This window comes from Numenius arquata, chromosome 19 (genome assembly GCF_964106895.1).
Source record: "Numenius arquata chromosome 19, bNumArq3.hap1.1, whole genome shotgun sequence".
In the NCBI taxonomy this organism is placed as follows: Eukaryota; Metazoa; Chordata; class Aves; order Charadriiformes; family Scolopacidae; genus Numenius; species Numenius arquata.
In genome coordinates this window covers 2630263-2756129 of record NC_133594.1, presented here as the reverse complement: position 1 = coordinate 2756129, position 125867 = coordinate 2630263, and the positions used below count along the sequence as shown (strand labels likewise).

Sequence of the window (125867 nt, the reverse complement as noted above, 5' to 3'; positions counted from 1 at the left end):
GCTGAGAGAGTTGGGGGGGTACAGCCTGGAGAAGAGAAGGCTCCGGGGAGACCTTAGAGCCCCTTCCAGTCCCTAAAGGGGCTCCAGGAAAGCTGGGGAGGGACTCTGGATCAGGGAAGGGAGCCACAGGATGAGGGGGAAGGGTTTGACACTGGAAGAGGGGAGATTGAGATGAGATCTGGGGAAGAACTTCTTTGCTGTGAGGGTGGTGAGACCCTGGCCCAGGTTGCCAGGGTCTCACTTCTCAGGTGAAGGTGTGGCTGCCCCATCCCTGGAGGGGTTCAAGGCCAGGCTGGAGGGGGCTTGGAGCAACCTGGTCTGGTGGGAGGTGTCCCTGCCCATGGCGGGGGGTGGAACTCGATGATCTTTAAGGTCACTTCTGACTCAAACTGTTCTGTGATTCTATGATTCTATATATCACCATTCTCACCCATCCCTCACCTGCTTGGAGGGGTCGTGTCCATCAGTGGGTGTCTGAGCTGCTCAGGTCATTCAGGCATTCTGTGCCTCAGTTTCCCTTCTGTAACAGCAAGTCGCTGTAAAGCTGGACTTTTAAACTAAAAGAGGGAAGATATAGAGTAGATCTAAGGAAGAAATTCTTTGCTGTGAAGGTGGTGAGACACTGGCCCAGGTTGCCCAGAGAGCTGGGAGATGTCCTATACCTGGAAATATTTCAGGTCGGGTTGGACGGGGCTCTGAGCAGCTTGATCTAGTTGAAGATGTCCCTGACCATGGCAGGGGGAACAGAATCATAGCATCGTCTAGGTTGGAAGGGACCTTTAAGATCATCTAGTCCAACCATCAACCTAACTCTGATAGAAAAGCATCACTAAGCACTATGTCTACCCATCTTAAACGCCTCCAGGGATGGTGCTTCAACCACTTCCCTGGGCGGCCCATTCCAATGCTTAATAACCCTTTCTGTGTAAAAATTTTTCCTGATCCAATCCAAACCATTCTATGAATTTATGCTCATCCAGGACCATCTTCTGTAGGGACTTCCAGGGGAGCTGGGCCCCTCTATTCCGAACATACCTATTTCACCCCAACCCCACTCCAGCCCAACTCTTGGCCATCACATCCCAGGGATGATTTATAACCCTGAATGCAGCTCTCCCAACACTTTCAGGGCATAAATTACAACCGTTGTCACGGATGAAGCATCAGAGCCATGACAATGACTCACATCACCGCAGGGATGAATGAGGGGCTGCTGGTACGCTTCTTCCGTCCCGCGTGATGGAAGGGACCGGAGCCAATGAATCAAACGCATATTTATAGTGCAAATAGGAATTATGAGTGCTTGGCAGGGTGACCTTCATCTGGGCTCAGCGACTAACTAAATGGGCTTAGCGGGCCTGTCCATCGAGTGCTGTATTTGCTTCAGTAAAAGATGGGGAGAAGAGTTGTGGTCGTAAATGTGTGTTTTGAAGCAAGCCTGGGACCCGGTCGTTCGTGTCACCAGGGAACAGCAGCAGCCGCTGGGTGCAAAGGGGCAAGTGGGCACCCATGGTGGCAGCCGCTGGCCATGGGACCATGCTGGAAGGAGGGAAACCCAGCAAATCTAGTCCCAAGTCATCTGTCACAAAGCAGGCAGGCTTGGCTGCCCTGGTTATTAGTGAGTGCAGGAGGGAAAGGACAGAAATCTGAGTCCGATCCAAAATATGCCACAGCACCGTGAGAAGTGGTGGGGTTCAGGTGGGCCAGATCCAAGCTGTTTTACAGGAGAAATGGCCAAAAAATGGAAGTCCTCTCATCTGGCTCTGTGTCTGAGGAGGCCCCTAGCCTCCTCTAGCCTCAGACTCATCTGATGGCTGCAAAAACCATCAAATTAATTAAAGTCTCCCATTGACTCCTGCAGCCCTCAGATGATGCCTCCATCCTGTTTCCATCTAGAAACTCACCATCCTCATTAGCTGCAGCCATTTTTTCAGGGGTGGTCATTTGCTGCTAATTAAAGCACTTGAGCTGAACCCACACGAATTACCCCCCCCCCCCAGCAGGACACAACGCATCAAGCAGGGTTTGCAGCAAAGGGGCTGAAAAGAGTCCATCTCTCCCCTGAAGTCACAGCAGGCACCGGGGTGTCATCTCCCCCCTGGGTGGTGGCGATTTTCAGACTCGTGACTTCTGTCCGTGGGATAATGATGATAACGATGCCCTTTTCTTCCCCCAGAAATGTTCTGGCTGTGATCACGCTAAGTTTTCAGACAAAAATCCCTCCCAAAGTACAGCTTTGGGCTGACCAAAAGCATTTGATGAGTTTTCAGCGATTTCATTTTGCCGGTTAACAAAGGAGGCAACAGTAGTTTGTATGTAAACCAGACTTTTGTTTGGCTGCATTGCTTTTCCGTTTAAGATTGCTCAGAAGCTAAGTGAAACCTCCTGGTGCGCGTCACATGAAACACATGTGAATCTAAAAGCTGTTTCATCATCAACTTTGCAATTCGCTTAAAATTTTGAAATACCGCTTCGCGTGTGTTGCGAAAAAAACTGTGTTTCCAGTCTTCAAACCTGCCCTTGCACGAATGGGAGAGCGGCTCCTGCAGCTTTGATTCTATCAGCAATGGATTTATAATTAATTAGCGTCACAAGTACTTCTGAACTTGGCTTCTATCCCCCCAGATTCGTTGTATGTGAGTTTGTCGCTTGCTGTTACAGGGAAAGTGGCTATTGCTGAAACTGATAGTAACAGCCCGTTACTTCTTAATACCGCAGCACTGATTTTATAATACCATAAACTTAACTAAACCTACATTTCACGTACCTCACATTCAAAGAAGACTGGAGGAAGTATACCTTTAGGAGGCTAAGGCTAGTCCCGCTCTCTACCATGGGAAAATAAATCGCTAAAATCTTTCTGGCACAAAACCAGTTCCCGTCGTGCTGCTCTGCCTGGGCTGGGGCGGGGGGACAACTCAAACCCTGGGCATCCTGCCTGCTCTTTGCCTCCCCCCTCCCAGCCTGTCCAGAGAGACTCCGGCCTCTCTGGCTATACATAAAGGTAGTTAAACAGCACGAAAAGTTTAGTATTTTAGAAATATCGTCTGGAGTCTGTAGGGATCTGAACCGTCTGGAGGAGCACTGGGGGGTGACTCAGAGCTCCTGCCAGAAAGGGAGGAGAGTCCTGCAGAGCTTGGAGAAAACAAAAGTGTTTTATTTTACTTTGGCTGTTTCTGCAGATCACATTAATGAAAGTGAAATTAAGGACAACCTTACTTAATTTTCTCCCCCCCCCCCCGCAAGTTTGTTGGTTTTTTTTCTCTTGCAAGCATCGAAGGCTGCTTTTCATCTTGTCACGGTGTCTCTTCGCTTTTGTTCTACACTGGGACATAACTCCAAGCGTGTGTTACACTGGTTTCTGAAAGAGCAGAAGGTGTTTCCAGAATCAGGAAGAAATAATAATAATAATAATAATAATAATAATAATACAGATTTCCTCTGTCTTTGTTTCTCTTTTAGTTTCCAAGCACAGAAAACACGTGCCGCGTCTTATGAACCTGCAGTCATTAAGGACGCCAAGACACAGTTCATAAGAATGAGACTTTAAACACTGTGTCTGGCTTCTTGCCAGATCAGGTAATTACAATTTTTTCCTCTCTAAATTCCCCTGCACTTTCAATTGGGTACGTTATTATTCTCCATTCCCCAACTTCAACTGTTACGCTCTGCGACCGCCTGCTCTTTTCAAAAGGTTTAGCGTTGAACGCCTGGGAACCGAACCGGCTTCTCTCTTCTGAGGTTCGATTCATTAACGCAAATCCCTGCCAGGCATTGAGATGATGCAGCTGCTGGTTGTTGATAAACGATCATTGGTTCAATCGTTAAAAGACTACCAATGAATAATTATTAATTAGAATTCATAGTTTGGAGGGATATTTTAAATTTATAAACAGGGCGTTAGGAATCTAAGCGCAACGCAGCAGTAAAATTTACATAGAAAAAACAACAAAACCTTCAGCTGTACACGGTGGTACCGCCTGGCTGTACCTGACCTACACCAAGAATTTGGCCCAAATATCCCCCCAAAAATAAAGAATCTGTCATTTTTCATTTGGATTTGTTTCTTTGTGAGCAAGGACAATTTAAAGCCTGGGGTAACCCGATTATACAGTGGAATTACACCAGCAGAACGGACTTATGTTTATATTGTAAGAATTTATTTTTATTATAAAGCAGATCAGGAGACTGTACTTCTGGTGCCAGCTCTTGTTATCTTTCTTTGGGAAAAGCCTGCTGGTTTGCAGTGCTGCTAGGCTGGTTTCACTGGTTTGCCAGCAGCCCAGAGGGCTGCTCCCCGAGCTTCTCCCACCTCCACCGCTCCGAGCTGCTGAGTCCCCTTCTGCTGGGCTCCCACCCACTGCCCCAGCCGATAAACACACTCCCCCAGTGCCAACCAGCTGCTTTCGGAGCACGGTGACAAGGACCAGGTCACAGTGACAAGGGCCACTGGACAGTGTCACTGGGCTGTAGCACTTCAGGGCAAACACAAATCCACCCTTGCCTCGCCACTGTTATGGTTTGAGGAACCCACAGCAATTCATCGTCACTTGGACAATAATTCTCTCACCCCATCACCCCACCCAGGAAGTGAAATCGGGAAAAAACAAGGAAACCCAAGGGCTGAATTATAAACAGATTTAATAGAATAAGACTAGATAACTAACACTAATAACACTAAAGAACCAATACTGATCCCAATACCAATATAAAATATATACAAGGACTATACTCAGCCCATTCTGTCCCAGGAAGCCGTGCCCTCCCAGCAGGGACAGCCAATGTGGGACACCATGAGCAGTGCGGCTTCAGGAGGAAGGGAAGGGCTCAGGGCTCCAGCACCGGGGCAAGTAGTTCTGTGGATCACCACCATCAATGAAGAGAGAGAAGTCCTCAGCAAACTTTCTAATTTATATTGAATGCGACATTCATAGTATGAAATAATCCTGTTGGCTGCTTGGGTCAAGTGCCTGGGTCTCATTCCTCCTCAAGCCCTCGAAAATACTGAGACCTTGAAACCCACATCCCATAGCTGGCTGTAAATATTTTCACAAACTCAGACACTAAAGTCTTCTAAAAGTGCGGTTTTCCCAAGCATCAGAAGAGACTCCACTGAAAAGTAAAATTACCGAAAGAGAAGTTAGTCCTGTGTTGCTCAAACCAGGACAACCACCCACAGCAACAAACTGAGGTCTCAGCTTAATATAAATCAGGATCTTTTCATAAGAGCCGGGGAAGCTGGTAACTCTGTTTATGTATTCTTCTGTTGTAATGACGTCAGTAGACTTTATTAATTCCTTGTGTGCCAAAAGAAATCTCCATGCGCATTTCCTTGACACCTACCAGTATCCGTTCTTAATCAGAGGTCAAGCATCCTCCGCAAGGGATGTGACTGGAAAGCGTAACCCGTTGTTTGATGAGTGACTCAACACTCCCATGGGGCTGTTGCCTCCCAGGTCCCAGCTGCTGGTGTGTCCCATGTCTGTGAAGCCATTGGGGTTCCCTGCATCAGGGAGCACAACTGTGTGGGCTGTCATGGGCTCAGTCACAGCCAGACAACCCAAAAGCTTCTAGACCAGGATTTTTAGATGTGTTCTACTCTAATAATCAGCTTCTCCTGTCGTGGGTAGCTTTGACTGCTGAAGGCAACTACCAGTTCTTCATCAGCTTCTGTGACAACAAGAGCATTATTCCCACTCCACTGGGAAGACAGAGACAGTTCAATATTGTTTTCCCTACCAGAAAAGGGTCTCTCTTGGCTTTTTAGTTCGACTTTCTCCGCCCCAAACCGCTGAGTAATGTCCTTGCGTACCACGGTACAGCCACAGCTTTCAGGTGGCTGAATTTCAGTAACGGACGAAATAATCCCTGTGTATGTAGATTGCTTGGTGCTTTGAGAGATGTTTGAATAAATGACACTCTGCAGTATAAGGCTCATTATCAATATTGCTTGGAAATATCAAAAACGTCCGAGGCCTCAGTTTAATTTGGATGCTTATCAGAGGCTCTAGAGAAACGGGGAAATGTGACAATAAAAGAACACTGCAGCAGTGATGCTGACCAGCCCCAAGCAATGCCGGACAGCTGGGGTATTTCTAGGCCATGAGGGAAGACGATGCGGGTGCTGGGGGATCCTTCTGAAACACTTGTTCACACAGAAGCGATGCTGGAAAGCGTGCAAATGCCAGTGTCGTGGGTTCTAGCAAACACCCTGCTTGTCTCCATGTATAACGAGAGCTGCCGATGTGCAAGTTCCTCCCGGGACTGCTCACATCAGACAGCTACAGGGCTCCTGCCTGCTAAATGAAGCAGATTTTTTCCTCCATAAAAAGTCAGCGGAGCAATAGACCCTTCGCTGCAGGAGTTCAACCAAATGCTCTGATTTGCCCCAGGAAAGGGAACTTTCCTCACTCCCAGCTCAGCAGAGTTTGGAAGCCTGAAGTCAGACAACAAACAGCTCCTCCAGTAAGGTTTTTTCAGAGGTATGTAAGCACCTACGCATGCAGATAGCTACCTAGTGGAACTAATTTGTTTACAAGACTCATGGAAAAATCTTAATAACCAATTTCTATATTTAGCCTAAATGCCTTTGAAAGCCTGAGCTCTGTATTCCTGCGCTTACCGGCCCCATCCACCCATGCGGGGCTGTGGAAAAAGGCCAGAACACACCTAACAGCCAGCACAACCCCTCCATGGTCCCATTGTTTCTGCTGAACGAGACCCAAAGGCTGCTGGTCTCCTTTGGTAGTGGATGGATACCCATTTTTGACTCTTATAAAAGGCCCGGTTCATTGCAGAATTATCTACTCAGTTTACCCGAATTACCCTCTTGTTCTCTTACTGCTCTTCCCTCCCCAGATCAAAACCCTACTCCATCCCACTTGTTTCCATTGTGATTCGCCAGACAGTTCTTGGCTGCAGGGAAAAATAAAAATCAATCTCTTTTTCCACCACCTCATCCATCAGCTTCATGCTTCGCCCAGCATCGAGCCTTCCGTTGCCAAGACGAGTTCTCCAGCAGCTGGCCACCACCGAACAAGCCCAGGGCCATTTGGTTTGCTGTATTACAGAGCCGCAATCATCTGGCTAATTGCGTTCTGGGCAGGGGCAGGGGAGCAGAGTTGGGGCCCCGTGTAATGAAATCGCAGTTCAGTAAGTTTCAGGACATTAATAGCATGATTAACCCGAAACAGCCACGGTAACAAATTGATTATCAAGAACAATAAATCATCTTCTTACACATACAGGTAGCCTGAGGGTTTTTTTGCATTGGAAAGCCACGGGTCTGTCTACAGGACCATAAGAACCTCCAGCACAGAGCAATACCCAGGAAAAAGCCAAACAGCACTTGATTAAACTATTTTGGGAATGCAGAAGACAATTTTAAGGATTTGGACACAAGTAATGCGAGAGCTTTCATCCTAATTCCCTGCCCTTCCCCATCCACTGGCCAGTCCTTTTCAGAAGGCTTTGGGACTGACTTTACAGGGCCTGGAGCCTGGACAAGATGTGGCTGCTCTGGGCACAAAGGACACAGGCAGGAGTGTGGCTACTCCAGTATGGAGCAATCCAGAGGCTGCAAGACACATCAAGCTGCTGAGTGATGGGCTGGGGCCCCTCCTGCATCCCAAAGCCCTGAGCTCCCCGGATTTGCTCATGCAGTTTTCCGTATGCAAACCCTTTGGATGCAGACTCTGGGCTATTGCTAAAGTCTCAATCCAGCTGCCTTCCCACCAGTAGGAACAGGGGACCAACAAGGCTCTCTGGGCTGCAATATTTGAAGAACCTGAAAGCATCAGATGCCCAAATCTCACTCAATGTAAGCCCCAGCTGGAGATGGAACTCTCATTTCCTTGAGGCACAAGTGAATAACTCCTGCATGTGGAATGTAAATCATCTGCTCACATCTCCTGACCCAGAAAGGAAGCATTGAGTGAGCGTCGAGAAGGATGAGTCATTGTCTTGCCGTGGTGATTGCACCTTTTGTCCGGAGAGGTTCATTAACCATCTGCTGTCGCGTTGCGGTGCACAATATCCACATCCAAGGAGCTGGAGAGGAGCGTGGCTACGAGGGAACAAGTACGTGTCTCTCAGCCTCTGATGCAGGCTATTTATAACATCAAGGAACATTTCAGCTGATAATTTGCAAATGCTGTCCCCGGGCACAGAGGCAGGAGTGGAGAAATAGCCATTTGGCTTGGGGTTAGCACCCAGAGCCTTCTGCTACACCCGGCCACCACCCACATGCAGGGGAGGCATCAGCAGGGCTTTTCTTACACCACTCCCAGGCCAGACCAGGGCTGGTTTCGCTTCCAGGCATCTCCTGGGTGCTCTCACTGTGCACTCTGACCGTAGCACCTCAGATATTGCTGTAGCTCAGAACCTCCCTGACCATGTCCCTTCCATCAACTGTGGTCTGCACTGGGAAAGAGCAGATGACAGAGCCCTTCTGCCCCGGCAGGTTCTCGGGTGCGTAAGGAGATACACAGCTGCCCTGCGCTCCTTCTACTAAGCCAAAGAGTTGAGCAGGAGTCTTCATACAGACAGATGGGACAAGAAGTGCCAAATGCTACTGCTAATAAGTCAATGCAAGTCCAGCCACCTAATTCAAATTGCTGGGCCACAGCTCACTGCTTTAATTTGAGATTAATTTACAGCCGGTGACAAAAATTAGATCCAAGCCAAGGAGATCAGTAAGACACCCAGGGACTGAGCCAGGGTAAGTTGGTACCATGCTGTCTGTTGACCTGTATTAATATTGGCATCAGAGGAAAGACAGCCTGTGACCCATCTGGGCTTTGAGACCCACTGGGAACTGCAGCAAGGCTCCCCTGCAGCCTGTTCACTACCTCCTCCTTCCCAGAAGGAGACTTTTATAGAGATATTTCTGGGCCAGGAGGAATCCAGAAAGAGATTGGCAGCTTGGGTATCTCTCAAACCTGTCGCATATTGCAGTGGTTGAGTCAGGACATGGAAAAACTTAGATGGCAGGTGGAAAGATTCTCCCTCTTTCAGCCTCGGCAGCAATATTCTGGAGAGGTGAGGCCCACTTCTGAAAGAAGGACCAATCACTCCCTCCCACAGCATCTTCTAGCAGAATGGCTTCCAGTTCCTTAATACCTCAGCTCTGCTGCCATCCCCAGAGCCAGCGAGTCACTGCAAGCACTCTTCTCCCATGGAGAACCTGCAGGTTAAATGGACAAAATGTCTTGCTGCTCCTTGGACATCAGTGATGTAAAGGCCACAGCCTTGGATCCAGTTTCCCCAGCCCTGCCCTGGGAACCCTTCCCGACACACAGGGCTCCCTGCAACCTCCCTTTCCTGCCAGGAACTGAGCATGGAGGTGTAGGGAAGAGCAATCCGTTATTTTAGTCTGCCAGTGATGAGACGCAGGATCCCGAGAGAGACATCACAAATCCATCTTGCAGATAATAACATGATATATGAACACGGGCAATTACTTAGAGAAGGCTGCAATCTGTTAGAGCAACGCCGGGCCATTGGCACGACAAGCAGCATCCTTGTAGCTGCGATGTAGCTCCCCATTCACTCTCAACCTGATCCAAGCCCTGACAGCAGGGATTAACAAAACCTATTGATTTCAGGGGAGTCTCATGGCAATCCCAATGCCTGAGGCAGAACAACGCTCCTATAAAGACTTCTTTGCTTACTTAGGGCTTTCAAAGCATCACTTGGGTTTTGCCAGTATGCATGAGCATGCTCTTTCCCCGTGTAAGACTTCTGTTGGATTGATCTTTTCACTCCTTTTGCAATCAATACTTCTTTCTAGCCTTAGAAAGAAGATAGCTTTGGAGTTCGGTGCTGCTGGTTGGTTTGTATCCACCTCCGTCTGGAGATGGACAGACCCCAAGAGTTTGCATGAGTGGGAGTGTCAAGGCTTTAAGAGTCTCCTACTCAGCCAAAGGGATTTAATAGTAGTAGATGCCTTTGATAATCCCATATTATCTTCACAAATAGATGCTGAAATTTTGAAACAATGCAAAACCAGGCTTTTAAAACTATTTGTCCACACACAGACGCCATTAAGTGTCAGTCAGTGAGAATCCTGCTTGTGGGACTCTCAGAATAAAGTTCCTAATTCTGAATCATATACAAAGAGGTTGGAGCCTGAACCCCTTGGGCATCACCCATACACCAGAGCCCTGCAGAATTACCCATGCCTAAGTCAACACCCCACTCTCACCAGTACAGATACTGCTGAGATTCCTCACTCTGCTCTAGCTACTGCCACAGAGAAGGGAACCTCTAACGGTGGAGGCATCTTTATACAAGTAAAAATGCAGAACAATACCTTATTTCAGCATCACTAAACAAACAGTCAGGACAATCCTCGGGTGATGGACACGAGAAATGAACCCCGAGGTGCAGAACTGGAGCAATGTGCATCCCAGCAGCTGCCTGCAAATGAGGATGCTGTGCCTGGGCATCCAGAGGCAGGCGTTAATGGGGGGGGGAGGGAAAGTGTAGTAGACTCATGCAGGGATGAATTTGCCTCTCCTGGTGTAGAGATCCATCGTTTTTAGATGTGCACTACACCTGCCCACGTAATCGCAGCATTTTGAAATGGTGACAGCTTAATTTGCTGCATGTTAATCCGTGGGCTGAGTGACGCCTGTATACAAGCAACGTCTGAAACACCTACACTTCATACCTTGCCAAAAATCAGCCGTTGCAGCCTTTTACTTCTGCAGTCAGTAACCTTTCTGCCCCAGGCACAATACTGGCAACTCATCAGCGTGACGAGACAGAAGGCTTAGCCTGGTAAGACCGCTCCTATTACCAGGCAAGGGTGGATGGTTGAGTTACCCACCTCTGTTTTAGTGGGAGCTTCTGATTGATTTACACAGCAAAACAGCCTAATCAAGCGGAGGTCAAACATACATAAAAGTAAAAGCTCTTCCCAGGTTTTTCACACCTTCATCGCACTCATGAAGCATTAAATAAGGATCAATCCCCCACTAGGGCCTTTGGGTGCTGCTGCAGTTTTAACAGGCAAAGTTATTTACTTCTGGTACTTGGCTGCAACTTTTACATATTAATTCTCATAAGATTTCCATAGAAAGAAAATACTTAACATCTAGGCCTGCTAGAACTGTCAGCCTTCTAGGTCCAACCCTGTGTAAATGGCAGTCACAGCTTCTCTTTGATTCCTGAGGTAGACTAAATATTCATCTGATCTCCACAGCTGCCACCCACCCACCCACACTCCCCCCATTTCCAGGGAGCAGCAGACATTAGATAAGAGTGGACAAACCCCTCCTTTCTCAGGTCCCACACTCTAATTCAGGGATTCAGCCTGGGCAGTAAAGGCTGAGGGACTTGGGTCTTTTTAGTCTGGAGAAGAGAAGACTGAGGGGGGGATCTTAACACCTATAAAAACTTAAAGGGTGGGTGTCAGGAGGATGAGGGCCAGGCTTTTTTCAGTGGTGCCCAGAGACAGGACAAGAGGCAATGGGCACAAACTTGAACATAAGAAGTTCCATCTAAACATGAGGAGGAACTTCTTTGAGGGTGCCAGAGCCCTGGAAGAGGCTGCCCAGAGAGATGGTGGAGTCTCTGGAGACATTCAAACCCTGCCTGGACACGTTCCTGTGCAACCTGCTCTGGGTGGACCTGCTCCGGCAGGGGGATTGGACTGGATGATCTCCAGAGGTTCCTTCCAACCCCATATCATTCTGTGATTCACTGTAGAACCATACCTCAGACCCAGGTCTAAGCGAGCCTTGAATTCCCTCTAGGTGGGAATAAACGGAGGCAAAGCCTATCACTACCCTGTGCTGTGCAGCCTCTGTCTCTTTATATCCAAATCACACTTCTTTCATGACCCACCTCCCGATGTAACCTAAAGTGGTCCCTTTGGAGCAGTACATATCAAGCCTACCTGGCACCAGCAGCGCGGCTCCTGCTGTCCTCCTCGCTAGGTTGGTTGTTCTGCCCAGAATAAAATATAATAAAGTGAATTTTCAATAAAAAGGAAAAAAAAACATGAGGAGTTTCTCCTTGCAGTCTCATTCCGCTCCTGGGTAGGACTCTGACAGAATCCAAACTCCAGCTCCGTCTCAGCCAGCCCAGCAAGGGGGATTAGATCAAAGTTTTGCTTGTTCCTACCGCGGATGCTCCATCCATAACTCTAGGAAATCTGGTCTTGCTACTGATATTGGGGCTGAAAAATACATTTGTGATGGGTAAAACCACCTCTGCAGTTCTGAGTTTATTGGTGTGGGAAGCCAAAACCCCGGGATGTTGCTCGAGGGGAATGTGGTTTGTTCGTCTACAGTGCTCCAGCAGGTAAGATTCAAAGTGACAGGTACCTGCTACAGCCGTGCCTGGAATTCTGTTTAATAACAGATAAACACTCTGGCAGTCCTTATTTCAGGTGGAGGCAACGTGCTAGCACAGAAAGGGGGTTAGTTCCCAATTGTGTTTGTTTTCTGTGCAATTTCCACCATTTTTTAAAAAGGTGTTTGTTATCAAACCCAAACATTTTGTCTATATACAGTGTATATACACACATACATCCCTTTTCTCCTCTCCCTCTAATTTAGAGACTATGTGTGATTCGGGGCTGACACTGGATGAATTGCATCTAGCCAAGTGAGGTACCATACGCAGCCAGCTACATATTTCATTGCAAAATGCCCAGACTTCCCTGTTTAAACCCCTTTGTCGTGAACGATGACTGGTATTTAAACAAGCAGATAGCATTTTCTAGAGCATTTTATCCACTTTAATTAAAAACTAATATTTATACAGCCAGGCAGATGTGTTATGCGCCAAAAGAAAATAACAGTCTTCCCTTCTGGATTGCTGGTGACTTTCTGCAGTAACTAACATATAATCATTGTTAAACTGGAATAAGTACTATCGATTGTTGTCTCTAATAGAGGATATGATTTTAAAGAACTTGCAGCACTGGACTGTTCAAGCTCATTGTATTTATTGATTGAGACTATGAAGACTGTAATCACACGTGAAAACCCCAAGGTTATTCATCATGCATTGGCTATTCAAAAGGAGCATCCGATACTGCCTAAATGAAATAGAACGAGTGCGACCGCTGCCATGGAAGGACTTCGTCACCGTCCCATGGCTACACATGGAGTGGTGGAGAGTCCACGTGCTGCTCCAGGCACTGGTCCCCAGAGCCAGGTCCTGACCCCTCCTGGGAAAACAGGAGGCCACCAAAAGTGACACCCCACACAGAACACGTGGCCACTGCAAACACGAGGGGAGACAGAAACTTTCTTCTGGTGCCTGTACAGACACGCAGCAATCTTAGCTAACACTGGGCAGCATTTCACCCCAACGGCTTCTTTAAAGCTGAATCTGGCTGCAGGTGAACACTGAGAATACAGACTTTACGTAAGTGAGCTATACACTCAGGATTAGGATAAGAAGGAATTTTGTGGAGCAACACCTCATTTTTAATCCACTTTTAGCTTGCCTCTTCTCGTCTAATAACTCCTGCTGTTACTCTCTTCAGCCTCCAGAGCCTTCCACATTACACCATGGTTTACTGTTAATTATACATTACCTTCTTCTTCCATATCCCATTGCATTTGTGGCCATAGAAAATAGCAACAGCATCACAGCTCCTCAGAACATTAGATTGCTGCTATAGCTTTGGTAGCAACTGCCAAGGAGCAGCAAAAAGGAGGCTGGTGGGCAAGGGACCAGGGAGCAACAGACAGGGTCGTCACCAAGGAAGGGACAGTGCCACAATACCTGCACAAGAAGAAGATAGCAATCTATTAATCCTCAGATGAATCTGTAGTCAGGAAACCAACACACAAACCTACACACAACACAACTTGAGCTTAAATACATCTCCTGAGCCAACGGGGGAAAGCCGGTGGGTGGAGACCCCAGATGGGGCTGCCCAGTGCAATCAGGGCCAGGTGGAGCACAGGGAGGACACTTCGTCTGCGCAGTCTTGCCCTTTTTCTAGAGTAATTAAGGAGTCATTAAGCAAAATTAGTCCTTGAAGGAGCTCCATCCCTGTGCTCCTTGCAATCAGGAGCATCAGTGACCCCTTGTCAGTGGCTGTTGCCATCTCTTCCTTCACCAGACCTTCTCTCTGTTTTTCTCTTTGTCTCTGTTTTCTTCAACTTCACTAAAAATTTCCCACCGTGGCCTCATTACAGATGCTTTTACCAAAGAGCACCTACATGATTTAATGCCTTTCTGGTGCCTATTAAATCCAGCATCCTACTGAAAGAGGTACTAAATTAGCCTTGGATCTTCCTTGTCAGATCATTAGCCATGTTGAATTTTATGCTATTTCCCACTTAAATCTGGGCTTTCAGTGTTTTCTCTCTCAGATTTCTTCTGAAGCATTGTATGCTGTGTATCAAATAAAAGGTCCTCTATGCTGTCTTTGTGCCACAGAACCATAATGCAAGGTATTTTCTCTTTCTGTCTGCATTTTCATCCCAAGTGGATCTAATTTACCACTTAAATGCTCTGGTTTGTCCCAGAGGAAAAAAAAAAAAAAAAAGAAAAAAAAAAGCTGCCTAGATCAAACACCAGGAAATATCTCCTAACAGACAGTGCTAAAATTCTGTGGGAGCGGGCTCAGTCTGCAGGGAGTGCAGCTTGTGGGGCTGCAGGACGTTGCATGGTGCTACCAAAGCTGCTACAGCACTGATCATTCTCAGAGACAAATTAATTTAGACGGTACCTAACTGTGTCAAACCTCAAGCAAACTTCCTGTCACTGGGAAGCTGGTTGTTTGAAACTAGTGTGGGGAAGCACATGGTCTCCCTTCCCTGGGGAAGGAAGGGCATGTCCTGAGCCAGCAAGGCTATGGACACCAACCAAGCAGTTGGGAAAGGTGGGAAACCAAGGTGGCATCTGGCACTTCTCTGTCCCCAGTAGCACAGAAAGAGACGTGCAAGGTGCAGATGGGGACCACCCTACCTGAGCTGCTCCTGAGCTAAGTGAGCAAAGGGAACAGGAACCATTTCCATGTCTAGCACACAACAATGGAGCAGTAGCCACCCTGCTGCGCCGACGGCTCATTTACGTGGCCTATTTGGTTCAAAGAATTGACAGTCCTCAAGACCCAGGACCTTCTCTCATGGAAATCCTATGAGGGAAAGCAGGAAGGAGCTCAGGTGGTGGGAGACTTCAAAGCCTGATGAGTGTTTATTGGTAGGAGGGAGAGCACCTGGGAAAGCCTGACTGGGGGTTATAAGAGGGGAGGGAAGTAGCTCATCCTGGATGACTTCAGGTAGGAGGATGGTGGCTGTGCTGTCTTGGCGTTTGTTGGCTGGAAGAATTTTGTAGGAGCTCCAGTTTAAGCGTAATATCTTTCCAAAGTAGTGAGAAAATGCACTGTTGTGTTTTTAACTTTGCTGTTCTTTTGGCTGTACTGGGTCATGCACAAGGTGTTGGAGTTGGGGAAACAGACTCTTGAGCAAGTGCAGAGCCCAAGGAGGTGAGCTGGGACCCGGGGCAGGTGCATGGAAGGAAGACTGGAGAGAGAAGGAGCTAAGTGTTAACATAGACCCTCTTTGGGCTGTGGGAAGCCTGGGGGACATTAATCCAGCTCATGAGGGCTGCCGGAGCCCTGGTGTATCAGTGTCACTACCTTTACATCCCTCCTGCTTATGCCCAAGGGAAAGGAGGGTGTCAGGCACTGGCTCTCCCTCTCCCTGCCTGTCAGTTGGCAGCTCTCCTCCTTCATCATCCTTCTAAGCTTTATTGCCAAGTTTTTATGTAAAGTAGAAAAGCCTCATTAAGTGATGCTGGAAGTACTCCTCTGTTGATGTTAAAATATGACAACCGTGTAAGTGAGCAAAATGTTCTGGATGGGTTAATGCTTTGCACAGGTACAAAATGACTCTGGAAGGTGCAGAACAGGGAGAAATCAGGCCTGGAGAGGAAGGTGAACTGACTGAGTCTTCAAACTGTGGCAGTCTCAAAGTTAGGAAACAAGCCCAGACATCCTCATTGTGAGTTTAATATCCAGCTGCACATGCCAAATGTCCTCTGACTTTTCCTGCAGAGCTCCAGAGAGCAAATCTAGAAGGACAGTTACATCCCCTCTGGTTTGTTCTGGTATGTCAGTGTTTCTTGCAGGCCATGGATATGCAGAGCTTGGTTTCATGAATCCTTTGGAGCTGCACTGTTGCAATCCTTTGGGGTCTGGTCCTCAGGCCAGATGGTCAGTTGGTATAAATCGGGCAGCTCTGATGTAGCCAAAGGTGGTGTTGTGATTTATACCAGGTGAGATTGTCCTGTTCTACCTTGTGGCTGGGTGTCCCTTTGTCCAACACCTCCAGGACCATCTGACCCATAAAGCATCAGCTTGGAGCAAATCCTTGTGGAAGAAAGCTAGGAGTTATGTTCAGACATGACCAACAATTGGAGCGATACTACCCATGATCTGGGTACCCAGATGGTCTAAAGAGACCAGGGCACCTCTGGAAGGGATCTAAAGGATCAGGGTGCTGAGGGGCTTTGGCTTAGAGCTGCTAGAACATTAAATGGAGACCACTCTGTGCCATCTCCTGCCTCTGTGTGGACTTTAGCATAGAGCTGGGATCCAGAGCAGGGTGTTTCTTAAGATCAGGTGCTTTGATTTCTCCTCTGAAAGAGGTGCTCTGCTGGTTGTGTGGTGGGAGCAGAGAGATGGGGCAGCATGTGGGTGTCTCTGGGGTGTCCTCTCCAGCTGGGCAGTTACAGAGAGCGAGAGCATCTTGAACTGCTAGCAGCCTCCGTTGGGGCGTGGGGGAATTTGCAAGTTCTAATTCTTCAGCTTTAGATAATAGAAAAAAAAAGCATTGATTTGGGGAATCACAAATTGAAGCCACAGACGGCTCTGGGCCTTGCAATGGTGCTTTTTGTGGGGGCAGGGTTGTAACACCATTGTGTGCTGAGAGCTCGGGGTTCTGCTGCTGAAAGTCAGGACCTCTTCAGCTGCCTTCCCTGGGAGGAAATTCTCCTGGGCTGGTGCCTGAAGAACCCCCCAACACCTCAGAGCTGCATCTGCCCCAAAAATGGAGTCGGACAAGGATTTTATTTTCATTTTGTTTTAATTCCTTTATTACGAAGGTCTCCGAATCTTACAGAAATGGCACCTCTGCAGTTGAGTCTTGCTCTGGGAACAAGGATTTGATTGCTTCTCCTCTGCTTATGCCATGTAAAAATTGTTTTCATCTGTCTGCTGATGGGCTGCGGTGGAAAGCAGAGCACAGGGTGTATAACTGCAGAATTTGTCAGATAAACCAGTGCTTAAAATATCCCTCCTCACTGCATCCCATTACATCTCTTCTCCCTCTTGCCTTTCTCATTCAGGATACTATTAACTCAATGGCTTTAGTTGCAGCTCTGCTTACAGCACAGCATTAACTCAAAATAGAGCAACAGCTGCTTGAGATGCAACAAAATTCATCTCTGCTTCCTATTAGCTGGAGGCCATGAGTCCGCACTGGGAAGAAGGTAAAAAGCAATTCATATGGGAAAGCTGGAAAATTAAATCTCTTGTATGAAAGAGGGAGATTTAGACCACAGGAGAATCCATTTACTCCAGTAGTCCCTGCTGTCATTCCTGATTTCCAGCAAGGACATGATGACAGGGAGATGCTGGCTTGGAGGAGGCAGTCTTCATTCAGCTGCCCAGGTGAGCAGCGATTCAAAACTTACTATCAATTCAGTTCTCTTAATATAGCTTAGGATGAATGGAGATATTTTTATTCAAAGGCTAAATGAGATGTTTTTGATGTCAGCTACTAAATTATCTCATGTAATCTAGTTGCTGCCTCCCGCTGAAGCAATGACTCTGTGCTTGGGAGAGACAGAATAATTTCCCTATGAATGTCTTTGGAGCAGTGTGACAGTGACCTTACTCTGAGACTCGTTGCAAAGGTGCTGGGTAGGTACCAGGAGCAGAAGTCTTTTCCTCAACCCAGGGTAGACTCCAAGAGGCAGAGTAATCCAGGTGAGGGACTGGGATGTTAGGCTGAGACCTGTTGCTGGCTCTGCCACCCATCTGTGGAGGGATCCTTTCCTCACTTAGCTTTTATCTTGCTATTACCGGCTTTTATTTAGATGGGGGTCTCATTAATAGTATTTAGGGGCAGAAACTGGATGGGGTGGGCAGCTCTATCTCAGGTTCAGGCTGCTAATTCGGGAAATGGTCACTAATTGTGCCCAGGGACTGAGGCCAGCTTCCACCTTCAGTGGAAGGTCTTGATGATGGAGGGAGAGAAGATGCTGTATTAGGAGCCAGCCTGAGGCTGAGCCTCCTTGTCTCATCTGCCCAGATGGCAGAATTTCCCTCTTCTCTGGGCAAATCAGTATGAATCACTCCGTGTGGAGCAGTGATTCCTGCAAGACCTCCATCCACATCTTCCTCAGAGCACCAGGCAGGTCCTCGGGTTGCTTGTCTTTGCAGCGCTGGTGGACCATGGCTGGTTTTTTTGTGTCTTCAGCTGTTGCCACAGGGCTGTCCATGTCCTTGCAGGAAGTGGCTGGGATAAGGGACTTGAGCTTGCGGTTGGGTTTGGTATATCTGTGCCACATCTTGGGCTCTGTGGCAGAGCTGGGGTGTCCCCACGTGCCTGAGTGGCTCTTGCAGCAGTGCTGCTGTTACCAAAAACAGGCCTGTGCTTTGGTTATAACCAGACACTAACTACAATGTTGTTTGCTTCCTACTAGCCTTCTTACCGTGCAAGAAAATAGTTACTCGCTGAGCTGATAGTGATAAGGATGGGATAACAAAAGGTAGTTAATCACTTTGAGTTTCTCTCCTATGTCAAAGTATGTCCTCCTGTACCAATTAGGGCAGAGCTGTGGTGGCTACTTCAAGAAACATCCTTATCATCCTCAAGAAGTTGGGAAACTTATGTCCTGAGATGACTCAATACCTTAAAAGGAGAATGTGAGGAAGGGTATCCACCGAGGAGCTCATGCCTGCACAGAAGTGTTTTGCTGATGCTGCAAAACTTAATACACGTGTGCGAAAGGGCTATTTAGTCATCCCAATGAATATGTAAGGACAGGTGGAGTTACATATTAGGCAGGTGGAATTATAAGAATCCTTTGCGTATAAATAATGGGTGAATATCCCTGGTAAGGTGTGTGCTAGATTTGTGGATTTCCACCTGGCACCTGATGCTGAATAAAGCAATATCTCCTCTCTAAACTGCTTCTGGTTGTGGGAGCTTTTATTTCAGGTAACACTGTGGTTGAGGCTGGTGGTTTATATCTGCTGGATCAACCATGCTATGGCCCGGTAGCAGCTTTGCTGCCTGTTAACGCCAAGTTAAATCGGTGAGGGACAGAGCCCTTCTAACTCCCTCCACTTCCACGGAGCGAGGTTGTTCTCCGGGTTAGAGGAAGCCTGGCTGGCAAGTTGCTGGAAAAAAAGACTGGCCGTGCTTTAGCCTTTGAAAAGTGGCTTGGGCCGAGCAAACCCAGGTAGCCCAGCATCTCTGGAGAGATTCAGGCTGGGGATAGGCAGAGGGTGTTTGACATTCAGAGCAGCTCGCTGTGCTTCGTGCCTTACTGCTGCTGGGAGCCCAGGGAAGGCCACGAAGCTCCTCGTAAAAGAATAACAGCATTTGGTAAAATAATCCTGGTGGCTTTGCTCTTTGCATCTAAAATGATTGAGATCAGGTGCCACCTAGTGTAAACCCATTCTCTTAAATGTAGATGTGACTCCATCCAGACTCCTGTTATTTCTTCCTTTCCCCGCTTTGATTTGCAAGATGTAAAATCCACAACTGCCATAACAAAAGCAATTCAGCCCTTCCCCTGGGAGATCCTGCAGTAAAATCCTCATCGAGTGCCTGCTGATGCTCTCTGCAGTGCTAAAGGGAGGACGAGCAGAATCACAGAGGTCTCGGACCTACACCACCATCTATTCTGCAGCCCAGTTGGGGAAACGAAGCAGGAGTGGGATGGGATGGGATGTGGGGTTGAATCTGTGGCTGGGGGCTAGCGAGGGTGCTCCTGGCCATGTCTCCTCCCTCTGCAGCTTCTGCAAAATGATGGTGGAAACAGCTGGCTCCCAGGAAGAGTGAATTGACCTGATCCAGCCGGGATAGAGCTCAGTGGGAGACGTTCCTTCTCCTTGGACAGGAGCAGGGACCTAGTGCTGTAAAGCAGCGCTCTGCCCCATCCCTCCCACCCCTACTCCTCTGAGGACCCTGCTGCTGAGCAGCCACTGGGTACTGGCTGGCCAGAGCCCCTGGGGAGTTATAGCCCCACCAACCACCCCCCCACCATCAGGCCACTGGGCAACGAGGGCAGGAAAGACTCAGGAGGGCAGAAGGCTGAAGCCACCCTGTGGGGATAAGGAGGGTTGGTATAAATAGAGCTGGTACTGATTAGCGAAGGATGTGTCTATAAATATTTATTCTTGTCACTCCTGCTAGTTGACTTCCAAGAAAAATTGGCGGCTTCTGCTTGCAAAAGTGTTTTATGCTGATTTAACTGGAGTATGACTGGTGATGTGCTGAGAATGCACAACCACATGCTTGCATGTCTGCTGGTGAGGTTCTCCCTCCTCGTGCAAAGGTGACGAGGAAATATTCAGTTTAACTCCAGTCTGAGATGTAAAGTCGTGTTGAAAATTAGGGAAGGATGAGCTGATGCATTCAAAGCTTGTACCGGGGGAATTCCGCTTTCCTCAGGGCCCGGGGAAGAGGAGGGCTGGGGGTCAGTTCATCACTGCCACGTGTGGGAGCTTTGCTTGGAGCAAACCTGCTGGGTTCAGAGCTTCCAGGGCAAGCCAGTCCTGCCTCCGGGGAAGAGAATAAATATTTTAAAATGTAATCAGAGTCATTGGGGAAATGTGACAGGATTTAAACGATGACATAACACGCTTGTCTTGTTTCTGCTGCCCGCGCTAATGAGCGTGAATTGAGAGCATTAGAGATCTATCCACAGGCATTAGTGTGTGTGAGTCAGGGGATCGCAGCCTTAATTAGTCTCATCCTCCACTGGCAGCCGAGCCACTTGCCTGTCCGGTGCAGGCAGGAATGCCCCGCGATGCTCTGGAGTTACACCGTGCTGCGGTCTGTCGCATCTCGGGGCTGGATCTACACCTGGTCACAGGGGGTGTCTTTCATCTTCACCTCCCCATGAGAATTTTGAGCACTTTTCCTTCTCTTCTGGGGAGTTTCAGAAATGTTATGACAACTCTAAGACTATTATTTTGTTTTCTATTGGTCTTTTTTTTTTTTTTTGACATTTATTTTTGTTTTCTATTGGACATCTTGGGGAGGAAGAATGCCAGGCACCGATATAGGTTAGGGGTGGACCTGCTGGAAAGCACTTCTGAGGAGAAGGATCTGGGGGTCCTGGTAGACAGTAAATTATCCATGAGCCAGCAATGTGCCCTTGTGGCCAAGAGGGCCAATGGGATCCTGGGCTGCACAGGGGAGAGTGTGGCCAGTAGGTCGAGGAAAGTCATTCTCCCCCTCTACTCTGCACTGGTGAGGCCACAACTGGAATACTGTGTCCAGTTCTGGGCTCCCCAGTTCAAGAGAGACAGGGAACTACTGGAGAGAGTCCAGTGTAGGGCAACAAAGATGATGGAGAGATTGGAGCATCTCTCTGATGAGGAAAAGCTGAGAGAGCTGGGACTCTTTAGCCTGGAGAAGAGAAGGCTGAGGGGAGACCTTATTATTGCTTATAAGTATCTAAAGGGCAGTTTGAGGGAGGATGGAACTGGACTCTTTTCAGTGGTTCCCAGTGACAGGATGAGGGGAAACGGGCACAAGCTAGAACATCTGGAGGTCCCTTCCAACCCCATGTGATTCTGTGAAAACCTCTTTCTGGTGAGGATGACAGAGCCCTGGAACAGGCTGCCCAGGGAGGTCGTGGAGTCCCCTTCTCTGGAGATTTTCAAGCCCCACCTGGATGCAGTCCTGAGTGATGTGCTCTGGGCAACCCTGCTTTGGCAGGGGAGTTGGACTAGATGATCTCTAGAGGTCCCTTCCAACTCTGACAATTCCGTGACAATTTCTTGCTTTAGGAGAACTTTCAGCATTCAGAACAGCTCTTCTTTTTGCTAAAACCAATATTCGTTCCACCAAATGCTTAATTTCTACAAGAAAATGAGTTGGAGGCAAACAAGTAAAAGCCTGCAGAGAAAGGATCCAGGATTCAAGCTCGTCCTGGTTTTTCTTTCCGTCCCTCCGTGATCCTAATTCCCCACTGTGGCCTTTTCAAGGAAAGCTCATGGAGCCCAATCAGCAAGGTTTGGGACAGCAGGGGGGGAATTGAGGCTGTAGTGTCTCAGCCAGTTGTGTTTGGGCTAGACATCAGTCCTCTGGCATCTCTCAGCATCACTCTGACGGTATGAAATTAATTTTGAAAGAGAAAATCAAATGGCTGTTGTGATTGATTAGATGCCTTTGCCCCGCTAGACTTAATCGATGGCAGCGGGTATTTATTGCGTTATATACTACAAATCAATAATGATTAGTACCTCATTAACCTTTTCTGTTCTTTTGATTGTCTTCTTGCAGTGTTTTAATAACAGAGTGCAGAGCGTCCCTCTCCAGCCCGGCAGGATGGGTTTGTAGGCTGGGGAAGATGAGTGGTGATGCTTTTGATGAGTGTGACCCTGCAGCCCTATTACTTCTCTGAGTAAGTGGAAGAAACAGAGCGTAAATCATTCCCACTGGGAGAAAGATGCTCCTGGAAAGGTTCTCTCACCTCCAGGCTCCTACAGCCTAAGCTGGAAAACTTCTCAGCCCTGTGACTCTGTGGCAATGGCTGAACGTGGAGCAAAGCTCTCAGCACTGGGAAATCTCTGGGGTGTTGAATATGCCTGAGGAAGAGAGAACCGCCAGGTGCCCTGGTGGTATTTCAGGGTTGTCACAGCAGGAGTGAGCTGCTCCCGGTGGCTTTTTTGTGCCGTGCTTGCCCCTAGAACACGGGACAGTCTCTGTTGTGATAGATGCACATAAAAGCAGAGACCCTCGGGGAGCAGCTGAAAGGAGTAACCTCCCTTTTTCCCCCAGATGTGTGTGTTCCCCCACATCTGAGCAGTCAGACCTTGAAGCTGAGTTTTCCTGCTCACTGGACACAGTCCGTGGGGACAGCGCGTAACGCTGTAGGGAGTCAGTGGGATTTCCACCGCCGCAGAAAATGCTTTCGGGAGGTCAGTCCGTAAATCCTGCCAGACTGAGAGGCGTCCACAAGCATTAGACACAGATAAATTTATTTGAATTAGATAAGTGTCTTCAAATTAGGTAAATATCCTCAAATTAGCTTAGCTCTGTGTAGGTTTGTCAATTCTCAGTGTGAGTGAAACCCCTGAATTTCCCACCCGCTGGGAGGCTGAACTTGTGCAAATGAGCTCTGTGACGCTGTTCTGAAATTGTCGGATATATTAAGAAAACTTTTTAGAAAGGGATCGTATCTCCCTCGTGTTCATTCCGTGCTCTCCAGCCACAGTCACTGCTGTAGGTGAGCCCCACAGCCCACGCGGGATGTGCTGCGCTGGCACAGGTGCCTCAACTGTAGCTCCAAGAGAAGTCAAGGCTCTGGTGTGTAGACACCCAGAGTCAGGCAGGCTTTGCCTGAAGGGTGGAGACTAATTCAGCCACTGGGCTGGGGAAGTGATGGACCCAGCAGGAGGAGGATTTGGGATTGAAGGCATAAGCTTGTACCATGGCACCATCCGTGTGCATGGTAGACCCCAGGCCGTGGAGAAAGGCAACATCGATGATAAAGGGTCTGTGCCTTCCCCTCTGTCAAAGCATCCTGCAACTCCACGTGCAAATCTGGCTGTTCCTCCTCTGCCACCCAGCTCATCTCTGTGATAACATTGGACTTGCTTGACAATTCCCACAGTTAATATAAATAAGCCCAGTCCTGTCTTGGGAGGGACTCTTCATCAGGGATTGGAGCGATAGGATGAGGGGGAACGGTTTTAAACTGAAAGAGGGGAGATCGAGATGAGATCTGGGGAAGAAATTCTTTGCTGTGAGGGTGGTGAGACCCTGGCCCAGGTTGCCCAGAGAAGCTGTGGCTGCCCCATCCCTGGAGGGGTTCGAGGCCAGGTTGGAGGGGGCTTGGAGCAACCTGGTCTGGTGGGAGGTGTCCCTGCCCAGGGCAGGGGGGTTGGAACTAGGAGATCTTTAAGGTCCCTTCCAACCTGAACCATTCTATGATTCTGTGGAGCGAGTTACTTACACCCCTAAAGCTGGCTTCTTCTGCAGGTGTTGCCTACACCACCGCCCCGGAGCCGTCACCTCTCCCACCTGAGGACAGTCAACTCTCGTGAATGGGCTCCATGTCCTTCCTACACCGAGAAGTTTAACAGCCAAAGTGCCCACATCAGAGACCAGGCAATGACAGACTGACCCTCAGCAAGTCTCTGCTTTGCTTGTCCATAACATCCAGGCCCACGGTGCCTTACAGTGGTCACAGCATGACTTGTGCTGGGCATTTAATAAAAATAAAAAAAAAAGACCGATGACACAAGTGGCTTTTTCTTTCAGGCGTTTCGAAAAGGACTGGAGAGAGCATAAGTGCAAGAAATTGCCAGAGAGGGGAGGAGGAGGAGGATGATTGCAGCTTTTAAGTCTCCTGGCACTGTGACACAGGGTTACACGCAGTGAGGTTGGCAGAGGGGAGGGATCACTGCTGGCAAATCTGGGTGTGAAACTTCTTTTAGTCAGAAGAGGCTTTTTTTCACCAGAAAACATAACTTTATCTAAAAAGCAAATGCTTTCCCCAAAATTTGGTTTTAATCTGAATTGCCTTTGCTTCGGGTTTTAATAAGCAACAAAGCATTGCAATGGCATTAAAACAAAATATTTCTGGCAATATAGGTGAAACTGTTGCTCTCTGAATTGATTAACTTTTTAATCCAGGCAGTGTCTAAATGATTGATAAACTCTAAGCCTGTGGTGCCCACCCAAAGGAGCTAAAATTCTTGTCTCTGATCTTCTCTTGCACAATGGAAAACAACAAATTCCCACCCAATTGAACGTGTTTCAGGTTGAATCGTGCTCTTGGGTGTCTACCACTGGCTGTTTGCTGGGACGTGTCAAATTGAACTCGGTCTGATTAAGCACGGCAGCACTCAGAAATTGGAAACGTTCCCCTTGCGAGTGGATTACATTCGTGCTCGTAACTCAGAGCTCAGAAAATCCCCCTTGAAATGATGATTTCTCACTGCTCCTGGGGCTTTTCTTTAAATCCGACTTCTTGCCTGTTATACCTGGAGCTGAAGAGATGGAGAGTGCATCTCCGCTCTTTGTCCAGCACCCAGCACGGTGGGGAACCGGTACCTGAATTGTGCTGGATTCGGGTGACCCTGGAGGTGATGCCGGAGGTGATGTTGGAGCCTGCGAAGCCCAGGACTTGTGTTGGAAAACCCTCACGGTGCTTTTTCCCCTCTGCGTTGGCTATCTGTGTAGCCCGTTTCACTGCAGCGCTGGGCTGATGCTCGCCCATGCGGAGGAGGGCACATGCTCCGGCCGCGCAAACCGGTCCAGCCAGCCGGGGACAGGGGATTGGGAGCCAATCTGCTAAACTGGGATTTAGCCAAGAGGCAGCCCCGAGTGCCACTCATCTCCTAATACTCCCTTAAGGAGTCTTGCACACAGGCAGCTGCTGCCGCCTCCCTGGTCCTCCTCGCCGCTCAGCTGGGTTCTCCGACTCCGCAGCAAGGCATTTCCAACCAGAATTACCTTTCAGCCGTCTTCTTGCTACAGTGCCTTTTAATTAGGAGCGCAGCTGCTCTGGAAACACGGAGCTCACTTTTCAAAGAGTGCTCTGGAAAGTGATTACAATGGATTAAAGCGGAAAGGTTAGGCAATTTATTCATCTGGCACTTAGCAAATGCAGCGGATTATTTTGTGCTGCAAGGATGATTTAAAAAAAGAAGAAAATGAGTAACACCTTTTTGGCTCTTGCTAGCCTGAAGGCACTCTGTGGCATGAGCTGGGTGTTGGATGTGAAATGCTGTTGGAGAGCGGAGCCTACGCAATGTCCAACTGCTCCCACGGCTCCTAGCTCTGTGTGAGGGTGCTGGAATTTTGTTGCTGGTGTCTGTGTAGTGCCCCCGGTTAACGAAGGTCCAGTTCAGCCAGGACCTGCCCCAGGAATGAATGTGGACTCTCGGGGTTCGCTAAGCTCAGCTCCAAAGGGCTGCTCACCTGGATGTTTGCAGAGCGATGCCGTTTGTACCTGGCACTGACTTGCCACCCCGAGCGCTTGCTGCCCTCTCCCCAGCTGGCAGAGCTCCCTTTCTGAGAGGACCGGTTTGATTTTCAGCGGTGAGAACCCGGCCCATCGAGCCAAGCAGCTCTACACAGGTAGGAGGCACTGGTCCGGCTGTGTTACTTGTGCTGGGAAAGCTTTGAGAGGTTTTACTGTGGGAACAGTCCTGCCCCCCAGAACTGGGTGAACCCCTTCTTTCCCCTCTCCCCTCCGGAGACAGCCATGTGCTGCTCTCTCTCGACTGTGTGGCTTAAGGGCTTAAAGCAGTGGAAAGGATAAAGCCCCTCGAAATTAATCAGCTTCACTTCAAAGCTGAGGTTCTATGAGAAGATCTCAATTCCTTTCTTCTCCAAAGGAAAAGCGGTGGGGTTCCCTGGATGGACAGTATAGGATGAAGAGCCAACTTGAAGAGTGTGTGAACAATCACAGAATCACAGAATCTTCTTTGTTGGAAGGGACCTTTGAGATCATCAAGTCCAACCAACAAAAAAAAAAACAACAACAACAACAAAACCAACACCAAACAACAAAACCAAAACAAACACCCACAACCACACACCGCACCCACCCACAAACAGACACAAACCAACAGTCTCGGGCACTAGAGCATGCCCTGAAGTGCCATGTCTACACGTTCCTTAAATACCTCCAGGGATGGCGACTCCACCACCTCCCTGGGCAGGCTGTTCCAGCGCCTGACCACTCTCTCAGTAAAGTAATTCTTCCTAATATCTAATCTAAACCTCCCCTGCTGCAACTTTAGACCATTTCCTCTGGTCCTGTCATTATTCCCTTGGGAGAAGAGGCCAACACCCACCTCTCTACACCCTCCTTTCAGGGAGTTGTAGAGGGCAATGAGGTCACCCCTCAGCCTCCTCTTCTCCAAACTAAACATGTCCAGTTCCCTCAGCTTCTCCTCATATGACTTGTTCTCCAGACCCCTCACCAGCTTGGTGGCTCTCCTCTGGACACGCTCCAGCAGCTCCATGTCCTTCCTGTAGTGAGGGGCCCAGAACTGAACACAGCACTCGAGGTGGGGCCTCACCAGTGCCCAGGACAGAGGCACCATCACTGCCCTACTGCTGGCCACTCTATTCCTGACACAGGCCAGGATGCCGTTGGCCTTCTTGGCCACCTGGGCACACTGCTGGCTCATGTTCAGCCAGCTGTCCACCAACACCCCCAGGTTCTTTTCTGCTGGACAGCTTTCCAGCCACTCTTCCCCAAGCCTGTAGCATTGCCTGGGGTTGTTGTGACCGAAATGCAGGACCCGGCATACAATCTAAATCTGTAAAACATCTGGGGATCAAAACTTTGTGTGTGTCCCATGAGCAGACACTAGAACAGGCACCGCAGCCAGCCCTGCTCCAGGGGGTGCCACGGGATTCTCCTATGGCAAGTAGCAGCTGGATGGGGCATGATGGATGAACTGCCCCCACTGGCAAGGCTGCAGCAGCAATAAGAAATCAGAATTCTTTTCAAATGTGTGGGCGTTGTGTGCTTTTCCGCTGGGCAGCATTGGATTGAACTTGTCTTAAGCCTGGGAGAGTGGCTTGTTGACAGTTTCCAGAGTAGTGGCCAAAATATCAGGGGCCAAACGGACGGCTTTGGTCACTGAATACCCGTGGTGAATGGACCACGGACCTGTTGGAACGGGTCCAGCAGAGGGCCACAAAAATGATCGGAGGGCTGGAGCACCTCTTCTATGAAGACAGGCTGAGAGAGCTGGGGGTGTTCAGCCTGGAGAAGAGAAGGCTCCAGGGAGACCTTATAATGGCTTTCCAGTCCCTAAAGGGGGCTACAGGAGAGATGGGGAAGGACTCTTTATCCGGCAGTGTAGTGATAGGACAAGGGGCAATAGTTTTAAACTGAAAGAGGGGAGATGGAGCTGAGATCTGGGGAAGAAATTCTTTGCGTGAGGGTGGTGAGACCCTGGCCCAGGTTGCCCAGAGAAGCTGTGGCTGCCCCATCCCTGGAGGGGTTCAAGGCCAGGTTGGAGGGGGCTTTGAGGAACCTGGTCTGGTGGGAGGTGTCCCTGCCCAGGGCAGGGGGATTGGAACTCGACGATCTTTAGGTCCCTTCCAACTCTAACCATTCTATGACTCTATGACTGTGGCTCGGGCTTTGCCGTGCTCTGCCAAAGTGGGAAGAACTGGATGCGTGTCCTGGTTTGAGGTAAAACAGAACCAATTTTCTTTTCAGTAATTTTATTTTTTGGTTAAGCCTTTTCTAACTCTCTGAAATTAACAGCGTATTTTCCAGCCAGGATCTGCTTCTAACAGATAAGGTCTGATATTTATAGTTAGTACCAAGGGATGGTGCACAGAGAGGCTCCTGCTTATACTTATTATTATTATACTTATTATTATTATACTTATTGCTATAACAACCAGGCTCAGCTCACTTCGTTATTTGCCCTGTTGGAGGGTCAGAAGCGGAAAAGCGTGAAAGAATCACACCTGTGGGGAGGAGGGGACAGGAGAGGTGACCCCAAACTGACCAACGGGGTGTTCCATCCCATCTGCCCCATGCTCAGTATAAAAGCTGAGGGATCAAAGGGTCAGCTCTTTCTTCACTGGCCGGTGTCCTTCAGAGGAAAGAGAGCATCTCCCCTCAGAGGAGAGGAGAGAAAATGAGAGAGACTTACGAGCTGAAAAGAAACCAAACTGATGAAATCTTAATAATAAAAAGAAAATATAATAATATTAAGAAGAAAATAATGAAATATATACAGCCCGTACCAAGCTCCCAGGGTGACAGTCTCCCTTTGATCCTGATCTGCGTGTTCCTGAAGCCAGACTCTGAGTTCAGCTCCCATCTGTCGCTGAGTCCAGTCTGGGACTTTCCCAGTGCCTGATGGTGACGCCATCGTCATCCTGGGAGCTCAATAAGGATGAGCTCAATAAGGGTTGTGTGTACTGTATACATTTCATTACTTTCTTATTAATATTATTACCTTTTCTCTTTGATATTTTACTTTTCGTATTTCATTAGTTTAGTGTCTTTTCAACTCGTACGTCTCTCTCTCATTTTCTCTCCTCTCCTCTGCAGGGGAGAGGTAAAAGAGCATCCGTCACTGGTCGCAGTGACCAGCCCAGCCCAAACCAGGGCGATGTCCCGCTCCCGTCAGGAGCTGGCGCAGCGCAGGGGCAGCTCCGTCTGCATCTGCTCGCGTTAACGTACTCGGCGTCTTCTCGTGGGATAAAAAAAGCTGCTCAGATACTGCGCTTGTGGTACCAGCAGTACTTTAAATAGAGGAGGCTTTCAGCAGGGTACTGAGCATTAAAATTGCATTTGAGTGCAGCTTTGAGTACCTTGCCTGCCCTGCTCTCATTTTGTTTGGCTGACGGAGGCGTATTTTTGTTTTTACTCACTTTTCTATCCTATATTGTCCCTTTTTTTCCAGTGATGTTGACTTGTTCCATCTGCTTATTTATCACCCACAGTTAGAACTCGAATTTCAATTAGCAATCTGCTTTGTTTACTTTTGTTTAAAACACGGCGTTGAAAGCTCCAACAAAGCTTTAATACATAAAACTACTTGTAATGCAGCTGTTACAGCTCTTCCATCACATCCATGAACAAAATGAATTCTATTGCTATCAAGATGCATATGATAAATTAGGTTTAATCCTCCGCTACTGCACCGGATAGAAGCACTTCAGCGAAGACAGGGAGATTTCAAATGACTGAGATGGAAAATATCTTCGCTCCAGAGATGAGGAAGAAACTCAGACCTTGTGTAGTTGGAAATAATTCATCCGGCAACCGGAAAAGCCATCCCTGGATTTCTGACTTTGAATCGTGACGCTTTGCTGTTGGATGTTCAACAAGGCCAAGTGCTGGGTCCTGCCCTTGGGTCACACCAACCCCACGGAGCACTCCAGGCTGGGGGCAGAGTGGCTGGAGCTGCCTGGCAGAAAAAGACCTGGGGGTGTTGGTCGACTGTCGGCTGAACACGAGCCAGCAGTGTGCCCAGGTGGCCAAGGCCAACAGCATCCTCGCCTGTGTCAGGAACAGCGTGGTGAGTAGGACTCAGAAGGTGATTGTCCCCCTGTCCTGGGCACTGGTGAGGCTCCACCTCGAGGGCTGTGTCCAGTTTTGGGACCCTTCCCACGAAAAAGAGATTGAGGGGCTGGAGCGGGTCCAGAGAAGGGCAACGGAGCTGGTGAGGGGTCTGGAGAACAAGTCTTGTGAGGAGAGGCTGAGGGAGCTGGGGGTGTTCAGCCTGGAGAAAAGGAGGCTGAGGGGAGACCTTCTCGCTCTCTACAACTCCCTGAAAGGAGGGTGTAGCCAGGGGGGGTTGGTCTCTTCTCCCAAGGAACGGGCAACAGGACAAGAGGAAATGGCCTCAAGTTGTGCCAGGGGAGGTTCAGATTGGATATTAGGGAAAATGTTTACGTGGAAAGGGTTATTGCACATTGGAATGGGCTGCCCAGGGAAGGGGTTGAGGCACCATCTCTGGAGGTATTCAAAAGATGGGCTGACATAGTGCTTAGAGACATGGTTTAGCGATGGTTTTTTTATCAGAGTTGGGTTGATGGTTGGACTGGATGATCTTAAAGGTCCCTTCCAACCTAGACAACTCTATGATTCTGTGTTTCTGTGTGGAGTCACCAGCCGGGGCTGTGGAAGCAGAGGGAGGGTGGCTGGGCGTGTGGCAGTGTCCCAGGTGAGGACATGGTCCCCTGATGCCCGCGGATCCACACTGCAGTGTGCAATTCCAGCTCCCTGCCGGCATATGGCACTGGATGGAGATGGCCAGGAGCCCTCACAGGAAGAGCTTCTCTGGGGTGACTGTATTTTCTCAATGGAGGGGGTTAACTGCAGCCGATTTGGGTCTGACTCCAAGCCTGACACCGTCATGTGTCCAGTTCCGGGCTCCCCAGTTCCAGAAGGACAGGGAACTGCTGGAGAGGGTACAGCAGAGGGCTACAAAGATGATGAGGTGCCTGGAGCATCTCTCTTATGAGGAAAGGCTGAGGGACTTGGGTCTGTTCAGTCTGGAGAAGAGAAGTCAGGGGGGATCTGATCAACACCTATAAATACTTAAAGGGTGGGTGTCGGGAGGATGGGGCCAGGCTTTTTCCAGTGGTGCCCAGTGACAGGACAAGAGGTAATGGGCACAAACTGGAACATAAGAAGTTCCACCTAAACATGAGGAATTTCTTAGCTGTGAGGGTGGCAGAGCCCTGGAAGGAGCTGCCCAGAGAGGTGGTGGAGTCTCCTTCTCTGGAGGCATTCAAACCCCACCTGGACACGTTCCTGTGGGACCTGCTCTGGGTGACCCTGCTCTGGCAGGACGAGATGATCTCCAGAGGTCCCTTCCAACCCCGTATCGTTCTGTGATTCTTGCATAAATTGCTTCAACACCCTCTCAGTATTGCCTAAATGCCATTAAAACGAAGCCTGCGCGTGAAGTTCTCTGATGAACTATCAGTATTATACCCTACTGGTTGTAATTACCAGCGCCATAACTTAACGACCACCCACCCTCTGGCACGCTGGGCAACGGTAATCCAGCCCTAGGGGTCAAGGAATGGTGTCCGTGTACCCCTGAGCAGGTGGTTCTCCTGGGCTACAAGCCGTCTCCTCCCACTGGCCAACCTGCCTTCCCTTCTAGCCGGCCGTGTGGTGGGGCGCGGGGCCCCGGGTGGCCGTGGAAGCCCCAGGTGAGACGGCTGGGCCTGGGAGAAGCCATTTTTTTCCCCGGTGCTGCCAATCAGCAGGCAGGCCTGAGGGCGGGTGGAAGGAGTGAGCCCCGCGGCCGCCTCAGGGAGCCAAGCCCGGGGTGAGGCGGGTACCCGCCTCACCCCGGGCTTGGCTCCCTGAGGCGGCCGCGGGGCTCACTCCTGTGATGAGCTGCGCCCAGGCCTCAGCCCGGAGGCGGGCCTGATACCGCCCCGTCTCACCGCTACCGCCCCTCCCCAGGTGGCGTTAATGAGCCGCCGCGCTAATTGCGCGGGGGGGGGGGGGGGGGGGGGGGGGGAGGTGTGTGGCGGGGGGGGAGGGGGCGGGGCCCGGTCCCGGTCCCGCCGGCGGGGGCCGCTCTGTATAACCCGTCTCCCGGCAACGGGCGGGCACGTCACTTCCTGGGGAACCGCCGCGAGGCGCCGGCGAGCGGGACGGACCAGGTGGAGCGGGAGCCGGGCATCGGGAACCGGTCACCGGGGTCCGGGTTGGGACCGGTCCCGCCCGGTCCGGTCCGGCCCGGTCCGGCGCCATGAGCGCGGAGCTGGACGGCGTGTCGGTGCACTCCTCTTCCTCCTCCTCGGGCTCGCTGGGTTCGGTGGCGGCGGCGGCGGCGGTGGTGGGGCCGGTACCGGTACCGGCACCCCGGCCGCTGTCGGCTAACGTGAGGCGGCTACACCAGGCGCTGACGGCGCTGCTGAGCGAAGCGGAGCGGGAGCGTTTCATCCTCTGCCTCAACGCCTACCACGGCCGCCGCAACGTCTGCGACCTGGTCCGTTCCCTCCGCGCCCTCCTCGACGGGCCCCGCCGCCGGCAGCTCCTACCGCTGCTCCGCCTCGTCCTGCCGCGCTCCGACCAGCTCCTCTTCGACCAGTACACCGCCGAGGGACCCTACCTGCCGCCCCCCACCCCTGTCCCGGTCCCCGCCCCGCCGCCGGTGGTCCCCGGCGAGCTGCGGCAGGTGACCCTGCGGCGGAGCAAGGCCCACGAGGGTCTGGGCTTCAGCATCCGCGGCGGGGCCGAGCACGGCGTGGGCATCTACGTCTCCCTGGTGGAACCGGGCTCCCTGGCCGAGCGGGAGGGGCTGCGCGTCGGCGACCAGATCCTGGGTGTCAACGGCAAGTCCTTGGACAGGGTGACCCACGCCGAGGCTGTCAAGGTACCGGCCGCCGTGCGTCCCGTCCCGGGCTCCGCGTATCCCGTGTGTGTCCCCCAACACACCACCCCCCCCCCGCCCCGCGCTGCCTCCCTCCCTCCCTCCCTTCCCCCGGGGTTGTCACCGTGCGCCCCGTCCTGCTTCACCCACACCGGCTTCGGTCGCCGTTCCGTCCCGCTGCAGCCGGTTGGACGGGAGCCCCCGGGGCCGTGTGTTTCCCCCTCCGCCCGCTCCCGGGAGGCGGCGGTGGCGGCGGTGGAATCCCGCATCCCTTTCCTTGGCTGCACGGAGCGGAGCGGCTCCCGGTTTGCAGGTGCCGGAGGGATCGTGCTCGTCGTTCCCGGGCATCGAGAGTGCGGGAAGCCGAGCCGGAAAGTTTTACGGTGAAAATCCCGGTGCCCGTTGCCGGCACGGGCAGTAACCGGCTGCCGGGGGCCAACCTCCCATCGTTTGCAGTTCTCGACACGGCAGGTTCGTCCCCGTCCGTCCCCCCCCGCCCCAGAGCCAAGCCGTGGTTTTTTATCACATCTTTGAAACGTAGCGATGCAGTTTGTGTCTTCCTTGCGGTCTGGGAGGCATGTGGAAGGGAGAAATCAGCTTGAGCCGGGTTTTAAGGCACGTAGTGTAGCCGTTAGACCATGTTTTCTTCTCCCAAAGGTGGGGAAACTGAGGCACGGAGAAGCAGAATGACCCCACCCAGGGCTGCTGTAGAGCCCAGAGCAGGAGTAGCCCCCGAATTCCCCCCCAGACTGTGTCAGAGGGAGAAGGAGAACAATTACACAACTCAAGTGTCCCTGGCTCTTCCCGCAGCACAGCGTGTTTCCACACACCCCGGAGACCTGTTGTTGTACATAACAGCACGGGTGCTATCGATAAAAGCTTCCATGTAAAGCTAGGTGGGGGAGCTCCGTAAACTGGGGGATTTTCACCTGAAGCTCCTTGTTTTGACGCAAAGCCCCTGTTTAAGCGACCCAAATCATTCACAGAGATGATCTTGTGGCTTGTGGGCTCATCTCAGAGCGTTCCCGTGGCACAGCGATGTCGGGCACAAACCTTCTGAGCTGGAGAATCGACTTCTAGGGCAGCAATTTGTAGGCAGTGCGTGGAGAGCAGGGATCTGGGGTGACGAGACTGTTTTGCAGCTCTTTGTGCTTTAATTCTTCCATAATAAGCTAAAGCACTTCTGCTCGCAGCCTGCTTGGTGTGGTGGTTCCTTCGACAGTGCATTCATGGCTTTGAACAGCATCTTCAAAGCCAACCTTCCTGCTCCCTGCCCCATCTTTAAATCTGTGCCCCAGGCAAGGGCACGTCTTCCAGGCTGGAAACGAGTCCTCAGTGATCTTGAGACCAGAGAAAAGATTTGTAGGAGTTCTTTTTTTGTTGCCTCTAATGATAGGACAACAATGCTGTAAGCTTTTGGAAGTTAATTTGCAATTTTGTGCCCTGAAGATTGCCAAACCCCCATGTTTTGGTTACAGAGTTGGGATGGGTAGAAGCCAGGTGTCAGGAATTCTCTGGACTGTTCAGTGACTTCAGCCCACTCTGCTGGGTAATTCCCATCACTTTGTTTGTTCTTTAATACAACGTACGCGATGTCTTTTAGACGCTGTTAATACTGAGAGAAATTAAGTGCTTCCTGCACCGAAATAATTCCTGTAGGATGCAGTTTGCCATGGGGTTGTTCTGTGACAAGAGCTATATTTTGTTAATGTGACCCTGATAAAAAAGAGAAGCTCAGAAATTGTCTGCTTGCGAGCCGGACTTCTTTAAAGGGCAGTTTCATCCCTCACCCAGTGGTGCTGGCATCTTCTAGAGCCCCTGCGCTCTTATTAGATCTGGGAAGGGGTTTGTGACCCGTGTAGTGGTGGTAGAAATGCTTTCCTGGGGAAGAGTCACAGGGTGATTTACAGTGTAAGAGTTCCTTTGGAGATATTAGCACTTGCTTAATTGTAAGTTGTCCTTGGGTCCTGCATTTGGGAGGGGGGGGAAATGAGCAGATCGCATGCAGCGATGCTGGAGGGCAGTCTTCGGAGGATTTTGTCTGGGGTGAAGGTGCAAACACCTCAGCCTGATGTTTTGGATGTCATGCGGGCTGTCAGAGCTGCAGGGACAAGAGGGGGTGATGTACAGGGTGGCTTGACCCCATATTCTCTGCTTCCCCTTGAAACCCGGGATCTGGGGGCTCAGCTGTGACATGTTAACAGCTCTGCAAATGTCTCTGGTCTGGTCTCCTCCAGCAGAGCAAAGCTCATGGTGTCCTGCCATCCTCACTGACACTCTGTAGTGGATCGGTGGAGAGAGAAACGCTGGATAAACAGGTTTGGGTTTGGTCCTGGAATTTCTGCGTACGCCGTACTCGGGATCAAATACAGAGAGGGGAGGGAAAAGGTGAGCAGAGAGAGTCTTAACACAACCCCACGGTAGCTCCGTCTCCCAAACGCTGTCTCCCTGCTGTTAGATGTGGTGAACTCCCTCCGTCAGAAGCTATCTGATTAAAGCCCAGCTCCTGCTTGTGTGCGCAGCGATGGGCTGGCTCTCCATCTGTCTGAGCAGGAGCGCTTCCATCTCGACTGTCCTGCAGCAAGAAGCTGTCTGTCTGGGCCAGCGCCGTTATTCCTAACACGCAGAATGTGGTTTTGTGAGAGATGTTGTCAAAGCTGGTTCTTCAGGGCATAAGACGATCGCGGAGATGGAGAAGGCTCTTCCGCTGCTGCCCTGGTCTGCTCCCAGGCACGTCGCTCTCTCCGGGGTGAGGATGACAGACTTAGTGAACCAGAAATCAACTTTCTGGCTGTCAGGGTGCTCGGAGATGCCCAGCTGTGAACACGGGCGGCTGTTCAGATGGAGCAGTGAATAAATACATCATCTTAACTTCTTTGGGCAGTCTTAGAAGAGCGTTCACACCGTAGTTACATTCATTTTGCAAATGGTGATCGCCCAGTTGCCTTCTTTTCGTTCATGTCTGGCCAGGCAGGAGTACCCTGGCCGTTTCAGCGGTCCTCTCTAGGAGGAGAAGGCACCACCTGTGGGGTGGGAGCAATTTCTGTCTCCTGCCTTGTATTTTCAGGCATCGCTCAGAGCCGTGATGTACCAAAAGTGGAATCATGGCACCAAATTGCCAAAATACTGGGTGAAGAAGACAAAAGCAATGAGCTACACGGTGTCCCAGCTGAGAACTGACTGGTGGCCTGTGACCAGTGCCATGGGTTTTGTGGGTATTTCAGTGGAAATTAGTTAAAAAGTAGAATTCTGACTTAAATGACAAGATTACCTAAGCAATCCAAATCAATTCACTTAATGACCAGCTGCTTAACCTTTATGTGAGCAGCGAAGTTTTATGCCGTGTATTCTTCGTGCTCTCTGTTTCATCCAAATCAAAATTAAACGACTCGCGTTACAATTATAGCTCGATCGTTCTGGCATTTGAGAGCGCACTTTAGCAAAAGATCACTGTAATTTGAATTATGGTGTAAGCGGAGAAGTTTGTATTCATGGAATCACAGAATCATGGAATTCTCAGAGTTGGAAGGAACCTCTAGAGATCATCTAGTCCAACTCTTTGTTGGACTCTGGTATTGTCTCTGATGTTTTTAGAGGTCGCTTGGCTTTCATCAGCCCTGCTCTATAGTACAGGGTTGATATTGTAGCAGTCGTGCTGAAAGTTTGTATTGATAAAATGTTATATTTTTTTGCCATGGTGGACAACAGGATGCCTATGAGCCAGCAATGTGCCCTTGTGGCCAAGAAGGCCAATGGCATCCCGGGGTGCATCAGGAAAAGCGTGGCCAGCAGGTGGAGGGAGGTCATCCTCCCGGTCTGCTCTGCCCTGGTGAGGCCACATCTGGAGCACTGGGTCCAGTTCTGGGCTCCCCAGTTCAAGAAAGACGGGGAACTGCTGGAGAGGGTACAGCAGAGGGCTACAAAGATGATGAGGTGCCTGGAGCATCTCTCTTATGAGGAAAGGCTGAGGGACTTGGGTCTGTTCAGTCTGGAGAAGAGAAGTCAGGGGGGATCTGATCAACACCTATAAATACTTAAAGGGTGGGTGCCGGGAGGATGGGGCCAGGCTTTTTTCAGTGGTGCCCAGTGACAGGACAAGAGGAAACGGGCACAAACTTGAGTATAAGAAGTCCCACCTAAACATGAGGAGGAACTTCTTAGCTGTGAGGGTGGCAGAGCCCTGGAAGAGGCTGCCCAGAGAGGTGGTGGAATCTCCTTCTCTGGAGACATTCAAACCCCACCTGGACACGTTCCTGTGCAACCTGCTCTGGGTGGACCTGCTCTGGCAGGGGGTTGGACTAGATGATCTCCAGAGGTTCCTTCCAAACCCATATCATTCTGTGATTCTGTCCAGAGTGGTTAAAATTGAGGTGCTTCTGGTTTTGGACCATCAAAACGTTATACAGGGATGTATTTCCCCTCTACTCTGGGGTTTGCATTAAACTCACACTCCCTTTTTCCTCCACCCTTTACTTTTGTTGCTTTGCAGGGGGTTTTTATGCCCTTTAAATAATTTAGGGAGGAAGGGGAGAAGAGAAAGTGTAAAATATCATGACTCTGAGGGACCATTCCTGATTGGGGATTTAGCGTAATGAGCTATACCAGCCTCCGAAGAGCTGCACTGATACCACCGTTTGCCCTTCTGTGCCTTTCTCTTCACACTGAGAGCTGGGCAAATCCAGATGAGCTTGATCAAAATCACCAAAACTAGACTAATTTGTATTCGTCGTTCTTTGGGGGCGTGATTTTTTTTTTTTGCCTTGGTGTAAATCTGTAGTGGCTTTGCCAAAGTCAATAGACTTGTACCAGGTTTATTCTGAAGGAACTCGGGTGATTCAAGTCCGCTGTCTTGGGTTCTTCCGAGAGGTTTTGGAGAGAAGCTGATGGTTTTGCTTCAGGGGAAAGCTTGTGAGGAGGCAGATGAGATATGGACAAGGCAAAGGTCTCCAGAATTCACTGCCGTGTGCTCTGCCACCTCTCCTTCCCTGCTGGGACATCACATCCCATCCCCAGCCACCGCAGCCTCCCTGCTCACGGAGAGAGAGAGAAAGACGTTTTCACTCCTTCCGAACCAGCCTTTCCATCTCCTGCTCTGATAGTGTCAAGCGGGCGTTTAAAAAGAATTAAAAGGCGATTAAAATTCTTTTTATGTTCTATTCATTTGAACTTTAATGATGGCAAACAAGGTGATCTCTTCAGAGACCGTAATATTTCATACAAGGTGGAAAAGGCTCCAGCTGCTTGCGCTCTGGGTGCTGGTGGTATTGCTGAAAGACCGCAGAGAAATGACAGGAGAGACGTGCAGCCCTCAGCCTCCAAAGCATATTTAGAGCAATTTTACCTTCCAGGCAGCTTACAAGAAAGCAAATCTCATTTCACTGTTTCTTGTGATGCCCAATTAATTGATTATCATTATCTGAAACTGCGTATTTGCTGTAGTAGGGGCATTATAACAGCCGGAGGGGATGAATGCAGCTTGGTTCCTCTGGCTGGTTTTTAACCCTTTCCAGTACTTGGAGTTGTGGACCATCACACGCAGTCGTGGTCGAGAAGAACGAGGAGTGAAAGCAATACATCGATCCCCTGATTCTGTAAAGATCTCATCCTTGTTCCTTTAAATGCCTTCTTGCTTACCTCTGCGTCTCTGTATTTTTAGAAGTTACCGACCGATCCAGAGGCAAGAAACCTCTCCCCTTCCCAAGGGATCTCAGGTAGCTGGTGCATAGAAAAGAAGGATGGGAACAGCATCTACCCCAATAGTTAGAGCGGTAACCTGTTCCTCGGTCTCTGGATCTGCTTAGAAACAAATAAGAAAAAAGAACTGCACGCAAAAAAGCACCTACAGCTAAAAAAGCAGGTGCTGTGCAGTGCCACAGGCTCCTGCTCTGCTTTTCTGCCCTCCAAGCAGTTTCCATTTTAACTTCTGTTGCCAGCTGAGCTCAGAGGGAGAGGGTGGGAAGTGTAAAGTCACCAGGATCTCTCCCTAGGAAAAACGGGGACGGAAAGAGGTCACTCTTGGACTTGGAGGCATCTGCATTTTAAATTAGTTTTAATGTTCCTTAAAGGGAAGGGCTCGTAGCAGTGACAGCCGTAGGTCTGGCAAGTGATGATCTTGGTTTCACAATCTGACTACGACCAGGTTTGAGCGCTGGAGCCTGCCTAGTACAGAGGGCCATGAGCTCCATTGTCACCATGAGCTAATCTGGGCCGATCAAATTAATATCACGTGTAATTTGGAATGGGGTGAACTTGCAGGTCCAGAGAGGTTCTGTGGGAATTGGGATTTAGCTGCTGCCCTGGAGCAAGGAGTAGGTTATGTTTGCTGCGTTGCCACTGATTTCCCTCAGCGGGCAAGTTACTTAGTCATCTGTTTCCCTTCATTACACTGGCAAATCACAATCAGCCCTAATGAAATCAAATGACATTATCCTGAGGCAAAAGCTTAGAATGAGGTCCTTAATCTCTCCTCTTTTCATAATCTAAGGATGATGGTACTCGGCATCGGTATTGGTTTGTTCATCAGGGTTAGTATTGTTAGGGCATCCTTGAGTTCTTGGAGCATAAATGTTATTTAGTGGGCTTCTTGTAAATAAACAGTTTTGCCTCAGCAGAGAAATTGATAGGATAACCCGAAGGATAAAAGCCTGTCTTTCCTCCCAGTGTCCATTAGAAGAAAACAAAAGTGTTCGTGTGCAGCATAGCTGGTGAGTTAAAATATCTTTTACTCCGTTTTTTTCTGTCCTCAGGGAAGACGATGGATTTTTCTTGACACCTTCCTCAATGCCACGTCTGCTCAGAGAATTATTCGGCTCTAAATCCCCTCGCCTAAACTGACAATGCATCTGCTAAAATGATTTGGCTTAGTTTCTTTTGACTGGGTGCTCTGTGAATTCTCCCCGTCATGGACCACCAAGTGCTTAGTGCACAGAGGCAAAGCCGGGAGCTGGGCAGCCTGGAGGAGCCCTGGTCCTCCCAGCTTTTTCTTGCTGGACTCGGAAGCTGCATCCGAGCCTCTCGGGATGGGATGTACTGGCAGGGCTGATACTCCGGGTGTCTTTGGTGTGTAGTCAAGTGTCTTGCTCCTTCCCCCCCCCCATTGCTTCTTTCAAAGCTAGCTTTTCCATCCAGAAACTATCTGTATCTAGAAAATACGGGTTTGGTGGTGGTCCTCATCATATTTTTCAGCACTATGTTTGATGAAAGAGAAGACAAGAGGAAGCAGGGGGAGAATGCTTTAATCTAGATTTCCCCCCCAACTTCCCAGAAAGCACATAGGATTTCCACTGAAATAAAGCTTTGTGGGGTTTTCTGCTGTTTTTAAAATGGTCCTGGACTTGCCCGAGGGATGCACTGGGCAGTGACCGGTGTTGAGGGGGTGGGAGGTGACAGGGCAGTTGTCTTGAAACGGGGATGAGGGTGACAACCCTTGGGGTGTTCGGGATGGCCCTGGAGCTAAGATTTCATTTGACCTTTCCAGGTGAAAGGGACATGGGCTTCCTGATGCCTTGGGGCTAAATGTGTGCAATCACCATAATTATGCATCGATTTGCATTTATTTGCATAAGTGCCACTACTTGAAAGCCAAACTGCTGTCACCTTTGCCTTGGGAGAGGGGGGGAGGTTGGACTGTGCCTCCTGCAATTCCCATTTCTCTTCCTGACATCCCCTCCGCCGTGTCACCCGCTGCTTTCCTCTCCCCCAGCACTCCATCTGGAGTGCTGCCGCTTCCCTTCATCCCTCCTTCTATCTATTTCTCTCTCCGTCACCTTTTTCTGGTACCAGTTTTCTTCGTCCCTGCCTGTCCCTCGTCCCAGCGCGGGGAGGATGTGCCATTGGCATACGTGGGTCCAGACGAGGGTCCCTGGTTGTTGTCAGGCAAGATGGGGAGGGGGATATGCTTGATCCAAAGCATCTTATTTACAGCTACAGTCCAGGGACAACCTCTCCCTCTGCATTTACGTGGCATTCGGCAAACCCAGCCTTAACTGAGGTGTGTAGCGGGAGCTGTGATAGTCTTATATTTGTCCTGCCCACAGAGGATGCCTGGAGCAAGCCTTTTGGGGGCAGGCAGTGCCTCTGCCTTCTGCTCTCTCCTTTCTGCTGGCAGAGGAACGGTTTAGCTGATACAGCTCAATCTCCCTGAAAAGGTCTCGCAGTCCTGCCCCTCCATGGACACGGGGAGGCTCGTCCTTCCCACTGGCACCGGGATGGCTTTGCCCAGTCCAGCTGAGCCCACGGGCTTAAAACTACCCATGTCCAGCAGCAACTGGGCAGAGTTTTCCCCAGGACAGGGCAGGAAACAGTGGTTAGACAAACTTGTGCAAATTATTCCCTCCACGGCGCTGGACCATGCTGTAAAAGCTCCCTCTGCCTCCCTCCTGTGGTATTTCTGCATTTCTTTCCCTTTTGCAGCTCTTTTTTTTTTTTTTTCCCAAGTTCGGTGCTTTAATATTTTTTTTTAGGGACTTGGTGCAAAATTGCGTGGTACTGGAATGATTGCTAACCTCCACGCTGACCTTTGCAGCTCGTAAATGGAGCGAGTGCTGGGATGCCCATTAGCTGAGAAGCCAAACAGCTCTGGCGAGTCTATTATTGCCGGGGAAAAAAAAGAAGAAGAAAAAAAAACCAAAAAACAAAAAAACAAAACCAAAAACCAAGCAGCTTGTGTCTGTAGCAAGGGGGAGGATGGCTCATAGTTAATGCTTCTTGTATCAAACTGTGATCTACCCACTAACGGAATGAATTGGAATAGATTGCTCATTTCATTAGCGGCGAAGGTAAGTGAGTGGGCTGGATCCGTATGAGACGCATATTTTATTCAGGGCTGCCAGAAGAATCCCGGTGATTAATTGCCATTGATTTCTGACATCTGTGTTCCTACTTGATGGGGGCGGGGGGGAAGGGTATTTTTTTTGAAGGCCTGGAAGATGCTTTTACGCAGCCTTCAGAAACCTTTCGGTGCCCTCAGGGAGTGGAAAGAGCAAAGGGAAAATTCAGGAGGCAGGAGAGGAAAGGCTTGGGTAACGTGAGACGTGCTGGGCAAGGACGGCACAGGAGGGTTTCGGGAAGGGTGGCAGCTGCCGGGCTTGATCTTAGCAAAGAACATTCTGTATTGTGTGTTGCTTTGGGTTTTGTGTGTTTTGTTTTTTTTAGGTTTTTTTTTTTGAAAAGGTGATAACTGGGTACATGAGATGTGTGCTTCCTTTTTTTTGATGATTTCAAGCAATCTACTTCACTCTCAAAGGACTCAGATAATTAAATAGTGTGTTGTCAGGGGATCAGCGGCCTCATGGAATCAGTCTGCCCTTCTCGCTGGCACTTGCTGCTTCTAATAATATTTCTAGGCAATTGGTGACTGTTTTCTTGCTAAACGTTTTGGCAGTGATTCCCAGAGTCAACTAAATTATTTCCTTTAGCTTGTCTTCCAGCAGGTGTGCTTGCACACTGGCACCAGTGTTAAACCTTTCATACCACCATCTTCAAACGCGTTACAGATGGGGCGAAGCCAAATTTTAGCTGAGTCTGGAGCGAAGCAACATGGAGCGAGTCCCTGAAATGGCTTGAGAGAGGAAAAGGAGATGCAGCCTGCATTGCCTGACTCTGCAGAGGGGATTAAGGAGGTAGAATTATTTTATTTAATGGTCCACTGCAAATGGGTTAGGTTTAGTATGCCCGTCAAATAACACGTTTTTCCAAAGAGCTTGCAGGATGAATGATGCTGTCGCTTCTGTGGCGGTATCTCTGCAGTCATGAACACAAGACAACTTGTGTGTCAGGGAGTGAGAAGTTCTCCCTTGTAGTGTTCCCTCCAGAGCCTCCAAGGGCCCTACGCTTTTGATGTCGGATGAAAACTCTGGCCTGAGAACCTTTTCCTTTTGTCCCAGGGAGTTGGAGGTGACCTGCTCCATGGGGATGTGCATTGTTCGTGTGGGCAGGTGCTGGCCCTCTCGCTCGCTGTTGTTGCTTTGTAAGTAGGGCTGACAGCAAAATCGAGGTCGGTGGCCTCGTGCCAGCTTGTTGGCACGGTGGCACCTCGCTGGGACGGGGGAAAGGCAAAGTGCTAAATGTTCAAGCAGCAGCCAGGCTGCTAGGCACGGGGACCAGCAGCCTGAATGGTTACAGCATGGAAGCCCCTTCCCACCAAGGGGCCAGTGCATCTGGCCAAAAGCCCACGCTCGGGTGGGTGTTGGGACTCTCTGCAAACACATTCCAAGAGGCCAGGGGGGATGCACAGTGGGGGAGAAGCCAATGTGTTAGGGCTGGAAAAGAGTTCCTGCTGATTGCTCAATGTTCAGGAAGATCGGCTGCAAAATGGGTCCTGCCCTCTGCTGTAGATACGGTCCCTGCTGGCTAAAGTGCCTGTGCAATGGCACGGAGAGATGTCCCTGCTCTGTCAGTAATTAGCACCTGTAATTGTCAGTTAGCCCCTTCTCACCAGCCCTGAGAAATTAAATTAAAATGAAACAGAGGAGAGAATAATCCTGCTTGCTGGGACAGCTGGATGAAGATGAGGACTCTTAGGGCTGGATCTGCCCTTGGGTACTGGTCTGAATCTGCCCATCCAGGACTGGCTTCCCCTGTGTCCTGGGGCTCCCAGCTGGCTCAGCAGGGCCACCACCAGCTCCCCCTCATGGGAGAGGGAAGTGAAGCTCATGGCAATGGTCCTGGCAGTGCAGGGCTCCAGCCAGAGGCTGTGTATGGGCTATGTCCACCCACACAAAGGCTGCCCAGGCTGCTAGCTGCTCCCAGGGGATGCCAGGACTCCTCTCCACACCGTGTCCCCAGAGAAGAAGGCTCTGTGCTCTCTGCTGAGGAGGGGACGAGAGGAGCTGGCTCTGGTGAGCAGCAGTGGCTGTTGTGTTCTCCAATGCCCTGACATTGACCACCTCCTCTCCAAGTGATGAACGGCTCCGTTGCTGCATCCTTGGCTTGAAACACCTTCCATCCTGCTCAAGCTGCTGAGTCGCCTGTTTGTAATGCAGATGCCATCGTCCCCTAGCATGGATGTGTCCCCGAGGTCTTGCAGAGACACCCGTTGCCTCTCCAGCTCAGCCCATTAGCCTTTGCTCTAGTCTCCTCGGATGGCTATTAATGATTTCCATTTTTACAGCACCTTGACACCCGAAGCACTTTCTTTTATTAGAGGCAAGACTTTTACCTCAATTCTCATTTGAAGTTGTTTCCTTGGGTACTCTAGCACCTGGCTCCGTACTGGACTGGACTCTGCACCCCTCTGGCTTACCCAGGCTCAGCCTTGCTCCGGCTGGAAACCAGGGGGTCAAATCCTGGCCCAGTGGCATAACGAAGCAGGCATAAATGGCCCCATTAAATCTTCTCTGTATCCTGGTACTGTAGCAATAAAAATAGTCAGGAGCAAGATGGTGTTAAGAAATTTATGGCAAATGCTCCACTCTGGTGGTTGTTGGATTCCTCATAGGAGCCAGTGGTGGGGCTAGAGCATCCTTTTGAGGGAGGCTTCTCCCAAAGCACTTCATAATGACCTAAAGAACAGCTGGCAGGGGAGAGTCATCATCGTGTACTGCAAGCTTTCCAGAGGTGCTGAATAATTGTGCTCAGCAGATGAGAAAATTACCTGCAGACTTCTTTGCGATGTTAAATCAACCTTGTTTCCTCCAGACTCTGAAAGCTGCCAAGAACCTGAGGGAAATGTGTATTAGCAGAACTGAAGGGATGCAGTGGGGAGGAGCTGCTTGAGGGCACCGGTCTCTCGTGTGCCTCAAGGTTGGTGAGAAACCCTTCCTGGGTCTATCTTCTCTGCCTGGGTGGAAAATCCAGATGAACCAGCTTGGAGGAGACTCACTGTTGGGGCTGCTTCCACATTCTTTCCAAAAGAGGATGAGTTGTCAGCCTCGATACAGGAAAACTGAGGCACTGAACAATGGGAAGCTACTTACCATGGCAGGATCTGTAAAAGCTGAAGGTTTTTGGCTCCTGCTCTAAAGGCTACCCCTGTCAAAACACGGGGATAGTAAATAGGAAAAGCCAGTAGAGGTTGTTGGCTCTGCTGGCATGGCAACTGTGCTGGGGATCCCAGTGGATGCCTGGAGGCTTCTGGGAGCTGGGTGGAGATGGGTGAAGCCCCACAGGTCAGTGTGAGGTTGGTTTTATATGGCAGATGGGAACAGGCAACAAAGCAGAGACAGGCCCTTTCCATGGGCTGCTGACCCAGTGTGTACCCACAAGACCACCATGTCCAGGGAACGGCCTTCTCCCAGCAGGTCCTGTTCCAGAGATCTCTTCTAATACCACTGGGACCATCGTTTTTCCTCTCTTTCCCCCAAAAGTAACAGACTTCATCTCCCCACATGCCAGGAGCTGCGCTCGTACAAACCAGAAGATGAACAGATGCTCCAGCCACGGTGAAGCTGGAAAAGAACCACAAAGAGGGAAGCTCAGCATTTCTTCCTGTGCAGGGAAATGGATCGTAGCTCTGCTCACTTGGAGCTCACTGAAGCAGCTGATAGCGATTTCTGTCTCTGTTTGGATGTAGGGTGGAACCTTCTCCTGTTTGGCTCGCCTGACGCCTCATTACTTTGTGGCTCCTCATGCCAAGTGCCGTGTTAGACGTCTGGTTCCATGTGTGGATGTACAGAGGTTTTATAGCCTGTGCCAGGGCTCCTTCCCATCCCTGCTGTGCTTCATTATGGAGTGTGTGTGTGGTGCCGTTATCCGAGGGGGAAAACACAGCTTCTCTTCTCCTCTCGTGGCTGCATCAGCTTTAGTTTGAATAGGTGGCGGTTGCCTAATGAATGAAGAAAGCTTGAATATTTGAACAAAACTGACTGCAGTGGTCACAGGGTTGGGAAAGTGGTTTGTGCTGACCATCCTGTGATTTTTGACAAGACTGTGGTGGCCAGAGGCGCGGGACACGGGTGGTGTTGAGCAAGTTTTGTGCTCCTCAACTTCTGGTGCTCATGCTGGGCCTCTTCCTCAGCCAGGAGCTGTACTTTGGCTTACTGGAGCAGATGTGCTTCCAGTGGAGGTTAAAAGCAGAGATTCGTCAAGCTATGGTTGAAGAAGGTTTTACCCTCTGAGCTGATACAAACCTTGGCTTCTCCTAATGTTAATGAAAATAAAGAATCTATTCAATTTGATGCAAGCTCACGAGTCAAAAATCTATTTTTATAAATAGACTCAGCATACAAATAGATTCAGCTCACAAATGGGCTTCACCAGCTGAATTTCAGAGCTGTGCTTCAGCAATTTCTAGGCAGAGGCTTAAAGACTTGCTCTTTTAAGCACATGCCTGAAGGTCATGTTGAATGAGGGTTGTTGGAGACTGTCTTCTAGGGGGGAAAAAAATCAGCTGTTTAACTCTCTTAACAGGACACAGCAACACTATGGGACCATTTAAACAGCTACTGCATTTTACCTACGTGTGTGTGTGTGTCTCAGTGGTGCCCGCAATGGTGCGTTGCACATCTGTGTACAGTATATACATGTGTGTTCTGTGTGGTTTGGGGGTGCCCAATGGCCTGTATCTCTTCTGCCAGCTTGTAGTTGGGTGAAAGGTTTGTTGGGCTCCTGGGCTATAAAGCAAATGAAGAGGATGAGGGGAGGATGGAAGCTGGATGTGATGGCAAGGGCCGACCATGCTGGCTGTGAATGGGGTGGGAGCGGATGGGGGCTGAAGTGTAGCCTGACTTGTGAAAGGGAGCACTGGAAAGCAGGTCAGAGCTGCAGTGGGAGGTGTGGAGACAGCCACACGCAGGGGTAGTGTCACCGAGTAGATGTGACACAGTGCCAAGAGAGACTCTCACCAGCTTTTTCAAGGGTTTCTAGGGTCACCTTGGACCAGGGGTTTCCTGCCTTGCTTGTCCCTTTTCTGCTTGCTCTTCCTCACTTGTGTTCCTTGAGGTGAGCACCATCCCTTTGAGTGTAACCCAATATAGGTTGGGGATGGACCCGCTGGAAAGAACTTCTGAGGAGAAGGTTCTGGGGGTCCTGGTAGACAGTAAATTATCCATGAGCCAGCAATGTGCCCTTGTTGCCAAGAGGGCCAACGGAATCCTGGGCTGCGTAGGGAAGAGTGTGGCCAGTAGGTCGAGGGAGGTCATTCTCCCCCTCTACTCTGCACTGGTGAGGCCACAACTGGAATACTGTGTCCAGTTCTGAGCTCCCCAGTTCAAGAGAGACAGGGAACTACTGGAGAGAGTCCAGTGTAGGGCAACAAAGATGATGGAGAGATTGGAGCATGTCCCTGATGAGGAAAGGCTGAGAGAGCTGGGGCTCTTTAGCCCGGAGAAGAGAAGGCTGAGGGGAGACCTTATGAATGCTTCCAAGTACCTAAAGGGTGGGTTGGAGGAGGATGGAGCCAGACTCTTTTCGTGGTTCCCAGTGACAGGACGAGGGGCAACGGGCACAGGCTGGAACGTGGGGAGTTTCATTCAAATATGAGGAAGAACTTCTTTCTGGTGAGGATGACAGAGCCCTGGAACAGGCTGCCCAGGGAGGTCGTGGAGTCCCCTTCTCTGGAGATTTTCAAGCCCCACCTGGATGCAGTCCTGGGTGATGTGCTCTAGGCAATCCTGCTTTGACAGGGGAGTTGGACTAGATGATCTCCAACTCTGACAATTCCACCGTTCTGTGTTTAGCACTTAGCACAAGGGCGGGTCACTGGAATCCCCGGCTACTGAGGTCGGTATCAATGGTTTACCATCACCGAGCTGCATGGATGGTCCCACTCTGCCTCACAGTGGTACTATAAGTCCTTTGTCGGTGTCACTGTCCTCTCTGTGACCATCTAAATGGTCTCCAGAAGGTGCAGGTGCCTTGGAGGCCAGCAGAGCTGTGTCATGAAGGTCACCTCAGTGTAGGGAAGGCCCCTGGCGGGGTACCACTACGGTCCTGCATCAGCTCTTCAGTGGGGATGTGTTAGAAGAGGAACGCTGTGCTGGGCAGGAAACTGCTCCCTGAGTCCTTGAGGAGCCTCAGTAAATGCATAAAGGGCAGAGTGTCACCAGCCTGGCCACTGCAGGGAGATGCTGTCACCAGCCATATCCCAATGGGCACTGCCAGCTTTTTTTCACTCCCTCCTCTTGTCCTGAGGCTGCTGGGGAGCCCTGGCCCAGCTGCTGCCTAAAGCCAGACGGCTTCTCTCCTCACCTTCTGGCTCTCTGCTGTCACCTTCATGCATAAAACATCTCCCTGTTGACTGAGATCCCATCTCCTGGTGGCTTTGTCAAGGGAGCTACAGGGAGACATGAAAAGTCCCTTTTTGTGGGGACATGAGGAAAAGTAAATCTCTGGCCTCTCATCCCTGGGAACTTTACTGTGCCTCAGAGGGCAGCTCTGCTGCTGTCCCTTCTCTTGAAGGGGATGACATTTAGCTGAGGCAGGATGGGAGCAGCCAACGCTCTACCTGCTGCCAGCCCTCAGTGACCACCATCCTCAGTGTCCCATCCTCAGGGCAGGCTGTGCCCAGTGTTGATGGCATGGTCACTTCTCCTGCCCCTGGTGTCTTCTGTGTGGTAGAAACCTTGGAGGGTTATCTTTGGTCCTTGCCAGGATGGATGCTCTGAGTAAGGGAGGAAATGGGATCCCTGTGTCAATCCCGAGGAGACCTGCGTGGGAACGGGGTGGCAGGGAATGCAGTGAGACGGGAGAGAACAGCTCATGGAGGGCCCTGTGTGTGCTCTTGACCCAGCCTCAGCTCAGAGGTTTTTTTCTTTGCTTCTTTCTTAAATGGCAGTGACACTCAGCAGCTGGCTTTGAGGCGCTGTATGGACATAGAGAGGTGAGGGATGCTCGGGATCAGTGCAAACAGAGGCTGCCCTTTCAATTGAAAGGCAAAAAAGGCTGGGAGTGTGAGCCTCAGTTAGGATAACATGGCATTTCTGTGGCAGGGGGAGGACTGTAACCCTGCACAGTTGAACAAGTCGCTGATTATCCTCATCATTTGCCTGTGCTTGATGAGGAGTTGCGGCCTCATTCAGAGATGAGACTTTGTTTGCCGGTGCTGTTTGCTGTCTCCTATGTTCCTGGGTAAGTACGTGAGGTTATGCAGGTTTAAAAGAGAGATGGCTCTAGTTTGAATGAACGGAGGATGTTTCTGGAGGAAGCTGTGCCCCGTCTCATGGGGTCACTCTGCACTGGTAGCTCTAGGGTAGGTGAGAAGCCTCCCTGCCACCCCCAGCTCATTGCCATGGAGTTCGGATCATCGTTTCTGCCTGGCAGCTGATGAAGGGGCTTTGGGTCAGGGACCTGAGCCCTTCCTGGAGCATGGATGTGTCCCTATGCCATGGTGGCTGTTTGAGAGTGGTACCTTGGGGTGGACAGCTGGCTCAGAAATAGCTCCGTCGTCCCAGTGGGACTTGGGCTGATGCCAGCGAGACTGGAGTGTGATGTCTGCCGGCCAGACTGGGCTCCGTGTGCTCACGGGGAGAGAAGAGATGGTGCCAAGCGTTGTGTTTGAGGGACCGAGGGAGATAAGGGGACAGAGTTAGTGAGCAGCCCAGGATGTTGAAGCGCTCTGCGGTTGTTGTGGTGGGGCTGTTGGTTTCGCAATCCTTGTTTAAGCTCTCCAGGCACGTGATGACCTTGGGAGCATGTGACAAATTTGCAGCCAAATAGCTATATGTGATGGAGATGCTGAACTGGGAATTGGCGAGCTGGGTTCTCTCTCGCTCTGGCAGGGAGGGACAGGAGTGTTGCCAGGTCAGACCTGGGATCCAGCCAGCCCAGTATTACTGACGATATTACTCTTTACCGAAGAGCTGCCGGTATTAGTTCTTCCCGATCATGAGCTTTGCTGGGCAGCTTCTCTGCTCAGTGGGGAGAGGAGACCTTGCAGGAGTAGCTCATCAAAAGGACGTATATATATGGAAAAAACACCCCAAAGCACCTCCTTTCTGAGAGCAGATCCAGAACGTTGATGTTCCTGAGGCCTCAGATGGGATCAGCACTTACAGCTTGTCCTCAGGGAGAACTCCTATATGTTAATTTAAGTTTCGTATAAAGCCTATGACAGCTTCTCGCAGTGGAAGCTGGAGAAGCAGAGGAGCGATTGCAGATCATCTTATCTGGGTCCCAAGGTCATCTCTGTGCATGCTGTTTTTAAATATAAATATATATTTAATAATTATTGTACTCATTAATTGACTGCTAGTGCTGGGGAAGGCAGCTGGTAATGAGATGGCAACAGAGGCTGAATTTCTGGGAGCGTTGTCAATGTCCCCTGAAGGCATCAGGAGCTTTGTGGCCGAGCTGAGGGGACCAGCAGCGCTGCTCTCCACCAGCATTCATCCCTCTCCTGCTCTGACTCCTCTCCAAAGCTGCAGAAACTGCTCAGTCTCAGGTTCTGCCCATAGCGGGGTTCCTCCTGGCACGTTGCTACCCACCTTGCCCCCCGTATTCTCCTTCACTTTGCTCTTTCCCTGGGTGATGGGGAGAGCGTTTTCTCTGTTGGCAGCAGCATCTCTGCCATCACGCTCTTGCCGTTCAGGGGAGAATAGAAAAATTCCAGCTTTCACTAGCTTTTTATGTAGCACAGTCATTCAGTTGGTGGTTGTAGAGTAGCTTGAGATCTTTCAGCCTCAAGGAAGCGCAAAACCATGTTGCCCCAGAGTCCTAAGGCAGATTGTCCTTCTCCCTCCATGGGCATTAACCCCCTCCTCTCCTCTCCTTGTCTTCCAGGTGCTGAAAGGCTGCAAGAAGCTGAACCTGTCTGTGCATTCGGTGGGCCGCATCCCGGGGGGGTATGTCACCAACCACATCTACACCTGGGTGGACCCGCAGGGCCGGAGCGTGTCCCCACCGACGGGCCTGCCACACCACCAGAACAGCTCCCTCCGCAAGGACAGCGAGAAGAGGAGCCACCTCCAGCTCCTGCAAGAGGGAGACGAGAAAAAGGTGAGCAAGGCGGGCAGCCACAGTCCCGGGGGGCTTGTCTTTGGTCACCCTTTTCGTTCCCTATACGATCTTCATTTGTGTGATTCTGGCCTCTATTGGGATGGACTCGATGATCTCAAAGGTCCCTTCCAACCATGAAGATTCTGTGACCCGTCTCTCCTTTAGAATACACTGGATCCTTGTTTTCTCCCTAGGTCTGTAGCTTTCCCTCTGTCGTTGAGAAGCTGAGGTAGGTGTTATCGTGGATTTGGAGGGCCAGATCTCAGAGGACATTACTGCCCTTCTTCCTGCCTTTCAGATCTTTCCTCAGGTGTTTTTTTTGAGGTTTTTTTGGGTCTCTGAGCAGTTTTGTTTAAGTAAAAAATTAATTTTTCTTTCCCAAAACACTATAAAATAAAACGGATGGAGCAGGGAAGGGAGTAAAATAGCTTTCATAATGGTACCCAGGGGAGCTGGTGGTGGCCAGTGCTGGCCACTCCAGCAGGACCTGGATCTTGGGCCTTTGACAGAAAGGAAAGCATATCAGCACATCTAATTTCGGTCCTCCTCTCTTACTTTGAGCCTGCTCTTATTATTATAAGTGAAGCCAGCAGAGGATATGTTCAAGCTGCAATATCTGATCTCAGGAATTTACTGTTTCTTCTCCCTCATGCTTCCCGTGCCCAAACAGACTGAGAGACTTGTAGATGGAGAGGAATGATGCTCAGACGCCCTTGCATCTGAGCAGACTCTGCTCGCTCTCTCGGTGGTGATGGATCAGGAACTTCTTCGTCCCGTACAAGCAGGACATGGTGTTGCCTCACCAGCGTTCATGGGCTATCCAAGTGCTGTCATGTGAGTGAGCAAGGTGCTTGCTTCCCAAAGGCATGAAATTGCTTGGAGCCTTGATGTATTTCTACCCTGTTACCCTGAGACCACTCTGGCTGTCCCCAGCGTTTTGATTATATGCCCAAAAATGCCCCCAGCTCTGCATGGAAAGGCTGTGGAGGGATCTGTAAGCTCCAGCCTCCCACCTCAGCCAGAGAGGGGAAAAATCTAATAGAGGATGAGGCGGTTTGCTGATGAAATATTCATGTGGGCCACAAGGGAGAAGAGCCCATTATTTTTACTTTAAGGAGAAGAGAAAAGCAGCCGCTGCTGCCTTGCTGTTGTCCCCCACCCAGAGTCACCTTGATACAGCAGGCAGCCACTCTTTGAAGCTGTAGGTAGGAGGTGTCTCTCTGCGCATCGTTCCTTTACTCCTTGCTGTGTGTCAACATGAAATGCTGAGATGCCTGTGGCTGTACGTGTCCCTGCCCAGTGCCTGAGCCTCGCATGGCCCCGGACAGCCCCTTCCCACAGGGAGATGTGATTACAGGTGCCCTAGTTGTCTCTGAGCTCCTTAGCTGCTGCTTGGACCTGTCATCAGACCAGAGCACCCTCCTCTCTGCTGCTCCTGGTCCTGAGCTCATCAGGGCTGGCTCCCAGGGGCTGCACAGGAAAATGAATCCAACTGAACTTTGCAAGTTAAAAGAGCTTTAATTACCATGGCTTAATCTGCTTTGGAAGGGAATGAAGCCAAGTTGAATGAAGGCCACATTAAACTTCAAAGAGCATCCACGCTGGTCTTAGCTGCTGTTGGATACACTCACTCCCAAGGTGTGAGGGGTCCCATCTCCAAGTCCCCCACTGTGACACCATTCCAGCTGAGCTGGGCTGCAGGACCTTGGCTCACAGAAGTGGCTGCCCTTGTTCTGAGCTGTGCTTCTCTGGTGCTGTGGCTGTGATGGCACTGATGCCTCTTTGCATCAGTGCTGCACTTGCAGGGCGCTGGGAAGATTTGCCAGCCTTGGGTGGGATGCCCAGTCTTCGTGGTGCTACCAGCTTGTGGCTTGTTGTCTTCGGGACCTTTTAACCTGGTGTGATGAGTGGTGAAGAAGCTCTCACTCTGCCTGGCTCTTCCAAAATCTGAGCTTGTTCTTCCATTGCTTGGTGCTGCTTCACACCTTTGACTTCTTGTAGTGGAGGATCGTGCTTTGACCCCGGGGCAGGGGGGGGTGAAGGCCCCTCTGTTAACCTGGGAAGAGTCAGTGACAGTTGCAGGAAATATTTGAAGCTCACAGAAATGGGTGTGTGAAGATGTGATGCAGAAGGCAGCGTTGGCATCAGGAGAAGAAGCAATATTCAACCTTATCCTGGCACTACTCCTCTCTGACATGTCAGTGGTGACATCGGTCACTCTGCTGGTCCCATCCTGCCACGCTGACAGTGTACCGCACTTATTACTGCTATCAGCCGTGTGTTGTCTCAGTGCTGGGATCCCCACACAGCTCTGGTCATGGCCCTTGGCTCCCTCTGCTACTCCAGACTTCTTGTGTGACTCCTGTGTGCCTCCTGCACTGCTGTAGTGCAGCTCTCAGTGCTGTCTGGAGGTCTTCTTCTTGGCCTGTTAAGGACCCTCCGTCCTTGCTGGCCACAAGGATGATGCACCTTTCTCCCTAGCCTGCTGGCTCAGTGGCTCAGAAGGGCTTTCAGCAGTAGCCATTAGCACTGGTGGGACCTGAGGTTGCTCAGAACAGCACCCCGACCCCTCCAGTCCTTGCAGTGCCCTGAGCCTGCCTTCAAACCTAACTCCTCCTCATTGGCGTTGATATGCAAGGCTTGGTATGGATGCAATAACCTCCACTCCTGAATTCCCATCTGTAAGACCGGAAAAAAGAAAATCAGTGGATGTGACAACTTTTAAATGACCAAGGCCACCCAGATGCTTCTGTATCCAGAGGTACCTTGCTTTGCCAGGTGACGGTGAAAGAAGAGCCCCAGAGTGATGAAGGGCTGGCTGGCAGTGAGGAGAGCCTGACCTGGGCAGTAGCTTTGGGAGGGGTTATTTGGTGTTACTGCCCGTGTCATTTGTCTGAACACGTGCTTCAGGGCATGGATTAGCTGAGTGGCTTTGTCCTGACTTACTGTGCACCATCCATAGATGAAAACACGTCCCAGAACACAGGAACAGCCTGCCTCTAGTTTTTTCTTTTTTTTTTTTTTTTTTTATTTGTCTGTGTAGATATATTTATATATTTAACCGTTGAAAGTGAGGTTATTCTCTTCACAGATATCATGCAAATAAATGCAACACATCCCCGGTTAATTCAGCCCAGTCAACCGGAATTGACGGGTACTCCCCAGGGCTATTTGATTTCTGGATGGTTTTACATGCCGAGGGAAGGGCTGGGGATTAGTTGGTTATTTTTCCCCCACACACACCCCCCGCCCTCTCTCTCCTATTTCTAATCGATCTGAATGTCCTGGAATACATATGCAAAAGCTTTCAAACAGGCAGTGCTTGGGAAAGTACAGCAGAGATCAGACTTCAGCCCTACAGCAGGAGGCTGAAGCCTTGTAAACCGGCGAGTCTGTTAATGCGTTGCTACAGTTCAGTAAACATACGGCGCTACTGGAGTTAAGGTGATATTTCCAGCTTTTGCAAGGTTAAATTGAAGGTTGGTGGAGGCATCCTACATCCATCAGGCAACAGAGATATCCCTCTCTGGCTACGGGCACGTCTGTTCTGATGCCTGAAAGGATGGGGTTTGTAGTTTAACAAGTTTGCTTATCTGTAGGCAGAAGCATTCATTATCAAAAGGCTTGAAATGGAAACCGCCGCTCTCGGGGTGTGTGTGATAGTGTAACCGATCCGTCTGGTGGAGAAGGGATCTGGCGTGCATGCTCTGGTGGTGGGATGGAGGTGTGGAGCAGAGAGGCTGGACCGGTGCTCTGGTGGTGGGATGGAGGTGTGGAGCAGAGAGGCTGGACTGGTGTTGTAGCCAGGGTGGTGGGGCTTTCGGCTGACAGGTCACTCTGGCCTCCTTGCGTGGCTTTGCTGTAGCAGAAGGCAGCTGGGGTTGCTGGCCTAGGGCTGGCATGTTTCTTGCCCTTGGCTTTCTGTCGTATTTTTGTGTGGACACTGGGATTCCTCTGCTGTCAGCTGTGGAAGAAGCCATTACGGGGCCTTGGGAAGTTGCTGGTGGACTGTCAGCTGTCCACTGGCTTTGCTTTCACCATTCTGTTCCAGTTAGTGGTACTGGGCCAGTGGGCCAGAGGCTGTTCCGTGTGGATGAGCAGGAGGTGAATGCCAAGGTCTGGACCAGTTATTCTGTGTAGACCTGACCTAACAGAAGTGATATCTCAGGAAGGGGATGTGAGAATTAAAGGGATGGAAGAATGAAGGAGGTGCTGGCACGTACAGACCTGTGGTTGTACAAGTTATTGCAAATCTTTACGCTTTCCATGTCTGTGTTGTCTGTGGCAGGTTCAAGAGATGGCTGTATTTCCCAAGTTTTGCTATTATAAGTTTCCTGCAGCAAGGGCAGTGTTCCCTTTAGTTATAATCAGTGGATCCAGTGTTTCTCCAGAGCCCTGTGCCTATCTTCCCTGTAGGTGAAGTAGCCAGTGATGGTGGTCAGTAATAAGCGTGAAACGAAGGGCTTACACTAGTGCAAAGCTCTGGTGAAACATTCTTGGACCCATCTGTCTCCAGGACAGACACAGCAGCAGGTCACAGTCCCTCAGCCCCATCCCAACAGAGGATGTAGCCTTCTTGCTGGGAAGATGGGACCTGCTTCCAGCGCTCACCTTGTGCTTCCCAGAAGTTTGATTTTTATGGTCAGGCTTAAGTCCTGTAGATATTTTTCACCACAGCAAGGACCGTTCGTGGTGTGAATTGTCGCTGGTGTGCTTCTGGGATCAACACCTTATTTCATCAAAAGCGCTTTGGAAACCGTCAGCCAGCAAAAACTCCCGGGTCCTCTTGAGCTGGGAGGAAGACAAACTGTGCAAAATGCTTTGCAAATGTCGGACTGCTAATTCCCTGAGAAACGCCATTTCATCAGCTGAATCCTTGCTCTGATGTGCTTATTGCCAGGGGAGCTGCTTATTCCTTTAAGCTTTTGGTGCGGCAGAAGAAAGAAAATATACGTCAAGAAGAGAGTGCTAACTTGCCTTCAGGCAGTTCTGTATTCAAAAGTAGCTATCATTGTTATAATAAAAAACAAAAAGAAAAAAATACATCTGTGATAACGTTGGCTTGAATGTTTGAGACCCTAATGGTGATTACTTGAGCATGAAGGATAAAAGATGCAGGAGAGATAAGGAAAGATTTCTTTCTATTAGATTATAATGACATTTTCAGTGCGAAGCGATACAGCTCCCCATGTCTCTCACCAGTTGCTTGCTCTGACCTTGCTGGGTTTTGCTTTGCTTTACAGCTAGAAGCCTCTCCAGGCCACTCGGGGGTCTGTGGTCAGCTCCCCACTTGCCAGGAGGTTTCCTGTGGTGACTGGAGTATGTGACGTGAGCCACTGGTCCCCCAGTTCCCTGGGGATAAAAGGCATCCTTCTGCCTTGGGCTGTCTGTAGCACTGTCCCTGCAGACTTACAGAATGATAGAATCATAGAACGGTTAGCGTTGGAAGGGACCTTGAAGATCATCGAGTTCCACCCCCTTGCCCTGGGCAGGGACACCTCCCACCAGACCAGGTTGCTCCAAGCCCCCTCCAACCTGGCCTTGAACCCCTCCAGGGATGGGGCAGCCACAGCTTCTCTGGGCAACCTGGGCCAGGCTCTCACCACCCTCACTAGAAAGAAATTCTTTGCTATATCTAATCTCAATCTCCCGTCTTTCAGTTTAAAACTGTTCCCCCTTGTCCTTTTGTTGGCTGCCTGTCCCTCTGCTATGAGTGTCACCTCAGCCGTGGGAGATGTTCACTGCCCTGACACACACCTTCTGCAAGAACATGTCTGCAAATCTGTGCCCACACATGCCTGTTGTGTAGCCAAAGGCAGCACTGGAGCTGGGCTACTATTAAACACGCTTGCAGGTGGCTGTCAGTGCAGGTGTGACAGCAGAGTCCCCGGCATGGCCTTAGAAAATCTGCCCTGGGAGGTGGGTTGATGTTGAGGCAGCTGTGATGGATCCGGCTCCCAGGACCTCAGTTAATGGGTCGTGAGCTCGCTCTGTGTCCCTCTGGGCTGTGTTTGTGCGATCACGGGGTCTCTAGGCATAAGCCAGCGGGGCTTCCTCGGGAAGCAGGAGGAGGATGAACCCTGCGAGCCTCCTTAAGTGATGTTTTTTGTTGTATGGTAGCATGTAATGGCATGGAAATAGCTGTCGGCACGGGTGAAACCTCAGCCGTTCACGCAGCCATGTGCTGAATCGTTCTGATGCAGAGTAATTCTTGTCTGAAAGTGGTTTTTCTAATGGTAAAATTGAATCTGTCAACAGGTAATTTCATAAACCCAGAGAAAAGAAATCCTCTGTAAGAATCAACTTGGAGCAAATGCCTTCCTGGTGGTGGCTTTTGTTGTTTTTTCCCTTCATTTCCTGCTTCAGGAGGTTGCAGATGTTTCAGCGTTGAAATTGAAATTAAAATTGTGACCCTGATCTTCCAAATGCTTCTGTGTTTTACGGGCAGGAGTAGCCTTGGTACGGCACAGGGAGGAGGTGGGGAGAGCACAGCCTCTGTGCCACCCTGAGCCTGGCAATACGTGGTGGGGGGTCACCTTGCCTTGGATGTCTTTGGTTTCTCCCCCCCCAGGAATAACTGCGCTTCTGCTCAGCCTTGCTTCCTGCCTCTGTTTTTGGACAGTATTATTTAGCAGCTTGGGGTGGTCCCGGCTCTCCCTGATATTAGCCCCGGAGGTACGTTACAGCTTCTCGCTCAGCTTCAGCCCCGGCAGCAGAACAAGGGGAAAATTGAGGAGGGAGGAAACATAAAGTGGAAATGTAACCAAAATGCCCTTTTCTGGGACAAAAGGGGGAGATCTCAAGGGGAGACTTAGACTAGATAGAAGGAAGAAATTCTTTGCTGTGAGGGTGGTGAGACCCTGGCCCAGGTTGCCCAGAGAAGCTGTGGCTGCCCCATCCCTGGAGGGGTTCAAGGCCAGGTTGGAGGGGGCTTGGAGCAACCTGGTCTGGTGGGAGGTGTCCCTGCCCAGGGCAGGGGGTGGGACTGGATAATCTTTAAGGTCCCTTCCAACCTCAACCCTTTAATGATTCTATGACAAGACTTGCAGAGAAGTGTTGATAATATATCTACAAACCTGCTTGCCTGAGTGGAAAAGCCCAAGCAGAAGGGCTTGGTCCAAGAAACGGTGTGTTTGGGGGTCTGTTCCCAGTGGGGCCCAGAATCAGCTCTGGTCATAGTGTCTTAGAAGCCACAGTAGCGGGAACCACTGGAAATGACAGCCTGGCAGCAGTGGACACGTTGAGCTCCCTCCTTGGAAAGCACAGCTTGGCTTATGCTTCCCTGTCATCCCACCATCTCCCTCCCACCCCACAGCCGTGTCTGGGATGGGCTTATGACGTGGGAGAGGTGCCCTCACTGGGGATGGCATCAGGAGCAGCCACCCAATGCCATCTCTGTGGCGTGCCCTGTCCCTGGAAACAGCCTCTGGCAGGCAGGAGACCCTTGGGAAATAATGTGCAAAAGTCTCCCCTCTTATCCCTAAGCCCTTAACAGGGAGTGACTCAGCCTTTGCTTCATCCTGGCAATCGGCTTATCTCTGGGTTTGGCTCCCGACCGCTTTCCCTCCGCTCCTCCTTCCTTCCTTCCTCCCTCCCTCCCTCATCGCTCCTCGCTCGGATCAAACTGAGCCCCCTGCCTGCCAGCGCTCGCCTTATTTCTCGGCTATTCCCAAAATCTTGCAGTTTGGCAATAAGCCCAGCGCTCCGAGAGCGGTGGTTTCTCTGGCCCCTGCTGCTGCCACGCTTTTCCCGGCAGCCTGCGTTTCTATTGCGATTTCCGCAGGGTTTATTCGGAGAGGCGTAGGTATTAGTTGATTAAGAAATGCAATTAAGCCCTCGACAACCCAACTTCCTGGGATTGCCAGCAGCGACATATTTTCTAAGTAGCACTTAGTGGGTTGTTTTTTGGTTTTTTTTAAGGCTGCTTGGGTTTTGCGGGAAGGTCTTTCAGACCTTTCTTGCTGGAGGCTGTATTCATTGCTCTCTGCTTCTCCAAGCCTGGGTTTGCCCGGCGTGTGTGTAAACAAACCAGCAGCACGGCGGGTTTATGGGGAGAAGGGAGTATCTCTTACTCCATCTGATGATATCGGGGCAGGGAGAGCGGCTTCTCAGTTTACCAGCCCCTCGGGATGGCGGTCAAGAGAAACGTAAATGTCTTTGTAAGGAGCTACCCCTCGTGTTGTTCGCTCCCGGGAAGCGCTGGCGTGTATATTTGTTGCTCAGGGACTCTTCGGGATGTAGTATTGCCATTACCGGTCTGTTTTGACCCTGCTCAGTGATTACGTGCACTTTGCTGCGTTTCTGCTACTTGTATTTTTCCCGACGTTGGGGAATTTTTGGAAGGTATGACCACGGCGTGGTGGAGAAGCTACAGTAGGAGGGAAACCCAGAATGTTGTTAGATAAATGGGGAGGAAACAGAAGGACGTTGGAAAAGTAGAATGTTTTCCTGGCTTTAAAAAAAAAAAAAAAAAAAAAAATGCAGTGAAATGTTCTATAAAGTAATTGCTCTGTGTCCAGAATGAAGGTTTCATGTAAAGAAGTTAAACTGCTCTTGGTTTTGAGAGGCAAACGCTCCGCTGGGTGGGTACAATGCCCATCTCTCCTCTCCAGCCCGAGGCGGGAAGGTCTCTTTGTGCGTCCTTTCTAATTCTTCAATCCTAGAATTGTTTCCAGCACTTTGTGCACTTTAAAGCAGGGGAAGGACTCACAGTTCTGGCTCTGCGGTTTTCCCGGTAGAGCCGTTCCCGGAGTGCGGGGAGCTGGGGTCCGGACTGCCTTGGTGGGGCACTGGGGGGGATCACCCCACCTTTGGCTCACAGATCCCTAAAACACAGGTGTTAATGTAGTTGCCAGCCAGCTGTGACACCGGTATAGAAAAGCAGGAGCTGTTTTGGCATCCGTGTCTTAGAATAGAACCATAGAACTGTTTAGGTTGGAAGGGACCTTTAAGATCATCCAGTCCAACCATCAACCCAACTCTGATAAAAAAAAAAAACAAACCATCACTAAACCATGTCTCTAAGCGCTATGTCAACCCGTCTTTTGAATACCTCCAGAGATGGTGCCTCAACCCCTTCCCTGGGCAGCCCATTCCAAGGCTTAGTAACCCTTTCAGTGTAAATACTTTCCCTAATATCCGATCTGAACCTCCCCTGGCACAACTTGAGGCCATTTCCTCTTGTCCTGTTGCCCGTTCCTTGGGAGAAGAGACCGACCCCCCCTGGCTACACCCTCCTTTCAAGGAGTTGTAGAGAGCGAGAAGGTCTCCCCTCAGCCTCCTTTTCTCCAGGCTGAACACCCCCAGCTCCCTCAGCCTCTCCTCACAAGACTTGTGCTCCAGACCCCTCACCAGCTCCGTTGCCCTTCTCTGGACCCGCTCCAGCCCCTCAATGTCTTTTTTGTGGTGAGGGTCCCAAAACTGGACATAGCCCTCGAGGTGGAGCCTCACCAGTGCCCAGGACAGGGGGACAATCACCTTCTGAGTCCTACTCACCACACTGTTCCTGACACAGGCCAGGATGCTGTTGGCCTTCTTGGCCACCTGGGCACACTGCTGGCTCGTGTTCAGCCGACAGTCGACCAACACCCCCAGGTCCTTTTCTGCCAGGCAGCTCCAGCCACTCTGCCCCCAGCCTGGAGTGCTCCGTGGGGTTGGTGTGACCCAAGGGCAGGACCCAGCACTTGGCCTTGTTGAACCTCATCCCATTGGTCTTGGCTCATCCAGCCTGTCCAGATCCCTTTCTTAAAGTACAAAATTTTGCAGTATATTATCCTTAGGTAGATTTCTGTCCTGCTGCTGATTTCTGTCCTGCTGCCACACCACCACCAAGACAGAAAATAGGTTTTCAATACCAGCCTCTCTGAATTCCCTGTGTGATGTTGTGTCCTCTAGAAAGGCAGGTTAATTAGTGACTCGAAGCTAGAAATGACTTTTCCATCCAGGTAAATGTGCAAGCTTTTGATTTGACTGCAATGAAGAGTTTTAACCACAAAGCCGTTCACAAAGAGTCTATCAGTGTGAGGCACATTTTGACTTTTCTCATTTGTTTTTATTCCCGCTGTCTTCTTTTCTCTGGAATTGACTTAAAACTTGGGACAAAAGCATAAAAAAAAAAAAAAAAAAAACAAAACAACAAAACCCCAGAGTTATTCATTTAGAAAATGTCGTGCAGCGAGTGAACAAAGGGCACTTTTAAATTGAGAGTCCTCCAGGGAGCTAAACACAGACTGGCTCCTTCGCTCTAAATTCTCCTCTGAAATTCCATATATCGCCAGGCCCTCTGAGTAGGAGAGGGTGGGAGAAGGCAGATGGGAAGCTGGCTGAGAGCTTTTGGCCCTACCTTGCAAAAATCAGCCCTGTGGCCAGCATTTCGTGGGGAAAACCAACTGCCCAGGGGCTGCGCGGTCCTTCAGCCCGTCAGGGGTTTGTGGAAAATATTAAACATCTGTTGCAGTGTGTGCTCTGGGTAGAATAGATGGGAAATCTATCCTAGCGTTATTAATTAGAGATAATAAGGCTGTGCGGAGGTGGCCTGAGTGCCTCCTGTGCCTTGGACAGGCAGGGTGCTGGGGTGGGGTGTCCTGCGAAGGTGCCATCTGCATGGAGCAGTCACTGCTGTGGGGACGATGGCAGGGCTGGCGGGGGTCTGAGGGGTCTTTCCCCGCTCCATCCTGTGCCTCTGTGTCGTTTATCTTGTTGCTTGTTCTCTTTTCCCTCTCCGGGGGTCCCTGGAGTGGCCCCTCGCAGTCACCACAGCATAGAAGAAGGGCAGAGACACGGAGCTGAGCTCCATGGGATGGAGCTCGTGTTCCCCACAGCCTCCCCTGTCCCACTGAGCTGCCCTCTCCAGCCAAGGGACACGGTGGGACACAGGTCTCCCGTGGGCATGTATCCTACCTCTCCCTTTGCCCGCACGGTTTGCTCCTCGTCTTTCTGAGGACTGCAGAACAGGGAGAGAAGAGGGTCCCTTTGGTGCCACTTTGTCACCCTGTGTCACCTGGGGTTGGTGCCAGGGGAGGTGCAGTGGGCTTGAGCATCCTGGCCTTCAGCTGTGGCTGGACCCTGAGGGGATTTGTCATAAACTGGAGTGAAACTTGGTGCTTGCTTTATTAGTTTGATGGTTTTAATTGCTAATACTGGAGGCTGGGTGTCTGTACAACAGCCGGGAGAAGGGCAGGACCCAGCAGAGCTCTGGCAGTCCCTTCTCTGGCTGACACCCTAGCGGGGCTCCAGCCTGCAGAATGGTCTCTCAGCCCTTTCCCGAGCTGCCTCTCCTTTCCTGAGGCCCAGACCCCTCCTGAAATAACATCACTTGCTCCACTTGAGGCATTAACCTTCTTCCGTGCCAGTGCTTTACTTCTGGATTTGTCACATGGGTCCTGGATCTCATTCTGTCACCTTTCTTCTTCCAAGTTTTCCTTTGGAAGAGTCGGACTTCCACAACTTCTCAACGTGATCTGCCCTCTCACTCCACTTTGAGCCTCTAAATCACTGAAAAACAAGAGAAAACAAAAAAACCCTTCAGCACAGGAAGGACATGGACCTGTTGGAGCAGGTCCAAAGGAGGCCACGAAGTTGATCCAAGGGCTGGAGCCCCTCTGCTGTGAGGACAGGCTGAGAGAGTTGGGGGGGTTCAGCCTGGAGAAAAGAAGGCTCCGGGGAGACCTTAGAGCCCCTTCCAGTCCCTAAAGGGGCTCCAGGAGAGATGGGGAGGGACTCTTGATCGGGGAGGGACTCTTGATCAAGGAGGGGAGCCATAGGATGAGGGGGAAGGGTTTTAAACTGAAAGAGGGGAGATTGAGCTGAGATGTGGGGAAGAAATTCTTTGCTGTGAGGGTGGTGAGACCCTGGCCCAGGTTGCCCAGAGAAGCTGTGGCTGCCCCATCCCTGGAGGGGTTCAAGGCCAGGTTGGAGGGGGGCTTGGAGCAACCTGGTCTGGTGGGAGGTGTCCCTGCCCAGGGCAGGGGGTGAGATTGGATGATCTTTAAGGTCTCTTCTAACCCAAACCATTCTATCATTCTATGATTCTTCCTCTGCAGGTGAATCTGGTCCTGAATGAAGGGAAGTCCCTGGGCCTCATGATCCGAGGAGGGGCAGAATATTCCCTGGGCATCTACATCACTGGTGTGGATAAAGGTTCCGAAGCAGAGAGCACTGGCTTGAAGGTAAGAGTGACACCAGAGTGGGCTGGGGGGAGGTAGAGCTTCACGCGCTGTGGCTGCAGGACCATGTCAGCATGCTCCTGCCCTCTGCCCCCGGCCAAGCGGGGCCCTCAATGGAGAGGAGAGCGTTGCATTTCTGGGGATGGCTTCTCAGGGCAGGTTCTTTGGACATTTTGGATATAAACCTAGAGGGAGCAAGGGGGTTGTGCAGAGAGACATACAGCCTTACAGCTTCTGGAGTAGGTTGTACTTGCCTTCTGCCTGATTTTCCCCCCTTGAGATACCTGGGGAACGTTTTTGGTGTAGGTATCTGAGAGTGCAGCCTAGACCTGGCAGGTGAAGAAAGTCACTCTCACCTCCCTGAGCTGGCAGGGAAGAGTTTTCCATTAAAGCTCCTGGTCCTGTGCCCTCTTCCTGCATCTTGCATCCAAACTCATTATGTTTGGAGCTCGTGTTTCGCACAAGGTGCTTGTAGGCTGCCTGCAGGGAATGTGTTTAGCTGCCGTGGTAAGGGGAGGCCAGGCTTGCTGCAGTGGGGGCAGGTGTGTGCTGGTTTCCTCCTGCAGCGTTGGCACTCACAAGGATCATGTCTTAACAAGCAGAAGCAGCAGGATCACCCTCAGGGCTAGAGAAGATCTGATCCATCGGCAGCCTAACTTGGTGTGACCTCCAGCTACATCGGGCTCCCTCCGAAGTCAAACGGGTTCCTAAAGGATGCTGAGCCTTTAGCTTGAGGATGCTCAAGCCTTTGGCTGAGCACTTCTGAGGATGGACTGGTCCAGAGTCCTACAGTTTTGCTGCAGGCCTCTTGTAAAGCAAGATCTCTTTCATCCCACTGTGTACACATGCATGCACATCACCTCCAAGTCCTCCATCCTTCCTGCTGTACCAGCTCTTAGAACAGGATGGGACACCCTGGGACCTCAGCTGTTCCTGGAAGGGGCATTTAGGGTGAAAACTGTATACGTTCTAGGACATACACCAGTAAAATAAGTTGAAAAGAGAGCTGTTGGACTTTGGGTGCAGCGTCTCTGTGCTGCTGATGGATGGAGCATGTTTGAGACTCAGACTTCCCAGGCTGTAGTGTTTTACTTCTTCACTCAGGGGTTCTTTCTTGGTGTTTTTTCTTTCTCTCCGATTTTTTCTCTCTTCAATCACGTCGTGCCCACTTTGCTTCCTTCTGTGCAATCTCGTGGGCTCTGAGAGACAGTGCTTTCCCTGCTCCTTGTTTCAGGCAAGAATCGATGGATGTTGAACTCCATAACGTTCTCTCAATCCCCTGAAATGATGCTGGACTGCTGAGGATCGAGGGGTAGTCTGCCCTGATCCCCTCTCTCTCTTGTGAAGTGATATGTTTCTCCCTTGATCAGCCCCAGAGAGGTCAGGGCTAAGCCTTCAGCTTTGCTCCGGTGGCCCCATAACATCACTTAAATCTGGAAAAGCTGGTAGCATGAAGTGGGTGGACAGTCTGGTGGGGAGAGCTGGGGTTTGGGCTGGGACAGATATGATCCTGTCCCCTCAACTTGCTGTGGCACAAAATGTTGCATCTAACTGGGCACTGAGGTCACCAGAGGTCCCTTTATGGACAAGGAGACCTTTGTAGGGGTAATGCAAGCCCTTCTGAGCTTAATTGTCTGCTGCAGGCTCCTGTTTCTTTCTGCTGATTCTTTTTGACACAGAATGAAAATGCTGAACTTGGAGGTTTGGAGCAGTCCAAGCCTTAATCTCTGTCCCCAGGAAATCGGCTTTTGGACCCTGCCATATGAGAGGGTCACTTAGGCACTAGGGATGAGAAGCTGTGGGAGCATCCTAGGGAGATGGTTTCAGGGCAGTCAGAAGTGAGAGCTGCTGCTGAGAACACCCTGCAGACCATCCTTCTCTCCCAGCGTGTACGTTACTGGGCTGGCCACCTCGCAGCCACTCCGCCTGCACACCCAGCCAGGGTACACGGCACAGGACAATTTGTTTCTGCCTCATAGAGCTGGACAGAGAGAGACTGGCTCAAGCTGCCCCGGGTGTCACACAGGTGAAGCCATCTGAAGCCACCCTGTTTGTCCCCAGCGCCTGCTGACCCTGTGCCAGACTCCATCCCATGGAGTCGTAGATTCATAGAATCGTCTGGCTTGGAAGGGACCTTTAAGATCATCGAGTCCAACTATCAACCCAACACTGACAAAACCACCACTAACCCATGTCCCTCAGCTCCATGTCTGCCCGGCTTTTAAATACCTCCAGGGATGGTGACCACCACTTCCCTGGGCAGCCTGTTCCAATGTTTGATAATTCTTTCAGTGAAGAAATTTTCCAGATATCCAATCTGAACCTCCCCTGGCACAACTTGAGGCCATTTCCTCTTGTCCCATCGCCTGTTCCTTGGGAGAAGAGACCGACGCCCCCCTGGCTACACCCTCCTTTCCAGGGAGTCGTAGAGAGCGAGAAGGTCTCCCCTCAGCCTCCTTTTCTCCAGGCTGAACCCCCCCAGCTCCCTCAGCCTCTCCTCATAAGACTTGTGCTCCAGACCCCTCACCAGCTCCGTTGCCCTTCTCTGGACCCGCTCCAGTCCCTCAATGTCTTTTTTGTGGTGAGGGTCCCAAAACTGGACACAGCCCTCGAGGTGGAGCCTCACCAGTGCCCAATACAGGGGGACAATCCCTTCCTTAAAGTTCTCATAAACACCAGAAGCCTGAAAAATTAAAGACAGGAAAAGAAAAAGAAGTTGCACTGTTTTCCTAAGGTTCTTTCTGTATTTTTCATATTTAATGCTTCTGTCTTGCTCCAAATCCCTCTTTTCTCTGCACGGGGGAAAATTGCTGCTTTTCTTTGTTCAGTCCCCCCTCCGGGGAGCTCAGCACAGCTAATGCCGCACTGCAAACTCCCACACGCAGGAAAAGTCACAGCAGCGTAGCACAGGGCTTTATCCCTACACCTCTCGTTTCGTGCCTGCCAGGAAGGCAAGAAATTAATCACAGAATCATGGAATTGTAGGGTTTGGAAGGGAGCTTCAGAGATCATCTAGTCCAACCCCCTGCCAGAGCAGGGTCACCCAGAGCAGGTTGCACAGGAATGTGTCCAGGTGGGGTTTGAATGTCTCCAGAGAAGGAGACTCTGCACCCTCTCTGGGCAGCCCCTTCCAGGGTTCTGCCACCCTCACAGGAAAGAAGTTTTTCCTCATGTCCAGATGGAATTTCCTGTGTTCCAGTTTGTGCCCATTGCCCCTTGTCCTGTCACCAGGCACCACTGAGAAGAGCTTGACCCCATCCTCTTGCCCCCTGCCCTTTAGCTATTGCTCAGAATTGATAAGATCCCCTCTCAGTCTTCACTTCTCCAGCTGAACAGCCCCAGGTCTCTCAGCCTTTCCTCAGCAGAGAGATGCTCCAGTCCTTCATCATCTTCATAGCCTCCACTGGACTGTCTCCAGCAGTTCTCTGTCCTTCTTGAACTGGGGAGCCTAGAACTGGACCCGACGCTCCAGGTGTGGCCTCCCCAGGACAGAGCAGAGGGGGAGGATGACCTCCCTTGACATGCTGGCCGTGCTCTTCTTGATGCACCCCAGGATGCCATTGGCCTTTGTGGCCACAAGGGCACATTGCTGGCTCATGAGCAACTCGTTATCCACCAGGACTCCCAGGTCCCTCTCTGCAGAGCTGCTCCCCATCCAGCAGGTCAGCCCCCAACCTGTACTGGTGTAAGCTGTAGATGAAGCCTATGGAGTGGTGCGTGCTACTCCTCTGCGTCCCTTCCGAGCAAGGTCCCCGCGCTGGGGCAATATTTGTACACGGGAGCCTCTGCTTATTGATTCTTTACACCTCCTTCCTTGCTCTTGTGTTTTCTAGTAGCTGATTTGTGCGTGCCAGCAGGCCGATGCTTTTCTGAATGTCAGGCTTTATGTGATTTCAGATACGCACAGGCACTTCCCGCCCTGATTTGTGTACGCTGCAGGCCATAAATTGAGAGCTGCTTGGAGGTTTGGAGATAAAGAAAGGCCTTTTACGTTCCGCTGTTAGACGCAGTCGGGTGTAGATTGCATCCCCCTACACTGCTCCAGGTAGTGGTGGAAGGGATGTCATACCACCAGGAGGGAAGAACTGATGGGTAAATGTGATTTCCAGGTAATTTGTTTCTCTCTAAAATAGAAAAATGGTGGGTTTGTTCGACGTTGGCTCAACCCAACCTTGCTGGGTGGATGGGAAGGTTCCTGCTGCCTTCCCAGGCAGTGGGTCCCTCTGGGGGTTTTGCTGCTTTGACTGAATTTGTTACCAGAGTTGTTTGAGTAGATTCTGCCAGGCATTTTTAAGGAAAACCTTCTTGCATATGTAGCACCAAATCAGAATTTTTTGAATGTTTCAAAAACATATTTTACATTTCCCTTTAATTTTGGTTAAAGGGCGAACACCACAATATTGAAAGCCAGCCAAAACCAAGGAAGTTTCTCTCAGGCCCAGAAGCTAAACTGGCTTTCTCTGGCTACAGAAATGGAGGCTGTGGTCCCAAAAAGTGGGTCCCAGAGGGGACCTGGCCCTGCTGGTGCCGGTTTGGGGACTCCTGCGCTGCTCCCTCCGGCTTCCCGGCCACGAGGCAGAGCCCTCTGCAGGAACCAGCGCAAAACAGGCTGGATGGCTGCAGCCAGCGCATAATGAAATATTCATACTCTTGGCCTTGGCCTTCTTTATGTTTATTCATTCACGAAACTTCTGACAATATGTTCTTTGGGCCTGTTTTAAAATATGCTGCCTTGGTAGAAGTTCTTGGGCTGGAAAAGAGTTAGCCAGAGGACTGCAGCAGAGGAAGGTGAGGAGTCTTGTTTGCTCTCGGGTTCTGTCCTTCCTGCCTCCTTTGTGACATTCGCAGCTCAGCCATCCAGGAGCTGAGCTGCTTGTGCTGGCGTAAGTGGCTCTCCTCATCCTGATTTCTTCCTCATTCATTTTTTTCTGATGGTCCATTTTGTCAGGATATTTTTTTAAGCCAATATTATTTTTTTTCCTCCATCTCCTTGACCTTTACATCAGAAATAGCAAATTTCAGGTAGCTCTCTTTGAACAAACAACTCAATATTGAGTTCCCAGCACAAAGGCTGGGGTAAAAAGAGGCTACACAATCCGTGTGTATCCATATACAGACAAAAAGAGACTGTAAATAGGAAGAGGTGAATGCTTTTACGTCATCAGTGGCAGTCATGAAGCTGCCTCTTGAAAACTGGCTTGTATTTTGAAGTCTGCACATAGACAAAGATGCTGAAAAAGGGGAAGATTAATAAAAGAACCGTGTGGCTGCCTCGGAGTCTGGGGAATAAGCTGTAAGGGAGAAATTCAATGAGGAGGTGTGTGGTTGTGTACACAAGATGTACCCTCTCCACTGGAGGCAGCGTGGAGTCGTCGCAGAATCACAGAATGATATGGGATTGGAAGGGACCTCTGGAGATCAGCTCGTCCAACCCTCTGCCAAAGCAGGGTCACCCAGAGCAGGTTTCACAGGAACGCGTCCAGGTGAGGTTTGAATGAAACCAGAGATGGAGACTCCACCACCTCTCTTGGAAGCCTGTTCCAGGGCTCTGCCACCCTCAAAGTAGTTTTTCTGCATGTTCAGATGGAACTTCCCGTATTCCAGCTTGTGCCCATTGCCCCTCGTCCTTTCCCTGGACACCACCAAGAAGAGTCTGCCCCATCCTCTTGCCACACACCCTTGGATATTGCTCAGCATTGATGCGATTCCCTCTCAGTCTTTTCTTCTCCAGGTTAAACAGCCCCAGGTCTCTCAGCCTTTCGTCATCAGAGAGATGCTCCATTCCCTTGATCATCTTTGTAGCCCTGAAGTTGGTCCTCCTAACCATGTCACAGATGGTGCACCTTATGGGACAGATGGTGCTTAAATTGCTCCTCTTCTGGGAGGCCACCAGAAACCTCCCTGCAGCAGTGCCCAAACCACTGCCTACCCCAAGAGACCATCTCCTCTCCTTGCATGCTTTCATTTCCAGCCTGAATTTGTTCCTCGTATTTGTATTGCAAGGTGTTTGGGGGAAAGAACGTGTTTTCCGACAGCACTTGGCACCTCTGTTCCCTCACCCTGCTCCCAAAGCTGTCTCTTATCCTTCCAACAGCCTGCTTTGGCCTCGTTGGATGTAGATCATCTGCCCCAACCTGTTTCCCTCCTGGGAAGCTGAGTGCCTCCTTATTTTTCTCTGAGTCTTAATTTCGCCCTTTTCAAATCGATTCATGCTTTTTCCTGCCCATATTTTTAATTTCCTAAGGTCTGCTTTTGGTAATTATTTGTGCTAGAGAGAGACTCCTTCTACTTTAGGGGTGTCCACGAGTGTAATTTAACCTCTCTTCTAGCGCATTAGTGGCATTAAATAAGACTAGTGCTGGTGCCAAACCATTTGGCATCCTGTTAGCCCTGTTATTCCCAGCTCAATTTGGTGTCATTTGACATTAACTCATGTTTAAAATCTCACAGCTATTTTTCTGTCTGTGTGACTAAATTTCTCCCGGAGTCAATTTTGATTATTTTTAAGAGACTTTAGGTGCTTAGAAGCCTTGTCTTGAGCCTATTAAGTTTCTCTTGACTGTACCTCCCTTTCCCATGTTATTCTCTCTGTCTCCAGAAAGAGAAGGAGCCCAAGCCCCTCCTGGAGGTGTGTTATTTCTGCTTCTTTCCTGTGATCTGTCCCCTTTTGCATGTCATGTTCAGCCCGTGCGCTTCGGGGTTGATTTTTCCCTTAAAAATGAGAATAATCCCATTTTCGAAGTGGTCGGGCACTCAGCAGGTCCTCTTGCGTCCACCCACCATTAGCTGAGTACAACTGAAAACTTGTTCCTGAAATACACAGAGCAATAGTTTTCCTGTGTTTTATTATGATGATTTTGTGTCTTCTTATTACTTCTTTTATTCTGTGCTGGTTTGGAGCTGTGCATACAGCAAATAATTTGCCGGGGCCAACGTTTGTTTTAAGAGATGGTTCTTCTGCATCTTTGCAGTCTTTTGTTTCCTTCCCAGTTGTCCTTGACTTTTTTGAGGGGAAAAAAAAATAATTATTATCTATGTTAATTAGTAAAAAATCCTTTCTAGCTCTAATAGCAACCTATCATCAAGATAGGTTGATTTACAGGCATTTGGGCTTTCCAATGGTTCCTTTATCTGCCCTTCACCAGCAATTATTTTTGCAAGGTCTTTTCCCCCTCCCCCCTGCATGATATGCTCAAAATTATCTGAGTATTTCGTGGCTGGTTGTTCTCACCCAGTGTTAATATTCCAGCAGCACCAGACAGAGGTGGGCTCGTGCTGGGAACTACACTGACGGAGCACAAGAGACCAGAAAGCCATAAAGGACTTTGAATAAATGTTGAGGCAGAGATGAAGGACAGACATGGGTAGATGTAGCTGGTCCAGGGCCCCTCTGGTCTCCCTGGGATGGCGAGGGCTTGCCAGGTTCATCTTGGTTCGCCCCTGAAAGGAGAAACTAAAGAAAGGTTATTAAATCTGTATAGCTGTCTTGCACAAAAAAATCATGAAAGTTTAATCCCTGATACGGAAAAATATTAAAGATTCATAATTGCAATAAAACTATCTAATCAAATTTGGATTTTCATTGTTTCGGTGCTGCAGTGAGCCCAGTGCTCCTCATTTTAGCAGCTAAATCCACTGCAGGGGATTTCCCAGTGAATTAGAAAGACCTGAGAGATGATACTCATTGCACCTGAAATTGTGTTTCTCTTGGCACTTTAGGCACTTGTATAATTTTCCTTCCCTGTTATGTTGGTGGTCAGCAATTTCTCGATTGCTGTTTGAAGCTGACAAAGCTCGAGGGGAACCTGAGATATTTGTGGAGTCTGATGGTTGGGAATGTGGTCGTTTGTGTCCTTTGCCTTCCCTTGGGCTCCCTCCCTCCCAGTTTCCTGGTCTCTGTGGATGAGCTCAGGTGGAGCTGGCTGCCTCTGGCTCTCCCTGCGCAGAGCTGAGGTTGGCTCCAAGCTGTCTGTCTTTCAAACCAGGGAAGTCTCACATCCCTGGCACATGGTGTTGGCAACCGATTTGTGCTCCGCAGCCCGCTGGGCTTGGTGTGAGTATCCCACCCTGACACAGCTCTGCTCTGTGCTCTCCCCTCCAGCCACCATCCCCTGCTCATGACCTGCCAGAAGGAGTCAGAAGGCCAGCCAAGAGCAGAGGGCTCTGTTTGCAGGACCTGTGACCATCCTACTGGAGCCAAAGCAGAAGACGGTGCAGCAGGACCTGGCCTGGACCAACACCAGGGCCTCGCAGTGTCCTTTGCAATGTTTCTGTCTTCTCCTCCCTCTTCCCTTCGAGCTGCAGGTTTGCATCAGCCCACCTTGAAGGAATCAGCTCTCTTCTTGGCTGGTTGTAGGGTCTGGATTTATCTCTTACCTACAGCATCTCCTTGCCTCATTAGCTGTGCTGCTGCCTCGTTAACAGCAGTTATGAAGACAGCATAAGGCAGAGGGCATCAGCTGCCCCATGTGAGGACAAAACTCAGGGGCCCTGGCAGTGGTGTTGGTGGGGACTGGGCTCTCCTGTGCTGCCACAGCCCTTGCTGTCCACCAGCCCCTCTGTCACAGAGGAAGGAACTGTCCCCAAACGAATGAGACATATCTGCCGGAGGTCACTGGATGGAGCTGGATGCAGAACTGAGCTCTGCTGCATCCGAGCTGCTTTTCCTTCAGGTCCTTTTCTCCTATTGACACCACTCAGAGAGTCCTTCCAGCCTCACTGAGCATCCTCTGTCCTTTCATCAGAGGGAAGGGTAAACAGGAGCCCTTCTCTGGCTTTTCATTATTGCCAGCATTGTTTTGTATAGCTCCATCAAGCTCCCTACACATTATGTCCTCTCTAAATTTAACAGGCCTAATCTTTTCGATCTGTCTTTTCACTTCATCTGCCACTAATCATTTCTGTTTCCCTTCTCTATAACTTTTCTCTCTGCATCTCCTTGCTGGGCAGGCAGAGACGTACCCAGGGAAATGCGCTCACAGCAAGGTCACACGTTCACTTGGATATTGCCATTACACTAGTTTGAGCTATTCCTGTTTTGTTTCTTAACCACGGTTTCTCATCACGGGTTTTTCTTGCAGGTTTTCTTGATCATTCTCCAATCACAGCTGCACCCTGAGATATTGCTGATAGTCTTTTGCCCATGTCCATATTCAAGAGGCATCAGTCCCACCTCAGCCAGTTGCAAAGTCCTACCTGGTTCTTCAAAGCACCTTTACCAGCCCCTCCTGACACCTCTAGTCTGAACTAACCCAAATAGTTGAGTGTTGCTGGTAGACCTGGGCTCCCTCCTGGGCTCGCTATCACACCATTGCTACAGGCATCTTAGGATCTTCTTCCCCACCTTTTAGATGTTCAATAACCCTCGGGTTCTCCCTTTCCTTTGCATCTCTTTATTGCTTCTCAGGGAGATCCTGTGCCATCTCTCCCTCTGCATCTATTTTTGTGACTCCAGAGGAGCACAAAGGTCTCCATATATGACCCTCTATGGCCCTGCAGTGGCCAGGGTGGGAAGGTGCTGTACCTCCTTGGCACGTGGAAACTCTGCCTCTGCAATTCCTTAAATACCCTAAGCAACACCTATTTGTACAAATTCCATGCAGTGGATTTGGGAGATTTCTTCTGCCCTCCCCTGGAAAGTAGGCTGGAGCCAGTGAAGTGCTCCTAGAGAGCTTTGCACTGCTCTGAGGCCGTGCCACCTCTCTGCTGGTATGGTGGCCACCCACCAGTCCAGGACAGTCCTGGGGCTTCCTGCCACCCCACACTGGCTGCCTGATCCTGTAGTCATGTGGAGAGTGGGATGAGAGGCTGAACCAGCTGAAAGCCAGCCCTGCAGGAAGCAGCCGTGAGTTTGTCATATCCATTAACTGAGCCAGATGGCTACTGTGGGACAAGTGGAGGGAGGGGGGACACATGAGAGCTGAGCTGGATGGGAAGAACCATCCTGGAAAGTCTTGTGTGGATCAACTAACACTTTGACAGTCTTCAGCTGCACGAAGGGGAGTCCCCAGTGCTCTGCAGCCTCTCTGTGTGGACCACGGGTCCAAGAGGTTCTCCAGCCTCCAAGAGTTTCATCTTGGCTTGGTTTTGCGGTGGGACCAATGCGGCTGCTGCCTGGCACCGCCTGGGATAGCAGGCCCAGGGCCCCTGTAAAAGACACCTGGAATTTTCTTTAAGGCTCGTTTCAAAACAAAGCAGAATGTAATAACAGTTAAACTGCTGCAGTCGCTCCTTGAGGGCTGCTGGGAGGAGCGTAATTCAAGGTAATGGTGTTTTTCTTTACTATTGAGCCAACTTTACAGCAGTCCGGGAAGTGCCGTGGTGCCACAGGAATATCAAAAGACCTGGCAGAAAAGGGAAACTCCCAGGAAGACAAAGTGAGAGCAGTGGGTGCCTTGACACCAACAAGTCCAACAGGTGCCTTCCTGTTGGACTGGAAGCCTCGATGGTTGTTGGATGGACCATCTGGATGCCACAGGAGTAGCAGTGCAGGGCAGCAGAAATGGGGTGGGAATGTGTGCTCAAGTGTGCAAGTTGTCCAAATGTAGAATCATAGAATGGTTTAGGTCAGAAGGGGCTTTAAAGACCATCCAGTCCCACCCCCCTGCCCTGGGCAGGGACACCTCCCACCAGACCAGGTTGCTCAAAGCCCCCCTCCAACCTGGCCTTGAACCCCTCCAGGGATGGGGCAGCCACAGCTTCTTCTGGACAACCTGGGCCAGGGTCTCACCAATCTCAGAGGGAAAAATTTCTTCCTAATACCTAATCTAAATCTCCCCTCTTTCAGTTTAAAACCATTACCCCTCATCCTATGGCTCCCCTCCCTCATCAAGAGTCCCTCCCCATCTCTCCTGGAGCCCCTTTAGGGACTGGAAGAGGCTCTGAGGTCTCCCTGGAGCCTTCTCTGCTCCATGCTGAACCCCCCCAACTCTCTCAGCCTGTCCTCAGCCTGTCCTCACAGCCTCACAGGGGCTCCAGCTCTCCAAGCATCTTTGTGGCCTCCTCTGGACCCATTCCAACAGGTCCATGTCCTTCCTGTGCTGAGGACTCCAGAGCTGGAGGCAGCACTGCAGGGGGGTCTCCCCAGAGCGGAGCAGAGGGGCAGAATCCCCCCCCTCACTCTGCTGGCCACACTCCTGGGGATGCAGCCCAGGATGCGGTTGGTTTTCTGGGCTGGCAGCGCACGTTGCCGGCTCATGTTGAGCTTCTCATCCACCAACACCCCCAAGTCCTTCTCCTCAGGGCTGCTCTCGATCCATTCTCCTCCCAACTCAGTATTTGTGCCTGGATTTGTGCATCAGTCCTGCTGCCACGGCCCCCGGCCTTCCTCCATCTCAGCTGGCAGTGCTGTGCCTGGGGAGCAGCTGGTGCAAGCTGTGGCCCTGTACTTTCGGAATCTTCAGCGCGGCTGTAACATAAAACAGAGGCCATGTCCAAGCGCAGGGACTGTGCTGTGATTTGTGGATCGCCTGCTATCTCCTCGGATCAGCAACTGCTTCCCTTCCTTGCTGAAGCAGCAGACGGATCTCTCGGGCTTTATGCCCGCTTTCACCCCAGCAGAGTTCTGGGTAGAGCTGGGGGAAACTTGGGTGACAGCAGAGTCACAGCCCACCACTTGGCAGTGGTTAATCGTGGCTTCTCACTGGAGTCAGAGTCTGGAGAATCAATCCCAAGTCCTCTGAGGCTTCCTTAACCCAGCAGAATGAGATGGACTGGACTGAAAGGATGACATTGACTCTCCAAATTGTTATCTTAGACTTTGAAATTCCGCCTCCTCCCTCTTTTCTCCTCTTCTCCCTCCAAGATGGAGGTGGGTTATTTAAAGGAGTGTCTCATTCTGCTTGCACTGCAGCGTAAAGAGATTAAGACAGTGTTTTGACAGAGCTAAACAGAAACCCATGGTTAAGCAAAGATCTGAAAGAGCAGTTTCAAAGAGGTGGGTTATCAGAAACAGGGTGAACTGGGATACGGGAGTGAGGAGGAATGGCACTGAATGCTCTGGAAGCAAAGAGGAAGAGGACCTGGGATGAAAGGGGAAATGCCAGATGAATGCTGTGTCTTAAACATGGCCAGGCTGTCGGGGAGGCTCCTGATGACAGCAAAGGCCTGGCCATAAAATGAAAGCTTTCAGGAGCAGCTGGGGAGGAAATGGGAGGAGAGGGGAGATGAAATCCAGCTGTCCCGGATCCCACACTTTACAGAGAGCTGGAAGCTCTGGTGAGACACTCGAGGTGAACGCTCCCTGCTCCACACAGAGATCCAGAGTCTGGAGGCTTCCACAGATGGTTCCTGGCCTCCCAGATCAGCAGGAGGGATTGGGGCTGGAAGCCTTGATATTCTTTGGGGGTCATTTCTAACTGAGTTGGTTGGAAAATCTGGTTAGTGGAAGGGACTGGGCAGACTGGTCTGACTTGGGATCCTAAGCAGGCTCCTCCAGGCTGCACAGCCTGATTCTTTACTGGCTGTTAGCTTGAGTGCTTGGGCTCCAGCCACCAGCGCTTGGTCCCTCTCCCTCGTTTTTCTTGGTCCCTCTAATTGCTGTGTCCCTGGTTTGGTGGTGGGTTAGATTGAGTAGCCCTTCCCTGGTGGGAGAAGGCAATACATTCCTAACAGGAAAGCCCCCAGCGCCTGCCAGCTCACTCCATCCTTGCTCTGCAGGTCGGAGACCAGATCCTGGAGGTGAACGGCAGGAGCTTCCTCAGCATCCCCCACGATGAGGCGGTGAAGCTCCTCAAGTCTTCCCGCCACCTCATCATGACGGTGAAGGACATCGGGAGGCTGCCCCATGCCCGCACCACCGTGGACGAGACCAGGTGGATAGCAAGCTCCCAGATCGGAGAGACCCTCGTCAACTCCACAGGGTACGTGCCTGATGGACCCCGCGTGAGCTTCTTGTGTTCGTAGGTCAGCTTAGAGCTCCTGTTTGGTGCATGCAGTCACCCAGGGTGGGTGCAGAGCCCTGGTATGTGACATGGTGGCAACCTGATGCTCTGAGATGTGCGTGGGCAACCTGTTGATGGGGGCACACTGAGTTCTTGGCCACGTGGCCCCCATATCTGGTGCTTAGAAGACAGCATCTCTGGTTTGTAAGGTGGATCAGGTCTGGACAATGTGCTGCTGCCCTTTCCTTGTCCTCTCAGGCCAGAAGCTTTTAGCCTCCAGGCACAGAGAGGAGAGAATGTAACAGACCTCGTGCTGGGACTCCGGTGATGAGTGATGGGCATGTGCTGCTCGGTGCTAACTGATCTTCTCCCTCCTCGCAGGGCAGTGGGCAACCATGCTGCGGAGGCCACAGCCAGGGTAAGAGATACCAGGCATTCCTGATGCCTTGGGGAAAAAATCACCATTATTGTCTCTTATTTTCCATGGGAGGGAGGGCTTTGTGCTCCTGATTATAAAAGGGATGCTAGTTTTATGAGGTTTTAGCTGGCTTTAGCTTTTCTCCTTCCCACCTCATGTTGCCAGTGACGTACTGGGTGTCCCCTCTCCTGTGCCGCTGGTGGGTCAGCATATCTGGTACCTCACAGCCTGGAAACGATCACATTAATGGCCAAGGGGCAATGATCACACACGGGCAAGGACCGTGGGGGTCCCCTCCACCCTGCAGAGGTGACCATGACGACTTCCACGTGGTGGCTGTCAGCCCTACACAGAGCTCCTGGGATCTTTCCCACCCCGAAGCAGAGCTGAGCCAGCCCTCTCCAGCACACCAGCCAGTGGCAGGGCTGCGGCAGTGACAGGGACTTCACCCACTGCTGGGACTGTCATTCTGTGCCAGCCTGTCTTCTCCTAACACCTCCTGGCAAAGCACATTTCTTTTAAATGGAAATGAAGCAGGGAGGTTTCACAGGTGGCTCTCGCTGATAAAGGCTTTGAGCTGTTTGCTGGCAAAACACGCTCCCCAGCCTCAACTCCTCTGTCTCCGGGATAGTCAGGGTCTCTCCTGGCTCCATATCCCTGGGCCGACTGTGCCAGCACTGCCTGGGAGGGGAACAGCGAGGACCTCCTCTTAGAAATCCCTCTCAAAGAAAAAAGCCTTTCATCTGCAGCCAGACATGTCTCTCCCTGGGACTCCTCTGGTTGCCATTGGCTCTTTCTTCGAGTTTGCAGTGGAGGTAAAAGTGCCTTTTACACATCATGGGAAGCTTCTGTAAAGATGGGAAGCTTCTGGATGGCCCCAGTTCCCCCAGGTCTGCCAGGAAGCAACACAGGCTGCTGTTAAATCAATAACTGGTCAAGGGGCAGCATCCATGATGGCTCAGCAGAGCTGGGAAGCTGCTTTATTTATTCAACTGGTGCCACATAGTCTCATGGCTCTGGAGTTACCCAGCCAAGTAGTGACACTGAGGGAACGGCCGTGCCGGTCAGTCCTTGGGGGTAACTGCCTCCAGTCCCCCTTCCAGTCCTGCTTCCCAGCTTGGCCACAGGTAGTTGGGTAAGAGCAGCTTGGGCTGGTGGGCAGAGCCCGGGGCAAGGGGACAATTCTTGATCCTGCCTGTGTTTCCCAGCTGTCTCAGCAGAGGGATGGCTTCCCTCCTTTCAGCAGCTCATTCACAGAATCACAGAATTGTCTGGGTTGGAAGGGATCTTTAAGATCATCCAGTCCAACCATCAACCTAACTCTGATTAAAAAACCATCACTAAACCATGTCCCTAAGCACTATGTCAACCTGTCTTTTGAATACCTCCAGAGATGGTGCCTCAACCCCTTCCCTGGGCAGCCCATTCCAAGGCTTAGTAACCCTTTCAGTGTAAATACTTTTCCTAATATCCAATCTGAACCTCCCCTGGCACAACTTGAGGCCGTTTCCTCTTGTCCCATCGCCTGTTCCTTGGGAGAAGAGACCGACCCCCCCTGGCTACACCCTCCTTTCAGGGAGTTGTAGAGAGTGAGAAGGTCTCCCCACAGCCTCCTTTTCTCCAGGCTGAACCCCCCCAGCTCCCTCAGCCTCTTCTCACAAGACTTGTGCTCCAGACCCCTCACCAGCTCCGTTGCCCTTCTCTGGACCCGCTCCAACCCCTCAATATCTTTTTTTGTGGTGAGGGGCCCAAAACTGGACACAGTACTAGAGGTGGAGCCTCACCAGTGCTGAGTACCTCCTGATTCCTACCCACCACGCTGTTCCTGATACAGGCCAGCATCCCAGGCCAATGCCTGTCTCCTGTCTTCTTCTGCAGCCCATGTTTTACCGGGGCCTGGCTGGCTCACAGGTGACACTGAGCAGCATGGTGAACCAGACCCGAGTCATGCTGGAGGAACAGGCACGGCACCTGCTGAACGAACAGGAGCGGGCGACCATGGGCTACTACCTTGATGAGTATAAGGAAGGCAACATCTCCGTGGATGCTCTGGTCATGGCGCTCTTCGAGCTACTCAATACACACGCTAAGGTGAGGCCCACACCAAGATCAGGGACAGTTTTTGGTACCTGGTGGACTGAGCAGAGCCATTGTCACCCTGCGGCTCGGAGCCTTCAAGGTTTTCTGCTCAGTGTCAAGGGTGAGGGGATGAAAGCCAAATGTAGATGTAGGACATGATGGGGGATACAGGCTGGTGTTTGGTGCCAGAGGAGCTTCTGGTAAAGTTTAGGACCCAACCTCCTCATGCGTTATCCGCTGGTACATCTCGTTACCACCGATGAACAGTGTGGGAGGATGGGTCTTCACCTACCCAGGAATATGGTCGTGCTTCAACCTCTCTTTGGTTGTCTGTCTGCCTGGCCCAGTTCTCACTGCTTTCAGAGGTGCGGGGTGTGATCTCCCCGCAAGACCTCGACCGCTTCGACAACCTGGTGCTGAAGAGAGAGATCGAGTCCATGAAGGCTCGACAGCCCTCGGGGCCCAGCGTCGGCACCGACTCCTACTCTATGATGTCCTACAGCGACACCGTCTCTTCCTCCAGCAGTCACTTCACTGCCACCACCGTCAGCTCGGCCCGGGTAAGTCCCTCCTGGCTCTTCCTTTGTCTTTCAACACTTGCTCCTGGCAGCCCTACGACAAACTCCTTTCCCTGGAGTGCTAGAAAGGCATTTCACCCCGCAGGAAACCCTGCTCAGGCTGCTTCCCCCATGGATTCCCCCTAAGCTTTTTATTTTTTCCTGCAGTAGCATGATTTGTAGGTGCAATGAGGTGATGCTGTGACTCGTGCTTGGGATCTCTGTGCCCCGAAACTGAGATGCTGCTCTCCTCTGCATGGGGGCTGGGCCCGGTGCTAAGTGTCACTTTGTCCCCAGTGAGGGAGGACGTCTGCCTCCCTTCCAGGACCTCCACCGGGCAACAGGAGCTGCATCCATGCAAAAATCTCAGTGACTTGTGGCTGCTATTCACCAGCTCTGGCTGTCGCTTTTAAATCACATCCTTAAAGGCTCCGGCTGCCTGTTCCCTGTCCCATTGGGGACCGCAGTGGCCAGGCCAGCTGCATCCTCTCCCAGCATTAAGCGGCGTTGCTCCCACATCTCTCTGCCCAGGCCTTCATCGCACGCACCGTCTAATTAAGTTATCGTAATCACCTCAGAGTGTGCAGGCACACAATCCCGAAATTAATTTCCCAGCCGTAAAATGCCTTTCATCATAAATGCATTAGCAACCTTGGAAATTAAAACCTTGATGAAAAGAATGGATGACAATGGGCTTTCTGCAAGTTTGACAGCAAGGAAAGCAGCCCCCGGCCAGGGGGAGTGGGATTCTGCTGTGGAGGGTCCAGGCAACAGCCAACAGGGGGATTCTTGGGGCTGTTCCTCCCTGCACAGCGTGGTCCAGCCTCCCAAGAGGCCTCGGAGAGTTTCCGAGCATCAGAGCTGTGCTTTTGTCCCCTTGACTTCACAAACAACCCGTAGGAAAGCCATCTGCTCCGTTCAGGATGGATTACGATGAGATCCTTTCTGGATGAGGATAAACGAAGCGAGTTTTGCTCTGCTCTCCGAAGGCCTGCTGGGAGAATCTTGCTGAAGTATCCCAGGGCTAACAAAAGTTTGCCAGGGGTTGTGTGCTGAGCGTGGCACCCTGTCCCCATGCCATCCCCGTGCCTGGGGCTGTACCTTTGCTTCGGGTCCACCGTTCTCTCCCTCCTGCTCCATGACACCACCTGCCAAGCGTCGCCGCTTGGCCTGGTGTGTGAGCGGTGGCCCAGCCCCACCGTGGCACACGAGCCCGGAGGTCGGGGTGCTGTTCTGGCGTAGAGGAGGGAGTGGACACCACTGTTTTAAGAGCTTCCTTCCAGAACATGTGTCCCTCAGTCACACTACAGGTCCTCCCTGGCAGTGTGTCATCTCTTTCCCTGGGCATGAGAACATACCGCTCCTCTGAGCTCTGCCGCAGGTGGTGGGAACACAAACGCATGAGATGGTTGTCACCACTGAAACCTCTGCCAAGCAGAGAACATCAGCTTGTGGTGGATGGGAGCTTCTCTCGGCTGGCAGGAGAGAGATGAGAGGGGCAGAGCTCCCAAACTGTTTGCCCCCACTGCTGTTGCCCTCCCCAGCCCCTCTCGCAGGAGGGGCTCATTTCAGCCTTCCCATCCAGCCCTGGGTGCCGCTGGATTCTGCAGGGTGGGTTCCGGGGGAGGAGGGATGCTTTGTGCCGGGATTTGCTTGTATTGCTCATTTGTTCCGCAGCCTCCCTGATGTTATGTTTTCGCTTTTATGCTTGTTTTAATCTGCTTTTCCCCTCGCACATCCCCAGGAGCGACTCTTGTGGCTAATAGACCTGATGGAGGTAGGGGCTGTCAGCGAGACGGGGAGCTCGAGCGCTGCGGTTGCCATAGGAGAGGGGTTGGGAGCGCGTGCGGATGTGCGTGGGGTGGGAGGCCGGGGGGGCGACAAGCCGTCCAGGGGCCAGCATGCGACTCAGCCACGTGAACAGCCACCTCTTTTCACCCATCTCTGCCTTTTCTTCCTCTGGCTGGGTCCGGAGTCCCTTTCCCCTGCAGCGCAGGCAAGACTTAGCCTGGAACCAAACCCAGTTGGTACCAGTGTCTCCTGCTTGCACTAAAGCCCTGGGTGCTGCTGATACTGGGTTTTTAGAAGGACCAGCAGCGTTGATGCCTGATGGACCCCAGACTGCCCTTCCTGCCTTGTTGATGCCTGATGGACCCCAGACTGCCCTTCCTGCCTTGTTGATGCCTGATGGACCCCAGACTGCCCTTCCTGCCTTGTTGCCTCTTCCTGCTGCTGTGCTGTCTCGCTGTACAGGCACCCTGGCTAAATACCAGTAGGCTGGTCACATCCCATCACGTATCCTCAGGGGATGGGGGAGAATTTTCCTTACGGTCTGCAAAAATCTGCACGGCAGGGCAAGGAGGAGTCAGTGTACTCGCGTTGTGCGTGTTCAGCCTTGGAGATATCCTCATGCAGAGTTTAAAGAGGGTAGACACGGATGCGGGGAGAGCTGGAAAGCAGTTCTGAGGAGACGGATCTGGGGGTCCTCATAGACAGTAAATTATCCATGAGCCAGCAATGTGCCCTTGTGGCCAAGAGGGCCAACAGAATCCTGGGCTGCACAGGGAAGAGTGTGGCCAGTAGGTCGAGGGAGGTCATTCTCCCCCTCTACTCTGCACTGGTGAGACCACAACTGGAATACTGTGTCCAGTTCTGGGCTCCCCAGTTCAAGAGAGACAGGGAAGTACTGGAGAGAGTCCAGCATTGAGGGATTGGAGCATCTCCCTGGTGAGGAAAGGCTGAGAGAGCTGGGGCTCTTCAGCCTGGAGAAGAGAAGGCTGAGGGGAGACCTTATTAATGCTTCCAAGTATCTAAAGGGTGGGTTGAAGGAGGATGGAGCCGGACTCTTTTCAGTGGTTCCCAGTGACAGGACAAGGGGCAACAGGCACAAGCTGAAACATGGGAAGTTCCATTCAAATATGAGGAAGAACTTCTTTCTGGTGAGGATGACAGAGCCCTGGAACAGGCTGCCCAGGGAGGTCGTGGAATCCCCTTCTCTGGAGATTTTCAAGACCCACCTGGATGCAGTCCTGAGTGATGTGCTCTGGGCAACCCTGCTTTGACAGGGGAGTTGGACTAGATGATCTCTAGAGGTCCCTTCCAACTCTGACAATTCCGTGATTCCCTGATAACGGAGCTCTTGGTTGGGAGGAGGCTGAGAAGAGCTGCAGGTTTGTGCCCTGCAGAGCAGCTCCGTGGTGCGGAGAACGTTCCCTCCTCCTCATCTGGGAAGAACTCACAGGGGTCAGAGGGTTGAGCACACACAGCAGCAGTGAAGCTGAGAGTTTCTAGTACTGCTTTGGGAGGAAGGAGCTCTGGTAGCTGTGAACCTGGCCCAAAAGCCACCTCCCTCGGGAATGGCACTTATCCAGAAGAGGAAAGCTGGAGTGTTCCCAGAGTGAGTCTATCTCAGCCACCCTGAACCGTGGGACACAGATTTCTTTGGCTTTGTGACCAAAGGCAGTGACACTAGACCAGGCCCCCTGTCCCGTCAGCTCTCCATGGGTTGGTGGGTGAACTTACACGAAAAATCACCCGTATGAGGCTGATCAGAACCTGCCATATGAAAAGTGACTCCGTTGTGGGATGCTTGAAGGACACTCAGAGATGAGGTAAAGCTGTGTTTGATGGTGCCCCCCAGATACGATGTGTGTCTGCCTGAGTGTCACTGTCACCTCTTGTAAATCTTGGTTCTCAAGACAAGTCCTGCAAAGCAGAGGTTAATTGTAGACTGAAATAATCAGATGCAACTTGTCTGGTCAGAGCAGTAGGAGTTTCTAATTGCTTACAAGCAAGGCAGTCTAGCATTTCCTTCGTCCCTACCTCCTGCCCAGCCCTCGTTGTTAGGATTAAGGAACTGAAATCCCTCTTGATTTTATTTTTCTTCTCCTCTGCCTCCTAGCAAAGACGCTGCCGCCCAAAGATGCCTTCTCCTCCCAGGGCCTGATTCCACAGGTGCTGACTTGCTCCCAGCTCCCCGAAACTGCAGGATTGTTGCAGGACCTGGCATGGTCACCCAGCTGAGTTACTGACCCCTGACTGCCTTGGGTCTCTGTTTCACAAGGAATATAAGTCAGAAGAGGATGGCACTGAGCTGTTCCTTGCTCTGGAAAGTGAATCTCGGGCACAAGAGCCCGCAGCCTCTTTGGCAGATGATCTCTGTGTCCCCAGAGGGAGAGCAGAGAAACAGGGGACATCTTCCTCACCTGTGCCCCCCATTACCTGCTCCAGCTCCCAGATGTCCTCTGACCCCCACCAGGACAGGCACAGACATCCCGTGTGGAGGGTTCCCATGTTCTTGGCACGATCCTCTCAGGTCATGAGGACAGAGTGAAGCCACCCCATGGCCACCATTGTGACACCCTGATGTCAGAGAGGTCTGTGCTCAGGCTGGGGCAGGGCCAGGGCCTCTGGGGCTCCTCCAGCCCTATGGGTTATGGGGTTGTGGGGTGGGAGAGGGATGGGGAGAGAGGAGGAAAGCTGGGCTTATTCTAAAACTGGAGCAGTTGTTCAAAATTTAAACCCTGCGGGAGTCAGGCTGAGTAGCTCTGAAAAGCTCTTGTTAGCAGTAACTGGAAAATAAGGGACTCATTTGGAGCTGTGAGGTTAATTAAAGGTTGGGTTGTATTCCCCAGGGAGGTGGCAGTTTCTCCAGCACTTAATCTGCGAATGGGAAGTGGCTGCCTGTCTGAAAGATGCTCTCCAGCTCCATCGCTCCTGCCGTGGGCTCCGTGTAAGAGAGGAAGGACAAAAGTTTTCCAGCTGCACCCTGCAGAGGGGCTGGAAGGGCCTCGTCTGGCCCCCAATTTCTATAAGTAACTAGAAAATAGATGGGGTAAAGGAGCAGGGAGACAGCAGGGGGGAGCAGCCTCCTCAATAAATACTCATTTTTCAGAGCAGTGGCATGTGGCTTCAATGGGTCTTTCAAGGGAAATCCAGGAAAGCAGAATCTTAAAATAGCCAATTCCTGAAAGCAAATGTGCTCAGCTTAAAAGCCATTACATTTTATAGCCCAGAGCAATTTTGATTTAATTGCTTTTGCCCCCAAAAGTCCTAAGCTTGGGGAAAGGCAAATCTCCTGCTTGCACGGTTCAGCAGAAAAAAAGTGCCCAGAAGAAGATGAGCCAGTGTTAGTGTCCCTGGCTGTTCGGGGAGGGCCATCTGGCTGGGCTGGCAGGGGGACACTGGGGGCAGCTGGGGGACACTGGGGGCACCCTCCGTTTGCCAGCAGGAGTCAAATCCCAGTGCAGACCAGTCCTAGCTACGAGGTCAGGACTGGGACACATGGTGCCCTCTAGGATGGGCTTGATGTCTCGGTGGTGGGCAGAGAATTCGGTGGCAGGACTGGGGGAGATGGCACTGCCAGATTTTAGGGGCATCAGGCTCTTCTCTATTTAGTAGAGTGAATTTAATTATGAGTATTTCACATATATATTTGATATGACCCCCGCTCCCAGTCATATCGCAGGGCTCTGGTCCTCGTGCGTTTGCCAAGAGCTCAGTGACCTCTTGGAGGTAGGATGAGGCTGGCAGAGGCAGGGCTGGAGAGGGAAGGGTTGGGGACACAGCTGAGACCCTGCCAAACGCCACCAGGCTGCTGCTGAAATGCCACCATCCCCGCCTTGGCTCCTTTCCTTGTGCACGCAGCCATTTGGCTGGATTAAATGCTCTGGGCAGCATCTGGAGGTGGGCTGGTGTGTGTGTGGGGGGGGTGATACTTGGGCAGGTTTCTGCAGAGCAGCTTTCTCGTTAAAGAGAAAATGATGGCACAGGGAGGGAGCTCTGTGGCGAATACTCTGGTGCAGTTTGTTGCCGTTTTGTCCAGCTGAGCATCTCTGCTCCTTGGCATCACCCAGGGACACGATGGCACTTGAACACTCATTGGCACTTCAGTCAAATCTGAAGTCCTATTTCTCATGGTGTGCACAGCCCAGAGCAGTTCACGATCATTTTAATCTTTTGAAATATTCCTACCTGCCTCTTCTCCAGCCTCAGACATATGGTATCGCCCAGTCCTTCCTGCCGGTGATTGGACCTTCTCAGTCCTGTGGCACGTCAGGTCTGGCTGAACCCTGGTCTTTCTGTCGCTGCTGCCATGTGTTTCAGACAAATCTGTCTTCTGCCTTGGCTTGGACACACCAACCCAAGAAGGGGTAGGGGATGTTTCCCTTTCACAAGCCACCTGCCTTTACGTTGCATTAATTGATGATAAAATCAACCCTCCTCAGAGGATGGAGTGGTTTCCCAAGCTAGTACTTTCCCCGTCACCCTCGCAACAAGCCATTTCTTTTAGTTCTCATTCTCCAGGGTTCCTTCTGAAGCCACAGAGATAAAAGCACTTTCCATCAATGTTGTTGCTGCTTCTCTAATGCTCTTAATTGTCTCCCGTGTCTATTTTGGGACGCTAACATCTTACAGGCACAGCAGCAGCCTCCAGCAGATGGGGGAAATGCAGATGCACCAGCGTTTCAACTAATCAGTTGTTTACCCTGCAATAAATAACAGGCAGTTAAAACACAAACTGTACCCTGCCCATTCCGGCACAAACACACAAACATCCCGTGAACGTGATGGAAATGAAGTACACCCTTTCTGAGCAGCGGCAGACGCCTCTCCAGCTCGGGAGTTACTGTGGGAGGGGGGTGCTGAGTCTGGGTTTGCTCTTGGAGGGGACCCAGGCAGAGCTGGGGCTGTGCACCGCGGGCAGAGCATCCCCCGGGACTGTACCTGGTGCCTGCCTGGGGCAAAGCAGGTCCAGCCCAGGGCTCTGGGCTGGACTCGGGACCAGCTGGGCTCCCCAGCTGGGCTCACCCCACCCAGGGCAGAGCTCCACACCCAGCCTCCCCTGTAACCCCCCAGTTCTGCCCAGTTCTGTTACTTAGCCAGGGTGCCTCTTTGCTTGACAGTATCCAGCATCCTCTCCTTGGGTCCCTCCTGACTGACAGCTGCCCCTGTGCAGACAGACTGACAGATTCCCAAAGCCCTTATTGATTTCTGGAACTGTGATGTGTTCAGAGGTGTGTTGTGACATTGTCTAATGACAACATGACTCATGAAGGGAAGGCAGTGGCAGCGGCTTCTATTTGCATCTGAGACCGACTGCTCTGCTTTGCAAGGGAGGGAACTTCTAGACTTTGTCGTTGCCCTTCTCCTGGGAAAGATCCAGGTATTGAACCTGCAGCCCACCGAGTTCCTCCCCTCCTTCCAAATTACAGAGAGGAGCTGAGGTTTGGGTTGAGGAGGATGCTCCTCTGCTACAGAAGAAATGGTCCTGGTAGGTGAGGATCACAGCATGCTTTGAGCACGCTTCTTGGCTTGGGAGAGTCGTTTTCCCAACCAAGTTGCTTTGCTCATACATGTGGGTCTCCAGGGAACCTCCCAGGGAACCAAAACCTTTGGGTGAAAGGCTGGCCTTGCGTGGAGGGTTTGGGCAGTGCATCACTCTGCATGTTCCCCATCATGCTGGCACTGCGGTAGTTGCTTCTTGCTGCTGTGACCTGGTTTTCTCTTCCTTCTTTGCCCTCTCAGAACACTTCAGAGTTGGAGGGAGGTGGAGATGGCCACCAAAGTAGCATCAACACCCTGCCGGACATCTCCCTGGTAAGACACCGTGCCTCAGATAGGAGCTGGAGGCAAATTTATCAGGGAGTGTAGCGATAGGAGGAGGGGGAAGGGTTTGACACTGAAAGAGGGGAGATTAAGATGAGATATTAGGAAAAAATTCTTTGCTGTGAGGATGGTGAGACCCTGGCCCAGGTTGCCCAGAGAAGCTGTGGCTGCCCCATCCCTGGAGGGTTCAAGGCCAGGTTGGAGGGGGCTTTGAGAAACCTGGTCTGGTGGGAGGTGTCCCTGCCCAGGGCAGGGAGTTGGGACTGGATGATCTTTAAGGTCCCTTCCAGCCCTAACCATACCATAATTCTATGAGATTGATAATACAGAGTTTTTCCTCAGCTTCTGTAGCTCTTTGCTGCATCACCCGCCCTTGGATGTCACTGCAGTCACTGGAGCAAATTAATCAGACAAGTTAGGATGAAGGATTCTGGCTGCCTGAATAAGGGTAGCATCTGTGCAAACCAGAGCAAAAGTTGGTTAGTTTGTCCTCTAATCGTCCTCATTTGTGAGTCGTATTCTGAGTGTCAGTAAGATCAGAAAGGCGTTTCTCTGAAAATCAGCTCGTTTTGCCACGGTCCCTGTGAGAAGGCAGATGCAGGTGACTGTGGGCCTGGGGAGGTTCTCACAGCGGAGCCTGGTGTCCTAAAGGCTTCTGTTCTTGGTTTGGCAGGATGATCTCTCCTCCTTCCCAGATGAACCACCCAACTTCAAGCCTCCACCTCCTCCTTCAGCCCCTCAGATGCTGGACCCCTCTGCTGCCCAGCACAGAAACCCAGGGAAAGACAAGCCCAAGCGCCCTTCCTCTGAGTCCTCTCAGTCAGGCCTCTTCTTTGTGGCCCCCCGAAACCCCACGCTCCCTCTTAGCCATCCCGAGAAGGACACAGTCAGCGTGACCTCCACAGCTACCACATCCACCGAGGAGTCTGCCCCGAGCGCAATCTACGCTACCATTTCCCCAGCCCTGCACAGCTCCAGGAGGCAAATGGATGCCCAGCTCTCCTTGGTCAACCAACACCCCATCGGCCCCTTCCCCAGAGTCCAGTCCCCAACCAGATTGAAGAGCCCATCTCCGGAAGGCCCTTCAGCCGGTGGGCTTCAGAGCCCCCCTTCCCCATCCCCTCCTCCTCCCCCATCCCACCCGGCACCCCCTCCACCGGACAAGGGCAGCCCCCAGGCCATGGCCAACCAGCATTTCATCATGGTGGAGGTGCACCAACCCAACAGTGAGCCCGACGTCAATGAAGTCAGGCCCTTGCCCCAGGCCAGAGGTGGGTGTCAACGTTATGGGTGAAAAAACACTTTCCGGGGTGTTTCTCAAGAGAGAAACAGAAGAGACAGATCTTGAGGGCAGGAACTGGTGGAGTTGGAAGAGGAAGACCTGTGTGGAGCTGCAGGTCCCTGGTGGGCTTGGTGGCAGGGCTTCCCCCTTGTTGGGGGATGTGGGCTGGGAGGGGATGCAAGGGCAAACATCTTGATTTTGGTTCAAACTCCAGGTCAGCAGGGCTAGGGTGAAAGCCACAGAGCCTGGATTGGTGACAGTGTTTGGTACCTGTGCGTTGCTTTGCCTTTTTTTTTCCGAGACGAATTTTCAATTGCAGAAAACCAGCTTGACAGCTTCATGGCCAAAAAAACCCAAGTGCAAATCCAGGGACCACATAAAGCACACACACACACACAGACACCCTGCAGCGTTAGCAGCAGCAGTGGGGTTAATCTCTGAGATAAAACCCTCAGAACTGGGCTTTTGGCAACGCTGGAAATGCTGTGAAGCCTAGGGCCTGGCAGCCAGGTGTTCAGAGGGCTCTCCAAAGCCTCCCTGGGCTTCCAGCGCCATTCCAGCACCATTAAGTGACCTTCACTTAAAGACCAAGCCCTGTGAGGCAGCTGATTGCAGTTTATTTGTGTGGGCTTTGCTGTGTTAGTTAATGAAATCTGCTTCCAGTGGAGTTTGGAAAAAAAAAAAAAAAAAAAAAAAAACCCCCAAAAAACAGCAATTCTGGGATTTTCCCATTAAATCCAGATTTTGCCATAAAAAAAAAAAAAAAAAGTTGTGCCCACACAGAGGTTGGGGATCGGATTTATCCTGAGCACATCCCGGGAAAAAGGAGTGGAAGTGAGGGATGAGCGTGCTGGGCTCCACTGGTCCCTCAGCGAATGGCTCTGGTCCAGCGGGAGTGGGAACCCTGGAGCCCTGAGGGTGCCCAGGAGGGTGGGCTCTGCTTTCGGCTGAGACCCTTTGGGGCTGGGGGTAGCCAAAGCATCCCCGAACCCGTGTCACCCCCCTGGAAATGCCCGATTTGGGTCCGGGCTCCGTGGGATGCGATGCGAGGGACATTGTCGCCCTCCTGTGGCACCATCATCCCCCTGCAACGAGTTCCTGAGTCCCGGTGGTGATGGATGAGGGGCTGGAGTGCCCCCCTCTGGACTGCCCGAGGGGTGTCACCAATGTGACCCCGACTCCTCCAAGTCCCACAGCGATTTTTCCGGACCCTCAGCCCTTTCTGCAGGTTCCAGACACTCATTTCCAGAGTTTCGATCTGCACCCAGAGTCTTCATCCTCCAAGGGGAGGAAGCTCCTTCCTGGGATCTCCTCTTTGCTCGGGTCTGTCTCCATCTCCTCCCAGGCCCTGGTCTTGAGTATGGGCTGGCTTCAGCTGGCCTCCAGCAGGATCCCTGAGATCATCACCCTCTTCCCCCATCCCAGTTTGGGAGCTGGGCTGGATCCTGGACCTGGGTTTGAGGTCCAGGTGCGCAGCTCTGGTCTTCAGGAGGGGTTTGCTGGAGAACCCCTCTTTAAGTCCAGGTCTAAATCCCAGGGAACTTGCCCAGCCCTGGGAGCGGTTGAGGTGTCCTCCCTCTGGTTGATGGCCCTGTGGGTGCTCGGCTGGCCACGGAGCCGTGCTGCCCAGCCTCTAACAGCCCTCGTCTCTCCCCAGCCTCCACGCTCTCCCAGCTGTCGGACAGCGGGCAGACCCTCAGCGAGGACAGCGGGGTGGACATCGGGGAGGTGGAGATGAGCGGCAAGGACAAGAGCCGGCAGCTGGTCCCTGGGAAAAGCCGAAGCCTCAAGGAGGCGACGAGGAGTGAGGGGGTGGCAGAAGGGGCTTCCAAGCCGGTGAGGCTGGGTGCCCCGGGGCCTCGGGGTGCTGCCGTGGGTGGGAGGTGGGCACCCAGGGCTGCCAAGGGGCAGTGCTGGACCCCACTGCCTCGTCCGGCCGTCTACTGGTTCTGTTCCCTCTGCCCGTGGGCAGCAACCCCTCTTTGATGGGTTATTTATCCTCTTGTTTAATGAGCTGAGTCAGCTTGTTTGCGGGCTGAGCTGTGGGGAAGGGATCCAGGAGCGGCCGAGAGGGGCTGATTCACCCCATCCTGGGTGAGAGAGACACTGATGAGCTGATTCACCCCATCCTGGGTAAATCCGGTCCCTCCCAGCTCCACCAAGCAGCTACTTAGGACATAGAATCATAGAATCGTCTGGGTTGGAAGGGACCTTTAAGATCATCGAGTCCAACCATCAACCCAACACTGACAAACCCACCACTGACCCATGTCCCTCAGCACCACATCTGCCCGGCTTTTAAATACCTCCAGGGATGGGGACTCCACCACTGCCCTGGGCAGCCTGTTCCGATGTTTGATAACCCGTTCAGCGAAGAAATTTTTCCCAATATCCATCCTAACCTCCCCTGGCACAACTTGAGGCCGTTTCCTCTTGTCCCATCACCTGTGATTTGGGAGAAGAGACCGACCCCCCCTGGCTACACCCTCCTTTCAGGGAGTCGTAAAGAGCGAGAAGGTCTCCCTTCAGCCTCCTTTTCTCCAGGCTGACCCCCCCTAACTCCCCGAGCACATGGCAGAGTTCCTGGCTCCGAGGGGACATCTCCAGGGCACAGTATCCCATGGGTGAAGTCACCTGTCACCCAGAAGGGAAGGTGGCTTCAGGAATCAGAAGTAAATTGGAGGGTTCCTGATGGTGGCAAGGTTGAGGTATGTAGGCAGGCAGTGGGAGAGCTGCTCCAGTCCTCCCCCAGCCCTTCCAGATCCCCACACCGTTGGGATCATGGATGTCAGGAGTCAGGAATTGCAGGCAGCGTGTCTGTCCCTCTCCCATGGAAGCTGCCGTGGGGCTCTGGCTGAGGGACCATGACAGGCAGAGGGTGCCCAGCCTCCCTTGGCAGCGCTGCCCTCTCTCCCCACAGCCGGGGCTTCTGGAGCCCACCTCGTGTCTGATCCGAGTGTCCAAGAGCGCACCGACCTTGGGGATCGCCATCGAAGGGGGAGCCAACACGCGGCAGCCGCTGCCCCGCATCGTCACCATCCAGGTAGGGCAGGCTGAGAACGGGCAGAACTCAGTGCACATCCCCTCCCTCTCCTCCCTGGACATCAGGAAAGCCCTTCAGCCACGGCCAGAGCCGTGGGGGGATTTTGGAGGTGATATTTCCCCCCTCTAGAGCCCGGTATTTCCCCAGACACCAGAGCCATCATTCTGCTGGGGAGGGAAGGGGGGGTTGCATTCATGTCCCGTGGATGATCCCATTCCATAAAGCACACCCCAGAAGCCAAGGATTTGCCGCAGACATTTCAGAGGGGGTTTGAGCAGCCCCCAAAGCTTGGCTGATGTCTCCAGATGTCTGGAAACTCCCTTTTTCTGCTCAGACAGAGGATTGGGGAGGGGGGAATGATAAACAGTGGATAATAAAGTGGGGAACTGAGCTCTGGGGAGCTGTCTGCCCGCACCCCTTCCTCTGCTGTTTACTTGGGGCAAAATTCAAGTTATTTAGAGCAAAAGAAAAGCAGAGCTGACCACATCTGGGTTATTCTTGGCCATCCCAGCTGGTGCTGGGCTCCAGGAGCAAGCAGGAGGGAAGCCAAATTCATCCCCTCTTTCCAAAATGTGAAATGTTTCATCTCCGACGCGACGGAGATGAAACATTTCGCATTTTCCTCAAACCGCCTGTATTTCATCCCTGGGTTGAGCTGGAGGGGTGGTGGGACAGCGAGGTGACCATCTCTCTCCTGCAGCGTGGAGGTTCAGCTCACAACTGCGGGAAGCTGAAGGTGGGTCACGTCATTTTGGAGGTGAACGGGACGGGGCTACGGGGCAAAGAGCATCGGGAAGCCGCCCGTATCATCGCCGAAGCCTTTAAGCTGAAGGAAAAGGACTACATCGATTTCTTGGTGACAGAATTCAACGTCGCCCTTTAGGGCGCCCCGAGTGGGGTTTTTTGGGGAGCGTGGCTTGGGACGGGGAGCAGGCGGAAGGGGGATGAAAGGCAGCGCCGAGGTGTGAAAGCAGCGTCCCACCACGCAGAACCCTCGCCCGCCGCGCTACCCTGCACGTACAGACACCCCCCATCTCGTCCCCAAACGTCCCCTCACCCACCATAGACTCTGGGTAGGGCAGGCTGAGAACGGGCAGAACTCAGCGCACGTCCCTTTAAAGTCTTCATCCCTCTCCTCTCTGGGGTGGGGGCTGCCCTTTGGGGACACCCTCTTCCCCTCGGCCAGGCTGGGGAGCGGGGCGGGAGGACGGCGGAGGTCTGGGTGTCCCCGCTGTCATTTGAGTGCCACACGCAGAGCAAGGTGGGCCCGTGGCTCAGGCTGGAGGGGTTTTCAGGTGGTCGCTGCCCCCTCGGGTGCTGGCCCCAGTGCCCAGGCGGGTGACGCAGGCCACGGGTGGGGATGCAGAGAGAGGAACCGGAGGCCTTGTAAATTGCTGGCAAAGTCATCGTATTTATATATACAGAGCTTGTGCTTTTAATTTTTCAATAAATCTATCAGGTTAGAAAAAGGCCGGGTTTGTGGGGGTTTCTTGGGGGCTGGGACAAGGTGGGTAGGGAGGTGGGGGGCAGGGATACCTATGGGTCCCCCATCTCCATCTCGATCAATCCATCCCTATCCTTATCCCTTCCCCATCTCCATCCCCATCCATTCATCTCCATCCCTATCCCATCCCTATCTCCATCCCCATCCATCTATTCCTATCCCATCCATCCCCATCCCATCACCTCCCCAACCCCTCCCATCCCCTTCGCCATCCCCGTTCCCATCCCCATTCCCATACCATCACCTCCCCATCCCCATCCATCCCATCCCCTCCCCCACCCCTCCCATCCCCTTCGCCATCCCCGTTCCCATCCCCATCCCCATTCCCATACCATCACCTCCCCATCCCCATCCATCCCATCCCATCCCATCCCCTCCCCATCCATCTCTATCCCCATCCCCATTCCCATCCCCTTCGCCATCCCCTCCCATCCCCATCCCATCCCCTCCCATCCCTGTTCCCATCCCCATCCCCATTCCCATTCCCATACCATCACCTCCCCATCCCCATCCATCCCATCCCATCCCATCCCATCCCCTCCCCATCCATCTCTATCCCCATCCCCATTCCCATCCCCTCCCCATCCCCATCCATCCCATCTCATCCCCTCCCCATCCATCCCCATCCATCCCATCCCATCCCCTCCGCATCCATCTCTGGCCCCATCCCCATTCCTATCCCCTCCCCAACCCCTCCCCATCCCTATCCCATCCCCTCCCATCCCCTTCGCCATCCCCATTCCCATCCCCATTCCCATACCATCACCTCCCCATCCACCCCATCCCATCCCCTCCCCATCCATCTCTATCCCCATCCCCATTCCCATCCCCTCCCCAACCCCTCCCATCCCCATCCCCATCCCCATTCCCATTCCCATTCCCATTCCCATCCCCATCCCCATCCCCACCGGCCCCGCTCCGCCCCAGCAGGGGGTGCCCGCGCTGTATAAATTATGACAATGAGCTCCATCCTCCGCCGCTCTGATTGGCCGCCCGCCGCGGGCTATGCAAATACCCGGGGGAGGGGGAGGGGAGGGCTGGCTTTATGCTAACGACTTCCCGCTCCGGGCGGGGCGGTGCGCGCGGATTGGCGGGAAGCGGCCGGGATGCAAATGAGGGAGCGGGCCCCGCCCTCCCGCCGCCGGCGGCGCGCGCTATTGTCCGGCGGGGCCGGGCCGGGAACGGGGCCGGGATCGGGATCGGGATCGGGATCGGGACCGGGATCGGGACCGGGGCCGTCGTGCGGAGCCGGGGTCGGAGGGTCCGGCCGGGCCCCCCCCTGCAGGTGGGCAGCAGCCGCGGGGGCGTTCGCGGGGCAGCTGTTGCGTGCGCGGGGAGGGGGGTGCCCCTCCAGCGGTGCTCCCGGGACAGATGTGTGTGTGTCCGTGTGTGTGTGTGTGTGTGTCCCCAGCTGTGCCCCGGGGATGGCCGGGGGGGTGGCCGGGGGGGCTCAGGGCTTGGGGACAGCGCGGCGCGGCTGCTCCCTGTAAGCCTCCCGCTGCAGCTGGAGGGAAGGAGAGGGCCCCGGGGGCACCGCTTGGATGCACCGCTGGATGCACCGCTGGATGCACAGCTGGGGGCTCGCGGGGATGGCCCCATCCCGGGGCCGCAGCCCGCACACCCTCCACCCCCCCCCCCCCCGGCTCTGCTGTGATCCCTCTGGCTCACAGCTGGGAGCCGTCTGGGGTCCCCGGGCGGAGGGGGGGGGACCTCCACCCTGCCGGGGTCCCCGCAGCCGAGGGGATGCAGCGGGAGGATGGGGGACACGTCGCTTGTCCCCAACCCCTGTCCTGCCCACGCCGCCCTCCCCCCCCCCCCACCGCCACCGCCTTGGCGGCCCCCAAGAAACTTGTCATAACTTTTCTTACTGCGGCGGTTCCTCCCCACCCGGGGCCGGTTTGTGCGCGGGTGGCACGGCCGGAGGATTTCGGGAGGGTTTCGTCAGGCTGGCGTGGCCGGGGTGACAGGGAGCCAAGGCCGGGGTGACAGGGAGCCAAGGCCGGTGCTCCCGCGGAGGTTGGGGGACGCGAGGCCGTGCCTGCGGCTCCTCCGAGGAAGTTGCGAGGGCTGCCCTCAACTTCAGTTCCTTGTTGTCTTTAAAGGGCAGCCATGAGCTCACCCGGTTCCTCAAATCGGTGGGTGCCCGGCGGGTGTCGGGGGGGGGTTCCCTTGCTCCCCAGCGCTCCCCCTTTGGAAGTGCTCCAGGCACGGAGATGTTTTCCCCGGAAAAACGTAGCGGTCCATGCTCTGTTTTCCCGGATCCAGCCCGTTGTTCGTTAACCCCATCACTCGTTCCCGGTTGCTCGGGGCCTTCCCACGTCCCCCGCCACCTCCCTCTGTCCTCGGCTAATAAGGGATCTCTGTGCCACCGGCTCTGCGAGGGTGGCAGCTCTCTCCAGACGGGGATTAAGGCCACCGTTGGGCCGGCATTACAGCCATCGGCAGCCCCCGGCTCCCCCCGGCTCCCCCCGGCTCCCCTGGGTACGTTGGGGGTCAGCCCCGGGGTGGAAACCCACAGCTTTCCAGGGCATGGTGACAAGGGGACGAGGCTGTCCCCAGGGAGGAGAGGGAAAGGAGGGTTCATGTGCCGGGGAGGAGGCAGGAAAGCGGCCGCGGGAGCAGCTCCCTCTCCTTCCGCGGGGCTTCCCTTCGGTGCAAGTGATGGAGAGATGCCGTTTCCACGGGGTTTTGGTACCTCTCCGTGGGGATGTGCTGATGTGGGGGACCTGGGGAAGGGGGGGGGACTCAGGGGGGGGGACATGGGCCCTCCAGGCAGAGGAACTGGGGGGGACCCGTGGACTTTAGAGCGCTGGTGTGGTAACAGGGGTGTGCGCTTTCAAGAGGACGAGGAAGGGTTTTCAGGCTCTTCCTCGCTACGGTGGTTTTGCTCCCTCGTTTTAATGGGAAATAGCGCAAACCAAGAAAGCAGCGTTTCCGCTTCTCTGCCCTCTTTCAGGCTCATAAAATGGGACTCTCTGGGCTTTAAAAAAAAAAAAAAAAAAAAGAAAAGAAAAGAAAAGAAAAGAAAAGAAAAGAAAAGAAAAGAAAAGAAAAGAAAAGAAAAGAAAAGAAAAGAAAAGAAAAGAAAAGAAAAGAAAAGAAAAGAAAAGAAAAGAAAAGGGTTTATAAACCAGAAATTCCTCCCTCCTGGAGCGGAGACGCCCCTTGCCAAGTTTCTGCCCGAGGCTGTTCTTCCGGCCCCCTTCAAACACATCCCCCCCCCCCCCCCCCCAAAAAAAAAAGTGATGTTTTGGATGGCAGCCCCGATCCCGCGATGAAAAATCAAGCCGAGGAGGGAAAGGGAAACGTGGAGAAGCTGCTTAGAGACACCCCCCCCGCTCCCCAAAAAACTACCACACACACACATACCCCCCCCCCGAGCCCTCCCCTACAGGTCACCAGCCCCTACTTGCTTTTAACCTCTCTTTTTAGATGCTCGAGCGGCAAAAAAAAAAAAAATGTATATTTTTAGCCGCAGAGCCCTGGGCTGTTTGAGATTTTTAGCTGAAAAAAAGAACGACTCCGGGGGGAGGTCCCCAGCTGTGGCGGGGGGGGGGGGGGGGGGGGGCGGCGCTCTCGAGGGGACTGGGGTGTAGATCCCTGTGGAATGTGGGTGCCTGGAATATCAGGTTCAGGAAAATAAAATATCCATCCTCTGCCCGGGAGGGGGGATAAAGCCCCCCCCCCGCATCCCAGACGGGCACAATGTGCCCGTCTGGGATGCGGGGGGGGGCTTTATCCCCCCTCCCGGGCAAGGGATTATTTGCCATCACTTGGGGAACGTCGCCTTCATGCCACAGGGATGGAGATGGGGGGTTAGAGCCCCCCCTCCTTGCTCTGCCTGGGCTTGATGAGGCAGCGAAGGCAGAGTGACAGTGACGCTGTCCCCTGTGTGTGTCCCCCCCCGCCACGCCTCCCCATGTCACCGAGCGAGCCCTAGGGGAGGGGGGACGCGGTGTCTCATCCGCTGTCACCACGGATAAACCCACGCTACTGTTCTTCTGCCTCACACGTGTGATGAGTTGGGGAGTCTCAGCCTCCCTCCTCCCTCTGTCCTATGGAGGGGGGGGGGGGGGGGGGGGGCGGGGAGTTGCAGGGACAGGGACAGGATGGCTGTGGCGAAGGGGGAATCAGAGATGAGGAGCCGAGGGGCAGAGACAGGCCAGGCTGAGACCTGACAGCACTCATCACTGCCCTGAGCATCCCCTCCCTCGTCCCAGCACCTCCATCCCGAGGCACAATTTGGGACAAGCCCCAGTGAGAGGTCGCGAGGGGCTGGTGGGGGGGGGGGTCTCAGGAAGGGCTTTGGGTCTCGGGCAGGGCAGAGTTCAGGGGTACAAGATGTTTTCTAGCTGAGGCTTTTCAAATTTCTTTTTAGCTCTTTCTCAAATTGCCCTTTTGCAAAATCCCAGCTTTCAAAGAGCAAGATTAAAAATAATAATAATAATAAAAAAATATATATACACACACACACACATTTGGGATTGTTTGCATTTGCGTTGTGGTTCCTGAGTATGTGGCCACATCATTTTTCAAGCTTTTCTGTGCCACCATTAACAGCCAGCAACTCACTTAAAGGCCGGGGGGGGGGGAGGAATTCCAAGATTTTTCTCTCTTACCACCGTGACCATCGGTGGAGGGATTTTTCTGGGAAGGCCATGAATGTGGCTGGATTCGCGAGCGGATCCTGCAGACTGCGGCGGGGGGGGGTGGTGTGGTGTGTGTGTCACTGCTGAGACAAGGGGTGACAGCCCGTGGCGTGTAGGTTAGGTGTGATCCGGGCACCGGGCTGCCAAAATCCGGGTAGGAAACGTTTTAACCCTCTTTTCCCCGAGACAACAGGACCCACACACACACACACACTCCCCGGGGGCTGCTGTTTGGGTCTCCTCGTCTCTGCGGGGGGGGTGGTTCCAGGAGGGTCTGGAGGCACTTTGATGTGTTGCTTCTCCAGGCCAGGCTGTGGGACAAGGCTCGGGGCTGGAAACACCCCGCTTTGGAGAGGGGCTAAAACCCAAAATCACTCTCCAGCCACGTTGAGAAGCCGCAGAGCCTGAAGCATCCCATGGACAACCCCGTCCTCCCCGGCGGTAGCAACCTAGGGGCAGGAGAAGCTGTGGAGCATCTCCAGGTGCAGAAAGAGGAGTCACTTGGCCATTTTACGGGGAAAATCCTCCTGCAAACTCCCCAGGAGGTTTCCAAGACCCAAAGGGATGCTTTGGGGTTTGCTCCTTAGCCCATAAACCCCCGAGGATGCAGGCAGGGCTGGGAGCGAGGATGATGCTGCAAAGATGATGCCCGAGGACCTCGATGCTGGGTGGCACCGGAAAATAACCCCCCAAAAAACCCACTTATAGCAAGATTTAAGGCAGGGAATTTTGCCAATCTGGGCCCGGAGCACTTTTCCCGGAGAATCTGGGTACCACAGTTTTTCTGCTCATCCCCGAGCCGGCAGCACCCCGAAAACACCACGGCACACCCCCACACCACCCCACCCCACCCCCGGCTATGTACACCCGTCCCAGGGACCGGGCCATGGGTTTGTTGGGAGCTGGGAGCTCGGGCAAGCTCTCCTCCACATGCTGCTAATTACACATTAACGAGCTGGATTAATTGCCCACCTGCAAATGTGCCAGGATGAGCTGTGACATCCCTAGGGCTGCGAGCAGCATCTTGGGGTTGGCACCAGGTGGACACCCCCCCTCCCCCCCCCTTGGAAATCCGGGATATGGGCAAAGCCCATATGGGCTTTGCCCATATCCCGGATTTCCAAGGGGGGAGGGGGGGGGCGGAATCCGCCTGGCTGAATTTTGGGGCTGTATGGCTGAATTTTGGGGCTGCAGCTCCTCCTGGAAGCCCCTCATCCTGCTATCTTTTAGAGGCTGCAGCTGCCGATGGTCCCAGGGATCCCCATTTTGATGTCGCTTTGGCGTTTTTCTCTCCAAATTGGATTAAAAAAGAAAGGTTTTGATGAGAAAGCGGCACGGGAAGGAGGGTTCAGCCCCCGCCACGCGAGGGCTTGATGGGGTTAAAACCTTTGCGGCCGCCTGCAAACTTGCAGGAAGCACCCGAGAGCATCAGTTCCTACTTCTGCAAAAGCCCAGCCACCCCACAGGAACAGGAAGATTTCGGGGTGCTGGGAGAGATGCCGCCTCGGGGACCCCCGTCGGGGTCGTGGTGATGGGGGTGTCGCAGGGATGCTGGTACGGGGTGAGTGCATCCCTCCGTGGGGCTGGATGCTCCTCCGTGCTCCAGCCTTGGGTTGGGGACGCTGTGGGGTGGCCGCCGGTGATGCCGTCGCGGTGCTCGGTACCAGCCATCGGTTTGGGGGCCGCTGCCGCCTCCAGCACCCCGTGGCCAAAATTGGGGTGGGGGTGGGGGGGGAGGTTCAAATCCAGCTGAGGGGACATTGCCGGGGAAATCCCCGTGGCCTTTCATGCTCCCCGCCATGCGGTTGGGTTTTCAGCATCCGGTGTCTCTCGAGCTGCCGCTGTGGCCCTGGGAGCCCCTGGACACCGAGGAGCTGGGTGAGGGTGAGCTCCTGCTTTGGGGTCATCAGTGCAGCGAGTGTGCCAGGCCTCTGCTGTGATCCCTCTCGCTGTCAGCCCCCCAGAGCTGGAGGGGCTTCGGGGTGCTCCTGCCTCCCCCAGCACTGTGCCATGATGGCATGGCTGATGGTCCCCAGATCGTGGCTACCTGGCCAGGGTGACGTCCAGGGGGTGTCAGCATGGGCTGGGTGTCCCCAGTGCCCACCCTGGGGGTAAATGTGTGGATTTAGGCTTTTCAGGTGGCCCTGGGGGGGTCCCTTTCCCTGGGGACCTCTGGGGGCCATGGTGGCCATGGGGGGTGTGGCAGCTCTGGCTTTGTGGTGCTGATGGTGGGAGGCAGGGTAGGGGGTGGCCCAAGGATGTCACCCCCCCATCTTGGGGGGGTTGCTCTTGTCCCCAGGGTCTGAGGGACAGGGGGAGCCCTGGCAGTGGGGAAGGGGGATGGACAGGGACACCTTGAACAGAGCCTGCTGTGTCCCACTGAGCATCCCTCCCTCTCCCTCAGCCCCCCCAGGACGCGGTGGCGGCGGCGGCGATGATGTGACCTACATTCGTGACAAGGAGGTCCCCAGCCCGCTGCCACCGCCGCCACCGCCGGGCCATGAAGCGGCGCAAGTGACAGGGAAGCCGTGCCCGCGGGCCATGGCCAGCCCGGCACCATGGCTGCGCTGGACACAAACAGAGCTGACGCGCTGGGAGGGAGAGGAGGAGGAGGAGGAGGAGGAAGAGGACGACTTTGAAAGGCGGATGGACGAGGATGGGGTCATCGGCCTGGGGGAGGATGCCGGGAATCCGCCCTGGGGTGAGTCCTCCCCACCCTGCTGCCCTTGTTGGGGGGTCCTGGGTGTCCCAGGAGCTGCTGGAGCCGAGGGGGGGGCAGGGGGGGCACCCCCTGGCTGGTGGCAGCCCCACAGTGCTGGTGTTTTGCAGGGGATGGCGAGGACCTGGAGGAGGGGTCCCCGGCAGAGGAGGGTCGTTGGCACCCACGGCAGGACCTGGCAGAGGAGGAGGAGGAGGAGGAGCGGGGCAGCTCCGGGGGGGACGAGGGGCCCTGGGGGGCAGAGAGCGATGGGGACCCCTACCCCGAGCTCTCCTACGAGGGACGGTGGGGCTCGGGGTCCAGCGGCAGCCCCAGGGTGTCACGGGACAGCCAGGCTCTCTGCAGCACGGACGGTGGTGACACCTCGGGGCTGTCAGATGCCAGCCCTGGCCCTGCCACCCCGTCCCACCGGCACCGGGGCTGGGACACAGCCGGGGACACCGGTGAGGGGCACGGGCAGGGCTGGACCCCGAGCCAGAGCCTCCTGCTGAACCTCTCCACCGATGACCTCCGTGATGCCACCAACATTGAGCCCATCCCTGAGCCCCAGCCAGCTGCGACGGGGCTGCCAGTCCCCAGCACCGATGGCTTGGCACCCACCAAGGAGCCCTGGGGTGCCGGGACCCCCCCTGCACCCCAGCAGGGGTCCCGGGTGCCCAAGAAAACGGCGCCCACGGTGCTGCCCCCCAAGCCCGGCCATCGGTCGTGGTCCCTGAGCCCCCGGCAGCGGCACGGGGGTGGCAAGGAGGCGAGGGACCCCTCGGGATCGGGCACCAGTGCGGCCGATGGCACCCAGTATGGCCGAGGGCGGCTCAACCACCCCCTGCCCGACCTCTCCAAGGTGGAGGCGCGGGTGAAGTTCGACCAGAGCTACCGGCCACCGCGGGGTCGAGCCCTGCCAGCCCGCCCCAGGGCCACGGGTGGCCCCGTCAGCTTCAAGTCCCCGGCCGAAATCGTGCGGGAGGTGCTGCTGAGCAGCGGGGAGGGGGTCCCCCCACAGCCCCCCACCGCCACCGGGCTGCCAAAGGAGTTCAGGTCCCCCAGGCAGGCCACCCAGCTGGTGCAGCAGCTCCAGGTAACGCCCAGTTCCTCCCAGTTCAGCCAGAGAGGCATTACTGGGAGGGTCTCCAGGGTGGGGGGGGACCAGGGGGTGCGGGCAAAATGGAGATGTCACCAGCCCCGTGAGCCAGCCCTGTGACACCGATGGGGGGTTTGGTGGTGGTCACCTCTTCCCGGGGCTAGCGAGGAGGGAAGGACGAGGCAGGGGTGTGGGTGGCACTTGGGGCTGGAGGCAGGGATGCTCTTGTGTCCCCCCTCCCCGGGATGCTTGTACACCCCCCTGATGCTCATTACCCCGGGATGCTTGTCCCCTGGGATGCCCTCCTGTCCCCTGGGAGGAGAGGGGGGCTGTGCCCCGCACAGAGAAACAGGGGTCACATCTCCACCAGATGGGTTGGGTGCTTTGGGGGGGGTGGGGGGGATGAGGGGGTTTCTGCACCCCAGGGTGTCCCCCACCCATGGGAGCCCCCCCCCGGCCCTGTCATCCCCACACAGGGATGCCTCCCTCCCCTTGAGCATACTCTGAGCCCCAGTCCCCACCCCGGGTGCCATCATGTGTGTGTGTGTGTCCCCCCCGCAGGATGACTACCACAAGCTGCTGACCAAGTACGCCGAGGCTGAGAACACCATCGACCAGCTGCGCCTGGGCGCCAGGGTGGGTGCTGGTGGGGGGGGAAAACCCACTCTGCTCCCCCCTCTGATCCCACCTCCCCAGGGTTATTCAGGGCATCTTCCTCCCCTGACCCCACTCTTCCTCCTCCCGGGGAGCTGCGGTTAAGCAAGCCCAGCCCGGGGAGGGGAGGGTGAGGCTGCTGCAAAGCTGGGGGCCACTGTGCCCCCCTCCCCACCCAGCGGGTTTCCCCACAATGTGCCAAAACAGCCCCGAAATGGTGGGGGCGGCTGCTGGGGACGTCACCGACGTGGCAGGATGGCGGGCGGAAGTGTGTCCCCATGTCACCTCCCGCCCTGCACCACTGGGCGGGTGGGGAAACTGAGGCAGGGACGGTGCCCTCTGCCCACGCTGTTCCCCCCCACCACCCCCGCCTTCGCCCCTGCCTGCCTGTGGTCCCTCTGGGGGTGGATTCTCCAGGGTGGGCAGTGCCAGGGTTTGGGTGCAAGGTGGGTGCCCTGAACCCCCTCTACTTGCCCCCAGGTGAGTCTATACGCCGACCCGCTGCAGCCCAGCCGAAGCCTCGCCGTGGGCACCGTGGGCACCGGCTGCCGGGTGATGGCCCTCAGCATCCCGCAGGCCAGGACGGCCACGTTCAGCACGGCCCCGGAGCCACCGTCATCACCGGGCACAGGTGGGCTGAACCGTGTTCCCCCGTCCAGATCATAACCCTCCTGCTCTGGATTTTGGGGGGGGTTGTTCAGCCGAGACCCCATCCCCACGGCTTCCCCATGTCCTCAAGTTTCTCATGAAGATGCTCCGAGGGCTGGAGCCCCTCTGCTGTGAGGACAGGCTGAGAGAGTTGGGGGGGTTCAGCCTGGAGAAGAGAAGGCTCCAGGGAGACCTTAGAGCCCCTTCCAGTCCCTAAAGGGGCTCCAGGAAAGCTGGGGAGGGACTCTGGATCAGGAAGGGGAGCCATAGGAGGAGGGGGAAGGGTTTTAAACTGAAAGAGGGGAGATTGAGCTGAGATCTGGGGAAGAACTTCTTTGCTGTGAGGGTGGTGAGACCCTGGCCCAGGTTGCCCAGAGAAGCTGTGACTGCCCCATCCCTGGAGGGGTTCAAGGCCAGGTTGGATGGGGCTTGGAGCAACGTGGTCTGGTGGGAGGTGTCCCTGCCCAGGGCAGGGGGTGGCACTGGATGATCTTTAAGGTCCCTTCTGACCCAAGCCATTCCGTGAATCTATGTTTCTTGCAGCTCCAGCACCAGGACCACCAGACCAGGGGGGATCACCCCGGCCTCCTTCACCCCCTCCACCTGGGGGGGGCTGCCCCACATGCCTGGGGCAGTGCCGCTGCCCCGGAACCCAGCTGACACGGACACTGGTGGGACAGACCCATAAGCTGCAGGCGCAGGCAAGCCCTGGGGGTTGGGGGGACACAGGGTTGGGGGGGCTGTGGTGGTTGGGGGGGGGGGCAGCAGCAGGGGGGGGGGCTCAGCTCTTTCTCTCCCGGCCAGGTGGAATCCTTTGAAGGCTGGATCCGAGGGGGGAGCCCCACGCCCTGGGAGCAGCTCCAGGTGGGTCAGCCCCATCCCGACCTCCCAACCCGGGGATGTGGGGGGGGGCTGGGGAGGGTGTCAGGGACTGGGGGCGAACTGGGCGGGCTGGGACATCACCCTTGTGCCGCAGAGGTTTAGGAAGCTGAAGGATGCTCAGGATGCGCTGGAGCGGGCATACCTGCGAGCCCGGCACCAGCACCCGGGGGCCTCGGGGGACTTCGATCCTGACCGGTAAGTGTGTGACACCCCCCCTCCTCCGCCCCCTCCCCACCAGTGAAACCCCTGGTGCTGGGGTGTCCGTTGTCTCCCCGGCACTGATGGCCGGTGTCTTGCAGGGCGGTGGAAGGGAAGATTTTCCACCTGGGACTGCGCCTGGAGGAGCTGAAGGAGCGGCTGGAGCCCGGGGCTGGGGGGCAGCCCCCCCCGCGGTCCCCAAACCAGCCCCGCTCCCCACTGACCCCTTCCCCACCACCGGCCGCCCACTCCCCATGCCCTGAGGTGAGCTGGGCAAGGCTTCAGGGGGGTGGACGGGGCTGGGGGGTGCAAAGATGCTGGGGTGGGGGCACCCTGCTGGAGCTGGGATGGGGGTCAGCCTTCTCCAACCTCCCCCCCCCCACCTTTCGCTGTGCCCTGCAGAGCCCCAAGCTGTTGGAGGGTCCTCAGGGGACGGCGGGGGACAGCGAGGCGGTGACGGGAGGGTTGCCCCGGCCCCTCTGGCACAAGCAGCTCCGAGTGGAGGAGGATTTCGGGGACCTTCTGGCCCAGTGAGTGACCTCGTGGTGGGACGGGGCGGGCGGGACACAGGCAGGGAGCCGCTCCCCAAAACTACCATCTCCTGCCTGCGGGTCCTCCCCAAGGTACAAGCACTTCAAGTCCTTGCCGGAGTCGCTGAGCCTGGAGCAGCTGAGCCTGGCAGAGAGCGGGTCCCAAGAGGAGGCAGATGGACCTGCAGCAGGGGACAGTGGCCCCGGCAAGGTCCCCTGCAGGACACGGTCACTAGAAGAGGAGGCCGACCTCGAGACCTCCTCCCTGTAAGTGTTGTGGGAGGACATGTCCCCTGGGCAGGGTGAGTGGGAGGTTTTATATCAAGTCTCAAGTTTTATGTCACTGGCATCATTAGGCTTCAGAGTTAACAGCCTCCAGGGTAGAGTTGGTGGCACCAGGGCATTTCCCCACCTTTGGGGCTGCTCTGCCCCATCGCTTGTGCTCCATCCTCCCCCCGCAGGTACCCCCTGGAGAGAAGAGCCGTGCTGCTGCCCTCTGAGGAGCTCCCATGGCCAAGGGGGCCACGGGGCCACCTGTCCCCTGCCACCGCTGAGGACCCACCGGCTCTAGCCAAGCCCTCCCTGGGGCTCCCCGAGCCACCACAGGCAACCCTGTCCCGCCGCAGCAGTGGGGTGGGCACCTCTGCCACCCAGCACCATCCCCGCAAGGTGGGTCCCCCCCCACCAGCACCTCCAGACCCTGCTGGGGGGGTGCTGGGCACCAACCCTGCTCTCCCCACTGCATTTGCAGGAGCAGCGCATTGTGTCACCGGAGACCGACAGCGGCTTTGTGGGCTCGGAGGCCAGCAGGGTGTCACCCCCGGTGCACACCCCCGAGCACCGGCCCCCCGGCACCAGGTAGGGCTCAGGGTCCCTGCCCTCACCCCAGGAAGCAGGATTTGGGGACATGGGCTGTCAGCTCTGTCTTGGGGGGATTTGGGGCATCAAAGGGGAGCAGGGATGGAGGAAGAGGTGGCGAGGATGTGGGGAGCAAGGAGGGGGTGCTGGGGGGGGGGCTGGAGGTATGCAGGGTGGTCCATGGCTGGGGAAAGAGCTATGGGGGCTGCCAACATGACCCCTTCCATCCCCAGGACCCCCGGCTCGCTGGGACTCTCCATCCCTGTCCCCGCGACCCTCCGTCCTCTGCGGAAGAGAGATGTGACCCCGCTTCCCTCCAAGCCGGCACTGATGGGCATCTATCCGGCAGGCGGGGGGCAGGGGGATACTGGGGGGCTCCACCTGCCCCCCAGCACCACCTCGCAGAGCAGTTCGCCCCCCCGCTGGGCTGGGAGCGGAGGCAGCGAGGTGGGACCCAGCGGTGATGGCAGTAAGTAGGCAGCGTTTTGGGGAGGGACATCTCCCCGGGGGAGAGAGATTTGCGGGGGGGGGGGGGGGTCTGGGGGTGTAAGGGACTCTGGTTTGTGGTGTCCCCCCCATCTCCCTGGGGATGCTGGACTGGGGGTGCCTCCTTCCTGCTGGCTCTGCTCTCCCAGGTCTCTCCTGGGGTGGGAGACACCCCCAGACCCCTTGGCTCACCATGCGCCCCCCCCTCCCCAGCTCACATGGACTCGGAGGCGGAAGGCAGGAGCTGCACCAGCACCAATGGCCACCCCCCTGCCACGGCCAGGGGCCCAGCCAGCCCTCCACTGTCCCCCGAGACACCATCCCCCACCCCACTGTCCCCCAATCCGCTGTCCCTCAACCCGGCTCGCTGTGACCTGCTGGGCTCCCGTCTGGAGCGCGAGTGAGTATCTATGTACACACACCCCCCCCGCCCCAAACCGGGCCGAACCCCACCCCTAGGTGACACAGCCAAGCAAAGTCCCCAAAGGCCACCAGCATCTTCCCCTGGGCAGCAGCCGGTTTTCCTTTCTGGGAAAGCTGGGACTTCACTGGGGCCGAGTCCTCCAAACTCGTGACACGTGTGGGCTGGCTGAGGCTGGACCCCAAGCCCAGACAAGCCCCAGGCTTGGTTTTGGGGAGCATCCCAGCGTGAGCTGCTTGGTCCTGGCTAGTGGGGATGGGGACAGGCACGGGGTCCGGGGTTGGGGGGGGGACAGGGCTGTTTACCCCCCGCCTCGCAGGGCACCCAGCCCCGTTGGGAGCCTTGCTGGCTGTCCCTCACGGTGGCATCTGTCCTGCTGTGGCAGCCAGGCCATCCGGGCGCTGCGGGACGAGGTGTGGCGGCTGCGGCGGCGGCTGGAGGAGAGCCTGCGCCGCTCCCGCAGCTATCCCGAGGGAAAAGCCACCCCGCGGGCCACCCCGGCCAGGAGGCAACCGCTGGCCACTGGACCATCAGCCCCCAAGGACGCAGCACCCTCGGGGTAGGTGGCAAGAGGGACCCCGGGGAGGGGGGAGGATGGTGGCAGTGACCCCGTTGGTGGCAGTGCTGTGTCCCATGGGCTTGGGGACACCCCCAGCTTGTCCCATTCTTGCTGTGACCTGGGAGAGGTTGGGCTCGGGGGGGAACAGGCAGCCTGGGTGCTCTGGGGCGGTGGGTCAGGGGGGTGCCTGAGGGGACACTGCGGGGTCTGTGTGGTGACAATGGCTCTGTCCCCTCTGCAGGGAACCGAGCCCCCCGGCGCGGGGCAGGGAGACCCCCAGGGTCGCACCCACAAGGAGGGGGAGGTCAGCGTCGCTGCCGCGGGACAGACCAGACCTCAGTAAGTGGGACCCCACCGGAGTGGGGACACTGGGGACACGCTCCTCCCGGCTTCCCCTTCCCCGAATGGAGCTGGGGGCTGGGGGGCCATGGGGACAGGGCAGGTCCCGGTGGCCCTGCTGGCCCCAGCTGCTCATCCCAGGACTGGATCCCACAGATCGTGGGCACGGACCCTCTGGATCCCACCCCGCATCCCTCTCCTCCGCCACAGTCTCCGAGTCTGACCCCTCGCCTGCCGGGCCCCCAGCCCCCCCCTCCCCACAGAAGAGCCCCCCTATAGAGGTGACATTTCGGGGACAGTACACAGGTGGGTGCCGGTGGTGGTTAGTGCTGGGGTGGCATCCCCCGTGTCAGGGTCCCCAGTTGTGCTCACACTGGGTTTTGGCAGGGACACGGTACCAGGTGGGGACACCATGCGCCCCCCCAGCACCCCAAGAAGAGCCGGGAGCCCCAGGGTGTCCCCGGTGCCACGGGAACAGGACGCCATCGGGTGAGTGACACTGGGAATAGCCCCCAGACCCTTTTGTCCTTCCCTAACGCCCACTAAGGGAGCTCCTAATGACTTTAATTCATTAATTACAGAGACTCAGGGCTCTCCCTGCTGCCCCTTGGCTGGACCCCCCCCTGCCCTCTCCCTGCTGCTGGCTGTGGCCACTGGTGTCACAGGGGGGGGCGGGTGGGAACCTGTCCCCAGCCCTGTCCTTTAGCTAAAGGTCAACCTGGCCTGTTCCCGGGTGACAGCGCTGTGTCCCCCGTGTCCCCCACCTGCCTGCAACTGAGCTGGGTGCAGTCAGAGTGCTTTGCAGCCCCCCCTTTTTGCAGACCTCCCCGTTTTGAAGAGCCCCCCCCACTTTGCAGACTCCCTCTCTCCCTTTTGCAGACACCCCTACCCTTTTTGCAGACCCCCCCCTATTTCAGACCCCTGTTTTTGCAGACACCCCATTTTTTTGCAGACACTCTCCCTTTTTGCAGACCTGCCTTCTCAGACCCCCCCCTTTTTGCAGACCCCCTCCCCTTTTTACAGACCCCCCCTCCTTTTTGCAGACTCTCTCTTTCCAGACCCCCCCTTTCAGACCCCTCTTTTTGCAGACCCCCCCTGTTACAGACCCTGTTGTCCAGCCCCACCCCCTTTCTAACCCCCCCAAATTGCTCTGCTTTTCCCAACCCACCTTTGCCTGCTCTGCGCGGGGACATTCCCGGGGACATTCCCGGGGACTTTCCCAGGGACACTGGCTCCTCTCTCCGTAGCCGGATCCGTGACCGATGCCACGAGGCAGCCCCGGCACAGCACCCCAAGGAGGACACGCTGCCCCACGTGCCGAGCACCCATGGGTGCCCCCGCGTCCCGCGGCAGGGACGGAGCTACACACGGTGGGTGACAGGGGTGGCACGTGCTTGGCACGGCTCGCGGGGTTGGGGGGGGACGGGGAACAGCCCTCACATCCCTGGCACGGTGCTGGCAACACTGCTTGGGGACAGAAGTGACAGCCAGCAGTGCCACCATGGGCACGGGTGTTCCCACTGGCAGGCGCTCCCTGCACCCCCCTGGGGACATCTAATACCCACCCTAGGGACACCTGTGGGGTGGCCACTCGCACCCCCTGGGAACATCTAACACCCCTGGGGACATCTATGGGTCTGCCACTCTCTGCACCCCCCCTGGGGACATCTAGCACATATGGGGACATCTAGCACATATGGGGACATCTATGGGGCTGCCACTCGCTGCACCCTCCTGGGGACATCTAACACCTTTGGGGACACCTGTGGGGCTGCCACTCACTGCACCCGCCCTGGGGACACCTGTGGGGCTGCCACTCACTGCACCCCCCCTGGGACATGTAGCACATATGGGGACATCTGTGGGGCTGCCACTCACTGCCCCCCCCCCCCAGGGATATCTATGGGGCTGCCACTCTTTCCACCCCCCTGGGGACATCTATGGGGCTACCACTCTTTGCACTCGCCTGGGGACATCTAACACCCCAGGGGACATCTAACCCTCTTCCTCCCTGCAGAGGAGCGTGGCCCCGGTGGCACGTCCCCCCAAGGCTCCCACGTCAGTCCCCGCACCGAGAAGCCGCAGCACCCTGGACTTTGGTACTTGGCAGCCAGCCCTGGTGCCACCACCGCCATCGGCTGCCTTGCCCCTGTCCCCCTCGTGCCTTATGCCCCCTCCGTGCTGTAAGGATGCTCTGCAACGGCTGGCGGGGGCGGGGGGGATACCAAAGGGGAGGTCAGCATCTCCCGGGGGGGGGGAGGGTGAATGCAGGACAGGCTGTGCCCACCCCAGGGACCTGCCATGGAGCCCAGGGACCCTGGTGGCAGGAGGCTGAGAGTGGGGTGAGGCAGCCCCCAGCTCCTTTTTTGGGGGTGTGTGTGTGTGTGTGTGTGTCTGCATGGGGGTGAGCAGCCCCTGATGGGTTCTGAGGGTTGGAGATGGATGAGACAGATGAAAAAACAGGGCACAGTTGGGGCACAGAGCCCTGTGGGGACACAGTCCACGGAGCAAAGCCAAGCCCGTGTCCCCTTCTTCTTTCCAGCTACTGACCTTGGTGGCGGGAGGCTTGGAGCGGGGTCACACAGCCCCCAGGCTCCTTTCTGGGGGGAGGTTTTCATGGAGGTGAGCACCCCCTGATGGGTGCTGGGGGTTGGAGATGGATGAGATGGGGGAGAGGGGTTGAAAAACAAGGCTGTGGGGACACGGTCCGTGGAGCAAAGCCAAGCCTGTGTCCCCTTCTTCTTCCCAGCTACTGCTCCCCAGCGGTACCTACCTCAGCCCCAGCCATGCCTGGGGTCCCCCTCCAACACCCCACAGGGCTCCAGCAGGCAGAGCATCCCCCCCGGCCACACGCCGCTGCCCCCCACCGCTGCCTGACGCTGGACCTGGAGGAGCTGGAGGACCTGAACCAGTCGCTGAGCCGGGCCGTGGAGGTCGCCCAGAGCATGAGAGTCACCACCACCCGCATGAGCCGGGCGCTGGGCGCCGAGCTGAGCCGAGCGCGGGACCTGCGGGGCTCCTGCCTCTTCTGAGGGTCCCACCGGCATCCCCGAAACCCTCCCCACCCTCATGGGGAGCAGGAGGAAGAGGATGGTCCACCCCATCAGCATCCCTGCACTGGATGCTCCCTGCCAGATCTGGGGACAGCGGGGTTGGAGGCATCTCTATGGGGTTCTGCACCAGCTCCCATCCCGCTTGTCCTAAATCTCCTGTGTCACTTGTCCGTCTGTCCATCCCTTTTCAAGGCCACCCAAGTTGCAGGAGGGGGGACAAGATGGGGGGCAGAGGTCTCCCGAGACCTGCACCCCGGGGTGCCAGCACAGCCCCGGTGGGGGGGCACCATCCCCTGGGACCAAGGGGGTGGCCCCGCGTCCCCCAGGGCAGATGCCACCCCCAGCTGAGCCCTTCTAGGGGTGCCCTGACTTTGTGTAGGTCCTACCACAACACAGGTCGACCCCCCCCCCCACTTTGGCAGCTGCGTTTACCTCCATGGGCAGAAATACCCAACAATTCCCTATTCACCCCCTTTTCCCAGCCTTTAGGCATCTCCGGGGGCTCAGTGTTGGGGGGGCTCGACCCCTGTGGCCCCCCCTCCACCCCATCCTCTGCCCTCGGACTTGAACCCCGCCGGGTCCTCCCTGGGAAACCTCTTCTTTTTGTGGTTTTATGTGAATTTTTCTTTCTCCAAGGTAGCTAGCGAGCAGCTAAATCACTCTTTAAGGGTTGATCGATGATATATAATATGTGTGTGTACGTGCGTATATATATGTATCTATCTAGAGATACATATATATGTTTTGGTTTTAATTTCCAGCGTAATCCTTAGGGCATTCGAGGGGTTTGGGGGTTTTTTTTGGCCATCTCTGGATGTGGCCACCCACAGTGTTATCCGGGCAGGAAAAAAAAAAAAAAAAAAAAAAGAAGGATTTGGGATTTTCCTTGGGATTCCCAGGGATTTGGGGCTGGTAGAGGACAAATCGCCCAGTGAGACTGAGGCAGGGGCAGGACCCGTCCCCGGGGGGGGCGCTCTGCGGAGCCCCTCTACCCCCCCAGGCTGGTTTTGCGATGAATTAATGCTTATTTTTTAGCGGAATGGATGTGGTTGGGGCAGCCCTTGGAGAGGGCAAGGTGCCTCGGAGGTGGGTGCACCCCACAAACCCTGGGGGGGACACCCACGTGGGACCTGCACCCTGTCCCCCCCCCCAGATGGGTCCAGCCAAACCCCCCCCTTCTCCATCCCTGATCTTCTCAGCCTGCCGTGTCCCTGGCCGTGTTTATGTGTAGGACCTACCTAAAGTGCCCATCTCAAAGTTATTTATTTTTGAATAATTTCTCTTTTTATACGAAACCCCACATTTGGGGGGGGGGGGAGAGGGGGGAAATTGCTAACACCCCTGTGAGTAACTCAGGTCTAGAACCTCCCCAAGCGCTTGCAAAGCCACTGAGCCCGGATCCTGCAACCAGCCCTGGGTTTGGGGGGTGGGGGGGGTGGGGACGGACGACAGGCAGGGGCTGGGAATGGGGCTGCCCCTGCCCCTTGGGGGGAGAGCGGTGGGTTGGGGGGATGGATTTTAAAGAGGATTTATGTCTCTCTGGTGGCATCTGCTCCTACCTGTGTCCCAAGCGGGACAGGTTGCGGCTGCGCTGGAAGCTGTGACCCCCCCCCCAAGCCCAGCTGGGGTACGTGAGGAGTGTATTTAATTACCCCCAAATGCAATACCCAGGAGCAAAGATGATGGGGTTCTTTTTTTTCATCTCTCCTATTTTGTAACGACCAACAGAGCCGTTCGGATGGTATTTTGTACTAAGAGAATCGCCTATTTTTGAAGGAAATAAATGCGGTTGGTTTGGGGATTTTCTTCCATTTCTTGGGAGGGAGAGGGGGGTTGGCCTCAGCCACACCAGGATCTCTTCCCTTGGAGGCATCTAGGGGTTGGGAAGAACGTGTCGTCCCCCCTCCCCGAGGTTTTCCCAATAACCAGGAGCAAAGATGATGGTTTTTTTCCCTCTCTCCTATTTTGTAACGACCAACAGAGCCATTCGGATGGTATTTTGTACTAAGAGAATCGCTTATTTTTGAAGGAAATAAATGCGGTTGGTTTGGGGGGATTTTCTTCCATTTCTCGGGGGGGGGAGAGAGGGGTTGGCCTCAAGATCTCTTCCCTTGGAGGCATCTGGGGGTTGGGGGAGAATATCCCCCCCGAGGAAGCGGCACGGCACGGCCCCGGTTGCACTAGGGATGGAGATCGCTTTTATTTAGTCACTCGAGTGCTTTAGTACAGAAGAACAGATATACAGAGATGATACATGTTTGTGCTTCAACACTTTCAAACATTTAGATTCCAGTAATTTCAAGGTAAACAAGTTCCAAGACAGACTAGATTAATTTTTTTTTTTTTTGAAGTTTTCCTTTTTGATAAATTATTTTTTATATAAATAACTGTAACAGAAAAAAAAAAAAAATAATAATAATGTCCAACATACAAGATCCTGAAGCATTTGCATTGCTAAACCGAGAAGGAACTCAAACAGGGCGGGAGGACCAAGGGGGAACCAACAAATATCAGTGCAATGATACAGCCTTTGCCCTAAAAATATATATTTAACTTTATGGGCAAGGAACAGACGGGGAGGGAAAGGAAGGCGGGGGGGGGGGGGGAACTAACCACCAACGAGGCAAGAAAGAGAGATTTTGGGGAAGGAAAAGGGGGTCACAGCCTTCAGGGGGAGAGAACAAAATGATGGACCCCAAAATATTGCAGTGCATCTAATGGCGGGGGGGGGGGGGGGGCAATCCTTGGGTGGAAAATAAAAAAAAAACCAACCCAAAACCAACTAAAATCAGAGGTTTGGTTAAATCACTATACACCAAGCTTGTAAGAACGTCACGAGACACAGTCATTAATATACACAGAGTCCAGAGGGAAGGGGGCGGGGGGGGGGCCCGGAGGGTTGGGGCTGGGGGGGGACCTCGGGGTGACGGCACGCTCAGAAACGCTTCACCACGGGACGACACGAGCGGAGCCGGGCACGGGGAGGTCGAGCTTCCGTGGGGGGATGGATGGAGAAATATATGTATATATATATATGTATATATATATATAAAAAAATAAACTTTTATTGTTTTTATATATATATATATGTATTTTAAGGAATATCCAGAGAAGGGGAGGCCGGGCTGCAGCGGGGCAGAAGAGCAGCCGTGCAAGCAAAGGGGCCCCATCTCCAGGTTTTGACCATTTTTGGTCCCTTTTTTTTCACATGGGAATCGCCGCAGCGTGAAGCATCCCGGGTGCATCCCCCCCACACCCCCCACACCCCCCCTTCCCCATGCCAGATGTCGGCGTGCACATCTGGTGGGAGCACCCCGAGAAGATGAGGGAGAGGAGAGGGCGGTGGGGAGCCCCCCCCCCCTCCCCAGGCTGGGAGCGAGAGCCCAGCCCTGGAGTGATGGTGGTGCGTCTGTCCGTCCGTCCGTCCACACAGGACCCCAGTGAGGAGCGAAACTTTTGGAAAAAGGGTTTTTCTGTCGTTTTTTTGACACCATCATTCGCTAGCAATGGGCAGATGGGTTACTCAGCAATGAGCATCTGGGCGCTTCAAACAGCTGCAGCTACAAATATATAGGTATTATTTTTTTGCTCTTTTCCTCTTTTAAACACAATGCATCCGTTTTTCTTAATATATTAATTTTTTTTTTTCTTTTTTTCGGCTGTTGTCCCCTCCCTGTGGATAAAATGAGATGGGGAAGGCAGCGGGAGGGGAGAGAGAGGGAGGTGGTGGGGGTTCAACACAAGAACAAGAGAGAAAGCTGGGCCATGCCGGGGGCTGGGGGGCAGGATCGCCCCCCCCGGGCCGGGCACCCGCCGGGGAAGGGGAATTCGGCATCGAGTCGGTGGCGGCGTTTCCTCTTAACTGCTGCTTTCTTCCTCTGTTTTATTGAGTTTCTTCAGCGTGTCCAGCAGTTTCTGTGGGGTGAGGATGTGCGTGGACCCTGCGGGGGCAGAGGAAAGGGAAGGGGGCGGGGAGGGGAGGGGTGGCATCAGTGATGGCTTCGGGACACCCCCCCGCTGTTGCGCCCCGGCCACCGGCCCCGCTGTCCCCCGGTCCCCCCCCGCCTCGTTGAGGCCGGTGGAAATGCTTGCGAGGAAAATGTACGTCTATGGGAAGGGGGGGGGGGGAAGTTTGTGGGGTGAGGATAACGGGAAAAGAATGGAAAAGGAGGAATGAAGGAGATGTGTGGGGCTGGGTGGGATGAGGGGGGGGCCGAGGGGTGCCCGTGCAGCAGGGTCGTGGCCAGCAGGGTGGCTCCTGGAGCCGTTGGGGATGCAGGAGGCAGCATCTGAGCACGGAGGGACCTTCTGCGGGTCCCCGGGCTCCTCCCGGAGCATCGCTGGGTGACGGAGGCGATTGGGAGGGGAATGGGAGGGAGAGGAGGAGGAAAAGGGCTCTCGCCGTCTGCTGTCCCTTTCTTGATGGCCCCCTGGCACGGACCAGTGGCAGCTCCTGGCCACGCTGCCTGCAACCTGGCTCCTGCCCTCCAGGCCACCGTGCCACTCTTGCAGCATCCCTGGCCCTGTGCGGGCCACCACACGGCAGCGGTGGCACAAGGGGATGCCACGACGGATCTCACCAGCAAAGCCACCAGCAGCTAAACCCCAGCACGGCATTTGGGGGTCACCAATGTCAGGGGGATCCTGCCCATCCAAGGGCAACCAGAGCAAACCTGAGCTTCCCCATCGACTCAGGATTTCATAGAATCATAAAGTCACAGAACGGTTTGGGTTGGAAGAGACCTTAAAGACCATCCAGTGCCACCCCCTGCCCTGGGCAGGGACACCTCCCACCAGACCAGGTCACTCAAAGCCCCGTCCAACCTGGCCTTGAACCCCTCCAGGGATGGGGCAGCCACAGCTTCTCTGGGCAACCTGGGCCAGGCTCTCACCACCCTCACAGCAAAGAAGTTCTTCCCCAGATCTCATCTCAATCTCCCCTCTTTCAGTTTAAAACCGTTCTCCCTCATCCTATGGCTCCCCTCCCTCATCAAGAGTCCCTCCCCATCTCTCCTGGAGCCCCTTTAGGGACTGGAAGGGGCTCTAAGGTCTCCCCGGAGCCTTCTCTCTTCAGCCCCATCACAGCCTGGAATTGGGGGGTCACAGCAGCCCCCAGCCGTGGGGGACCAGAGGGGACACGCGTCGGGTGTCTTCCCCATGTACCCACCACTGCCCGCTCTCCCCTGGGCACTGAACCCCTGGTCCCCGCTGCAGGCAGCAGCCTGGGGTGCTCCGTCCCCCTGCCCGGCCCCAGGACACCTCTGCCAGGCAGGGAGGACCCCGACCCGCTGGCCCCGGCCCCTCCGGCCCCGGCGAGGGGGGAACTCATGGCATGAAGGAGCCGGCCAGGTCCGGCCAAGAGACATGGCAGAAGGATGATGGAGCGGCACTGGATGCTTTTCCACCTGGAAGGAGGAACCGCAAGCATTTTCTTATCAGAGAACCAAACGGAAACGAAACCCAAAATAATAATTAAAGAAAGGAGGAACGGAAGAATCAAAGAAAACCCTTCGGGGAGGAAGAGTTTCTTTTTTCGTTAGTAAGCTGCCTTTACTTGGTTTCTTTGGCTCACTCCATTGCTGGAGCCTGATCCTCAAATGATACCCTAGTGGAGTCCCTGAAGTCGGGGTGCCTCAGGTCCATGAGAAATTTGGTGGGAGTGAGAATGTGAGTAGAACCTGCGGGAGAACAGAGCGGGGCTGACGGCTGCGCCAAGATCCTCCCCCCCACCACACACCCCCATTTTTCGGGGTGAGGAAGGACGTGGTTGCCACCCGGAGCATCGTAGGCGCATGCAGGGGATGGATGGTCCACGGAGAGACACGGGATGAGATGGGCAAGAGGCGGGATGGAGCTGGATGGTGGTGGTGAGTCCAATGGCGGGGACACACACACAGCTGGGGGCTGTGGGAGATGATGGAAAGGGGGGTTCTGCTCCCAAGGGAACACAAGGAGCAGATGAGATGCCGGCAAGAGGCGTCCCAGGTGAGGATCCAGGGACCGGATGAGACGGTGAGGGGCTCCTGCCCCTGCCCTACACGGTGTGTATCCAGCTGTGCTTCCCTGAGGGAATTTTAGGGGACCTAAAAGCTCTTTGCTAACATCTGGCAGGAATTCCACCAGGTCCTCCACACCTGACCCACGGCTCCTCCGGGAGCGCAGCCAGGGGTGCCGAGACCGAGCATGCAAGGCATGTCCCGTTGCACATGCGTGTGACAGGACACGCAGCGCGTGTGCAACGGGAAAACGCATCTCCTGTTGTGTTGCACATGCAACCAGACACGCCGTGTCTATGCAACAGGAAAGTGCATCTCCCGTTGCACGCACAGGGAGGCTGGGGTGCGGTGTTGCACGCCTCTTTATTTCCTTTTTTCTCCCTTTTTCTCATTTTTTTACCCCGAGGACGAGCGTGCAACACGGGGGGGACGGGAGCAACTCAAGCTGCAAAGCCCCCTCCCCTTTCACCCAGCTCCGCTGGACCAGAACCAGCCAGAGAGAGGAAAACCAGGAGCAAAACCATGGATGGGTGGAAGGACACATCCCGCCCCTGTGTCAGGGGGGGACACGGGGGGTGACAGCAGGCGGCAGGAGAAGACCTTTCCGCAGAGTTCCCTCTCCCGCGGTCCTCTGGAGCCGGGGATTTGGCAGGATGGCGGTGGGAGTGTGGGATGAGCAGCCAGCGCGACGGGGCGCGGGGGTCCGGCCCCGGCCCCCACTCACCTATTAGCACTTCCCACTTGCCGCTGGCTTGCGTCACCTCGTAGGCACAGCGCATCTCGTTCATGCTGACGCCGCCCAGGATGAAGATGATGAGGCGGGGGCCGCTGCGGTACTCGCCGGGGGCCTTGTTCTTGTGCCAGTGGCCGTAGCGGGCACTAGGGAGAGGAAGAGGAGGGGGATGAAGGGTGGGCAGGAGGATGCTCGGCAACAAACAGCGCGTTGAGTTCGCATCTGAGCTAAAGCACGTATTAATTAGCTCTCAAATTGCTGCTAGAGCAGTTAAAAGCCCTGCTTTCCAGCAACTCTCTGTTACAGGAAGGGAAACCGAGGCACGGAATGCTTGAATGACCTGAGCAGCTCAAACACCCGCTGACGGACACGGCCCCTCCGGGCAGGTGAGGGATGGGTAAGAATGGTGATATATAGAATCATAGAATGGTTTGGGTCAGAAGGGACCTTAAAGATCATCCAGTCCCACCCCCTGCCCTGGGCAGGGACACCTCCCACCAGACCACGTTGCTCCAAGCCCCCTCCAACCTGGCCTTGAACCCCTCCAGGGATGGGGCAGCCACAGCTTCTCTGGGCAACCTGCGCCAGGCTCTCACCACCCTCACAGCAAAGAATTTCTTCCCCAGATCTCATCTCAATCTCCCTCCCTGAGAGATTCCCCCTTCCTTCCTCGTCCTATGGCTCCCCTCCCTGATCAGGAGTCCCTCCCCATCTCTCCTGGAGCCCCTTTAGGGACTGGAAGGGGCTCTAAGGTCTCCCCAGAGCCTTCTCTTCTCCAGGCTGAACCCCCCCAACTCTCTCAGCCTGTCCTCACAGCAGAGGAGCTCCAGCCCTTGCAGCATCTTCGTGTCCCTTCTCCAGACCTGCTCCAACAGGTCCATGTCCTTCCTGTGTTGAGACCCCAGAGACGGATGCAGTGCTCCAGGTGGGGTCTCGCCAGAGCGGAGATATAGGTGCTAATGTATATATACGTGCTAATGTATAGGGTACCCACCTGACGGCAGTGGTGCTGAAGGAGGCGGAGGAGCGGGTGGAGATGTACGGGTAGTGTTTGGTGTCCAGCTTGTCATCGATGGCATCCTGCGGGCAGAGAGCCCCGGGGGGGGGTTGGGGGGGGGGGGGGGGGTCAGCAAGGAGCCCTGGCCCCAGAGCCCCTCTGCAGGGCTATGCCCAGGAGGATTGGGCCAACTGGGGCAGGGTTCATTTGCATATATTTGCATGGCCTTACTTTTTGGAACTATCTGGCTGTGTTCCCAGAATGGGGTGCACTTGGGGGGAGGAGGGTGCTGCTTGGCTGCTGTGGGGCAGGGGCAGCACATGGGGGTTGCAGCGTGGGGTATGGGGTGAGGCTCATCCTGAGGTTGGGGGTGTCTGTGAAGGTAGGGTTGAGGGGGGGAGATAAAGACTCATCTTTTCCTGGGAAGCTCAGGGCAATGAGCTGGGGGCTTCACACCTGCAATCCAAGTCTGGGGTAAGGGACCTTGCCCTTGTTTTCATCGGGGCGGGGGCAGTTAACGCTCTCCGTAAGATGCTGGTGAGATGTCACCTCCCTGTGGAGTCCCCTTTGGGCCTGGGGATGAGGTTTAGGGGTGCCTAAAGCCAGCCTGGGAGGGTTTGCACAGGCTGTGGTAGAGAAAGGCAAGAAATCTTGGAAATCATGGGAGCTGGGAGCAGAGGTGGCACTGAACAGCAGTGACGTCCTCCCTGCTACCCGAAATGTGGCTCTGGGGTCTGTCTGTCCAGGCAGGTGGGAAATGTCCACATTTGGGTGCAGCCTCAGTGCCTGGGATCCCCCTGGCTGCGGGCAAACCCCGGGAGGCAGCTCCCATGCGAGGGGTGGTCGGGAGGGAGCGGGGCAGGAGGAAGGTGGTGCCTGGAGAAAATCACTTTTTGGCTCTGTGCCTGTCCCCCTGCTCTGCTGGGATGTGGGCAACACTGTGACGAGGCCACCCAGCCATGCCCAGTGTGGCACAGGGAGCGGGGATGCCACACGAGCCTGGCCAGGGCTGTGCAAGCCACCTGGGGCCAGGAAAACCTCCCCAGACATCCCAACCTTGTGGCAGGACCAGGAAAACCTCCCAAATCATCCCAACCTTGTGGCACTGGCAGGCAGCAAGCAGCCTGGAGGGCACGTGTCGGGCAGAGGTGCCAGGGTTTGCGCTGGAAGGAGCCAGCTCTCTGCAGGTCCCCTCCTGGGCAGTGCTGAGGTCCCCTACTCCGTCCCCTGTCCCTGTCCTTGCTGGCTCACCTCCATGATGTCCTTAATTACGGGGGTCCATCGGGAGAGCTGGTAGGTCTGCTCGCTGATCCGCTCCTTCCGCTCCGGCTTGCTCCGGCGGCGCAGGGTGGACTGGGCAGAAAGAGCACAGGGACACCCTGAGACATGGGTGGTGGGACCAGGGCCACCCCAGAGGGGTGCTGGGGACATCCCAAGGGATACACGGTTCCCAGAGCAGCACGGGTGCCATGGTTCTCCCGAGGGGCTACCAGAAGGCTGTGGGGAGCGGGAGGTGGACACTCACATCTGTGATGATGGGCACCCCAAGGTGGGCCATGTTGGTGATGATCTCACTGTCCTCTGCTGGGATCTGAGCGTGCTGGATCAGCTTGTTCAGATTCTCCTCGGTGATACCTGGAAACGCAACGGGGAGGTGGTGTCCTCCTGAGAAACGTCTCTCGACAGGGACACAGCCCCTCCATCATCACCTTAGGACATCCGGCTTGGTGGCAGTTGGGGAGACAGGACTAAGCTTTTCCATCTGGCTCATGTTGGCCAAACCCCGAGCTTTTTGCCACCTGGAGCTCCCTGCACGTCTTGCCCACCCCTGCCCAGCTCTCCTCCTCACCATTCTTCAGGAAGATGTAGAGCAAGATGATGCGGATCTTGTCGTAGGTGCTGACGTTCCCATCCAGCAGGATGGGGACGATGGCCCTCATGGGGTCCTTGATCTTCTCGCCTTCTGCATCAGTGCCCATGGCCAAGTCCTGCAGAGAACACATGTAACTCATCAGTGCTGAGCTGTGGGGCAGGAGCTGCCGGCCCCAGTTGTCCCCGTGGCAATGTGGGGAGGAGATGTGGGGCTGGGGGAGCCGGTACCTGTTCGACTCTGCAGAGCTTGTCCACCGTGCCCTGGTAGTGCTTCATGCAGTCCTCAGCCAGGTGCAGGTGGGTTGAGTACTGGGGAGACACAAGTGGTGCAGTCACCCTCGCAGTGCTGGCAGCAGCCGAAGGTCCCCGTGCCACCACCATGTCCCCACCGGCAGCCAGGGACCCTTCAGGGAGAGCTGCCATCACCTCCTCCCTGGACAGGCTCAGCAACAGCCACTCTGCAGGAACCTTCTCCCCCCTCCTCATACCTTGCTGAGCTCCTTCTGGTACTGTGGCATCTTCTTCAGCATCTGGGACAGGTCCCTCATGGTGGTCTGTGAGGGAAGGGGACATGGTCACTCACCCTCGGGGACTTAGGGACCATGAGCAGAGAAGGGATGACCCTGCCAAGGACTTCTGTCCCCATGTGGGTCCCTCGTGGGGGTTTGGTGACACCTGCTGTGGCATTGCCAGGTCTCCTCTGCTGCGGCTGAGGGGCAGGGAGGGGGTCTGCAGCCCTGCAAACTGGAGTGTCGGGGGGGGAAATACCCCTCCAGGACCTTCCTCCGGGATCCCCGTGCACTCAGTGGAAGCTGAGATGCTGCTTTCAACTTCTGGATCCTATTTCCACCGGGGTCCCCTCACTGCCACCCACTCGGGGTCTCCACAAAGAAACTGGCCGGGGACAGGGCCAGCCACTGTGGGATGGGCACAGACCCCGTGCCAGGGACAAGCTGACCCCTGTGGCACAGTGGTCTCCCAAGGTACCCTGCTTCCCCAGTCCCAGGTGTGGGGCCGGCACCCCGCAGCCATCACCCCCCATCAGGGACCTGAGCACCCTTGGCCCTTTGCAGAGGTCCCCATCGGGTGTCCCCAGGAGACTCTGCCACGTGCCAGCCCACTGCTGAGCCCCCCGTGTGCCCATCCCCAGCTCGGTGCCCATCCCCAGGTCACCTTATCGCCTGTGTTCATCCTCTTGCTTGAAGAAAACTCCTTCAGGGACCGGGTCACCTCCCTGGGGAGAGAAGGAGGACACAGCCATCAGTGGGGAGGGGACCCTAACAGTGGGGTGGGTGGCAATGCCAAGCTGACATCCAACCCCAGGTGGCAAACCACCTGCAGGGACACTCACTGGGACACCTCGGCGATGTGTTTGTGGCGCAAGGTGACCCACAGGTCATCGTCCTCGTCCAGGAGAACCTCCTTAATCCGGGCTTCCCCGATGCCACTCGTCTCGTACCTGGGAAGAGGACAGGGAGTGACACAGTGGGGTCCCCTCACTGCCCGGGCTCTAGGGAGATGGGGGGACATGGGGGCTCTTGGCTCTGCCGGCAACGGGGTGAAGATACTTCAACTCAGTTTTACGTCTCGCCTTCTTGTACCCCTTCAGCTGCTAAATGTTGGGAAGCAGCAAGGGCTGAAGGGTAGAAAAGCCCCTTGTGCCTCAATCCTGCAATTAGGCTGCAGGCAGGAATGGTGTCTCCCAACTTTTGATGGATGAAGGGATGCTGAGGCTTAGGCTTCATGCCTGAGCTTCCAACTCCCACTCGAGGGGGCCAAGGCAGGGGTCATGGGGACGGCAGCCCCGCACTCACTTGTAGACGTCATTCTCGATGGGCAGCAGATCGTAGCTCATGGCCTGGAAGGTCAGCTCGTGCAGCACCGGTGAAGCGGGGTCAAAGCCGCGGTCCAGGATGAGGAGCTGGGAGCGAGCCTTGTCCGGACCCTGCAGAGCCAGGGGGAGTCATCAGCCCCACAGGCACTCGGGAGAAGCTGGGGCCATTTTGGAGTCCCCGCTTGGGGTCTGCAACTGCCACATGGAGTGAAGCATCACCCGAGCATCATCCCCCAGGGCTGCCAGGACCATCCCTCCTCACCTCTCCCATGGTGGGGTCATCAGCCTTATAGGCGTCCAGCTTGTCCTGGATGAGCTGTGCCAGCATGGCGTTGTCCTTGTAATCCCTGGAGGAGGCAGGAGGAGAGGTCAGATCCCTGGGGCGGCTGGTTCTCACCAGCATGGGATGGAGAGGAGCTGCTGGTTTCCCTGTGCAATGTCTTTGGCTCATGGGAGAGGAGGGGCCTGAGCAGGTTTTGGTGCCCATTTCCACCTCTCCATGGGGTGCTCTGCTTTGTCTTGGTGCCACTTGGATTTTAGGGTCCCAACCTTCCCGGTTCTTCAAGTCTGAGCCTGTTTTTACACTAAGGATGGGTGTCTGTCCGTCCCACCATCTCCTCCATCTCCATGCCCCCACCAGCACCAGACACAGCATGGTCTCAACCATGCCCCATGGCTGGCATGGCCCCGGCTCTGCCGCACTGCTGGGGGTGAGGACAGGTCCCTGGGGGGCTGCCGACCGCGCTGCCCTTACCCCCTGTACCGCACGGCCGGGTACTCCTTCAGCGTGGCACACAGCGTGGCAATCTGCTCTGCCAGGCGCTCCAGGATGGGGTTCTTCATCTGGGCCTTGTGGGGGCTGTAAAAGCTTTGGAAGGAGTCGGCTGAATCCAGGGAGTAAACCTGGGAGGTGCAGCGGGAAGGAGGTTAGAGGGGATGCGGGGGGGCATCCGGAGGAGAGCGGGCCCCGCAGGACACCTCAGTGGGTTTGGAAACCAGATTCAACCCCAGATGAAGGTCCCCAGCTGAGCCTGGGACGGGGCAGCTGGAGCTCACTGATGCTCAGGGCATCTCTTGGGTTTTTCGCTGCCAGCTCCAGACCCCGATGCCCTCCATGGCACAGTCCCTACCCATGCGTAGCCCCCAGGGTGAGCAGAAAAGGCAGAAGACCCCTCTGTCCACAGCAGTCACCTGCTCCTAGGCAGGGAACCAGAGACCCAGGGACAAGTGGGGACATGCTGCTCCCTGGCAGCGCCACCAGTGAGGACCAGAAGCCAGTTTGGCTGCGCGTAGAGATGCCGAGAGTTCATCTCCTGCCTGTTTTTCTCCCCAGAAATGCTGAGCCTCAAAGGGTTAATGGCACCGTGTGGGTCTGGTACCATCTGTTCCCTTCGCCCCCAAGTCCCCAGCAGGGGCAGATGGCACAGGGTCGGCTCCGCAGCGCCCTTGGCTGGGGGGCTGTGCCAGGGGGGGGGGATGCTAATGTGGCTGCCAGCACAGGGCCAAAGCACGGCGCCTGCTAAATCCCCAGCGGCGGATCAGCCCTGAGAAGTAATCGAAGGAGACAGGGAGGCAGAACCTAGCAGGGGACGAGGAGCCGGCCGGGGGAGAGGGGTACGAGGCTGTTACACAAACCCTGATGGGCTGGAGAAGGACCCGGAGCATCCCCCCCCAAGCTATCCCATCCCTTGGACCACCCTAGGGGGGACAGTCCCCAGCCCATCCTCACCTGGGACTCGGAGGGGAGGAAGGCAATGTTGATCTCCGTCAGGGTTTTGATGACCTTGGCGGCACGGGATTTCACCAGCTCGTTGAAGAGGGCATCGGGGCAGGCTGCAAGGGGAGGAGGAGGAGGAGGGTAGCGCTCAGCATCCCTGCATCCCTCCATCCCCGCCTGCTTACATGTTTTAGTGACAAGGACTTTCCCTCCCCTCCGGGTACTCACAGTCAGTGAAGAAGACGTGGGCAGCTCTGTACTTGGAGGTGGGGGGATCCTTGAAGTCGTTGATGAGGGAGTGGATGGACTGCAAGAGAGAAGAGACCAGCTGGGTGGCATCACGGGCATCCCGGCAGGGTCACCCAGGGTCCCCCCTCCTGGCACAGGGGAAGATCTGCACCTATGGTCCACCACACCTAGTGCCAAGACACCATCTCAGGGTGGGCACCTCCCCGCCTCCCCCCAGCCACATCCCCACACCCCGTATTCACCTTCTCGGAGGGGGTGATGAGATAGACGGCCTCCAGGCTGGGCAGCGGCTCCCGGCGCTTGTTGATGTCTTCCACAACTGGGGGGGGGCGGGAAAAAGGACCATGGCAAGGTCAGGTGCGGGTAGGGACGCTCAGCCATGCAGGGTTGTTGGATACCCCAGGGACACTCGGCCACATGGGGTTGCTGGATACCCCAGGGTCACTCGGCCACATGGGGTTGTTGTATACCCCAGGGACACTCGGCCACACGGGGTTGTTAGATATCCCAGGGACACTCGGCTATACGGGGCTGTTAGATATCCCAAGGACGCTTGGCTACATGGGGTTGTTGGATATCCCAGAGACACTCAGCTACGTGGGGTTGCTGGATACCCCAGGGACACTTGGCTACGTGGGGTTGTTGGATATCCCAGAGACACTCAGCTACGTGGGGGTGCTGGATACCCCAGGGACACTCGGCTACACGGGGTTGTTGGATACCCCAGGGACACTCAGCGACGTGGGGTTGTTGGATACCCCAGGGACACTCAGTGACGTGGGGTTGTTGGATATCCCAGGGATACTCAGCTGCGACACAACACTCGGTTGTTGGATATGCCCAGGGCAGCACAGGACCAGCCCTGCCAACCCCTCCATGTCCAAAACATCCCCAGCCACTCATCTCCACCCCCCGGGGAGTGGGGCAGGGGCTGTCCCCACCCCATCCCAGCCCCACGGTGCCCCACTGGGGCTGTGTGTGTGGGTGCCTGGCAAGGTCCTAGGGGCGGGGGGGGGGGGCAGTGGATTTGTCTGTGTGCTCCCGTGCCTTGGTTTACTCTCACATCCCTCTGCCAGAGGGGACCGCCCAGGGGTGATGCTCTGGTGGTACCCAGGCTGGGGCAAACCCCCGCCACCCCGAACACCTCCCAGTGCACAGTCTGGGGTTTCCTTCTCCTTCCCGAGTGCTGCGGGGAGCTATTTATAGGGCTGACATAAACCAACATCTGGTCTCCTCCTCGGCCTGAGAGACTGCCAGGAGACAAGGTGTCCCCAGCAGGCAAGGAGGGAGGCTGTGAAACATCAGCCTGGCACTGAGACAGTTGGCCATGAGCAACGGGGGGCAGCGCATCCTCCATCCCGAGTGGGATGGGGCTAGGTGGGGGCCGTGCCACCACCCCGACCGGCTTGTGCCAGGCTGGAGGTGCCTTTGAGGGTCCCCTTCCTACACTGAGGTTTTTGGGAGAGGGCTGGGAGCTGGTACTCACTCGTTATGCCCTCTGTCATGATGTCGGTCATCTTGCAGCAGGAGGAGAGCATGCGCATGCTGAGCTGGTCCACCACCAGCACCTGGGGAGAGCAGCTGTCAGCCGGGGGGCAACCAGGGACCTGTCCCTCCCCACCCCTTCCCCAGTCTTGGGGGGCTCCCTGCCCACACCTACACCCCCTCCCCTGCTTCCTCCTCCCCACCCTCCTCCTTCTCCTCCTCTCCAGGCACCCCCAGGGTTAGGTGCTCACCTTCCATTCACCCTTCTTCTTCACTTTCCGGATCACATCGTGCATAATCTCTGCAAGAGAGGGAGCGTGGAGGGGGGGCGATGAGCACCCCAATTACCCCCCATAGCACCCCAATGCCCATCGGCAGCAGCAGGGTCTGCGCCGGGGGCACCAAACCCCCCACCCATGTGTGGGTCCACGGCGAGCCCTGCTCCCCCAGTGCCTTTCATGGGGATGTGAGGAGGACAAGGGGGGTGTCTTGGGGTACCCAGGGAGGGGTGGTCACTCCCCAGCCCTGTTTTTCTCTCGTGCTTGACATTAACAGATGGAGCCCCCGCTGGTGGGGAGCCATGGGCTGGTGGAAGGTTGCGGGGGGGGGGGGGTCCCCTCTGGGGAGCCTGGGGGCCACCCCACACGTCTCAGCCCTAATCCGAGGCACTGGGAAAACAACAGCGGCTTAAGAGCTCCTTTTAGAAACAAGAATCAGGCGGCCTGAGCCTCTTCCTTGTAATCCCCCGCAATCCCATTTCGCCTCCCATGGCTGCCGGGCTTACGCAAGCGGCCGGGAACAGCAGCACCCCCAGGTCCCTCTGCGCCCCAATGGACCCCTGGGGGCTGGGGACACCCCCTGCCCACATTCCCGAGCACAGACACCCCACTTTTTCCTGGAGCCAGCCTTCGGGCTGCTCCCCAGGGGATGCGGGTTAAGGCCATGCGAGGAGGTGGGATGGGGATGTCACCTATTGAGGCTGGGCTGAAGGAAGGGGGTTTTGAGCCTCACCAGAATAGGTACTTGCCCTCCTGCCAGACACACGTGCTGCCCAAACACCTGTGTTGGTGCCCCCACAACCCTGAAGGTCCCCTTTTTGCCCTGGTGTATGAACCATCACCCCTCGCAGAGTAGGGAGATGCTGGGGAACTGCCCGGCCACCCCATGTCCTCCCCCTTGTCTACTTCCTGGAGGGTTTTGCCCCCACCCTCAGGTTCCAGGGCCAAGGATGGAAATGCCCAATTAAAACCCAATTAAGAAATGGTTCTAAACCACAACAGGCGTGGGGAGATGATGGGCAGGGTGTCACCCTGCCAGCCTCTGCCTTGGGACCCTTCCCCTATTGGAGTGACCCCAAGGGTGCCAGTCCCCCAGGTAAAGCTCAACTTGGGTTTATTTGGGGCAGTTTGGGGTCCAAATTTGTCCACTTTTTAGAACAA

The 125867-nt window shown here is 54.2% G+C and overlaps 3 protein-coding genes across 4 annotated transcripts; 2 read left to right on the top strand and 1 right to left on the bottom strand.

The window, feature by feature from the left end:
- Nucleotides 1-32440: 32440 nt before the first annotated feature.
- WHRN (whirlin) lies at nt 32441-91850 on the top strand. Its single transcript, XM_074161251.1, has 12 exons — nt 32441-33067; nt 50720-50935; nt 62977-63102; nt 75757-75959; nt 76362-76398; nt 78277-78489; nt 78825-79037; nt 86562-86633; nt 87316-87913; nt 89582-89760; nt 90845-90967; nt 91668-91850. Exons 1-12 carry the CDS (start codon nt 32441-32443, stop codon nt 91848-91850), a joined length of 2790 nt encoding a protein of 929 aa, XP_074017352.1.
- Nucleotides 91851-93516: 1666 nt separating this feature from the next.
- Nucleotides 93517-109524, top strand: AKNA (AT-hook transcription factor). The gene is given in 27 exon segments (XM_074161294.1): nt 93517-93602; nt 93604-93657; nt 93659-93732; nt 97392-97410; nt 99218-99231; nt 99525-99821; nt 99950-100914; nt 101479-101553; nt 102052-102185; nt 102688-102695; nt 102763-102920; nt 103024-103083; nt 103196-103296; nt 103401-103563; nt 103702-103829; nt 103878-104096; nt 104291-104498; nt 104581-104687; nt 104921-105156; nt 105387-105573; nt 105980-106153; nt 106395-106492; nt 106703-106798; nt 106880-106981; nt 107740-107862; nt 108510-108675; nt 109242-109524. Coding segments are annotated over 27 exon segments (4335 nt in total).
- Nucleotides 109525-113031: 3507 nt separating this feature from the next.
- Nucleotides 113032-124724, bottom strand: STXBP1 (syntaxin binding protein 1). Of its 2 annotated transcripts, none has more exons than XM_074161321.1 (18): nt 124680-124724; nt 124430-124511; nt 123186-123262; nt 122923-123001; nt 122707-122810; nt 121732-121880; nt 121240-121324; nt 120958-121088; nt 120495-120602; nt 120317-120377; nt 119632-119697; nt 119372-119452; nt 119121-119259; nt 118797-118906; nt 118523-118624; nt 117269-117354; nt 116266-116420; nt 113032-113486 (listed from the first exon to the last, which is right to left on the bottom strand). In XM_074161321.1, exons 1-18 carry the CDS (start codon nt 124722-124724, stop codon nt 113404-113406), a joined length of 1743 nt encoding a protein of 580 aa, XP_074017422.1. In that variant the 3' UTR covers nt 113032-113403. The 2 variants fall into 2 exon arrangements, with proteins under 2 accessions (XP_074017422.1, XP_074017421.1); XM_074161320.1 differs by lacking the exon at nt 113032-113486 and adding an exon at nt 115100-115223.
- Between the last annotated feature and the right edge of the window lie 1143 nt (nt 124725-125867).

Excerpts from the sequence above, each read along its gene's own strand:
- STXBP1 (XM_074161320.1), bottom strand. The coding sequence starts at position 124,724 with ATGCACGATGTGATCCGGAAAGTGAAGAAGAAGGGTGAATGGAAG. Across the intron at positions 122,811-122,922 it reads CCACGTCTTCTTCACTGACT|CCTGCCCCGATGCCCTCTTC; the intron begins GTGAGTACCCGG and ends CTCCCCTTGCAG. Across the intron at positions 121,881-122,706 it reads TCCTCCCCTCCGAGTCCCAG|GTTTACTCCCTGGATTCAGC; the intron begins GTGAGGATGGGC and ends TGCACCTCCCAG.
- WHRN (XM_074161251.1), top strand. The coding sequence starts at position 32,441 with ATGAGCGCGGAGCTGGACGGCGTGTCGGTGCACTCCTCTTCCTCCTCC. Across the intron at positions 75,960-76,361 it reads ACCCTCGTCAACTCCACAGG|GGCAGTGGGCAACCATGCTG; the intron begins GTACGTGCCTGA and ends CCCTCCTCGCAG. Across the intron at positions 78,490-78,824 it reads TACTCAATACACACGCTAAG|TTCTCACTGCTTTCAGAGGT; the intron begins GTGAGGCCCACA and ends TGCCTGGCCCAG.